Source organism: Peromyscus maniculatus, chromosome 20 (genome assembly GCF_049852395.1).
Source record: "Peromyscus maniculatus bairdii isolate BWxNUB_F1_BW_parent chromosome 20, HU_Pman_BW_mat_3.1, whole genome shotgun sequence".
Lineage (NCBI taxonomy): Eukaryota > Metazoa > Chordata > Mammalia > Rodentia > Cricetidae > Peromyscus > Peromyscus maniculatus.
In genome coordinates, this window is record NC_134871.1 from 49,644,088 (window position 1) to 49,784,904 (window position 140,817).

Here is a 140,817-nt window from a genome sequence, read left to right on the forward strand (position 1 = left end):
CTGTGGCCCTGACCAGCCGGGCGAAGCGGCAGGAAGTACCAGCTCCTGTCCTCTGTCGTCGCTCTTGGGAGCAGAGAAGTGTCTGGATCCATCAGCTCGGGGTGGCTCAGTCAATAGCCTTGCAGCCGCCAGCCGCAGCCAGGACTGCAGGCCTTCAGATCCCCCTTTGCTGCCTAGTTTGGATAAGCCTTCAGGGATGTGCGGCCCCTAGGGTGAGGTTCTAGGGGCCTGGGCTCTGGGAGTGCCTGCCCTTCCTAGCCTGCCAGGGGGCCAGTCAGGCAGGTGCCAGTTGCCACTTGTCCTAAATGGATCTGGAGGGCTGGAACTGGAATTCTGACTTCTCGTCTACCCCTGATTCTATACAAGCTACCCCCTTTCCTGGGCCTCAGTTTCCCTATGATTAGCCCCACCCACCCACCTCGCGGTAAGGTGGCTGAATGCTTCTGAATAAGATTAGTATGTAGAGCTGCCCCTGAGTGGGGTCAGAGCCAGTGTGTAAGATTGGCAGGCCAAGGACGCTTCAAATAAAGGTCCTTGGTAAAGCAATAAGGATTTCAGAGAGGCAAGACAGACCCGGAAACCATGTGGCTGAGGTGTGTGTCTGCTCTGGGCTTCAGTTTCTCTACCTGGAAAGCAGAGAGATTAGTCTTGTAGATCCCTGGGTTCTCATCCGTGTGTGTGTGTGTGTGTGTGTGTGTGTGTGTGTGTGTGTGTTTTCTAAGAGCTCACTGCTCACTGGAGATCTCCAATGTCACTTCCTTAGGGAAGCTGTTGCTATTCCCTCCTTGCTCTTCATTGTCTGATTCCACAGTGCCCAATTTCTTCTTTGTAACACATTGCTCTGGCAGCTGAGCCTATGTTCAAAGTAACACCCTCATTTCTCTAAAATTTTACTTCACTTTTGGTGATTTGATAAATAGATAATTCGTCTTTTATATATTATTTTGGAAAGATTAATTCTATTATTTTAAAATGTGTGTGTGTGTGTGTGTGTGTGTGTGTGTGTGTTTGTGTGTCTACGTGTGGGTCTGTGCATGTGAGTGCAGGTGCTCAAGGAGTCCAGAAGAGGGCATCAGACCCCTTGAAGATATAATTACAGACAGTTGTGAATGGCCTAACATGGGTGCTGGGAATGGAATTAGGGTCCTTGCAAGAGCAGCATGCATTTTTAACTGCTCAGCCATCTCTCCTTCCCCTTTTAATTGTATTTATTTATTTATTTTTGGACACAGGTTCTCTAGCCTAAGTTGGCCTCAAACGACTTGTGTAGTCGAGGATGCCCTTACACTTCTGATTCTTCTGCCTCTACCTCTCCTGTGTTAGGATTGTAGGTGTGCCGCTGTGCCTGGTCTATGTGATGCTAGAGATCGAACCTAGGACCTTGTGTGTGCTAGGCAAGCACTCTACGAATTGAGCTACATCCTTAGCCCTAGACTTTCATTTAGTTAGTTTGCTTGTTTATCTATCTATCTATCTATCTATCTATCTATCTATCTATCTATCTATCTATCTATCTATCTATCATCTGTCTGTCTGTCTATCTGTTTATTTAGACAGTACTAGGAATCCTCTCTACCACTGAGTCACAACCCCCAACCAGAACTCTAGCTCAGCACCATGAAAGTAAAAGAAAAAGGCATCATTTACATTCTGAGGTTTTATTTATTTATTTGTTTTTTATAGCTGTCGTTTTATAGCCACGCTGGCTAGGCTTGCCTATTGACCCTCTGGCTGAGTGATCCTGACTTAGGTGCTCTGGCTGTCTCTCTCCTATAATCCACGTGGCCATAGCGAGGGCGAGGGATGGCTTTCAGCTAGGCTGTCTGGGCTGTGTCACCCAGCTAGGCTGGGGGAGCGGGTGCCCTGGGTGCCGAACCAACTCCCCTTTGTGTCCCTTCTCTGCTCCCTAGGGCTCCCTGCTCCACGCTGACATGGCTGACAGCACCTTGCCACCCTCATCTGCAGCAGCCCCGGCCCCCGAGCCGGGAATCACTGAGCAGCCAGGGCCCCGGAGTCCCCCTCCGTCCCCTCCAGGCCTGGAGGAGCCACTGGACGGAACCAACCCTGAAGTCCCACACCCAGACCTGGCGCCTGTTGCCTTCTTCTGCCTGCGCCAGACCACGAGCCCCCGGAACTGGTGCATCAAGATGGTATGTAACCCATATCCTTTGGGGGCCGGTGTCTCTGTGCCCAGCCCTGGGGCCAGCGTGGGGAGGAAGGATGGGTAGAGCTGCCTCTTGGCCGCTGAGCTGCCAACATGGTTCTCTGGCCAGCTGAACTGAGGGCTTCAGTGAGCCTCAGGGCCTTGGTGAGTGGACACATAGCCATCTGGGGGAGATGCCAAGGGTGGAGGCTGGACCTGGGGTCTTGTTGGAGTCTTCTGGAAGCTGCTGATGGCTGTTTTCTGCTAAGGAGCCAACCAGTCCCTTAAGCAATAATCTGCTTGGGGCACTGAACTCATGAGCCCCTTATTGCTTCTGTGATGCCCACCTCTTATCATGGGGGGATAAAGTTTCCAGTTCATAAGCTTTGGGACACATATTCAAGATCCGTCACAGGTTCCTATTACCCCCAGGTTTCGGAGCCGTGTCCTAACCTAGCCCACCAGACCCTCGGTACCCTGACCTAGCCTTCTTCTCCACACTCTGCTCCCCGCTGGGTTCGTCTATGACCCGGGCTTCCCACATACCATTCCCTCTGTCTAAAATGCCTTTTCCTTCCCTCTTCACCTGGCCAGATCCTTTGCCACATCCTTCAAATCACATCCTCAGTGTCGCCTCCTCAGCAGCCCTCTGTGATTCCCTGGGACTCCTCATGTGGCCTCACATCAAGTTGTGGATTTTTTTTTTTTGTGGCAATATCTCATAGCCAAGATTAGCTGTGTAGCTAAGGAGGACCTTGAACTTCTTATCCTTCTACTGCCAGCACTCAGGAGACAGAGGCAGGCAGATGTCTGTGAGTTCAAGGCCAGCCTGGTCTACAGAGCGAGACCTGTGAGCAGTGTTCAGGTCAAAGAAGAGGTGATTGCAGGAGGTTGGAGCTTTTCCCCTTCCCTCCTTCCTTCCCTCTCTCCTTTCCTTCTTTCTTTCTTTCTTTCTTTCTTTCTTTCTTTCTTTCTTTCTTTCTTTCTTTCTTTCTTTCTTTCTTTCTTTCTTTCTTTCTTTCTTTCTTCCCTCCCTCCCTCCCTTCCTTTTTGAGACAGGGTTTCTCTGTGTAACAGCCCTGGCTGTCCTGGAACTCACTCTGTAGACTAGGCTGTTCTGGAACTCACAGAGATCCTCCTGCCTCTGCCTACCGAGTGCTGGGATTAAAGGTGTGCTCCACCACTGCCCAGCTCTGTTAGGCTTTTCAAGGAAGGTGAACCTTTGGTGTGGTTGAGGTTTGAGCTTTCAGGAAGAGAAGGCTAGAGGACCAGGGAGACAGCAGGTCAAGGTCAGAGGCAGCTGACAGGAGAACATTTTGGGGGCTGTATGACACTGAGTAGGTCACTGGACCTCTCTGAATTTCTCTTGGTAGGCTGGTCACTATGGCTCTGGCCTGCAGAAGACCTTGTTTGGGAATGTGGCTCTAATGGGCTCTGGCAGGGCTGACTGAGCTGACATGACCCATGCTATCTGTCCCAAGTGCTATGGAGAAGTCCCTACTTGAGAGGTGACCAGTGTCCTGTCTGCTGAGTGTGTGTGACTTTGTGCTGGCCCTTTTCTCTGAGCCCCAGTGCCTCCATCTGGAGAGGAGGGGCTGGTGAGATGTCTCCTTTAGGCTTTGGGAGTCACCAGCCAGCCATGCTCGCCCAGTGGGACAGTGCCTACCTAGCACTGGAACTCAGGCTGTCACCTAACTAGACTGGGCAGCTACATTGCTGACCTGTTGGTTAAATAGGGCCCCCCAGTCACTCTGCCCATTGACTTCACCCTCCCTGTCTCCTCTGCTCAGAGAGTCCAGTTTGAGCAGGACACAGTGGGGCTGGCCTGGGAGGGAGAGAAGGGGCCTTTGGTGGAGCTGGGCGAAAAGAGATTTGGTGGCTGGAGAGATGCTCAGTAGTTAGCAGCGTGTGCGCTCTTCCAGAAGATCCATGGACAGCTCACAACCATTTGCAACTCCAGCTTTTCTTGGTTAGATTTTTGTCAACTTGACACAAACTGGCATTTGGGAAGAGCTGAGAAAACACCTCCATCCAGATTGCCCGGACACAAGCCTGTGGGGGCATTTTCTTTTTCTTTCTTTTTTGGTTTTTTGAGAGAGACTTTCTCTATGTAGTTCTGGCTATTTTGGAACTCGCTCTGTAGACCAGGCTGGCTTTGAACTCAGAGATCTACCTGCCTCAGCCTCCCAAGTGCTGGGATTAAAGGTGTGCACCATTGTGCCTGATTGGCATTTTCTTGATTCTTGGTTGATGTGAGTGAGTCTAGCCCACAGTGGGTGGTGTCACCCCTGGGCTGGTGGTACTGAGCTATATAAGAAAGCAGGCTGAACAAGCCACGGGGAGCAAGACAGTAAGCAGCGCCCCTCTGTGGTCTCTGCTTCAGTTCCTGTCTCCTGGTTTCTTCCGTGACTTTCTATCTTGACTTCCCTCAGGGATGGAGTGTGACCTGAGAGCTGTAAGCCAAATACACCCTTTCTTCCCCAAGTTTCCTTTGGCCATGGTGTTTAATCGCAGTACTAGAAACCCTAACAAGACAAGCGCTAAGGGATCTGGTGCTCCCTTCCGGACTCTGCAGGCCCCTGAAGACATACGGCACACATACACAGATAATAGGAACGAATTTAAAGAAGACAGATTTAGCCAAAGGGACACAGTTCAGCTGCACTTCTCCTTCTGCTCTGCCCTCTGCCGTCTACACATCTCCTGCTACCCATCTGCACCCCACTCCCATCCCCCTGCTACCCACCTGCGCCCCACTCCTCTATCCTCTTGCTACCCACCTGCACCCCACTCCCATCCTCCTGCTACCCACCTGCACCCCACTCCCATCCTCCTGCTACCCACCTGCACCCCACTCCCTCCTCCCGTTACCCACCTGCACCCCACTCCCCTCCCTCCTCCCGCTACCCACCTGCACCCCACTCCTCCTCTCTCCATCCTTCTGCCTCCTCTTCCTCCTCCACCTTCAATCATCCTTCCTCCCTCTATCCTTCCTCCCTTCTCTGGCCTTCTTTCTCCATCTTTCCCCTTTCCTCCATCTCCTTTCCTTCTTAATCCAATCTCGGTTCTCCACACTCCTTTTCTATATTCCTTCCTCCACGCCAATCTCTATTCTTCCATTTCCAATCCTCTACCCTCTCTTTTCTCCCTCTCCTCCTTTCATTCTCTGTTCTTCATTCTCAGCCCTCTTCCCTCCCCTCCATCTTCCACCTCTTCATCCTTTCTCCATCCCACTTTCTCTTCCTCCATCTTGTTTTTTCTTTCAATATCCATTTTCTTTCCTCATCCCCCATCCTTCCACCTTCTATTTCCCCTTCATCCTCCATTCTCCTTTCACCTCCTCCATCTCCTCCATCCTCCATCTCCTCCATCCTCCATCTCCTCCATCCTCCATCTCCTCCACCTCCATCTCCTCCATCCTCCATCTCCTCCACCTCCATCCTCCATCTCCTCCACCTCCATCTCCTCCATCCTCCATCTCCTCCATCCTCCATCTCCTCCACCTCCATCTCCTCCATCCTCCATCTCCTCCATCCTCCATCTCCTCCACCTCCATCTTCATCTCCTCCATCCTCCATCTCCTCCATCCTCCATCCTCCATCTCCTCCATCTCCTCCATCCTCCATCTCCTCCATCCTCCATCCTCCATCTCCTCCATCCTCCACCTCCATCTCCTCCATCCTCCATCTCCTCCACCTCCATCTCCTCCATCCTCCATCTCCTCCATCCTCCATCTCCTCCATCCTCCATCTCCTCCATCCTCCATCTCCTCCATCCTCTATCTCCTCCATCCTCCATCTCCTCCATCCTCCATCTCCTCCATCCTCCATCTCCTCCATCCTCCATCTCCTCCATCCTCCATCTCCTCCATCCTCCATCCTCCATCTCCTCCATCCTCCATCTCCTCCATCCTCTATCTCCTCCATCTCCTCCATCTCCTCCATCATCCATCTCCTCCATCTCCTCCATCCTCCATCTTTTCCACCTCCATCTCCTCCATCCTCCATCTCCTCCATCTCCTCCATCCTCTATCTCCTCCATCCTCCATCTCCTCCATCCTCCATCTCCTCCATCCTCCATCTCCTCCATCCTCCATCTCCTCCATCCTTCATCTCCTCCACCTCCATCTCCTCCATCCTCCAACTTCCACTTCCTCCATCTTCCTTCCACCTCCTTCATTTTCTCCTCCCCTCCTCCCCTTCCTCCCTCCCTCCCTCCCTCCCTCTCTTCTTTTTTTCCTCTTCCTTGGGAAAGTCTCCTCAACCCTGAAGGTCTGGTGCTGTCAGTGACAATAGTTGCTGTTTCTGTGTTTGGGATAGGGACTCAGTTCTCAGCTAGAACTTCAGATCACAGCTGGGGTGGTGCCAAAGCAGAGTGAGGTCAGGGATTCCAGGCTCAGAGTCAAGTCTAGAAGCTTCTGTGACAGATCTCAGAGTTTACAAGCAGGATTTAAGGCTGGGTAACAGGAAAGCTGGACACTTCAATAATCCAAGCTCTGAAAAAATTCATGTTCCAGATGTGTGAACTTGGCAGCTGGGATGTTGTGTGCCTGGGGTCCAGGGACCTGGGACTTGGGGCTGTGATCACAGAGCTGAGGCTGAAGTCTCCTGGTAGACAGGTAGGTGGGAACCAGGGGACGGCTGTATCAACAGGGGGACTCTGCGGCAGGGACTTGGGGGACCTCAGAGTAGGCTTCCAGTGCTCAGAGACAGCCTATGGTGGAGAGGGACCTTCTATCAGGCATTGAGGATCTGCATTCCTGGTTGGAAACGTCTCTCTGACAATCAGTGGGGGCAGTGCCAAGTCTAACCTAGTCCTCCTCAGTGGGAGGAAGTCAGGGTAGTGTTGCAACTGGTGCTCCTTAGTGGGCACGTAGTACTTAACTTAGTTCTCCTTGTAGGAGGGCATGGGGTGGGGTAACATTTAACCTAGCCCTCATCAGTGTTAGGGAGACAGGGTAGCACTTAATCTAACGATCCCTCTTAATGGAGCCCTGCTTGGATTTTGGGCTGTTGGCATTTGAGGGTCTGGACTGTCTTGCACATAATAGGATATTGGTCATTCCTGATCTCGGGCGCAGAATGCTGGAGCATCCCTAGGTTACTGTGACCACCAAATGCGATCCTTTGCATGTAGCAGTCTTTGCAGATGGTGGCTCAGCTCCTCACTAAAATTGAGCCTGAAAGGGGAAGGCCTGCAATGTCAGGCCAGGCAAGTAAGGGCTGCCCCCTCATTACCGGTCTCAGGCAGGGCAGGGTAACGGGAGTCAGCTCCCGACAGTCCATCCTGAGCTTATCTCCCTGGTTCCTAGGGCCCTGGCCCGGGGTTCTTTGGAACTTGGAGCTCCTGACTCAGCTTCTTGTGCAGCTCAGAGCAAGTAAGGCCTGAGTCACTGCCTGACTCACTGTGAGCCACCAGGCTGTGGGGACCCTTGTAGGCGGGGACCCCGCTCACCCAAGCATCAGCCCACTCCCTGCCTGGCCTGGGCCTGGGGCACTCACTAGCAACTGGGAGGCCTCTGGGTTTGCAATGCATAGACTGCGCCGTTTGACTCATTGCGGGGAGAGGCATGTGGCTTGTGGAAGTCACTGGCGACCTGAGTCACACAGACGGGCGCTGGCTTTTCTGCTCATCGCTGGGCAACCATGGCCAGTGTCACAACCCCTCCAAGCTCCAGTCCCGCTGTGGGAGGGAGAGGGTGGTGGTGTTCCCTTCACAGGGCATACCGAAGACCAGTAGTGTCGGTGAGGGGGCTGCAACAGTGGACCTTCACAAATAGCAAGGCTGGCGTGGTTACCACTGTGCTGGGAGCTGTGGCGCGAAATGGGCTCTCATGCATGCGTGCACGGCTCAGTAAACACTTTGCCTGCAGGAGATTCAATAAGATGCCAGGCGACAGGCCCTTAGATGGAACGTAATACCTTCAGAGGACATTGTTCCCAGGGAAAAAATCTGATTCCACCTCTGTTATTAACATGAATCATTGTGAGTCTGGCTGCTCATGGTCAAGCCAATGTCAGGGCAGACAGTAACTGACCATGGCATCTGCCACCTGTCCCCCTCCCCAAGCTGTGTCTAATCTGGAAGCCCCCTTCCCACCCTCATTGGGCTTTCAAACCCCCTCTTAGTGGTAAGTGGTTGCATATGCTCACGTTCATTGCCTGTCCTGGAGACTCACTTTTTCTGTCTCTATAATGGGGCCATGGCAGAGGATTAGAGGTGGCTCCCCCTAGGCCTCCAGCATATGTCCACCTGCCATGGGCTGGTTGGAGGGCTCTACCTGTCTTTAACCATCCTAGCCATCCTTGGAGACAGGCTTCATAACCCCCTTTTATAGATGAGGACAGTGAGGCCCATACAGGCTGAAATCCAGCCAGGTTACACAGGCAGCATGTGGCAGAGCTGGCCCGAACCTTCAACTTCTGTCACCCCCCACCCCCAGCTTTCTTCAGAACTCTACAGCTACCTGAACCCATTTCTCCACACTCTGCCTGGGGGCCACAAGCTCGCTTGGCAGTTTCAGGCAGTGGAGTAGGTCAGCATTCCCTAGGCTCTTGGTGTGCATACTCAGAAACCTCCTGGCTATGGCCAGCAGGGCACACCTTTGGGTCTGCGGCCCCTCCCCTTCCTGTGTGCTCCTGGACTGTGACAGCCAGTACTGAGCAGTGGTAGGAGAAGCATGGTGGGAAAGCCAACAGGCTGAGAAGGCTACTCTTCTGCTTGGGATGAGGCAGGAGCCACCAGCCACTCGGTGACCTTGAACATGTCCCCTCCCTCTAGAATCCTTTCTCTCTCTCTCTCTTTCAAAATGACTGGGCAGGCAGCAGTTTGGAAGGGAGGCAGGCGTTGACTTCTCTGTTGCCATCTTTGAGGAGCTCCAGCCCACTGCCTGCTGGGGCTGATGAAGCGGCCAAGTGGCTGGTTTTGGTATTTATCCTGGCTGAGCTGGCCCATCTCTGGGTAGCAATGGGACAGGCCTTGCTGTGGTCCCAGCCCTGGAGGTTTATACTGGTCATGAGAGACTCAGAGTGTCTATCCATGGAGTAAATGGAAATGATGAGCCCAAGGTTGTCCACTGCATGCTGGTTGTCTCATAGGCCACAGTGCTGGTCATTTTGTGGCTCTAGGAGTGAGGACCGTGAGACCTACCAGACAAAGGTGCTTGGGGACCCTGCTGACAAGTGAAGGATCCCAGAGTGTGGTTCAGGGGTCTAGAGAGGGGGTTATGGTGGGGATGTTGCAGCCTTTGGGGCTAGTGTTGGGTACAAATGACTCAGTGGCACCAGGGTGTCAACATCTTGGTGTCTGAGTGAATGAAGACCTGAGCCTGGCTCGATGCCGAGTGGCCTTGGGTGAGACCCTTCCCTTGCTGAGCTTCTCCTTGTGTGTCTGTGTGACGGGGCCGTGGGAACATCGGGATGGAGTGAGAGTCCCAGGGCCAGCACTGGGCAAGCTGCTCCGTACCGTGTATCACCATACACGCCATGACATGGCTGGTAGAGCCAGCAGGGCCTGCGACAGCTGGGGAGCTGGGCACTGGTCTATGGTGACAGGCTCAGGAGCCCAGGGGATGCAAGTGGGAGGTGTGTTACTCCAGGTTAAGAGAGGGCATAGAGTGTGCATGTGTGTGTGCATGCTTGTGTGTGTGCATATATGTACATGTGTGCTCATGAGTATGTGTATATGTATGGTGTATGCTGGGACGCTGTAAAGGTAGGGAGGGAAAGACAGGCTAGTACTGTAAAAGACCCTGCCCCCATCACTGCTGCCCCTACCTCGGTCAGCTAGTCTGTCTCTGGATTGGATTCCTCTCAGTTCTGCTGTATCAGACAGGACCCTAGGCTGCCCCATAAAACCTTCTTGGACCTCTCAGGGTGTATGTGGGGATGTCCCCTCCTCTCCATACCTGAACCTTTCTACCCAGGGTGTAGAGGGTCTGGGACTGGGCTTTTGTTGGTCTTTACCCCTCACGCTCCATGTAACAGCTGGCCATGTCCCCCATCCCTTCCCCTAGAGCAGAGACGGGAGCTCAAGCTGGGTTGTTTCCGACAGCATCTTGCCTGGATATGCTATCTCCTCCCAAACCCTCCTTTCTCGTGTAGGCCTGGGGTTCCTGATCATGGAGCTAGTTGTCCTTCACAGATGCCTGGAGGAGGATGCTGTCTCCCTCCCTCCCTCCCTCCCTCCCTCCCTCCCTCCCTCCCTCCCTCCCTCCCTCCCTCCCTCCCTCCGTCTTCCCGGCTCAGCTGTGGGGTCTCCTGGTCTCCACAATGGGCTCAGCATAGTGTAATGGCCTGGACTTGAGGTGTCTGCGATTTGCTTGGATTGACTGCCTATATTCTGCTCTATATTCTGCCCTAAAGCCCAGACACCCCCCTCTCCCTCCATGCTTCCCCACGTGGTCCCTGTTCTCTGTTGTCTCTGCTAATCTCTCCCCCTTCTTCATGAACCCCGCCAGCCCCATACAGCCCAGCTTCCCCAGACCCCAGAGAGCAGGGTCTGTGTCTGCTGTCCAGCTAAGCCTGGGTTTAATGTTGGGTCAGCATTCGGTCTCCATGTTCGTGTCCCTGCTGCCCTTGTGGCTTTGGTACCTCGTGTGTGTGTGTGTGTGTGTGTGTGTGTGTGTGTGTGTGTGTGTGTGTGCAGCGTGCTAACTCTATGCCCTTTAGCTGGGGCGTGGGGTGAGATGGAGGCCTCGGAGGGAGTGTGTTCACCCAAGGTTACCTGTTGAATAAGGTGGAACCTCTTACATATAATTATATATTATTTGTCATAAGCAGGCTGCTTAGTTAGAGCCCAGCACTGTGGGCCACTGCCTGGCTCAGCTCCATCCCGGCAGGAGGGGCTCCCTAAAGGGAGCTGTCCCCTCCTCCTCTAGCCCTGGCCTAATGGGACAGTCCAGACGGTGGCAGGCACTGCCGGGAGAAGCAACACATGCCCGGGAAATTGTCCGTTTCCTCCATCTGGTGTGGAGAAAAGTTGTTTTTCTCAGAAATAAAAGTCAGAGTCAAGTACCATCCCCCAAGATGCAACTGGAGGCCAGAGCAGAAACTGCGCTCCCACTGGCCACCAGGGTCCCAACGGCCTGGCCGGGCTAGGGATCTCCCGGAACTTCTGGGCAGCCCCAGGCTCTGTCTGGAGAGTTCTGTGTGATGAGAGCTGCAGGGGCAGAGGCTGCCTGTGATGGAGTCCTGGGGCATTGGTAAAGCTTACCTGCAGGAAGGGATCGGTCCACCTGGGTCTTGCCGTATGAATAGGAGTTTCCAGAACGGTTGAAGGGGTGTGATCCTGGTAGAGGGAATAGTGGAGATCTGCGGGCCTGGGACAGTGAGGCAGGGACTGGAGAGCAGGGTGTGGCCTGTCTGTGCAACACTGGGGGTGTGGTGGGGCCAGGGCGGGTGACCAGCAAGGATGGGCCACGGACACACTCACTTTCTCCTCCCTTTTCTTCCTCTTTCTTTTAAGTATTAATTTATCATATACGTGTGTGTGTGTGTGTGTGTGTGTGTGTGTGTGTGTGTGTGTGTGTGTGCGCGCGCGCGCGCGCCATGGCATGTGTGTGGAGGGATTCTGAGGGAGAGAGAGAGACCGGCCAAGGGGTTCCTGTGGCGACACTGTTTGGTAGGGTCTGTTGTTCTCCCAATGAGAGTTGGAGCTTGCTGGCCCTGAATGGAGAAGTGGCCCAGGGTTCAGTCATACCCCATGGCCACCAAGCAAGTCCAGGCACTCAAGGTGTCTACAGAGCCCCTGGTCAAATGTAAGAGGCACCCATGTCTCAACCCTTCAGCAGCAGGGTGCTGGAAGAGCTGGGAAGAGGAATTCTGGGACCACAGTGACAAAATAATGAGATCAGCTTGTCCCAACTTGGGAGCCCACCAGAGCCTCCCTACGTGGGAAAGAAAGAGGCCTAGGGTGAAGATGTTGTGGGGGACCACCCAGCCCAGAGGTGAGGGGTGACAGGAGGTGACAAGGGAGACACCCATGAACATGACATGGACTGGCCGGGGACTTAAAGGTGATTGAATTCTAGTTTGCTCTTATATTCTGCCTGGGGCCTCCAAGCTGACTTTGACCTGACAATCTCCCTCAGGCTGTCAGGATCCTGTTGGGAGACAAATGGCCTGTTTGTTTCCCTCAGAGAGCAATCAATAGTCTTTTTAATCAGCCAGAATGTCTTTCTGCTAATCTCCCTGCAAAGTGCTGTGGCATCGTGATCTGCCAGGTGGAGCTGTGTGGTACGGGGCAGACACCTGGACCTCTCTGGGCTCTGTGTCCTTCTGGGGCAGAAGTTCCTCTGGGCATGAAGTTGCAGTGGGTGCCTAGACCTACCCTGACCACTGCCAGCTGGTGGTGGTGATGGGGCCTGACTCAGGTCTGTTCTCTTCAGGGTAAAAGCGCGGTGACCCCGGGGCTGAGTCACCCTTTTCCTGGGTGTCAGTTTTCTGATCCATACAATTGAGAGCTGGAGGTTGCTGTCAGGCTGATTTTGTCCCCGTGGGTCACTTGACAATGTCTAGAGGCAAACCTCCTCCTGTGACTAGGACAGTCCGTTCAGAGAACTACCTGTCCCAAAGTCACTGGGGCTGAGGGTAGGAACCCCAGGTCTGGGGGAAGGACAGGACCAGTGTGAGCTGGGTGGGGGAGCCTGAGAGTGGGTCTCATGCGGTGGGGGATGAAGCTGAGTCCTGAGCAAAGGGTTTCCTATGCCACCCAGGTCTCTTTCACTGCTGGAACTGTCATTGCCTTCAGTGTTCTGTGTCCAGCACCTTCCAGGAACCCACCTGTCCATCTGTCCTCTGTCCACACATCTAATCATTAATTCATCATCTGTCCATTTAACCACTCACCCACCACTGATCCATTCATCTACCCACCCACCCATCTACCAACCATCTACCCACCCATCTATCATGATTCATATACCCACTCTCTTACCTACCCATTTGCCCATCCACTTATCTTCCTATCCACCCACGATCCCTCTATAATGATTTACCCACCCATTCACTCATCCACCCACCTACGTGTTCTTCCATTCACCCACCTATCTTCCATCCATTCACCTACTCATCCAACCACAGGTCCATCCATCTGTCCATCCACCCACTCATCCATTCACTTATCCATCCATCCATCCATCCATCCATCCATCCATCCATCCATCCATCCATCCATCCATCCATCCATCCATCCACTTACCTGTCTTCCACCTCTCCATCCACTCATTTGCTCCCCCACATCCACTCACAGACCCTCACACTGGTGCAGCATCTATCTGCTTTCTAACCATCCCTCACCTGTCCTCCATGAGGAGGCCTCTCCCTGCCTCCTGCCCACACATGCATCAGGCCCTCCACTCATCTGTTGGATCATGTTTGGCAAATGCTAGTTGGCCACCCCATCTCCGTTTTTTTTTTAATGCCTCCTGTCATCTGCTCAGTGCCAAGACGAGCCTGTGTTGGATACTGTTAGTCTTCCCGTGAAGCCTTTTCAGGGGCTTTGACATACAATGTATATTCCCCTTCTGCAAATTCGACAACTTCTTGTGCTCAAGCTCCATATTCCATGGATGCATACCCCGTCCCCAGGCCTCGCTTGACCCACATCCCTGTACAGAACAGATGTGTGGCAAGGCTTTTAATGGAGTGCCTCTTAGCAGGCAGAGGTGAAGGGGTAGAGGTTGTACGGGCAGTGACGAGGCTTGGTTGGTGGTGCAGACAAGTGGCCTTGAATGCCACGCGAGTGTTCAGGGCTGAGAAGCAGAGGCTGGGGGTGGGGTGGGGTAGGGTATTCACACTTCTGGTTTGGGAAGAGCTGCTGGGCGACACGAGGAGGATGCATCCTAGAAGGCAAGGCTGAGGGAGGGGACTGACTACAGAGACTCCTAAGCTGCCTGCTTCGGGATGTGGGGTGTGAGGAGCAGGTGGCGAGGTCGGTTGTGGTGGTGAAATGGACATATCTCTAAGGTTGTGGGGTGCAGAGGAGTGGGTGGTGAGGAGATGGTGAAGTGGACAGGCCACTAGGGTAGAAATAGGATCTGGAGGGCTGTGGACAGGTGTCTAGGGTGGAGGGAGGCTCCAGGGGGCTGTGGGTCACTTCCAAGGCTGGTGGCAAGGTGGAAAGGCACAGGGATATATTACGGACTGAGGAGAGTGTGACACGTTCCGCTTAATGTATGGTGAATTTGGGGTTGATAGAGATCTTTGGTGCAGAATCTGGGGGGTGCTTGCTTGGCTACGAGTGAGTCCAATCTTGGGACAGCCTTGGACTCTGATCATCCCATGGAAGGCCGTCAGCAGTGGAGCCAGAGAGAGGAGAGGCGGGACCCCAGGGCTGGCACCTGAGATCCAGGGTTGGAAGATAGAGTCCAGGAAGTGTGAGGACCAGACTGGGACTTGGGGTGACTCCTCTAGCCTGGGGAGTTCCTAGGACAGATGTCTTAAGATGGGGCTCATGAGCTCTTGTGGGGACAAGTTGAATTTCATGGACCTGTGACTCAAATTTAGCACTAATACAAATAAACAGCAAAGGTAAAAAAACAACCCACACATCACAGTAGTAGTTCCTGCCACCCGAGGGAGGAGTCATGAGCGTTTTCTGTCACACCAGGGTCACTGCAGGGCTCCTGGATTAGCAGGCACATTCTTCATGGTGACCGGTTGTCATATAATCTCAGACCCATGTCTGGCCCTTGCTACTTATTGTGTTGGTAATAAAACATGTGTACTCACTAGACAAACATCGATTTCTTGGTGTGGTGGCTCATGCCTGCAATCCTAGGTCTTGGGAGGCCGAGGCAGGAGGATTTCAAGTTTGAGGCCTGAGTCTGGGCACATTTAATCCCAGCACTGGATCGAATGAGGCAGCTGGCTCTCCAAAGGCTCAAAGCCAGTCAGATCTATGTAGTGAGTTCTAGGACAGCCAGAGCTGCGGAGAGAGATCCTGTCCCAGAAACAAAAACAGACAACAAAACAAAACAAAAACCCTTAGAAGTCTGAGGCCAGCCTGGCCTAATGAGTAAGACCCTGTCACACATTTTATATATATATATATATATATATATATATATATATATATATATATATATATATATATATATATATATTTGATAACTATTTTGGTATAACAGGTTCCCCTTCTATTCCTAAGTTTTTAGAAAATTTACACTAAAAATTGTCCTGGGCTGGTGAGACGGTTTAACCTGTGAAGTTACTTGCTGCCAATCCTGGCAACCTGAGTTCAGTTCTTAGAACCCACACTGGGAGAAGGAGAGAATGGACTCCCGTAGGTTGTCCTCTGACCTCCATATATGTGCCATGACACACACACACACACACACACACACACACACACACACACGAATAAATAAATAAATAAAAGAAAAAAAATCCGTTATTTCTGCGTTTAAGACAGAAAAGATGAAGAACCTGTGTTCTCAAAGAAGAGGGGTTGGCCAGGCCCAGTGCTGACGGCTGGGAGTGAGGGAGAGGTGGTTGTGAACGTGTGTGTGTGTGTGTGTGTGTGTGTGTGTGTGTGTGTGTGTGTGTGTGTGAACACACAGGTGAACATAAACAGGTGTGTGCTCTGGGGCAGATGTGGTAAAGGGCATGTTACTGGGAGAGAAGCAGTGACGTCACCTCCTGTCTCTACTGGGTCTCTGGCATCAGGGACCAAGTGTCCTTCATCCCGGTTTCTAAGCACCAGGCACAGAGGGAGGCCTCAGTGGAGGAGGGTTGCACGAATAATGTGCAAAGGATGTTGAATAAGGAGGAGCAGATGTGAAAAAGGAGAGGGAGAGGACATTCAGGCTGGGAAGCTGAGCAGCAAACCCCCTCCCCAGCCTCCACGGTGCCTCCAAGCAATGGGAGTCTTACCTCCCCAAAGACGCAGACGCCCTGTGTGGCTGTCCTGGGGAAGACTCTCAGATTTGTGGGATGGGATGAGGAGCACAGGGTGGCTGGGGTGAAGTGCCCAAGTCTGGTCTGTAGCGCTCGTGGGTTGTCTTAGTGGATGTGTGCACATTAGGCTGCAAAAGGTCATGGCAAGCTCTGTGGGTGCAGTTTCTTTGAGGTGGGCTTCTGAGGCCATGTCTGCCCCTGGACGGCTGGGGGCCCTGGTGCCTGCCCCGCCCTCTCTTCCCTAGTGGTCAAGTGGTATGTCTGGCGAGTCTTCTTGGCCAGAGCCTCTTTCCTGTGGGCCACCTACCCTAGGCTCTCTTCCAGGCTGGCATCCTTATCTGCTCACGGCTGCCTCCCCCACGCTGGCTGTCGGCGCCGGGCGTCATAGCTTGCTGGGCATATGGGAATCAGAGACTGGACAAACCCACTGAGTTCTCATATGGCGGGGACTCTGAGAGGGGGCTGGGGGACAGGAGGGCAGAGAGGCAAGGAGGGAGAGAAGAGGGTGGACTTGCCTCTTGTCTTAAGCTTTAAGGGACCTCAGGGCTTCTCAGCAGAGCCAACAAGGCTTGGCTTTCTGTCCTTCAGGACACTTCCTGTCACCGGGGACATGCAAGCTGAGTGCAGTCTGTCACCCGTGTGCCAGTTCACTTCCGGGAGCAACTTTTTGCCCCAGCTCAACTGCTGTGCCAAATTTGAGAGAAGTTGTTCTGTTTTTTCTCTCCCTCCCTCCCTCCCTCCCTCCCTCCCTCCCTCCCTCCCTCCCTCCCTCCCTCCCTCCCTCCCTCCCTCCCTCCCTTCCTTCCTTCCTTCCTTCCTTCCTTCCTTCCTTTTTCCCTTCCTTTCTCTCCCTTCCTTCTTTCCTTCTTTCCCCCTCTCCCCCTCCCTCCCTCTCTTCCTTTTTTCTTTCTTTCTTCCTTCCTTTCTTTTTTTGAGACACAATCTCAAACTTGAAATCCTCCCGCCTTAGCTTCCTGAGTGCTGGGATGTCAGGTGTGTGCCACCCCTTCCCAGCTTCTGCTCTACTCTTCAATGATGTAAAACCCACAGGCAGGTGGGCTCACACATCATAGGGTCCACACAGTTTCTTACAATTTGTCTTCTGTGACCACCGCTCAGTTTGAGACCATCTCCAGTCTTTGGAAACAACTTAGTCCTCTTCTCCTATGGGTGTTTCCCCACCCTGCTGTTATTCTGAGTGTGTTTGCCTGATTTTAGACTTCCTAGGCCTGGACTCAGATGACCTCTGTGTCTTTGTCTTCCTCACCCAGCAGAGGCTCCTCTATCCTGTTTGTGTATTGGCTGCCCGTTCTTTTTCCTGGTTGTGTAGTATACCACCATAGAGACAGCCAGCAAATTTTCCCAATCTTGACATCGTTGACAATTTGGGTCAACTGATTCTTTGTGACAGGGACTGTCCTGGGCAGTGTAGGTGTTAGGCAGCATCCCTGGTCACTACCCACTCGTCATCAGGGCTTGCCTTCTCCAGCCTCAGTCTGAGTCCGTGTTCAACTTCAGTAGGCACTGAAACAACTCTCCAGAATGACTGCTGCCCATAAAGATTGGTTGAGTAGATGAAAGAATGACTAAGTGAGTGACAGGATAACTTTAATTCCCAGACATTCAAACATGGCAGCCACTGTCCTTGTGGCAAACACAATACGGTCACATATCAGGAACGGTTTGGCAACAGGACCACGCTCTGGGGACTTCCGGGGAATGAACTGAACTTTCTTTATGTCAGTACACTGATATCAGGTATACAGCAGGCGCTCCATAGATGCTCGGGGACCTGGCCTCAGGGAAACAGAAGTGGCTCAAGACCTGGGCTGTGTAGACCAGGCCTCTGAGGTCCCCCCAGCCTGAACTCTTCACTATCCTGGAGATAGACTGAGGGGGCTTGGCAGGGAGACTTCCTGTCATGCCTGCTCTCCCTGTCATGGAGGGCATGGCCTCAGCCCACTTCCTCCACTTGACATATTTAGACAACTGAAGAGTAGAACCCTGGGAAACGGATCAGATTTTGATTCGACAAAAATAAAAACAAACTCGGTCTCCCCCCCGCCCCCCCCCGCCACCTAGCTCAGCGCCCCTCTCCAGTGCCCCCACCCCCAAGTACAGAAGGCTCTCATCAGCAATGCAGGAAGGAGGGTGGTGGTCGTCATGGTAACTGCAGGCCTCCAGCTGCTCTCTTGAGAGGAGGCTGCCCTGGAGGGCCTGCTTGGGAGAGTGGCACTGTCCCTCTACCTGGTCACTCTTCTGCCTGGGCCTGGCAGGCGTGTGTGTGTGTGTGTGTGTGTGTGTGTGTGTGTGTGTGTGTGTGTGTGTGTGTATGAGGTCCTTACGTGGGGGAGTCCCTGGTGGCCCTGAGCCCACCCACCCTGGGCAACATTTTGGTCTTGTCAGGACTCAGTGGAGTCCTGTGGAGTTCCATATTGACTCAGCTTGGTCTTTTAAGTCTAGGGTGGCAAACACAGTCTTGGCTTTCTCTCCTGAAGCTGCCAGTCACAAAGAGCAAAGCAGGGTCCCCTGAGCACGCCACATCAGGGAAGCCCAGGTCTAAGGTGCTGAGCCCAGGGAGTGGCTGAGAACACAGGACCTGGAGCCAGCAAGAAACAGCACAGACTCTACCATGCCACATGCCATAATGCTGGCTGCCTCAGTTTTCTTATCTGTCAGTTGGCAGCAGCAGTAGTGTGTGCCAGGTGAGGGACCAGATACTGTGTCTCAGGCTTGGGCTTCTGTGGGTTGCCCAGTTCTTTTACTGTCGTTGTTTTTGAGACAGGATCACTGCCGTCCGGGGTGTCCTCGAGTGATCCCCCTGTGGTAGTATCAGGTGTGTTCCACCACACCCAGCCAGGCTGACTCTCTTGGGAGGGCTATAAACTGGGAGGCAGCTGTCACTCAAAGGGCTTGTAAAGACACCTTCAGCTTCTACGCAAGGCCATGGTAATCAATGAGCAGAGAATGTCCAAGTGGGATCTCTGTCCCTTCCGAAATCCAGGAGGGCCCTGGCTCTGTTGTCAGAGAGGCTCCTCCTACTGACCCCGCCGTGCTGGCTCTGCACACTGGGAGGGACCCCCTGGCTCCTGGCTGCACATGCTGACATCCCAGGTCTGTTTAAGATAGGATCTGTGTAGCCCAGGCAGGCCTCAAACTCACACATCCTGCCTCTATCTCCAGAGTGCAGGATCACCCGGCCTATGCCTGCACTCCTGGCTTGATGTTTGGCTAGAAAACTCATTAGCAAATACTCTTGGTCACCCGGGAGGTGTCTGTAATCAGCAGGTGTTCACTAGGCACCTGGTATACAGCAGGCACTCCATATGTTTGCATTAATTCTCTGTGAGGCTCCGAGGACGTTGGGAGGCAGTGAGAGTGGGGAGGGCTGGTGAGGGTCCAGGCTTCTGCAGGGCTCCCTTAAGTCTGGCTGGTGGTAGGGCTGAGGTGTCGGAAGGGCCCTGGCACCGACAAGGGTGTCTGAGTGTCGTCTCTTGTGCCCGCTGAAAAGGCAGCTTTGCCACCAGGGAGACTGCATTGATCTGACGGACATTGATTTGTTCTGCAGGCTCCTTAGGGGTGGTCACCCGCTCTGGGGCTGTTTAGGATGACAGGTGGGGGGAAGCTCAGGGCTGGTGGGTTTGTCAGACCGTTGTGACTCAGGGATCCCCAGGGGTCAAGGTGCTGTGGGTGTTGTTTCTGTTCTGGCTCTCCCCGTGCTCGGCCAAATCTCTCTTTCCATTACCTCTTCCTGCGGCGAGGCCTTGGATCCCATGCTGTCTCAGGATTGAAGGGGGCTGCTCTGCTGTCACCCCTACAGGACTGAGAATCCCCAGACAAAGAAGATAGGGTGGTTGGGTCCCCATTGCACATCCTTAGATGCCAGTCCAGGGCTTTGTTCCTGAATGTGAGGAGCAATGGGAGCTATTGATGACTTCATTCTCTTGTGGAGAGACAGCATTCAAACCCCACCTGTTCTGTAACCCAGAATTCCCGTTCCACCCTCTTGGGGTCTCTATCTTTTCTTCCATTTCCCCAGAACTCAGCCTGGCTTGCTTGAGCTCTAAGCTCCTTGGTCCTTATGACTAGTGGTGGGAAAGTAGGTATTGGACCAGGCCACCAAGCTGTCCAGCCTGGTGCCTTTGACTCCTCTGACAGCTCCTACCCTCGCTGCATGCATGGCCTGGTTCATCTTCCAATAGGCTTGGGTCCTTTCATCCCCGAGCCGAGGGGATGTGCCAGGAGCCGTGGGCAGCAGCGCGGCCCTGGCCTGACTTCTGAGCCTCGGCGCTCTTGGCTGAGGCCCAAGCCCTGCCATCTGGGATTTCCCCTTGTGCCTGCGGCCAGCAGGAGCTGAGGGGACCAGGGGCTGGACCCTGCCCTGCTGCCTGCAGGGCCTCTGTGCCATGCTCAGGGTAGCTGAGCGACAAAAGGAAGCAGTTGGCACTTGGAATGGCTCGGCCCGAGCTGCAGTGTGACTTTGGGGAAGTCACGTTGGCCCTCCAGACCCACTTCCTAGTCTCTCCTGTAAGTGACAGTTAAGGCCGTGTCTCTAGGGTGCCTGGCACGAAGCAGTCAGAGTGACGGCCAAGTTCACCACTGTGGTGGTATGTGCTAGACCAGGTGGGTGGGAGGCTGGGCACCAGCTGGGGAGGGTGAAAGGTGGAAGCTTTTGGAATGGGTGGCGGATGAGTGAGGTTGTGAAGGGTGGGCGGGGGTTTGCCTTAGAGGGAAGGGTAGAGCCATGCAGTGCCGATGCTTGCAGGTAGCAAGGAGCTTAGTGTGCCCTGGGGCCAGCAGGAGACTCAGCCATTGAACTCATTGAGATCAGAATCCAGGAGGCCTTGGGTGTCAGGCTAAGGGGATTATGGGGAGCCACAGAAAGCTTTAGAGCAAGAGAGAGACAGGCATGCATAGATTAACTAGAGGGGACAAACTAGTTTGGGGGTAAGAACAGACAGGTATATTTGTACACATAGTGCTGCTTCAGCTACTTGAAGTAAATCTGTTCTCCCTCCTCACCAAGACAGGACCTCCTCGTGTAGGCTAAAGTGGCTTCAGACTCAAAATGTAGCTGAGGATGACCTTCAACTCTTGATCTGCCTGCCTCTGCCTCCTGAGTACTGCTGGGACTACAGGGATTGGCTACCATGCTACCATGCTTGGCTTTATGTGGTTCTTGGGATGGAACCCAGGCCTATGTGTGCACCAGTGAAATATTACCAACTGAGCGGCATCTCCAGCTCTACCCTGCTTTTGCTTGTTTTGGTTTGAGTTGCATAGACAAGCTGGGTAGCTCTAGCTGGCCTTGAACCTCCTGCTTCAGCTTCCCTAGTGCCAGGATTACAGATGTGTACCACTGTACCTGGTTAAATCTGTTCCCCTTTGTATCTCACTTCATTTCTTCTTTTCTGTGTGGGCTTATCAAAGAGTCAGCGCTGGGCATCATGTGGGGTCCCCTGGAGAGGCAGGGATCAGAGCTGCATCCCCAGGAGAGGCTGGTACTGGGTCAGGGACGTGCCGTGGGCTCTGGGAAGGCAGGGACAGCATTGCAGAAGCTGGGAGGGGACATTGGCCAAGGTGCCCAGCAGGCCTGCTGTTGACAGATCCCAGCCATGGGATCCAGGAGAGGCCTTGAGTTTCCCCATCTGTAAATGGGCCTGCCAGGTGCACTTGGACTTGGGTCTTCAGAAAGGGCAGAGGCAGCAGAAAACTGGGATGTGAGAGGGAGGTGGGGCGGAGGGGACCGGGGGGGAATGGGGATGCTCGCTGGTAATTAGAACGTTTGAACTTCAAAAAAGTTAATTAATGATGAAGCTGCTGCCGGAACGATGCTTGGGCTCAAAGGGGGCCTGGCAGCGACTGAAATTAATTACAGGCTATGGCGGGAGAGTGGCAGCCAGGCCAGGGACAGGAAGGAGCAGGGCAGGGATGGAGGCCATGGAAAGCAGTTTTCAAGGTGAGCGGGGGTCTGGGGAGCCGAGGGGCCTGTTGCCATGGAAACTAGGTCAGCTCTCTTAGCAGGCGGGAGGGGCCCAGTCCACTGTGGTTGGTATCTGGCTGTGGTGGGCAGGTGTGGCTCCATGGTGCTATGAGCTGGGGTTGAGCTAGTGTGGCCAGGGCCCTGAGAGAAGCTTGTTTATTCACTCAGCAGACCTCGGTTGAGCATCTATAGGCTGTTATGGTTTGAACTTGGATTGTGAATCCCAGCGACCCAAACTCTGTTCTGGAAGTGGGCAGAGACAATGAGCACCATCTCCATGGTCTAGAAATGCTTGAGAGAGATGTCAAGCTGGAGGACTGTTGGGGAGGAGCTTTTGGGGTTGAAGAGAGGTTGGAACTCCTTGCAGGGAGTGCCCTTCTAGAGCCCTGGAGTCTTGGAAGTGTCTTCCAGTGGAAGGGTCAGTTCTTGCAAAGGTTCTGAGGTGGCATGTGCCTGAGACCAGACCTAGGCAGGAGGCCACAGGCTGGAGGGAGGCAGTCAAGGGAAGGGGAGGAAGGCAGAGTCTTGCTGGCTAGCTTTGGAAGGGCCAAAGCCAAGAGAAGCTGGGAGCCATAGCAGGACTCTGAGCAGAGGAGGAAACACCTCACTGATTCTTTTTTGTTTATTTGCTTTTTGAGACAGGGTTTCTCTGTGCAGCCCTGACCATCCTGGAACTCGCTCTGTAGACCAGGCTGGCCTCAAACTCAGAGAGGTTCACCTACCTTTACCTCCCAAGTGTTGGGATTAAAAGTATGCGCCGGCCTCCCTGATATTTTTAATGGCTCATTGATGCCATCAAAGAGGAGGGCCGGACAGCCTCTATGGACCTGTGAGGTGCCCCTAGACTCCAGTAAGGAGCCTCTGGGAGCTTAGATATGGGGAGGGGCTTGCTTGAGACCCCAGCGCCATGCTATGCTGGTACTGAAGTCACATGCAGGCCCTGGTGCTAAGTGATGGAGTCAGGGATAGGAGCGTAAGACATCTGGTGGCAGGGGCTGCCAGGCTCCTCAGATCAGACAGAATAAGCAGGATGAGAAACACTTCTGGGTCAGCCATCACCTTCAATGAAGTCAGACTCCTCCGTCTGGAGGTTCACCCCTTAGTCTAACTTCAGTCATTTATGCTGTGCATGGTTTAATTTCATTTCACCATGCTGCACTTTTGTTTTACCATGATGAACTTTCTTGGGTACAGACCTCCTCAGGCCCCAGGGCTTGGGCAAGAGGGGAGAGGCCATTTTGGGAGATACGAGCAGATTCCGGCTCTCTCCGCGATTCCTGACAGTTGCAGGGCTGAGTGACACAGCCCTGAGGTCTCTTGGAGTTTTGAGCTCCCTGGGTAGGTAGACTGAGATAGGCAAACGTGGGTGGAGTCAGCTGGGGCCTAAGAGGGGTTGTTAGCCAGGGGAAGGGGCGCTTGGGAAGTTCTCTTCTGTCGGGGCTGTGGGATGCCTTGTCCTGCCGGTGGTGGCGGCTTGTGGCTGAGTGAAGAACTGATCTTAGTCTGGCTCCAAGCAGCAGCTTCCTACTGGGGCAGAACCTGGGGAGGCAGACTCTCTGGGTGGGGCTGCTCTGGGAGCAGCAGCCAGAGGGTGACTGTGACCTTCAGTGACGGAGATGGGCAGGTCAGGAGATGGCAGTGTCCAGGAGGTCTCAGAAATGCCGTAGAGCCCGTGAACTGGAAACCCGAGGCCTCTGCAGGGGGAGGGGTGGGTGATGGGAAGTGGTCGGAGAAGGGCTTAGGCATGGGAGCTATTGGTGCTGGGGACCTTCCTGGGAGCCACTCCTTCCTGGGTGGGACCCGGAGCATCCTCCAGTGGGAGCTTCGGTGGTTTGGCTTGGTTCCTTTCAGGGTGTGACTTTGGCCTCACCGCTGTGGTAGGGCAGGTCCAGCTGCACAGTCTTTGAAAACTTGGACCTGGGCCACTGAGGGGTCCACACGGGTGGGAGGGAGGGCAGACACGGTCTGCGGGTCTGTTCCCGGGATGTCACATTCAGGAACGTGTAGCGCCGTAAGCCACGCTGCCACCAGTTCGTCCTTGACTCCTGTGCACGTGGTTCGAGTGTGTGAGCATGCTGGTCATCCTGCTGAACTGTGTGACCCTGGGCATGTACCAGCCCTGTGACGACATGGAGTGCCTGTCAGACCGCTGCAAGATCCTGCAGGTGAGCCTCCCTCTCTTCTGGGGTGTCCTCTCCCAACCTCAGGGCTCGACTCTGGGGCAGCTCCCCACCTCTCCTACCTAATTGCCCCTCCAGCCTCCTTTTATTTCCCAGCTGAGGGTCCTCACCCCATCCCATGCACACCAGTGAAGTGCAGCGGCTGACACGTCTCTGCCTAGAGCCTGCTTTGGCTCCCTAGTACTGCCCTCCCCGTGTCTTTTAGGGGTGTCCTCTTGCATGTTTTCCTGTTCTTACTTCTCAGGTCCTGGGTGGGCCCTGACATGGCGCCTGCATGGGTTTGGGCAGGGTCTGAGGAACCATAGAACGGGGCTCTGGGGCTGTACCCATTTCACAGAAGTAGACTATTTGAGGCCCATCCCTGGGATTCAGACTCGACTTTCATTTTAATCATGGCATGTAGTTGCTGTGCAACCTGGGGCAAGTTGCTTGGCTTCTCTGAGTCTTGTTTCATTAACTGTAAAGGGGGCTGCCCCGTGTGTGCCATTTGGAGGATTAGGGGAGAGAGTGTAGTTCTGTCTGTCCTAGTGCTTGGCCATTAGTAGAGATAACGAGGGAGATCCCGGTGCTCACCCCTGGGTCCTTGTTGTCTGGGCTAAAGCGATGAAGAGAATGGGCCGTGCAACCTTGGGCAACTCCATCCCTTCCCTGGGCCCTGGACTCCTCTCTGTGAAGTGGTTGAGTGGACCAGGGCCTCTGAGGTTCGCTTCCTGCCCCACCTCTGACCTCACAGTGCCTCCGACTCCCACTTCCGCCCCGAGAGCTCACTCTGCCCTGCGCTGCCTTCCTCCTCCCCCACAGGTCTTCGATGACTTCATTTTCATCTTCTTCGCCATGGAGATGGTGCTTAAGATGGTGGCCCTGGGCATTTTTGGCAAGAAGTGCTACCTCGGGGACACATGGAACCGCCTGGATTTCTTCATTGTCATGGCAGGGTAGGTAATGGCCTGTTTTTGATGCGTGCCAGCTGCCACGTGGCTAACCTAGGGGCTTCTGGGAGGTGGTGATGATGCCGTGTGAGGATGCAGGGCCTGTGGTCCACAGGACAGAAGAAATGATGCTCTCTGTGGACAGGCCCGGACAGACCACTGTAAGCATCTGCTCTTCTAGATGGGCAGCGAGGACTGTCTTATGTTGATTAATTGAAAGAGAAGGTCACTCAACCTCACGAAGCCTCCATTTTCCCATCTGTAAAAAAGGAGTAAAGATATCCGCTTGGTCAAAATGAACACCAGTGAGTGTCAGATGCCAGCAGCAACAGCATCACCATCATAACCGTGATTATCATTATCATCATTGTCACCACCACCACTATCACCATATTACTGTTATCCTTCATCATCACCACCACCATAACCATTACTATTACCATGGTCACCATCACCATCATCATCATCATCATCACCATGATCATTCACTATCATGATCATCACCACCATCATCATTATAGTCATCTTCATCATCACATCATATTTTCACCACCATCCATCATCATCACCATCATCATGGTTACCACCATCATCTCCACAGTTATCATTGCCATCACCATCATCATCATCACCACTTCATCACTACTATCACTATCATCATCATCACCACCGTCATCATCATCATCATCATCACTATTATCATCACCGTCAGCATCACCATCGTCATTATTATGGTCACTTAGCAGGTCGGAAACGGAGGGCAGACTTAGGCGCCATCTGACCTCATTTCTGGTCACTTCTAATGAAGCCCGAATGTCACTTAACCCAAGGAATTTAAGACCTGGGTTGTAGAATGAGACTTGATGCAAAAAAGAAAAAAGCCACATGCTACAGCCAGTCATCCCTGGGCTCTCTCTCAGGAGAAACTGGGTTTCATTTTACCCATTTGGAGTATCACTTCAGGCGTCCTGCCTACTTCCCTGAAGTCTGTTCAGCAGCCAGGGTTGCAGAGGGCTCTGTTGAGTGTGGGTGCTGCCCTGGAGACCTGGAGAGGGGAAGAGAAGGCCATCTGCAGGTCAGTCCTGTTAGGCTCACTCCAGGACAGTGTCCGGCAGCTCGGCTGTGGTGGGGTCTGCCCACACTGGGACTGGGGCTCTAAGCAAGGTGCTGTGTTTTGCTGAGATCATTTAACCCAGGAGTCGATGGAACCAGGCTGGGGATATGGGGACTTAAGTTCTGTTCTGAGGAGGTAACACATGGGAAATAAAAGGCAAACAGGCACTAACCATGCTTGGCTATGGCTCCACAGGGCGGGAATTAGGAGAGAAGAAGGCTGGTGACCGTGAATGCAGGTGTGCCTGTTAGTGTGTGTGTGTGTGTGAGCATATGTATGCGTTTGTACATGAGTGTTTTGCCATCCATAAGGGGCAGCAGAGTCACCTGTAAATGGCTGAGAGGGAGCACTGGAGAGGTACAGGCCCAGGAAGGTGCCGAGTTCTTGGATTCTGTCCTGAAATGTGACAGTTTGTGTACCACTGTGTTTTCCAAGCATCCCTTCCTGATGGTGCTGTTCAGACGCCCAGCCCCCTTGTCTCCCAGGGATTTGGACCCTGCCTGAAGGCAAGTAGATTTCAGATGGTTTCAGATGGGTACCAGGTCATCACCTTTGTCAGGTACGTTTTCATTTTGGGCTGGCTAGAGAATACTCCTAAGTAGAATTTCAAAGAGAAGGTTTTGGATAGTATCATTTTTTCATATTGGCTGTGCAGACTCATCCCTTTGATCTTGGAACGGGAAGGATGGAGTGTGTCTGCTCTTTTCATGGCATTGAGATTTTACTCCCTTAGATCGGTGACACTGTGCCATGTGAATTGATAACACAGGGCTGCTCGGAGCCCAGTACCACCTTGCTCTCCTTTGTTGGAAGGGAACAGCTTTGTCCAGCCGAGAGGCTGGTTATTTTCCTCCTTGCCTTCAGAATTCAGACTTTCTCTGGGGTGTCCAGAACTTGTAGTTCCCGCTTCAAGTGCTCCAGTGGCTCAGAGCACTTGCCCTGGTTCTTCTTTGGTTTTCTAACTCGTTCCTACTCTGTCCTTCTCCAATTACTGAGAGCTGGACCAGCTCTCCTCTCTCTTGTCTCTGCATCTGTCCTGTGTTCGCCTGGGATGGAAGGGAGTTCCGGACTCAGCTCTGTGAGTCACCCCTGGGCTCTCTCTCAGCAGGGTCCTTTGTCCCTCACTGCCCCTCCTGGAATTGTCCCCTTTTCTGCCATTCTCGTCGCCTGCATGTCTTCTTGCTGTTGTGATTTCTGGGTTTCAGGACAGTTTGTGCCTGGTTTTGTTTTATGGGTGTGCTATTCACCCACATCTCCTTGGGAGTACTGATGATGCCTCTCTAAAGGCCCTGCTTTTGGAAGGAACTTAGATCAGAGTGCCATTTCCAAAAGTTAAAAAAAAATAAATATGAAGAAAAGTGACCCTTGCACAAATCGGACAGTGCCTGTGCACCCCTGGTTATTCCGCTAAATGGGGGACAGGGGGGTGGTGATGACAGCCTCTGGGAGCAGGTGTAGAAGACCAGGGAACCATTGGAGCTGAGTGACGACATGGTGATGGCCTCCCCTGAAGTCAGCATAGGCTGGTGATGGGCAAAAGTCTTTCCTGTTGGGCAGAAATTGCCTCCATCTTTGCCTAGTAAAAGTCTATAAATCAGCTTGCAATTCCCCAGCGTCTACACCTTTTAATTAACAGGAAAGAATAAATCAAACAAAGGCTTTGTCCCCTAGATACTGAAAATTCACCAGGAACATCTGTTAGTGCATGCTAACAGGGCCTCACTATGTAGCCCTGGCTGGCCTGGACCTCGCTGTGTAGACCAGGCTGGCTTTGGATTCACAGAGATCGCCTGCTTCCAACTTCCCAGTGCTGAGATTGAAGGTGCGTGGCATGTCGGGCAGCTTTTCCTAACTCTTGTCTCGGGAATGTCATCTCTTTGGCTGGGTCTGCCCTTCCCATCTCGAAGTCCCGTCCTCCCCCCCCCCCATCGCCCCGGTTGGTTAGACCTCAAGCTCAGCTCTGTTTCTTGTTCTGCTCCTGTGTGCTATCACACCGGGATCTTCAAGCTGATCAGGGAGGGGATCTGGATCAACCTCAGCATCCAGTATCGCGTGAGGGGCTCTGTTGATAACTTCCTGGTTCAGGATAAGCGTGTGTGTGGGGGGGTAGCATCAGGAAAGGCTGGCATGGGGCTGCTGTGTAAAGCACATTTTCACAGTCTTACTGTATGAGCTGGGTGGGTGGGGGGAGCCCCGAACTGTTACCCTCATTGTGGCCCACTGGTGATGCAACTTGTCCATCAGCTTCTTGGGGGACTTTCTCCCAGAGTCATGAACACTCACAGGCCTACCCCTGTACTAGATGCGGAACCAGATCTACCCTTGTTTCCAGGGTCTTCACTATCCTAAGAACGGTGTGGATGGAGAGGGCAGGGTGATGGGTATAGCGGGTACCCCAGAACTCAGTTTCACCCTTCCCACCCCCACCTGGTTCTTACCACCCCCAGAGCTGCCCCCCCAAAGTCCCCTTAGTACTATAAACGTTCTGTTTCCAGAGTAACAGGCCTGACATCCCAAGGATATTTTCTCCCTTCCCGCCCCACCCCTTCCCCAAATTACTGGCTGCTTCTTCCGAGACACAGAGGGTGACACAGAACCTCTGAGTTGCAAGGTTCCTTGGAGGTCACAGCCCTTCATCTCCAGCTCAGTGGAGCTGAATCGAGATCAGAGGCCCCATTTGTATGCTGCCCCTGCAGGGAACTCACTATCATGCAAGGCAGCCCGTCTCAAAATTGGAACATTAAAAAAAAGTGCTAGAAAGTTCGCTTGCTCGCTCGCTGAGCTAAAGTTTGCCTTTCTGTGGCTCCTACCTGTTAGTGCCATGGGTCCCTGAGTCAGCGTTTGGTGAGGAGCTCTTACAGTCCAGACTTTGTCCCCGGGAAGTGGGGACACAAGGTAAGGGAGGCAAATGCTCTTCCTGATGGCATGGGGCCTCGGAGTGTAGAACAGAGGTGCAGAACACACACGACAGACAAATCCTGCCCAGAAGGACCAGGGCGACACAAGGACATGGGTTCAAATCCCCCAGGGGCTGGAATGTCCTCAAGACACAGAGCTGGGGTGGGGAACTGTCCAGCAGAGAGAATCTTATGTGAAAAGCTCACGTTCTGGAATGTGTGGAGCTGAGAGATGAGGCTAGGAGACAGGTCTGAGGCCTGTCACATGGGGAAACTGAGGCCACAGGGAAGGGTCTGTGTTCAGACTCTCCGCAGCCCTCCAGAAGTCTAGAGGTGGCTTCGTTTTTTTCCCTTCAGGATGAACCGCCCCAGGCCCCTCCCACCGATTGTCTGAGGACAGTGTTCAAAGATGCTCCACTCGTGGGGCTTGCACCACGCTGTCTCTGTCCATCATCACAGTCTTTCCTGGAGGATAGGATCATAGCCTCCAATGACAATGGCTTTGGGGCAGATGGGAGAGGCTGCACCATCCCAGTAAAGTGTCTCATGGTCGTGTTTGCCCTCCAAGCTGGGTCTTCTTCACCTCGGGATTCATGGCGGGTGACTTTTTAAACCCAAACAGCCGGTGACTTTGGGATAAATAATAGCAGGTGACTTTTAAACCCTTGGGATAAATAGCGGGTGACTATTAAACCCAAACTTTGCCTGTAGCTGGGACTTTCATCTCAGAGGGGCTTCTGGAGGAGGGATCCAGCTGTTTGCTCTCTGTCTCACTTCCTGTTCTTGCTCAGCCTGGCCTGAGAGCCCTGGCATTCTTATTTCCCACCGTTGCTCTTCGGGTGTGGCCGACCCTTCCTACTGCCTTTCACTTAAGCCCCTCTCTCCTGCCTTGTCCATTAGGAGGTCATGAAATATTCACCCACTGCCTGACATCGTGCTGAATTCCATCTCCCTCCTCCGTGCCCAGGCCTTTATGAAGTGACCACTGCCAGCAGCGGGGCGGGGGGGGGGGGGGGATGGGGGGGATGATGAGACACCTTGAGACACCTGTGTGAAAAGCTAAAAGCTTCCACAGGAATTTCGAAGCTGGTCCCTGGGAGGACAGGGACCTGGGTGGGGCTGTGAGCTCTTTGGCGGATGAACGTAGGGAGCAAGTGTCAGCCCTTTGGATCGGAAAGCCCTTCAGAACTAAGGACGGCGACATCACAAGGGAGGACCTCCATGCAGAAAAGAGCTCCTGACTGAGGGACAAGGGGGTGTGTGTGCTGCTAAAATTCCTTCCCAGAGGAGATGCGAGCCATGTCTACCCCTCCTCCCAAGGTCCCAGTGACAAACTGAGGATTATCCCAGCTAAGCCTGTTGACTGTTTACCCTCCCTCGTGGAGGGTCACAAGACCCTCGCCCGAGTGTCCAGCTGCTTTCTACTCCTCTGCCTTGAATGCATGTGGCAGGTCAGGGAAGACTAAGGGGGAGAGGGGGTCGAACTCCAGGCTATGGAGAAGCCCACCTCCCTGCTGGGTAAAGGCTTTCTGGCGCAGCCTGTTGAGGGAGGAGGAGAGTCCACACAGCTGTGTGCGAGCTGGGATGGGTGATCTCCTCGACCTTCAAGCACAACCTTTCACCTCTCTCCGTGTTTCAGGGAGCAGCAGAGTCATGGGCGCAGCCTCTTGGGCCCACTCCAGGGATGTGGGCGTGAAGGGACCTAGGGGTCCTGCTGTGGTGGTCTGTGGCTGCTGTCAGAGAAGCTGGCTCTTGTGACCTCCATAGGAAGCTATGAGAGGTGGAGATCATGACTTCCAGTTCTAGTTATTGGTGTTGTATAAAGCGTTGCCATGCAGGTGCTAATGTCCTTGTGACTTCCTGGGTCTCTTCTTTCATGGTCACAAGGCAGTGGCTGGAGCTATGAGTATCTGAATTGAAGGCCATACGGCACAGAGATGGCTATACCAGCCATGCTTGTCTACTTGGGCCGGAAAACAATGTTTTCTTTACCAAATCCCTTCCTTTCCTGGTGCTTTTGGCTGGAGCCAAATCTCATGGCTACTCTTAGCTACAGGGATGCAAGGAAAGCAGAAACATCTTTGAACTTGGCTCAGTCAATCAAGAGCTACTCTGTGGGGTCGAGTCAGATTGGAGAAGAGGATTCCTGTCAGGTTGGCAGTGTCCTCGTTGAAGCCATGGTCCTTGGTTGCCACTTCCATGGCTCTGCCCAGGCTGGCTGGGCAGAGTCTGTGCTCTGCTGAGAAATCTAAGGTTGGTACTGATCGTGCATGTGCCACACAGGCCAGTGCGTGCCGATGGACCAGCTGCGGTCAGTGGGCAGAGGGTCATTACTGGGGCTGCTCACAGAAGCTGCTGGGGGAGCCTTCCTCCCACGTGGCTGTGTTTGTTATCTGTGGCTCAGGGAAGCCCCGTAGTTGCCCAGAGTCTCAAGAGGCCCTGTGTGATGACCTGTCACTGACCACTCTACTTTGGGACTTTACAGGTCTTCTGTCTGATGGCAGGTCCCCAGAGCCTGGCCTTGGGTCAAGGACATGGCTCCGGAGGCCGCAAGCTGCATGGCTTTCCTGTCTGTTGGGTGAAGATCTGTGTGATTGGGTGGGTGTGGACCTGGGAAGGTTCCAATCAGAATCTGAGTGTAAATGTTGGTTTCATTTGCAGACAGGGCTGGCTGGAATAGGTGATGGTCACTGTGTGGGACTGTTTCCATAGAAACAAGATGGTAGCCACCGTGGGGGATGGGTGAGTTGCCAGAGATCCTCAGACCTGCCTGATGAGTCATACTGGTCAGGTGTGAGTCAGGCAGGAACCTCAAGTCAGATGATGCGGGGATTCTCCCAGCTCCTTTGCTGAAGAGCCTTGTCTTCCATCATGGCTGGCTCCGGAATCTGGACAGACGTCCTTGTCTGTGCAGCCATTTCTGCTGTTTTTCTGGGGCTAGTGCTGCTCACTGGAGTTTGTCGATCTGTGCAGGATGGCAGCAACAGCAGCTCCCCATGGCTACTCCTATTTCCTTTTCTGCTCAGCCATTGAGGCCCGGAATTGAGCCTTCTTGGCTCTGATTGGCTGGAGTGGGCTCTGTGTTCATCCTTGAGCTCTACTAATGCCTCATGGCTTGAGAACAAGGAGGATATCCCAGGAGGATGTTGGGGGGAGGTGCAGAGTGAGGAACCCTGGCCCTGGGTTCCTTGGAGTGCAGCCAGGAGCTGGGGCAGCAGGAGCTGGCTCACGTGTGGCTTGCTGATGGCCTGGGATCTTTTACATCTCCCATCATGTCCTCAGCCTCAGGATCCCGAGGGAGGGGTTCAGGTTGTTAAAGCTGCTTTGAAGATGAGGAAATGGAGGCTCATAGAAGTTGGTGGCCCGCTCCAGGTCACCACCCTATCCAGGGGGATCTGGGATTGCTCAGATATGGCTGCCCTGGAGCCCATGCTCACTCCAGGTATGAGGGAGTGTCACCTTTTCAGAGGTCAAAACAGTCCCATTGGCCTGTCCCAAGGACTTGGGAAGTCTCCCCGACTCTCAGGAGGCTGCGAGGGGTGTTTGCTTCTTACTGTCTGTGGCAGGGCTATAGTGCCCTTCCCCCACTGCCCAGTAGCATAGCCCACCCCGGGTGGGACCAAGACGAGCCTGAGCTCACTCAAGGGAGGCAGACATTGCAAAAGGCAGGGGTGGTGGGGGCGGGGGGTGAGGAGGGGATGGACGACGACACATAAAAAAAAAAGCATGCACTGAGGATAGCTCAGTGCATTACATGCTCACCCTACAAGTGTGGTTAGAACTTGGAACTCTTACTCTCTTAAGAGCCAGGAGGACATGGCCGCTCACCTGTAATTCCAAAGCGCTGAAGGCCAAGATGGGATCCCTGGCCAGACTCTTTGTATTGGTGAGCTTTGGGTTCAATTAAGAGAATGTGCCTCAACAAACAAGGGTGGAGAGCATCAAGGAAGACACCCAACCTCAGACTCAGGCTTTCCCAGGCACGCATGCACCCTCACACATGGGAACCCGAACACACACTGTACAAAGGCACAATCGGGCATTATTGAGTGGGGCATGGGACTCAGCTCATGTCTGGGAACCTGGCACTCACGAGGCTGAGGCAGAAGGATTGCCGAGAGTCTGAGCCACAAAGGAAGACTCTGTCTACAAACCAGACCAAACAGCATACATACTTTACCCGAGCACCGTGCATTTATCTCACGACCCCAGCAAAGACGAGGCCTTGTGGCAGAGCGCTGAGTGCAGGCCAGCAGAGGGAGGGTCTTGAGTCCCCTGATCACTGAGTTCCCAGGGCCACCCAGGTTCCCACCCTCCTGGGATCTACCTTTGTAACCCACCTTACTAAGACTTTGTAGCCGTCCTTCCTCGTGCAGAATCCCCCCTGAACTATGCACCAGGGTTCACTCAGTTAACACTCACTTTCCTCAGTAGTCAAGCGGGCTTAACCACCTCCAGCCGCCTGGACTTGGAGACTTGGTGTGAGGAACTATGGGTATCTTAGTACCGACATGCTATAAGGAAACACCAGAGGCTGCCTGGGTGCCGGGAGCTATTGTTATAAACAACAGACACGTATTCCCAGTTCCGGAGGCTGGGACTCCAAGGTCAAGCTGCAGGAGGGTTTGGAGCCTGGGGAGGGTCCACTACCTCACAGATGTGTTTCCTCAGAGCACCCTCACCGACGAGGGGTGAATAGTTCTCTTTGGTTTGGTCTGTAAGGGTACCAATTTCGCCCTGATGTACCCCAAGAACCCCCACATCCTCATTCCGTGCTTTTGGGCACTAGAATTTTAACGTATGACTTCGGAAGGGCTATAAACCGACCACAATCACGGGTGAAATCACCATGTCTGTTGAGGAACTGCTCTGTGTCGGGAGCCACGGTGTTATTCTCGTGGTATCTCCACCTGTTACCTTCTCCCTTGCTCTGCACACGCTGCCCCAGAACCCCCACTGTGTGCTGGGTGTCAGGCCAGTGTCCCAGGCGGATAGATGGTCTAGTTGCCAAGTGACACAGGCTGAGTCATCTCCAGCTGCCTCCTGACAGAGTCATCCCCAGCATCCTACCTTCCCTGCCACGAACCCCATCTTCCACCACATTTTAAGAAAGCCCCCCCCAGGGCCCTCCCAGAGACTGAGGAAGCAGGCATAGGCGCCAGCCCTGGGTGGGGTGTTTCCTGGAAAGATACACCCCAGGTTCTCCGAGTTGCTTCTCAGTAGCTTCACAAGCTCCTCTTGTAACCTTGTCCTTCAAGCTGTTTATTGGACAAGCTCTCCCAGGGACCCGGGCCTGGGCTCAGTGCTGGGGACCTGGCTGGGACCCTGAGGCATCTCTGAGGATCTGAGACATGCAGAGTAAGTGTCAGTGGGACACAAGGCAAGAAGAGCTCAGCTCAGCTTGGGGGTGAGCCTGGGAAAGCCAGGAAGGGCTCTAGATACAAAGATTGGGCTGAAGGGGCCTGGAACACTCCGAGAGCTGGGGTTGCTGCCAGACAGTGGGGTACAGTGGGTAGCGGGCAGTGCTGGGGATGAGGCCAGAGGGCTTCCAGAATCATGGCCCGGGCCTTCCCGGGTCTTCCTGCCTGGGCGAATGTGACTTCTTCCTTCAGGGTACATGTGACTTGTGGATGAGGGTGAGCCAAAGAAGCTAAGGAAACTCACGATGGCTCATCCTGACTGTCCCTGCCTCATGCCAGGCCCCTGAGTCTGTGTTAGCACCTAGTTCCGTTGAATGTCTCACTCAAGGTTACTTATTAGGTGTATTGAGAGTGAGCTGGGACTGGAACCCAGGAACACGCTCTGACCATTGGACAGCACTACCTCCAAGGATGCCGACCATCTATCTCACTTGCTATTGTGTGTGTGGTGGTCACTGGGCCAGTTGAGGGGGAGCTCGTGAACTGTGATGAGATGGGGGTAGGTTCTTCCACACCTGGCTGTGTCCCCTGGGTGTTCTCTCCTGCAGATGATAGGTTCAGGAATCAGACCGTGGGAGAGTTTACCTGGGGATGTGCGTGTCTACTTGGTGACTACTGAATGCTCAGGAAGCCCTTCCCAGCCTGCCAGAACCGAGTGGCAGGTGGCAGAAACCCAAGGCACCTCGGCTCCCTATCGCCCAAGCCTCAGGGGAGGAGACTAGACAGAATGGAGGGCAGAGCTGCCCGAGCGGAGGACTCTGTGCCAGCAGCTCTTTCCCAGGCTTCTGTGTTGGTGCCGTCCTCAGGCCGCACCGAGGCAAAGTGGCCCTTGGCGCATCCAGTTCCCAGGCCATATATTTAGGGAGGGGCGTCTCCTCTCACCTGGTCCAGCTCAAGGACTGGCTGACCCCGTGAACCCATGCCAGGGGCCCGTGTCTCCATCTGAGCAGTCCTGGGTCTCTCCCTGGAGCCAGGAGTTACAGGAAGAGGCTCTTTCTCAGGAGCACTAGAAGATGCCCTGAAAAGTCCTCCTCACCCTCTCTGCTTTCCGCTCAGCTACCCCCCTCCTCCCCACAGGAGCCCAGCCCCTCAGGGAGGACAGTGTCTCTTCTCCCAGCGGAGGGGTTCCAGGGGGGAAGTGCTTTAAAGCAAAATTGCTTTGCCCAATTAGGTGCTTGGGAGCTGGCAGGAGGTGGCGGGGAGTTGTTGACTTTTTTTTCTCTTAAAGACTTTTAGCACCGAAACTGTGTGATAAGTAACTGTGTAATTAGGAATTAATTTCTCACCCTTGAAAGGGATGTCTTACTTGGGGCCTGAGGGAAGTCAGCCCTGTGGTTATTCACCCACTCAGCAGCTTCGCTTTCACCTTTTAGGAGCTAGGATGGGCCGGGGACCACTTTCACGGTGACAGGAGGGGGGGACGGCTTTTGTCTTCGCAGGTGGCCTTGGGCACAGAGTGGGTGGTGTTGTTCACCATAGCTTGGCTTCCCGAATGTCTCCAGGGTGTGGGCAGCAGGTGAAGCTGGGCCTGAAGGTCAGAGGCGGGGAGACGGGCACGCCTAGTGTGTGTGTGTGTGTGTGTGTGTGTATGTGTGTGTGTGTGTATGTGTGTGTGTATGTGTGTGTATATGTGTGTGTATATGTGTGTGTATGTGTGTGTGTGTATGTGTGTGTGTGTATATGTGTGTGTATGTGTGTGTATATGTGTGTGTATGTGTGTATGTGTATATGTGTGTATGTGTGTGTGTATGTGTGTATATGTGTGTGTATGTGTGTGTGTGTATGTGTGTGAGTGTATGTGTATATGTGTGTGTATGTGTGTGTATGTGTGTATGTGTGTATGTGTGTGTGTATGTGTGTATATGTGTGTGTATGTGTGTGTGTGTATGTGTGTGAGTGTATGTGTATATGTGTGTGTATGTGTATGTGTGTATGTGTGTGTATGTATGTGTGTGTATGTGTGTGTATATGTGTGTGTATGTGTGTGTGTATGTGTGTATGTTGTGTGTGTGAGTGTGTATGTGTGTGTGTATGTGTGTATATGTGTGTATGTGTGTGTATATGTGTGTGTATGTGTGTGTATGTGTGTGTATGTGTGTGTATGTGTGTGTGTATGTGTGTGTATATGTGTGTATGTGTGTGTGTATATGTGTGTATGTGTGTGTGTATGTGTGTGTATATGTGTGTATGTGTGTGTGTATATGTGTGTATGTGTGTGTGTGTGTATGTGTGTGTGTATGTGTGTGTGTGTGTGTGTGTGTGTGTGCACGCGCGCACGCGCGTCACTGCAGGTGATGTTGCTCTTGGCACACCTCCCTGCACCCCACGCTGGGAATAGAACCCAGGGCTTCACACATGGTAGACAAGCTCTCTTCCCCGGTGTGCAGTCCAGCCTTGCCGCTCCATCTTCCAGATATCTCTGTGTTCTCTTGGGGCTCCCGGATGGGTCATCCCTGGACTGCCCTGAGCAGTCCATCCTCGCTATCCCCTTTTCCTCCCTTTCCACGTTTCCTGGATGGGTTCTTGAGCTTGTCTGAGTCCTCGGCTCAGAAGAGGGGAATCCGGGAAGTGTGGACTCTGAGGAGTCAGAACGGGGTGGGGTGTGTGTGTGGGGGGTGATGGTGAGTTTTGTACTGGGTGAGGATTGGGCTCTGTGTCACAGAGTGGGGTGTTTGCCTAAGGTGCCCTGTGAGCCTGGCTTGGCCCCTGGGGTCGCTGAAGGTGGGAGCAGGGGTGAGGGGCAAGGCCAGACTGTGCAGGGCCTTGAAGGCTGTGGTCATGGGCCGGGGCCTTTTCCTGAGAGCAGTGGGAGCCATGGGAGGTTTTGAGGAAGCACAGCTCCGTCGTCGGAGGTTTAGATTTGTGATGTGGTCGGGTGGGGGGGGGGGGGCGGGGGAGGGGAGGGGAAAGCGGGAGACAGGAGAACAGGAGGGAGGCTGTCGCACTGTCAGGAGACAGGGACAGTGACGCAGTCTCAGCAGGGAAGGTAGCGATGTCAGCAGCTGTCCCAGGTTGGACTTGCTGGTGCGAGAGTCTCTGTCAGGATGGGGAGGGTCCCAGGGCAGAGACAAACACACAGTTCCCGCCTCCCAGTCAAGTCTTCTTCCCTCCCACACGTGTCCAGCATCCTCTCTGTCCTCTTCCCCTCTGGGAAGAACGAAAGCCTCTGGGTTCTCCACTGTGCACCTAATGTGTGCTTCTTATCCACCCCATAAATTGGACTGTACTCCTCCCTGAGACAGGAAACTCAGCCACAGCAGAATGTCCCAGGAGGGTCATGGGACACAGAAGAAGGCTTAGGAGAAACCATGCAAAGCCCCAGTGTCCAGTTAGTTAATGTTGCTAAGAACTTGGTAATACCACATTTTCCCTTTTCAATGGGCTGCCAGGAAGCTTGGAATTCAGATTTCAATATTCAATTCTACAAGAAGTTTCATGGGGTGGGGGGTGGGGGTGGAGAGCCTGAGGGAGGCACTGATGGTGTCTCAGGAAATTCTGCAGCTCACTGCAGAGGGTGTGTTCCTGCCTGAAGACCTGGAGTGTCAGGTCCGGGGTGGAGGGAAGGGGCGTGGCTAGTGTGCAGCGTGTATCTAAAGTCTGTTCTGTCTAAGAGGGTTCTAATGTACTTCTGGGCTGCCACTGCTCTGGCTCTTCTAGGGAGCCAGAGTGTAGGGGTTGCTGAGTCTGAGGCCAAGCCTGTGAGTCTGATCAACTTCCCACTGTGAGGAGGTGTTCAGCCACTGTTTACTAACCAGGCAATCGTGGGCCTTGGTGATCCCCAGCCGCAGCCCACATGCCGTCCAGCATCCAGGGGGCCTGTCTCTTCTCCCTGGTTGTGGAAGACAATGTAAGAGAGCAGTTTCTCGCCAAGATGCTGAACCTCCCAGGGCGGCCTTATCCCAGGCCCTTTGCCCAGTGCTGAACATCCAGGCTGTGGACCTGGGGGCTCTGGAGGGGGGATGGTGGAGCATGTGGCCATGTGGGGCCTGGAGCTGGGGACAGACAGGAGGTGTCCTGAGGATTCCCTTGCTGAGGCTGCTCTAGAGCAGGGCTCTCTCCAAGGTTGACAGAGGCAGGTTCAGAATAGTGGCTGCATTCAAATATGGGGGGTGCGGCTCAGACAGATGAACACAAGGAACAGCAGGACAGGGCCCAGACAGAGCCCTCAAACAGCCCCGATCTTCTGTCTACCCCCCACCTCTCAAGCCTGAATTTTTTGTTTCACAGGGCGTAGGAATGGTTCCACGTTCCCTCTGTCCTGAGCTGGGCAGGTGTGCCACCTAGGGTTTTGGGCACAGTTCATGAGAACCCCCTCTCCTACACCCCCAAGCAGAATTTACACTGCACCTCCCTCATGACCAGATCCAGAGAACCCGGGGCGGCAGGAAGAGGGTCTGTGGAGCCGGTGAATACTGCAGGGAGGCTCCCCGTGCCCAGGGTGTGTGTGTGTGTGTGTGTGTGTGTGTGCACGCATGCATGTGCTCGTGTGCCAGAGCAAAAACATGCCAGGGTGAACACCCAAGTGTGTGTGTCCTTGTGTGCCAGCATGTGCCGCCCCCACAGTGCCTCCGTCACAAGCATCCCCCAGCTGCTGGGAGAGCTCTTTCTACACAATATGAAACTGACAGTTTGCCTCACCCACGCATGGAATCCTCATGCGGCCTGCTCCCTCCTGCCTGCTCAGGGGCCCCTCTTGTCCTCCTCCACGGCCAGGCCTGCCTCACCCTCTCTGCTGACTGCTGCCCTGGGCCTTTCTCTCTCCTCCTTCCTCTCCTCAAATCTTGGTCTCTGATTCTAATCTCTGTCACTCTTTTTTTTTTAAGGTCACCCCATCCGAATTTAGGCTAAAGCAGGAGTGCGTGCGTGCGTGCGTGCGTGCGTGCGTGCGTGCGTGTGTCTGAGGGTGTCCACGAGTGAGTGTGTGAATGGATGAGCGAGCTCGGGTGTGCACGTGTTGGGGGGTTGTGCATACAGAGCGGGACTTTGCCAGAGAGCTGGGTATGGACAAGAGTGGGGGAATGGACCGGGGCGTCTCAGGTGAGGCAGCTTTCGCTCCGTTACTCCTCCAGCGGCAGGGGGAGGGGGCGGAGGCTCACAACAGTTGGACAGGTTTATTGGGTGTGGAGGAAAGCCTTCATTTGCCGCCCACATGATGGTGACATGTGGAGCTGGCAGCCACGCTGGGAGCCAGGGTGGGGTGGGGGGGAGGGCCTACCGAGTGACACCTGAGGCCCGTCGTTGAGGGGATCTTTCGGTGAGGGAGAGGACAGTGGTGGCCCAGCAGGTAACAACATCTGACTGACCGCTGTGTGGGTCTTCAAGAGCGGCTCTGTATGAAATCCAGGAGGGCTCCTTGGAAGAGGCAACCACCAGCAAAGCCCTGCAGGGTGATGAGGAGTAAGGTGTGGGGGTGAGGCTGAAGAAGGGACCAGGCCCGTGTGGAGCTCCAAGGCTGTCTTTTTGTTTGAGTCACCCTGCTCGACAGGGCTGGGGTTGAGACATTTTTGGGTCTATAGTACTGACACTGGTGTGGTGCACTCTGGACTCTGTGGAGAAGCTTCTAGGGCCCCAGGGCTGTGTGCAGGAGCGCTGCTAGCACAAACGTGATTTCATCACAGGTGCGGGGATGGCTCCTCCAGGCAGAAGAGACACCCGAGTAAAGGTCTTGGCTGGCTGGGGAGTGTTTGTGAGCCTGAGGTGTGGCTGAGCTGCCCAGGGCTCCTTAGATCCCTAAGAATACAGCATACCTGCCATGTCTTGAAGATGTGGCACAAGACGCCCTGGCTGGTGTGATGTGGGGCAGAGAGGAGGCTGGCCCGGTGGGATGCTTGGCTCTAGCCTCATCTAAAGTAACCCAAACCCTTAACATTATCTCTCTTACCCTCATGCTTTCTTACTGGGGCTTTGGCCCCTGGCTTGGTGGGCCCCTCTCAGAGCTTTATCTATGGTGGAGGCTTTGTGAAGCTATTATTGATGTATCAGTGGCACCCAGTTTCCATGTGGTACCTACCAGCCTGAGGTCCCTCAGCTCTCTGGGTTTAATCTGATGGCCAGACATCCACACTGGCAGAGAAGTCCTAGAAGCAGGACTGGCATAGGTCAGAGGTCAGATGGACAGGGTCCAGAGGGCAGGAGCCACCTAGTATGGTGCTGGCTCTACAGTGGGGACAGGTCCCTGTTCCTTCTACCCCTGCTCCTGACTCTACCCACAGTCCCCACGACAGGCAGAGCCTTGCTGTTGCTAACCCCGTTGCAGAGGAGACTGGGATCCATCACAGCTGGATCTTGGTCCCTTTCTTCACTCTTCTAGGGAGTGTGGGTGGCTGGGTTGGCCCCAGCCTGGGGCCTGGTCCTGAGTATTTTCTATACCTGTCCCTCATTCTCTCCTTTCTTCACAGGATGGTCGAGTACTCTCTGGACCTTCAGAACATCAACCTGTCAGCCATCCGCACTGTGCGCGTCCTGAGACCCCTCAAAGCCATCAACCGTGTGCCCAGTGAGTTGGACCTCCCTGCCCATCCATCACCGCCTGCCCAGCTTGCCCCACTTACTTACTCAGAGAAGACAGATTGGTTCCTTCCTGGGCCAGAGCTACGCTCACTGTGCTGGACAAATGTCACTTTGCTCCCATTGAACTCATGGGCCAGCCTGTGGTACCCAGAAGTGCTGGGGCGGGGATCTTGATGCCTCTGAGTCCTTAGACAACTTGGATTTTAGTACTTGGGAAGTCTGACTGTTCTGGGATAAAAGGTTACTTGGGGATGGTCCATACGGGCTGTCAGAAGGGGCTTGTGTAAGAAAAGGAAGTGATTAGCCTGAGGGAGAATGAGTTTAGTGCTTCACTGGGAAGCCCGTCCTGGCAGACTAAGAACTTGAATCTGTCACCTACTTTTACCCGTGGGACTATCTACTGATTTCATCCATCCATCCATCCATCCATCCATCCATCCATCCATCCATCCATCCCACCCACTCAACTTCTATTCATCCACCCACCCTTCTACTCACCTGTTCATGCATGCATCCATCTGCCCACCTGAACACATCTACCCACTCACCTATCTATTCAATTACTACTCATTCACTCATCTGTCTATACATGCATACTTCTATATATCCACCCAGCCATCTACCCACATATCCATCCATCCATCCATCCATCCATCCATCCATCCATCCATCCATCCATCCATCCATCATTCCGTCCATCCATCCATCCATCCATCCATCCATCCATCCATCCATCCATCCATCCACCCATCCATCCATCCATCCATCCATCCATCCATCCATCCATCCATCCATCCACCCATCCACTCCGCTAACCACTCATCTGTATCTATCTACTACCTATCCACTCATACATTTACCCACTTCTCTATCTATCTATCTATCTATCTATCTATCTATCTATCTATCTATCTATCTATCAATCAATCAGCTCACCTACACATCTATCTACCCATTTTCCGCCTAGTTATCTGTCCATCTATCCATCTGTCTACCTACCTGTCTCACCCATATACCTGTCCATCCATTCCACACCCAGCTCACACTGAGAGGTTGCCTGGGGTCTGTTCTGCATTGCCCAGTCTGTATTCTCTTGGTGTTTTGAGCCTTACAGTCACCCAGGGAGGGATCCGGGCTATTCTTATTTGGGGGATCAGCCTTGAAGACATGGTTCCCTCCTCAAGGATGCGCTGCCAGCAAGTAGCAGATGTAGGATGCCTCCTCCACTGCCCTATGTGAGGAGTGGGAAGAGGTAGGGAAGGGAAGGAGGAGGACACAGGCTTGGGACTTTCAGATCTGTTTGGGAAGGCCAGAAACTGTTCTTTCTTTCCTTTCTCTTGTGTATGTGTGCTTAGTGTACATGTGTGTATGTGCATTTGCGTGTGTGTTTGTGTGTACATGTCTGCATGTATGGAGGCCCGAGGCTGATGTCAAAGACTCTTCCTTGATCACTTTCTACCCTTGTTCCTTGAGGCACAGTCTCTTAACTGAACCCAGAGCTCAGCGAGGCGGCTACAGTGGCTGGCCAGTTTGCTCTGTTTCTGCCTTCCAAGGGCTGGAATTACAGGCAGGCTGCTCGGATAGCCTGACCTTTACATGGATTCTGGGGATTGGAACTCTGGTCCTCACGTTTGTGAGGCAGGCACTTTACCCACTGAGCTTTCTCCTCAGCCACGTGGTGGATTTCGGCCATTCAGTGCCCAGAACCACGGAAGGAACCCCTCAAACACGTGTGAGCTGCGCATGCTCAATAGACACACCTATCCGTCCTCTGGGGCCGCTAAGGCACAGACAGTGGTGCTGTGGGCCCAGCCAAGCCCGGGATGCAGGGTGGGGAAGGGGCATCTGAGCTGAGACCTATGAAGCCCGGGGATCAGCCAGCAGTGGCAAAGACTGGTGAGACAAAGGGGAGCAGGAGTCTAGAAGCCACCAGCCTCTGACTGTTGGGGATCCCAGGGACGGGCTGCTGCAGGGGCCAGATAAAGATCGGGGAGTGGGGCTGAGGCTGGAGGGGACGGAGAGGTCAGCAGGAGAGTGTTTCCGACGTGGCTCTGGCAGGGAGAGTGGGGTGAGCCGGTCACTGAAGTTTCTCCAGCGACAAAGGAAGCCATGGCTAAGGCTGGGCGGGGCAGAGGGAGTGAGGAGGTACCCCTGAGCCCTGCCCGGGTCTGAGAGTCATTAGCGGTAGCTTTGAACCACTAAGGGAGGAACTCAGCACTGAGAGTACAGAACCTCGGCCTCTCTCTCCTGGCCTCACCTGTAATGCTTCTATTTCTGTCCTGGGAATGGCAGCTGTCTTCATCTACAATTGTGCTCCTGGCATGGAGCCCACAGGCCTGGTCACTTTGGAGGCGAGGGGCACGTGCCAGGGTATCATCCACAAGGGCATTAGTGTAGGATCTCACGTCATGGTCTCTGTCAGGCCCGGGATAGCCATGCAAAGGAATGTTAGTGAATGGGAGAAGCCCCAAAGGGATGGTATAGGCATGTAGAGTGTGGGCCTTTCTCTTGCTAGATGTTCTCTGGACATCTGTGTGTGGATATGGAGGTCTGTTTGTATTCCCAGGAGAACACATGTGCACACATATGAGTACATGTACATAGGTGTGCATGTGGGGACATATATATGTGCCGTGTCATGGTGTCTGTCACTCACGGGAGCATATGTGGAACCTGGGCCACTCTGGCTGGCTGTGTACAGAGCTTGGTAAGTGGCTTGGGACTGAGGTGGTTACTCCATGTCCCAAGCACCAGCTTGCCTGTTCTCTGGAGAAGGGCAGGGGCCAGTCTTAAGCCCAGCACCCCTGTGTTCCCGGAAGTCCCAATTATCGAGGCTCTGTGCACAGATAGCCAAGGGAGGCGCCAAGTCTTTCCACAGGACCTTATAACAGCTAATGGCCCCCCTGGGAACCCTCGGATGCCCTCTCCACTGACAGTCACCTCCCCCAGAGTCCAGCATCGTGGAGATGTGGAGAGCATGAGTCCCCAGGGTCCAAAATACCTCCAGATTGAGTGAGCAGCTATGTCCCGAGGAAAAGAACCTTAGGATAAGCAATTTCGCTCCCTCCTTCACCTCTTTCCCCTTCTCCCCCTCTTCCTCCTCCTCCTCTTTCTCCTCCCCCTTGTTCCCTCTACTTCTCCGTCTTTCTCTCCTCTTCCCCTTTCCTCTTTCTCCTCCTCCGATTCCTCCTTCTCTTCCTCCCCCTCTTCCTCCTTCTCCTCTTCCTCCATCACTGCCTCTTCCTAATTTTTGTTTTTATTTTAAGGCAGGGTCTCTCTACATAGTCCTGGCTATTCTGGAGCTTTGTAGACCTGGCTGTCCGTGAACTCACAGTCATCCTCCTGCCTCTGCCTCCTGAGCGCTGGGATCACCAGCACCACCACGCCTGGCTTGAACTCACCTTCTTAAGTAAATAAACCGCGGGAGTACATGGCAGTTAGAATGTGGAGATCCCTGAAGTCCAACAACTCAGCCCCTCACCCCACAGGAAAGCCTTCTCTGTCCCTGGTTGCCCTGTCTTCCACTAGGAGTCACCAGGTAATGAGTGACCTGGGAGGGGCCTGGGCTCCTTAGCTGTGTCCACCTTGGCATGTGTTCAGCCATAGCCTGCAGCTCTCTGCTTCACCACTAGATGGCAAGCTAGAGAGCCAGCACTGGGCAATCAATGATCAGTGATTAATTGGGAAATCAGGGAGGGGAGGTTACCAGATCCTTAAGAAATGTAGTGGAGGATAGAGCCCCAACGTGATCACCCAGAAAGACTCAACTGCGGGGGGGGGGGTCAGAGAGTGCAAGTCCTGATCTCCACTCTGCTGTGACGTGGGCCTCAGTTTCCCTGCTGGCCCAGAGCAGAAGAGCTGAATTAAGTCGTATGGTTCTCAGCTTTGTATAGAGAGGGCAGGGGACCCAGAAGTCAGGGGTTACAGAATTTTTCAAAATACGTCCCTTCAGCACACCCCTGCAGCTTCGTCCTCAGCTCCAGCCTGTGACGGATACCGGAAAGGAGACAGAGGATGGGAAAGGGTGAAGGAGAGAGGCGGGAGGCCGCGTTCTGGTTCTTTCCTGTGCAACCTCTTACTAGTCACTGCTCTTCTCTGGGCCTTAGCATGATGGGCCTGGATTATCTGCAAGCCTGTGTCTGGTGCCAGTACCTCCCCTAAGTAACCACAGTGTTTCCCTGAGTCCCATTGGTTGAGTCCTCTCAAAGAGAAAATTTGCTTTTACCTCCAGATGGGAACTTGGGCGGTCACCACGGAGCACGGAGCCAGTCCATGCTGCAGCTAGGTGTCGCACTCCAAGCTAGGCTGTCGAAAGGGTGTCTGCTTGGGGGACTCTGAGCCACCTCCAGGGTCCTGAGCCGGGCCTGGGCTTACCGTCGCTGGCTCTGTCACAGCCTACCTTCCCAACAAGGGACCCTGGGCTGTCTAAGCGGGATGACGAAGGTGCTTCAGGATAGCCATGGATGTGGTGGGAGCAATGTCAACTGCTGCAGCGACTCCCAGCTACAGGGTCTCTCTACTGCACTGTCAGCCCCCGGTTCCGATTCAGCAACAACCCCGCCCCGCCACCCCCCCTCCCTGTCTTTAAATCCTCCAACTAGAAAGTGGAGTTGATCTTACTAACCTCTGTCCTGTTGTGTGGCTGAAATGGCATTGTGTGCTTGAAGAACTTCCCGCGGGATGTCAAGTGTGAGGCGTGATGGGCAGGTTCTGCGACCAGGACCGGGGGGCTTGGGGGCATCTTAGCAGAGGCTGGTCTTAGAAGAGCCCATCGAGGACTGAGAGGTCTCACGGTGTGGGTGGGTATTCCTGCAGACAGCGCATGATTCTGGGACATCCTGGGCCTGCTGTGGCAGCTCTGGACACGGCATGTTGGGAGCGGGCGAGGTCTCACCTCTCACCATTCCCCGTACTCACCTCCTCAGATAGCTCTCCACACACACCACACCATGACAGGATGGAAATTAGTGCAGTTGTCTCTACTCCCTTGTTGGAGGATTCAAAGACAGAGGAACATATCGAGAAGGGGTGGCTTACATCTGGAATTTAATGAGAAATGGCTGGAGTTTATCAAGCATTGGGCTAAGCCCCTCAGTCTCGGAGTGCTGTTACTCCATCTTCCAATAAATAATAGGATGTTAGGATAGTGTGATCTCCACTTTACAGGTGGCGAATTGGAGACTCAGTTTTTGGGGTGCTGAGCTTTCTGTTGACTGAGGTGAGGCAGTGGCAATCACAGGGGACATACCTGCCCTGGTACCCAGGACTGCTTTGGTCCTTCCTGTCCAGATAGGGTCCCAGGTGGATCGCTGTCAGGCTAGTTGTGTTGAGAAGGGACAGGAAGACCCAGGGGTCCTTCTTGGAAGGACCTGGGGAGTTTTATTTGGAACAGGAGGATCTGGGAGAAAGAAAAATTGAGGGTCAGAGCTGACATGGACATTTTGTTTCTTTCCCTGGAGTGTGTGGCTCCTTGGGCTTGAGGTTAGGAGGAGGAATGCTGTGAGCGGACGCTTCCCTGGATACATCCGGGGTTCCAGGGCTTCCTGTCCTTGGTCTATATGGGATCTCTCCTCTCGGGGTATAAGAACCTACAGCCTGTGGATGGGAAGGAGGGAGCGGGGAGAGGGAGTGAGTGAGATGAGGCAGGGGCCCTACTGCCAAGAGCTGCTGGCTTCTTTGAAGAGCAGGGTGGAGAACATTTTGGCCAGATGTTTGATGGGAACCCAAAGGGATTGTGGGATATGCTGGGGGTGGGGCCAGGACAGTCAGTTCAGGGTCAAGTACTGAGTCTTGTTTCTAGAGATCTGGAAGAATGCTGGTCAAGACACAGGTGGGAGGATTATGTCAATGGCTCTTGATTGCTCTTCATCTAAGGTACCATTGCCTGGGCTCACTACGCCAGGCCTAGAGCTAGCTATAGGATCAAAGAAAAGATTGCCCCTCACTGATGCATGAAGATTCACCCGTGGCCCCTCACCGCTGGCTGACACCTGAGCCCCAGGTGGTGGGACAGGGTCCGGGGGTCAGGTCTAAGGCACTGCAAACGCTTTGAGGAGACTTCACAGAGGAGGGTGACGGGACCTTGGAAGGATGAGGGCTGTTTGGGACACTGTGGGTGGGCACACATTGTTCTGGGGGAGGGACTCCAGGCCCGTGGGATGAAGAAGACAGGGTGCTCTGTGACTTGGTGTCTGCCTTCAACCTACAGGCCCCTTGCAGGCTGGGCTGGTGCCAGCCGCTGTGACCCTGGCAGTCCGACCGTCTGCTGCCTGGCCCGGCCTCCCCGGCCCCTGTCGTGCCTCTGATTAGTTGGCTTGGCAATGGCAGGGCAGCAGACGGCTTCTCCTTGCGCTCCGCATTTTCCTCTCCTGGCTGTTTGGTGCCCTCCGCCAACCTGGCCAGATCAGAAAGCATGCAGCCTTGGGGGCCAGGCCACGGCCGTGGCACACCGCTTTCTCGGCTGTCCCTCCCTCCGGCAATGGGTTGTGGCCCTGGCTGAGGCTGGCACATGTCCCGTGATTTCTGCTTGAATTGGCCTGGCAGAGTGGCCGAGCTAATCCGGCTTGACAGCCCCTGTCTGTGGAGCACCTTGGGCCCGGAGAGGGGATGGCTGTTAGGAAGTGTACCTCCCTCTTGCCATCTCCTCCGTGGCCACCCAGGGACCTCTCAGATTCTCTTGCAGCGGAGGGTCTGCTCTGGGGTCTCCATCTCTTAGGGTTGGGCTGGAGCTGTTATATTCATTTCCCTGCCTGGGATTGGCCACTGTGGTGCCGGTTTTGATGCCAGCTAGACCATCTACCCTGATGTTACTCATGTCACATTCCTAGGCTAGACCCCTCTCTCCCGAACCCCACACTGTGAGCCCAATGAAGCAACTCCATGAGGATGGACAGTGAGGCACCCCAGACTCCCCATGACTCCACTGATAGCTGCTCTGTGACCCCAAACCGTCAAGCTGTCCATGACTCGTTCCTCCCTCCCACAGCCGATGCCTCATCTCTTGGTCCCACCTTCCCAGTATCTCTGGGATCCTCCATGTGTCTCCACACCACTCTATGTCATCTGGACCTGGCACTATTGTCCTTTAGGTTATTACAATGATGGGCAAGCAATGGCCGGACGGGGACAGGCAGGACACACAGGGGCAGATGCCCAGTGGCAAAGTAATGAGGAGTCAAGAAGGAAGCTTAGAGTGGCTGGGGTAACCTCAATTGCGAGGCTGAGGAGGGGGAGTCCATTCCTCTTGGGTCCCACCCCAGCCATTATGCAGCCACCATCGCTCTCCTGGTCACAGAGCCCACGAGCCTGTCCTCCATAGAGAAATGGGCTCATGCCATGGGGGGCATTCACCGGGTGTTTGCACAGGATCCTGTGAGCTGTTTCCCGGGGGCCCCTTCTCCTCTGGTCTGCTCTGTTCTCTAGACCTTTGTCTGCTCCTGCTGCCTGAAGTTCCTCAATGCAGACATGACTCCTCACTTCCTCTGCTTCTTTGCTCAGAGTAATCTGCTTTTCTGGTCCCTGTTTCATACCCTGAAGTCCCCTGACCCTGACTGGCAGCCCCGCCCCTTTCCTGGTTCACCCATCTTCACAGTTGGTGCCTTTGGACAAAAGGACAGATTTACATGCTCATCAGGCTTGTCCGTTCTTATGTGCATTTCATGGGGCAGGAAGCTTTGTCTGTTTTTTTTTTTTTTTTAAATTTCATTTTATTATTTTATTTCAATTAGTTAATTAACTTTTTTTTTTTTTTTTTTCCGAGACAGGGTTTCTCTGTGTAGTTTTGGTGCCTGCCCTGGATCTCACTCTGTAGACCAGGCTGGCCTCGAACTCACAGAGATCTGCCTGGCTCTGCCTCCCACATGCTGGGATTAAAGGGGTGTGCCATCACTGCCTGGCAGTTAATGAGCTTTTGAGACAGGGTTTTCCTCTGTAGTTAGGCTGGTTCAAACTTGAGGCAATCCTTCCCCTTCAACTGACCTAAGCAGAGGAATTACAAATATTCTTCACCAATCTGGCCTCATCTGGTTTGATTTTTTTCCTTTTATTTTATTTTACGGTACCATTCAGTTCTACATATCAGCCACGGGTTCCCCTGTTCTCCCCCCTCCCACCCCCTCTCCTTACCCCCAGCCCACTCCCCATTCCCACTTCCTCCAGAGCAAAGGCTCCCCCAAGGACTGTGATCTACCTGGTAGACTCAGTCCAGGCAGGTCCAGTCCCCTCCTCCCAGACTGAGCCAAGCGTCCCTGCATAAGCTTCAGGTTTCAAACAGCCAACTCATGCAATGAGCACAGGACTCGGTCCCACTGCCTAGTTGCCTCCCAAACTGATCAAGCCAATCAACTGTCTCACCTATTCAGAGGGCCTGATTCAGCTGGGGGCCCCTCAGCCTTTGGTTCATAGTTCATGTGTTTCCATTCGTTTGGCTATTTTTTTTTTCAAAAATTGAGTAAAACCGAAATTTATTATAAGCCACAGTCGTCCTAGGGACCTCCATGCTATATATATAGCCTCCATGGTTCTATGGGTTGTGGTCTGATTGTTCTTTATTTTATATCTAGAATCCACTTATGAGTGAGTACATACCATGACTGTCTTTCTGGGTTTGGGTTACCTCACTCAGGATGATTTTTTTCTAGTTCCATCCATTTGCCTGCAAATTTCATGCTTTCATTGTTTTTCTCTGCTGAGTAGTACTCCATTGTGTATATGTACCACATTTTTTTCATCCATTCTTCCCTTGACGGGCATCTAGGTTGTTTCCAGGTTCTAGCTATTACAAATAGTGCTGCTAAGAACATAGCTGAGCATGTATCTTTATGGTATGAATCAGCATTCCTTGGGTATATGCCCAAGAGTGGGATGGCTGCGTCTTGAGGTAGTTTGATTCCTAATTTTCTGAGAAACCGCCATACTGATTTCCACAGTGGTGATTTTTTTTTTTTAAGCTGATGAGTTCCTGGGGCCCAGAGTAGTGTATGGTGGTGGCAGACTTCTTGTTGTGGACGGGGAGCATTCATTTACCTGTCAGTGTCTGGATGGGTGTTTGCCTGCATGTATGTCTGTGCACTGTGTGTGTGCCAGATGCCTGTAAAGGCCAGAAATGGGTATCAGAGCCCCTGGAACTGGAGCTACAGATGGTTGTGAGCTGCTATGTGGGTTCTGGGAATCGAACCAGGTCTTCTGGAAGAGCAGCCCCTTGGTGTTCTTAACTGCTCAGTCATCTCTGCAGCCTCCACCATCAGTCTTTCATTCTTTGAGCTCTTGTCTCCCGAGGGGCTGTTGCTCTGGGCAGGACCCAGGCAGGACTGGGGAACGCGGGCCTTGCATGCGGACTTGCCTGGGTCAGTGGAGACCTAAGCCTACAGAAGTCACTCAGGGTAGCAAGTGGTATGACTGAGGAAGACCAGGCTCAAGTCAGGCACCAGCCCATTCCCAGGGACCAGAAGAGGAGACCCCAGGACAGAGAGGACCAAAGGAGTGAGATGCCCTTCTGAGTGTGTGCAGGCCAGGAGGGAGGCAGGAAGCTGGGGTCTACAGTGGCATGGGCCAGACCTGCCTCCGGGAGTGGACCTAGAGCCACCCTGATAGGAGTTGAAGAAGAAGAAGAAGGAGGAGGAGAAGGAGGAGGAGGAGGAGGAGGAGGAGAAGAAGAAGGAAGAAGAAGAAGAAGAAGGAAGAAGAAGAAGAAGAAGAAGAAGAAGAAGAAGAAGAAGAAGAAGAAGAAGAAGAAGAATGTGCGTGTGCGTGTGTGCGCGTGCGTGCGTGCGTGCGTGCGTGCGTGTGTGTGTGTGTGTGTGTGTGTGTGTGTGTGTGTGTGTACACAAACCCTCGACTCAAATACATGTGCACACATGGAAATTACCTGCCTATAAACGAGGCTACTACAGCCATTGTGGCTCCAGAGGGGTATGACTTGCTACCCAGCTGGGACTAGAACCTCTTTATCTGGTCTCTGCTGGGTGCCCCCTGGGATGGATCTACATCAGGTATCCTGTGTCCTCTGTCTCTTTCTGCCGGCGGAACAGGTCCTTAGCTACACTCTTGGGGCCACTGACAGCCTGTCTCTATCAGGGGCCGCCTGGCTCCTGACCCAGGCTAATGGCGCCCTAAGTAAGCCCAGCCTAAGAGAGGGAGAATGTGATGGGGGCAGTGCTAGAGGAGGGGCACTTTTGATCAGGCATGGGGAGAACCCAGGAAGGCTGCTTGCAGAGAAAGAAGTCTGAAGATGGTTCTTTCTCCCATGTGTCTACCCTTCCCTCTGTCCCTCTTTCCCAAGTCTTCTTACCCACGCCCCCTTCTCTGTCTCCATTTCTTTCCATTGCTCTGTCTATGCCTCTGTTTTTTTTTTAATTTTTATTATTATTATTATTTTTTTTACCTTTTCCCACCTCTTTCTTTCTCATGTGCCTGGCACCAGGGCACTGGAGGAGGATCAGCAGTGCCCTACCCATCCTGGCTACTCACGATACCAAGTATGTAAAAGAAGACTTAGCCAGGCTCCTCAGAGCCTCTCCTGACTCCTAATCTTGTGGTCCCAATTCCCTGGGCAGCCATGGATGAATTCAATTTGTGCTAAATTCCTAATTACCTAATTACACCTTGCCTCTGTGGCCCCGGGACTCCCCAGGCCCTAGGGAACCCTGCGAGAGGATCTGGGTCCCTGGGCAGAGGGAAAGGGCTGCTGTTCAGGGAAAGTAACTGGCAGCTCAGAATTTCAATATCCTGGAGAACAAGGGAGATGTAATTAATTGAGCAACAAAGGCCACCCTTGGGAGAAGCCAGGAGTAGTCAGGCTGGCGTTGTGCTAGTTAGTGAGTCTCGGGCACGTGGAGCGAGAGGAGCCTGTAGCCTCCTCGGGGTAGTTCTGGTCCAGTCTCTCCATCCACTCACTGCCTCTGCGTGGACTCTGGGACGGCACTTCCCAGAGTCAGAGTTATTCAATTGACTAGTCATCTACACAGCTCCCCCCGCAGTAACCTCTCCTGCAACCCCAGGCCTGTCTCCAGGCAGCTATGTGTGCTCACAGGCTAGACTTCCCTCAGCTCCTCTGGGGGCTTCTTCACATCCTGTAGGGCCAGCTCCACCTCAGCCTCCCTACAAATGTGTCCTTGGCGATAATCCTTTTGCTCAACACTGCTGTCCCTGGCCCCTGCTGCCGGGCTGTGAGCTCTGAGGGGAATTCTCAGCATAGTGCTGGCAATCTACTGCTTGATGAATGCATGCGTGCATACATGAATGAATGATTGCAGTCCCAGAAAGGCCTGCAGTTGGCTGACTTGAGTCCTTTGGTCCATTTTTGGGATCATGTGGGGATCTGTTTTGTTTTCCAGCCTCCCCCAGTGAACACCCCTTCTTCCCATGTTGGGGGGTGGATGTAAAGCAATGGGGGACTGAGCCTTGGCCCCGGCTGTTCTCAGTTGGATGACGCAGCCTGCCCGGGAGCCCCATTGCTTCTCCTGAGTGGACGCTGACCTAGTTTTGTGGGGAGGGAAGATGGGGGTGGACATTAATTATTGATTGGAAATCACTCCACGCTGAGTTCGTGATGCAAATCCATGGTAATTATCCTCATTAATAGCCACCTCAGCATCACACTGGGATAAATCAAAATCCGACAGGATCAACTCTCCTACTTGTCATCATTCTTCACTCCTCCCCTCGCTGACCTTCCGCTCTTTTCCAGTCTTGTTCCAGCAAACACTGATGAGACTTATCTTCGGGGTTTTTGAGAATATTCTGGGAATACTGAGGTGACTCAGACACAGACCCCGTCCCCAGAAACTTACATCCCAGTAGACAGGACAGGAAGGTAAACAGATAAATATTCATTAGGGTTAGCTGTTGATGCAAACAAGACCTATTAGGGTAGTGTAACATGCAAGCTATAACTGTACAAGGCAGCCTAGGCTAGGAGCTGTTGCCTGGAGCAGGGGCGTGACGGCTTGGGCGAGAAAGGGTCTGGACCGCTCCGTAGAATGAGATGTCACGGGCTGGCTGTGGCAGATGAATAGGTGTTTCAAGAAGAGCAAGCAGCGGAGGTAAAAGGATTGGTCATATGAAGAGGGTTAGATTCAGTATCAGGCAACAGTTTAAATGAACATCCTTCTGCTTCTTAGCTGTGGGGCTCTAGTCAGTTCCTTGATCCTCCTGTATAAAACAGAGATGATATTAATATTGCCAGCCTCGTGGTTACTATGAAGGCTGAAGGAGAGCCTGTTTGTGTACATCCCCAGGAGAGCACTCATCACCGAATAAAGGGCTCCATACCTGTCTGCTCCTTCACCCATGATCTTCTGGAAGTACATCAGGGCCCAGAGCCATTTTCCTGGCTTTGTGGGTATAGGGGCAGACATGGAGGGGAGAGGTCCTCTGGCAATCCCCAGCAGGGGCAGGAGGCGGCTCCATCTCTCCTCCAGCCATCCCTCAGCTTTATGACCTGTTCTTTTTGCTTCTCGGATGCTACCTTCTCTGCCATTCTTCCAGGCATGCGGATCCTGGTGAACCTACTGCTCGACACACTGCCCATGCTGGGAAATGTGCTCCTGCTCTGTTTCTTCGTCTTCTTCATCTTCGGCATCATTGGCGTGCAGCTCTGGGCAGGCTTGCTGAGGAACCGCTGCTTCCTGGAGGAGAACTTCACCATGTAAGTCCCCTGCCCCATATTAACTAGGCTTTCTATTGCTTTGATGAAACACTGGCACCAGAGGCATCTTGGGGAGGGAAGGGTTTATTTCATCTTACAGCTTGTAGTTCATCATCCAGAGAAGTCAGGGCAGAAACTCAAGTAGGGCAGGAACCTCAGGCAGGAGCTGATGCAGAGGCCATGGAGGGGTGCTTCTTATTGGCTTGCTCTTCATGGCTTGCTCAGCCTGCTTTCTTATAGCACCCAGGACCTCCAGCCTAGGGGTGGTAATATCCACAGGGAGCTGAGTCCTCCCACATCAATCATCAACAGAAAATGTCCTACAGATTTGCAGACAGGCCAATCCAATGGAAACGCTTGCTCATGAAGATTCTCATTTCTCAGAAGACCCTAGCTTGTGTCACTACCTGAGTTGGGATCAGTTTCCCTTTTCAGGCTTTAGAATGTAGGTACAATGTGATGTAATGGGAGGTGAAAGTTGGGGAGGGACTGGCCTACCTCCCCATTGCTGTGTTGTGGGGTACCCGGGTAGGCCAGAAAATGGGCACCTTGTTGGGTGAGGGCCTCATGGATAGTGAAAAAGGGGCTTTTACGCTTATGTGAGTGCTCAGCAGAGGCCAGTAGTCAGGGGCAGGAAGAGGGGAAGGCCTTCAGAGAGCAGCATGTGTGTGAGCTCTTGGCGTTGGGTGTTCCCCCGTACATCCACGCCCTGTCCCATGTGGATCTTTCTTATAGTATTCTGTGACTGGTCCTGTCTCACTATCTGGGCTCAGCCTTCACGTCACCTTCTATAGACGATTGCTATCTCTTCCCCAAGCAGTGGATGTGCTATCTGCTAAACTTCCTTGTTGGCTGATCTTCTCCTGCAGTGATCCCATTTGTCAGCTTGAGTATTTGGGGGTCTCTGGAGCAGTTGCATACTTGGTCTTGGGGGGACCCTAGGATGTGAGTTCTCCCCTAGACCAGGAATATTTGGTTCTCACCATTTTCTCAGGACCTGGAATAGGGCTCTAATTTGTTCACTATGAATGAATGAGGGACTAATTGAGATGATAGCATGAATGAGATCATGAACGAATGAATGAATGAGAGTGAATGAGTGAATGCCGATACTGCATAGAGGCAGGCTGGGAAGAAGACTTGTTTTCCTTGGCTTTGCAGCAGGAGTCTATGTGCTGGTTGGAGGCTGGCTGTTCCCTTGTCCTGTCCAGACCCTGAGAGGTGGCTCCAGCCCTGACTTGGCTGTGATGAGGGGAGATGGGGGCACAGTTCTGTGGACGTGCCTGGGCCTCAGCATTAAAGAGGGCCAGTGTGTGGCTGGCCCCCCTGAAAGAAGATTTCCAAATATGAGAGGAACAAGAGAACCTTAGGGACAAGACCTAGTTAGCAAGACTGGGTGACTCTCCTGAGTTCTGAGTCTCATGCTCTCAGGGCAGGTAGCCTTGATTTTCAGGCCTCACTGGAGAGAGGAAGACCATACTTCAGGCTGGTAAATTCCAGGCTTGGGAAGAGAGCCCAGCCAAGGTTATCCCAGGTCTGCAGACCCAATAGAGGGAGTCAGGGTCAGACTTCAACTCAAAAGCCCTGACTCAGAGCAGGCTGCAGAGTAGCAGATAAGGAGGGCTTGCAAAGAGGTAGGTCTTTCCTGGGCCTCAGACAGATGGGCTCCGACCAGATCCCAGTTTAGGATCTGGTGAGCCAGGCCTGGCTGTAGACAAGAGCAACAGGCACCCAATGGGGAATTCTCCATGTCCTCTTGGCTTGTTTTCCCACCAACTTGTTGTCTGGAGGCTTCACATCACACCTCCAGCCCCTGGCCAGACACTCTGAACAAGCTCATGAGTCATACAGGCTGGGCAGAACAGGACACTTCCTAGAATGAACACGTAAGTGGGTGTTGCGCCCTCTGGGGACCTCAGTCCAAGTCGTTACTAGGCAGACAGGGCCTGAAGCCTAGAGAGGGAAAAGACAGAGTCACACAGCCAGGTCCCTTCCTGGCTGTAGGGGTCTCAGAGCATGGGCATCATCACAAACATTTGTCAGCCACTTCTAGGGTCAGGCCCTTCTCTTTTCCTTGGTCTTGACTCTAGGAGGATCAGGGAGTTAAATGTATACCGGAACTTAGGATGTTGGGCTGAGAAGAGAGGATTTGTGGGATGTCTAGGGTTGCAACTTTGTTCTGGACCTGAAATGTCAAGACTACTGGATGCCTCCTGGATCATGGCCTGAGGCAGGAGTTCATTTGTGACAGAGCCTGCCTCCACTGCCTTGCAGGTGGGGGCTGTGGCAATAGAGTCTGGACTCTGCTTCTGTCACCTGCTAGTCATGTGGCTTCAGCAACTTCGTACCTCAGTTTCCCTACCGCAGAGTTGTTTTGGGAGTGACCCAAATTAGAACATGTGGAATGTTAGGACAGTGTCTGACCCCACGAAGCACTGAGCAGGAGTGAACCATTGTGTGACACCATGTATGTTCCACCAGCCTGGGAAGTTCCTGGTGTGTGTGTGTGTGTGTGTGTGTGTGTGTGTGTGTGTGTGTGTGTGTGTGATTGTTCATTTATTGGGAAGGCACTGGAATGGCACCTGGAATCATGGGTATGTGTGAGCTCACCTCAGTCTGGTGCCACAGATGATGGATGGCAGCCCTTAATAAATGAGCCCTGAGTGGCAGGATGGTCCTGAATCTGATCCTGGAGAAAGATAGCTGATATTTGTAGGGTGCTTAGTATACACTGGACACAGTGCTCAGCAGGACCAATTCAGTTACCTTCCAACATCCTGTGGGGGAAGCATGTTATCCTTATTTGTTGGTTTGTCTGAACATGTATATGTGCCAGTGATACATGTGTGCATGTGTGTAGAGTCCAGAGGTCAGTGTTTTTTTTTTTGGGGGGGTCTTCCTTGATTGCCCCTCATGCCTTTGCCTCCCTAGAGCTGGGTTATAGGCACATATCACCATGACCAATTTTTACGTGGGTGCTGGGGATCTGAACTCAGGTCCTTATGTAAGGCAAGCACTTGATCAACTAAGGCTGGCAGTAGCAGAGTCCCGAGAACCCCAGGAGAGAGGCTCGGCCACACTGTGGTGGAGGGAGGGTTGGGAGTGGGCAAGTGTGGGAACAGGGCTGGGCTGCCATGCTATTGGCTGGTCATCTGAACCAGTGTCTAGGTGCAGGCTGGCCGCTAGTACAACTGCCCTGGGGTTTCTGAGTTCATGGAGTAGGACTGGCAGGAGGGTCTTCAGTAATGACAAGCGGTCATCAACTACCAGATAAGGGTGAGCTCATCACCTGTCAATGCTAGCTGCACTGACCCCTGAGTCCCAGATCTCCCGAGTCTCTCCATCCATCACTTGTGGACCCAGAGACACTACCTCCCATCTGGGTTGATGTCCACAGTGAACTGGAAACCTCTAAGAATTGTGGCTTTAAGATGTCTGTAGGTTTGCAGCAGTAATTAAATCCAAAAAAAGAACAGATTGAAACAGAAACTGCAATACACTCATCCACCAGAGAACTCAAATCCAGAGCATATAAAGAATGACTATACACCAATAAGAACGCCAAAGAGGATCTAATTAAAAATAGTCCAAAAAGACCTTACCAGAGACCTCTCAAGGGGCTGCAGGAGTGGCGGGTGAGTATTTGAAGAGGTCCTTCTCCTTCTAGGTCTTAAGAGAGCTGTAATTGAAATGGCAGTGAGGTACCATGGCACCCCACCAGGATGGTTTAAATGAGGACCATTATTGCCACAGACACAGAGCAAGCGATGGATGTTCAGTCGTGTTCAGGGAGGTCTCAGTGGACCTTCAGGGTGGTTTCAGGATTCATTGTGGAAGGCTGGACAGACCCAATGCTAAACACACCCTCGGCTTGCCAGGCGGTACCCTGGGACTTTGCTCAGAAGAAAGGTTTGCTGGATAGGACCGATGGTGTAGCCCCATTGGTGGAGCATTCTCTTAGCGTGCATGGGGCTCCCGAGTTCAGCCTTCAACACTGTAAAGTCAGAAAAGACAATTACAGCCAATGAACTTCAGCTGGCAGTGGTGGCTCACCCATGCAATCCCCATGTTCAGGATGCTTTTGTCAGGAAGACCTTAGGAAGTCAGCTTTGGTTAAAAACAAAAAACAAATACTGTCCTCCCAACACCCCTCAGATGCACACACACACACACACACACACACACACACACACACACACACACAGAGAGAGAGAGAGAGAGAGAGAGAGAGAGAGAGAGAGAGAGAGAGAGAGAGAGAGAGAGAGAAAGAAGGGTGGCTCATGCCCACTCCAGCATGTGTACAAGAGTAGTTCTGAGTCATAAGGGCCCCATACCCAGAAATGACCTAAATTGACAGTTGGATAAGTAATATCAGTATGCTCCCTCACGCAGTGAACTCTCTCGTAGGTATGAGTCCCAAGGAGTGTCTGTTTAACTCTGCTAATGATGTTTTTGAGCAGCAGAAACTTGGCCTCCAATTCCGTTCAGCTTTATAATATATTGAACTAATCTCAGAGCCCGAGGTCAGAAAAACATTCTCGAAAGATTTCTGGCTTCATCTTTCAATCTGACCTATTCGATCACATAGAATTTTGCGTGCGGTATGCGATGGGCGTAGGGATGTCAAGGTTGATTTATTATTTAACGCGTATTCAGTCTTCCCAGAATCATGTGTGGTACGGTCCGGCCCTTCTGCAGGGGACGACGTGATCTCTTTATTGGAAGCAGCTGGTCGTGAGCCTTTGCGGGGTTGGTTGTGATGTTTTGGTTGTTAAAGAATGCTGATGAATTGTCTTCCACAGGGGTGGTGCAGGTGACACTCTACCAACAGTGCGGGAGCCTGTTTACACTCACGCTTCCCACACTTGGTTACAAAACCTTGAGGTGGCCATTCATATGAGAGGAGGCGATTTCTGTTTGCTGTTTTTTGTTTGTTGGGCTTTGCTTTTGTTTTATGAGACATGGTCTCTCTGTGCATCCTTGGCTGTCTTGGAAATTGCTATGTGGACCGACCATCCTGGCCTTAAACTCACATAGATCCTCCTGCCTCTGCCTCCTGAGCACCAAGAACAAGGACATGTGCCACCACCACCCTAAACTTGCTTGCTTTTTTCTCTCCTTTTTTTTTTGGTGGGGGTATTTAATTAAATTAAATTAATATTTTTTGACATGGCATTTCCGGACAGGTGTACTGGTGTGCACCTAGGCTCCCAGCGCTCAGGAGGTAGAGGTCATAGGATCTAGAGCGTAAGGTCATTGCTAGCTGTGTAGAAAGTTCAAGGACAGCCTGGGCTACATGAGACCTGTCTTGAGCAACCAGCCAACCAAGCAAACAAATAAAAGAAGGGAAAGCATATTGTTATTCAGTTGAGGCTGACCATGAACTCAACACTTATCCTAGGCTAGCCCCAAACTCGAAGTCCTCCTGCCTCAGTCTCCTGAGTGCTGGCTTCTGTTTGCCTGGAGACACGGGTCTGTCTCTCTGTGTTGTGGTCTCCATTAAGACCCCCGTTCTGTAAAGTACCACGCTGGCTCATCGCTGGTCTCAGGGTCCTCTCTTGTAAGGCTAGTTTCCACTTACATTTTCCCTTTCAAATCCTGCCTGGATGACTTCTCCTTGAACCGTCTATCTGGGTGCCATAGAGAGAATCATAATGGGATTTCATTTGTGGTTGTGTGGTGGGCAGAGCTCATGATCAAGTGTCACCGATAAGGTAATCCAGGTCCAGGGAGAGAAGAGACCGGTCCAGGGCTGCGCACGCCCTCACCCGCTGGCCAGCAGAATCCAGTGGCTGGTGACCGAGTACTTGCTATGATCTGTCCAAACAGTGTGGCCTGGGTCAGCCAGGGAGCTGGGTGGAGTCTGTCCCAGGTCACGGTGTACCTCAGGGAAGGCTCTGTGGAGGGGAGGCTCCTCCGGGAAAGGTTCCTCAGAGGCGAGAGCCACGAAAAGGGATGGCAACAGACCTGCAGAGACTTTGGCGGCCTTTCTTTGCCAGGTACACCTGGCGGCTGCCCTCCCTGCCCTTCTTTGACTGCTCTTTTCTACGGCAGACAAGGGGACGTGGCCCTGCCCCCCTATTACCAGCCGGAGGAGGACGACGAGATGCCCTTCATCTGCTCCCTGTCGGGCGACAATGGCATCATGGGCTGCCACGAGATCCCCCCGCTGAAGGAGCAGGGCCGAGAATGCTGCCTGTCCAAAGACGATGTGTACGACTTCGGGACGGGGCGCCAAGACCTCAACGCCAGTGGCCTCTGCGTCAACTGGAACCGCTACTACAACGTCTGCCGCACGGGCAACGCCAACCCTCACAAGGGCGCCATCAACTTCGACAACATCGGCTATGCCTGGATTGTGATCTTCCAGGTGAGAGCATGCAGGCCCAGGACTGGCCGGCCAGCAGCGGGTGGCATGGCTGGCAGCCTCCCTCAGCAGGTCAAGTCTTGAGCGGGACTTGGTCATCCACTCCTTGAGATCTGTCTCATGTGCTGGCTGGTAGAGACTTCGTCCCGCTCACTTTGCAGGTAGAGAACCCAAGGTTTGAAGCAAGGAAATACACACCTGTTGGGCAAGGAGTCTGTGGGGGTTTAAATAGCACATCGAGGTTTCAATCCACTTGGGCTCCCCTCAAAGCCTTTGCTCCTTACAGATGCCCAGGTGGGCTGAGCCAGAGGAGGGACTTCTGTTCACAGAGGGCAGGGGCAGGCCATGGCTCTGTTGGAAGCAAGGCCCCACTGTGGTAAGGAAGGTCATTCCTAGAGGAGTGACAGCTGGGGCCAGGACCCGGTGGAGCCTGACTGACTGGCTTGTGTAGAAAATGCTTTCATCCTGTGACCATTGCGTCCATGATACCACCTTGTGCAGACCATTGTGGCTCCTGTACCAACTCCATCTCTACACTCTTGAGGAGACTAGGCAGGGTTCATTCAGGAAACTGGGGCTGTAGGACACTGGGGGGTCTTGCCTGGCCTGCCTGTGCCTCAGTTTTCTCCTCTTCATACTGAGTGTGCTCTTCATATTGGGGGTACTGAACTAGCAGACTCCTTGGTTGCCTGGCAATAAGCCAGGGCTGTGAGCGGGGAAGTCAGCCCCTGTGCAGTGAGGCTCTGCTGTCCTCAGAAGGAAGAAGGGAAGGACGGGCAGAGGAGGTCAGGGGGCTCCCCCTCTACTCCAGGAAGGAGTAGAGATCAGAGATTCAGAGCTGGGAGACAGCGGAACTCAGGCCCAACCACTATGTCTTGGGTCTCTTGCTTGGTCAGCCCAGAGGGTGGAGGCTGCTCAGGAAAGGTGAGGCGGAGCTAGGGAGGCCCCAGTGCTCAGCCCATCTTTCCCCAGGTGGCTCCTAGGCTCTAGATGGCATTGTGGGGAGCAAGAAAGGGGATGGTTAGCTGACCCACACCTCCGCTCCGCTGGGAGCTCTGTCATCCATGTACTGAAGGAGTTAGTGAGCGCAAGTCCAAGGCTTTCTGCTTCCCCAGCTTGGGTGCCCACCCCCAGTGGTGGGCCTTTGAGCAAGAGAGGACAGGAGTGCCTGCTCCCCTCCTGCCTGGCAGTGTGATGTTGTCACATCAGCGCCTCTTTGAACCTTGGTTTCCTTACCCATGCTGCCCCCTACCCCAGCCTCTGTTGGGGTGTGTCTTGAATCCTAGTGCACAGGAGGGCCCAGTGTCTTAGACTCAGCCCTGTCCTCATGCCTGCTGCAGGTGATCACTCTGGAAGGCTGGGTGGAGATCATGTACTACGTGATGGATGCACATTCTTTCTACAACTTCATCTACTTCATCCTGCTCATCATAGTAAGTATCAGGGCAAGTTCAGGACCACGGACCATGGCACTCAGTCTGGATGGGGAGGGAGGGGAAGGATGGGCAGTCCCTAGGGAGCCTCCTGGCTTAGGGGAGCCTGGCGAGAGAGGAGGCAGCCAGAGGAGTGGGCAATCCATCTCCAAGGAGGGGATATTTTAAATGCAGTCAACCAGCCAGTGATTGAAGGGGCTCATCAGGGCTGTGGCTGGGAGCATCCATCACAGCCCCTTGCTTTCACTTCTCATGCCCGCCTGAATCTCCAGGAATACATTCTTTCATGGCCTTGGCTGGGGGTATAGTTCCAGAATGGAGCTTCCTAGGGGTTCCATCTGGTCCCCATTTTTTTCCCTGGGGCAGACAAGATGCTCTGACTGGCTGCGTGGGGCTTGTTCTTGGGCAGGACGTAGGGTAGGAGATTGGCTTTGGTGGTGGCCTGGTGGGGCTCTGGGAAAGTCTTTGACCTCTGGATTCTCTGCAGCTCTGTCTGTGGTCAGGTGATGGAGGCAGGGGTGTATCCACCCTTATAGGCCAGCATTTCCTGTCTCCACTTTCCAGTGTCCACTTTGTCCTGGCTGCCTGTGGCTTCTGCCTCAGCACTATCCACAGAGGTCAGGCCTCTGGGAGAGCTGTGTTCACTCCCCAGCATGAAGGCTGGGTTCTCTAGCTTCCTGGTGGTGAGTGAAGGCAAGCTTGACTCCTGTGAGTGACACGCTGACCGAGGAGTCAGGACAGGCTGGCTGCTGGCCTGAGACACACCTGCTGTGATGTAGCTTCAGCGATTTCCCAGGGAGCCTGGGGCCTTGGATTCAGGGGAAACCCTGGGGGAAAAAAAAGAAGGGCCCAGATTTCATTCTGCATCACTGGCTATTCATCAACTTACTTTCAACAGAACATTCAGGAAGATGAGCTGAGTTCTGGGGACAGAGCAGGGATCCAGGCTCTGCCCTGCTCCAAGGAGCTCACAGTCTGGGAAAGAAGGGCAGGCAGGTGACAATGACATCCAGATCATTAAGTGTCACGATAGAAAGAAGCCCGAAGAAGCTGGAGAGGTCACTTGGAGGAGGGCAGGGATGTGGGTGACTTCCCGGAGGAAGACAGGAGACTCTGTCCTCTCCCACAGGAAGCCATTTATTCACAGTGCGACTTGAGGCAGGCTCTTCATGGGTTCCACGAAGTGGGACAGTGACAACCCTGAGCTCCCAGGTGATGGGGAGGATTAGCGGGGATGCAACCCGGAGCCTGTATACCCTTGGTATCCAGAAAGCGGTCAGTCAATGTGCCCTGATGTTATTGGGGTCACTGGAGTCCCTAGTCCCCCTGTCTCAGGACGGAGGACGACATCAGCAGGCTGGTGGGGGGTCTTCAGTCTTCACATGTAGCCCCGCAGCACTTCTCGGGTTAGAAAAGTCCTGTACCCACTTTGCTCCGGTCCCCCGACTTTACATATGAGGGACAGAGAGGATGAGGGTTGCCTGGGTCATCCAGGGCAACCGCTGCTGAGCAAAGACTAGGTAGGAGCCTGCCAGGGGTGGCCGTACAGAGGGCAGAGTGTAATCTCTCTGGCTGCTGTGTCCCTAACCAATCTGGGGCAGGGTAGATCTTTGGGAAATGTTATAGGTAAGATAATGGAGGGGCCGGGTGGTGGTGGTGGTGGTGGTGGCGGCGGCGGCGGCGGCGGCGGCGGCGGCGGCGGCGCATGCCTTTAATCCCAGCACTTGGGAGGCAGAGGCAGGCAGATCTCTGTGAGTTCGAGGCCAGCCTGGGCTACCAAGTGAGTTCCAGGAAAGGCGCAAAGCTACGCAGAGAAACCCTGTCTCGAAAAACCAAAAAAAAAAAAAAAAAAAAAGATAATGGAGGCAGAGGACTGCTGGCCATCTTTTTGTCTAAGAGGCAGTCTGTTTCCCAGGGTCCTCTGGGCCAGGAAGCCCTGTACGCCTTTAGCTCTTCGGTTGTATGTAATGGGGAGAGGAAAGCGGGATGAAGCAGTGACTGGGGCAGGCATCTGCAGGTACCTGTTGGTGATGTCCCGGAAGGATGGAGGCCACCTCTCTCCTGCCAGGCCAGAGGAGCTCATTCAGGGTTACTGAGTACCAGAGGAGACGGCTGGTATTGGGATAGTTCGATGGGATATAGAGTGGCTACCCAGCTCCATCTCCCCCTCCGAGCACGCAGCCGAAGTCCAGGCCAGTGAGTAGGACTCAGGACCCTTTGACTTGACGGAGTGTGGCTTTTCCTCTTGGCTTCAGCATCTCTGTCCTACGTGGGTGGGTCGTGAGGCCAGGCCTTGGTCCTGATGGGGCCTGGGCTTGGATGCAGTCCTAGCCTGACCTGAGAAGTCACCTAGGCTGTGCCTTCCCCTGCAAGGACTCAGTGATCTTTTCCTGTCCCATCTGTGTCTGTGTTTCTGTCTCTCTGGGCCCCTCCACCTTCCCTGGACCTCTGTCTGTCTATTTCCACCCCCAACTCTGTGTCTCCCATGTGTCCCTGCTCTCTCCATCTCTTCCTCCCTCTCTCTGTCTTCCCTACCTCTCCTCTCTTCTCCTCTTTTCTCTTTTCTCTTCTTCCCCTCCCATTCTCCTTCCTTTCCCCCTTTCTGTCTTTGGCTCTCTGTCCCCTGGCTGTCCCTGTCTTGCTGTCCCTCTGCTCTGTCTTCTGTCCTCTCTTCCGTGTCTCTGGCCTGCCCCCTCCCCTCTTCCCCATTTCTCTGGCCTTCCTCTCTGTCTCCTGCTCTCGATAACTCCTTCTCCATCTCTCTGCCCCCTTTTCCTGGGCCCTCCTGCTGGCTCTCCCTCTCTCTCTCTCCTTCCCTGGTCCCACTGTCCCCTCCGTCCCTGTTCCTGTCCTTTCCTCCTGTTGGTCACAGGTGGGCTCCTTCTTCATGATCAACCTGTGCCTCGTTGTCATAGCGACCCAGTTCTCGGAGACCAAGCAGCGGGAGCACCGGCTGATGCTGGAGCAGCGCCAGCGCTACCTGTCCTCCAGCACGGTGGCCAGTTACGCCGAGCCTGGCGACTGCTACGAGGAGATCTTCCAATATGTCTGTCACATCCTTCGCAAGGCCAAGCGCCGTGCCTTGGGCCTCTACCAGGCCCTGCAGAACCGGCGCCAGGCCACGGGCCCGGGGACACCGGCCCCCGCTAAGCCTGGGCCCCACGCCAAGGAGCCCAGCCACTGCAGTAAGTGGCCTTGCCCCTGAAGCTCACGTGGCATTTATCTGGGGTCTCAGAATGGCAATATTGCAAGTGGGTCATGCCCGCTGAAACACGAGGTGTCGGTATCAGATGTGGGATCCCAGGGATTCATTTTAGGCTCTGGTGTTTCCCTTATGGCTTATCCAGGACTCATCTGCTCAGCTCTCTCCTTGCCCTAGTCCCTGTCCAGCCTGCGTGGGTTAGCCCTCTCCCTGGAGAAGTCCTTCCAAGTTCTGTAGGCAAACGTGGGTACCACGCCCTTGAACCTACCCTTGAAAGTCAAGCGCACAGTGAATCGTCCACAGCCACAGCAAGTCTAGGCTCCCTTTCTGTAACCTCCCACACCATCTCCCCCCCATAGCCCCCCGTGGCTGTTCCCTGCTCACCAGCACACCCGAGTAAGGACATCAGGCCCCTGGCGCATGGGCGGTGCATGTCATTGTCTATTGCGACCCTCATCCCCGTACTCCACTCCTGCCTCGTGCTTGAGTGGCACTAGACTGTGTAAGTTTGGTGTTTAGCTTAGAGAGGATACTCTCTGGGTATGTAGTGCAGTTGCTAATGCACTTGCTGCGCAGGTGTGAAAGCTCTAGGTTCAAGCCCCACGCGGCATAGTGGTAATCCTGGTGCTCTGGACATAGAACAGGAGGACCAGAAGTTCGAGGGCATCCTTAGCTTAGTGAGTTAAGTGAGTTCATAGTGAGTTCAAGATCAAGTTGGGCTACAGGAGACCCTGCTGCAAGGAGAGATAGGAGAGAGAGAGAGAGAGAGAGAGAGAGAGAGAGAGAGAGAGAGAGAGAGAGAGAGAGAGAGTGGATTTATTCCTTAGCCTGTTTCTTTTAAGAAAGAAGGGGACAGACTAAAAATAGTGTCTCCAGTTTTCAGAAGGGAAAACCAAGGCCCAAGAAGATGAGGGAGTCACTTAAGTGGCCTGGTATGTCAATGAAAGACTCAATCAGGTGGAGTGTCAGAGGTGCTGGGCCTTGCCGAGTGTCTGTCTCTGGCTGCAAATGTACCCAACCCTAAGTGGAGGCTGCCCAGGCTGCCAGGGAACCCCAGGTTTGGTCTGCTCTCTCCCAGTTGGTGCTGAGAAGTTGATGGGCCCTGGGACTGTTCCTTGGAGCAGTTGTGGAGTGTGGCGTGTCCTGTTCCCCTTATGAACTTGAACACCACGGGGCTACCCATCTCTTCTCCAGAGCAGGGCTCAAAGGGATGTGCTAGCTTGTGCCTGTGAGTGACAATTACTGCCTGAGACCCTGCCTGGGGAACTCCATGTTCCCAGCTCTTACCCTGCCAGTTAGAGACCAGCAGAGACCAGACAGCTGCCCGCTATCCTAAGACACTAGCCATCTAGGTGTGGTTCCAGGTGGCCTGTGGGCTGGCCTAGCAAGTGGAGAGGAGAGCTGGGGTCTAGGCAAGGCTGGCTCTCCCCTTCCTAGGGGTGTGAGTATAAGGAGGGCTTCTTACTGTTCCCATCACCCTCACCCTGGAACTCTGTGGAGGGAAGTTCTACACATTTTAGTCCCCTCACTCCTCAGGCTTTCATACCCTTCTCCTTTTCCTGTGCCTGGTGGTGATGTGGATGAGAAGAACTTTGGCACTCTGAGGCTGGAGTAGGATGGTTCAGGCATCTGGTTGCTTTGTAGTATTTGGAGGCTGGTGTGGAGAAGTACAGGACTTCCTGCTTTTCTTCAAACCCTTTAGAGCTTTAAAAAAAATCTTATTCAAGCAAAATGTGTTTATGTTACCATAATATAGGAAAGCATAAAGAAGAAACCAGCCAGCTGTGGTGGCGCACGCCTTTAATCCCAGTACTTGGGAGGCAGAGGCAGGTGGATCTCTGAGTTCGAGACCAGCCTGGTCTATGTAGTGAGTTCCAGGACAGTCAGGGCTACACAGAACAAACAAACAAACAAGGAAGCAAGCAAGCAAACAAACAAACAAGCATAATGAAAGATATAAAAATAAAAAGAAGAAACCCAACCAGCTAGAGGGAAGCCTCCTGACACCCCTTTGAGCTGGCTTCTAGATCCAAGGCTAGCCCAGGGCTTGAAAGCCTCAGACCCCATCCACTGTGACCTCCTGTCCCTGCACCCATCTGGCCTGACTCTCCTATGGAGGGAAGTCCTGGGAACTCCCAGAGCAAGAGCCTGCCTCTGTCTGGGGCTAGCCTTCTCCCTGAGAGCTTCACACAGATGGGCAAAGTAGGGGATGCCAAAGCCACCATAGCTTCCTCTGAGGGGTGTCCACTCTGCACTCAGACCTGCAGTCCCCAGATCCCCAAAACTGTGCCTGGGAAGGTCTGTTGAGTGACTGGCCCGAGGTCAAGGTCAAAGGTGACCAAGAATCAGCATGGGCTGAGGTGCCAGGTGCTGTGATGAGCCTGTCACGTGTTTAAGGAAGACAATCATCTCACAGCTTTGTCGGATGGGTACTCCCATCCCTGCTCCTATACAGGGAGGGACAGAGCCTGGATGGAGACACATTGTTTTCCAAGAAGCACCAGGCCCGCCAGGTGGGGTCGGCTTGTTTCAGGCAGTGTCCCTTGGGGGGAGGAGGGGACCTGGTTTGGACACTGATGCTGCCCTCTGTTTTTCAGAGCTGTGCCCACGACACAGTCCCCTGGACCCCACTCCCCACACTCTGGTGCAGCCCATCTCCGCCATTCTGGCCTCCGACCCCGGCAGCTGCCCACGCTGCCAGCACGAGGCAGGCAGGCGGCCCTCAGGCCTGGGCAGCACGGACTCAGGCCAGGAAGGCTCGGGCTCCGGTGGCTCTGCAGAGGCTGAGGCCCACGGGGACGGACCCCAGAGCAGTGAAGACGGGGCCTCCTCCGGCTTGGGGAAGGAGGAGGAGCAGGAGGATGGCGCGGCCCGACTGTGTGGCGACGTGTGGCGAGAGACACGAGCCAAGCTGCGAGGCATCGTAGACAGCAAGTACTTCAACAGAGGCATCATGATGGCCATCCTGGTCAACACTGTCAGCATGGGCATCGAGCACCATGAACAGGCCAGCGAGGGCACAGGGTTTGGGCTGGGGGTGGGGGGTGGGGGGTGGGGGGTGGGGGAGAAGCAGGCCAGTGTGGCTCATTGGGTTCAGGTTGGGGGCGGGGGGGGGAGGGGCACACCCAGTCCAGGCTGAGCCCACCCCCACATCTATCTCCTTGACCCTGGCTAGAGTAGTCTAACCCTTCCATGTGGCTTCAAAGCCTTGCCCAAGGTAACACTCGGGGGCAGATGCTCTTGGGTATCTGCAGAACGAATGGATCATGAGTGGGGGTCAGGAGAGGACTTCATGAGGTTGGGACTCAACTCAGGGGTTGCCCACTTCTTTTCCTCCTAAGCTGCCCGGAAGTCTGCACTCCAGAGGGCTAACAGCCTGTCTAATCCTGGCTCCATTTGGAGTAACCCTATTTCCTGGCTCCTGTCCACTAGTCCTTTTTGGAGGGTGTGGCTTCCTCGGCCTGCTCCTCAGCCTGGTAGGGCACCCCCCACTTGCCAGATGGCTATGCCAGGCCCACTGACTCGAGGTCCCCCAGATAGCCAGCAACCTGGCTTGAACCCACCTACTGTGGCGAGATTGACACCCCAGTGGGAACTGGGTCCTGAGCCCCCTTGGCTATGGTTATCACCGTCACTCTGCAAACCCCTTCTCTGTGCCTAGAGGGGGCCACGCTCTTCATTTCCCTGCTCATTAGCTCACCAAGCACAGGCTTCACTCAATTTAGTTAAATGTGGCCCCTGGGGCTTCCACCGACACTCTGTTGGTACTGCCAGTTTGCCAGCTATTCTGACTTAATTAAAAAGATCTTTGGGGAGGGCTGCGGGGTGAGATCTCTGCAGGGGGAAGCCGGTGAGAGGAGAGGACTATGCTTTGCCTCAGGGCCCCCGGCCTGTCAGAATGCAGAGACCCAGCTGGGTGTACACTCTTGAGGAAGGTGCTGTGGGCAGAGCTGCCATTGGGCGCCTGGCTCTGGTGTCTACACCCTACTGTACCGGAGTCGGAGCTGTCTCTGGCTTGCTGGATCCAGTTGGCGAGGGCCAATTTTCTCACACTTGGGACTTTGGCAAGCAGTTGTTAAAAAATAGTAGCTGCTTTGAGATGGGCTATGGAGAAAGAATTTACACCATGGAAAATGGCAGATGCTACGAGCCAAGGCTGTTCCTCACTGGTGGGTTTGTTTGGACCCCACTGGTCTTTGCCTTCTTGAAGGTCTCCAGGACAACAGTCAAGGCAGCTCTTCCTTTCTCTTCCAGCCTGACCTCGGGCCAGTCATGGTTCCTGCATGAGTCTGCTCAGGGGCTTTTCTGGCTCATCTCTTGTCCCTGCCATATCCCACTTGAGCAGGCTTCCTTTCTTTAAAATATTGTTTTGAGCTGGGCACGATGGTGCTTGCCTTTAATCCCAGCACTCGAGAGGCAGAGGCAGGTGGATCACTGAGTTTGAGGCCAGCCTGGGCTACAGAGCTTGTTCTTGGGCAGCCAGGGCTACTCATCAACCCTGCCTCGAAAACACAACAACAAAAAAGTTTGTTTTTTTATTACATCTTTACCCACTGAACTGCCACCTCACTGGGCCCCTTGAGCAAATTTCCTAACTCTGCTGGGGCTTCTTCCATTGGCACAGCAGAAGTCACGTGGTGCCGCAGTCGCCTCCTACCTGGAGTCCCCACCTGGCTGAAAGTCGCTCCTGACAAGTGTAGGGTCTACCCTGATCTCCCCATCTCCAACCTCAACTGAGAGATGTCTCCCTCCGAGTCATATCACTTACTGGAAACTTAGTAAGCTCCAGGCCTAGAGAGAGCAGGGTGTCCCTGAGTCCTCACAAATATTTTCTAAGCGGGTGTCACAGCTTCCTGTTTTCACACTTGGAAGGCCACTGCTTGGGGGGCATATCCTTCATTCATGGTCTGGATGCCGACCCTGGTTCTGCTGCTGATAGACTGGGTGGCCCTGGGAAAGTCAATTGCTTACCTAGCTAGTGTCTCTATCTATAGATAAGTCAGACAACCCCCCCACCCCATCCCCAACATACACACAGACAGACAGACAGGGTGGTCAGGAAGGGCAAATGTATGGATTCTGGTTGTCTAGTAGGCATTCATGACTCCATCATTACTAGCAAGTCTTTTGTCTGAGTCTTCTGCCACCAGCCTGGGTGAGTTTACCATCCACTGTCTGGAGCCTCAAAAATTAATTAAAGAAGAAGCGAGGAGGAGGAAGCATTTTTAAACCATTCTTTTTAAAGCAGTACCAAGTGGCAGCCATTGTTCAGCTGGGAGCTGTGCAGGGCCCCGCCGGTATTTTTGTTCCTCGCCCTGGGCTCTCAGACATCTCTCTGCGGGAAACTGATCCGCCCCCAGGTTTATTTTGAGCATCCCCCACTGAGGTGGCACCCACAGTGAGAGGTGGCCCAGGCATGCAGATGGCATGCAAGGAAAAAGGGGAGAGTGTCACAGGTCCTTTCCCCCTGCCTCCACTGGGCCCTGCACCCCGCCCAGGCCTGCAGAGAACTCTGTGTACCACTTGCAAGGGGACAGGTGGTGAGGTCCTGGCTTGTCACCCCTGCCTCCCTAATTATAGGGAGCTCAGTACGGATGCTCACGGCCTTTAGCATGACCACTGCTGCTCAAATAATGTAATGGAGGGCCATCACCACGAACAATTTGCTGGTTCAGGCTCCATATGACTGTGAATATTCCTTGTAGGGCTTAGCCTGGAAGAAGTCCCAGGTAAAAGGATGTCAGCCAGTCATGGACCTGCATGTGTCTGATGAAGAGATAGATAATGCCCAACAAGGGCAGGGTGTGTCTTGATGGAAGAGCACTTGCCTAGCTTGTCCTGAGCTCAATTGCCAGCACACACACACACACACACACACACACACACACACACACACACACACACACACACACACACACACAAAGAGTCCCCAGGAATCCTGGGAGATTTGAGAAGCCTACACCCCTTGGGTAGTCTCTGGTTGAGTTGTGGGACCGTAAGGAGAGCCAGGTCAACTTGTCTGCCAGGTTTCATCTTCACAGAAGCCCTGGAGGGCAATCGGGTATGTGACTCATCCCTACTGGGAAGATGCAGGCAGATGGGGAAACTGAGGAAGGTGAATAGACTGCCCACGTGACCTGACAAGCAGCCAGTAGGGCTGGTTCTGGGGTGCAGAGCGCAGAGAGCAGGGGTGAATGGTCACAACAGAGGTGGGGTACAGTCAGGAAGACACTCGGAGTACTCCCTGTCTTGGTGTCTCCCTGACTAGACCTGGGACTCCTCTCGAGCTGGGCAAGGCCACCCTGAATCCTCATCTTGGCCTCGGTGAAGGCTGGTCAAGGTGGAGGGTGAAAAGCAGAGGCTTGTGTGGAATGGGCACCATGAGGGGGTCCCCCACAAGCTTAGGATGTAGGATCATTTTTGTTCAGGCCTTCCCAGTAGTGGGTGACTCAGAGCTCATTGGGTACCTCCTGTCAAGTACCCCAGGCTTAGGGTGACTCTGGGAAGAGGATTATGGGATGGTTTAGTGCCTGACGTTTTAACTCTGTGAGAGCCTCATGAGAGAAAGAGGCACTAACGTGGGTCACAGCCAAGGAGGGCTTCCTGGAAGAGAGGGCACTGAGGATGGATTGTGGAGGATGACCACGAATCATCAGTCAGAAAGACAGGCACAAAGGAGGGGTGGGACCCAGAGCTTTCAAGAAGGCGTGTGCAAAGGGTGTGGTGGACAGACCAAGGGACAAGCAGGGCTGCTTATCCACGGAGGGCCTCAAGGACGCTTCTATCCTCGGGGCAGTGGGGAGCCAGGGCGGGCTTTAAGCAGGGGAATAATGTCTGCTGAACAAACGTCTTCTAAAATGTGTCCCGGTGATGGCACCCGGTTCACGGCAGAGGGAGGAGACACGACTCCAGAGCGGACTCCGTCTTCGCCTGGTCGTGACCCCGACTCTCACCCTGACCATTCATTTCTGTCTGAGCCACATGCTTCCTAACTATTCAGTGGGGACAGTGTAGGCAAGACTGAAGCCTAGCCGATCAGCGCATAGAAAGTGCTTCGCGCACCCACCCTAGTTCCTAGGGAGGAAATCAGCGGATGTCTGCTGCCGTTGTGGGCCAGGCTGGGCTTGAGGGCTTCCTGGACTAGGTCAAGGACCCTTGCATGTCCTTCATCTACCCCTGCAGAGGTGGCCAGAAGCTGGGCAGCCTGGGGCCACTACGCCCAGCATTGGGCTAGCCTGAGACCCTGTACCTTCGAGACGTAAGCTGGTGTTTTCTGACCTGGACCGCCTGCTCCTTCACAGGGTGCATGTCAGGCCTTCCTGTTAGACTTCTCACTGTCTGTTGTTCTGTCTGTCTGTCTGGATGTCTGTGTGTCTCTCCTTTCCTGGCGTGTCTCTGAGTTCCACCACGTCACTGTGTTTCCATCTGTCTCCCCCACCCCCACCCCAATAGGAGCTCATGTAGCCTAGGCTGGCCTTGAACTCAATAGGTAGTCGACAATGACCTTGAAATTCTGATCCTCCTGCCTGCGGCCAACCTCTGGCGTGCAAAGATTACAGGTGTGTGCTGCCCTATCAAGTTAATGGGTGTGGTGCTTGCACTTTGGACCTCGTGCGTGTTAGACAAGCACTCCACTGACTGGGCCACAGGCCAAGACCATCTTCTTTATGTCTAAGTCCGGGCTTTCACCTCTGCCTTTTGCTCACCACGTCCCTACCTGTCTGTCCATCCACCTGGCTTCCATCTCGGCATCTCTACCTCGTCCCTTCCATCCCCCAACTTGGCCTCCCACTTGTGGTGTCTATATTCATCTGTCTGCCTCTCTTCAGCCTGCCTCTCTCCCAGAAAAAATAAAATGCTCTTGGGAGAGACGGATGGTCCATTAGAGGACGATTAACAGGTGTGCGCTGCCTGGAGAAACAGCTGTTGCGGGGGAGGGGGAGGCGAGGTAGTGACCTTTCTGAAGCGCCCGCCATGGCTCCAGCACGGTTGGAGGGAACGTGTACGCATTGTATGCGGCTAAGAGCCAGCGGATGGCCATCATGGACCTGTCAGCAGCCACCCTACTCATCTCCAAAGAGTTGGCTTGGGTGGGCTGGGCGAGCAGTATCAGAATCCCTCCCACCGACACCCTTCCCAGGGTCCTTCTTCCCCTGGCATTTTGTGAGTCAAATGTAATTACGGATGGAAATGGGTCCCTCTCCTTTTATCTGGGGTTGAGGGGAACTGGCGATTTTATTGGATTTCCTGGGCACTCGATGGGAGGCTGGTGGCTGCATAATTTTTTCTTTCTTCTTGTAAACCATGGAGAATCAAAGTTGGGCCCCTGGGGTTCCCTGCTGCTTGGCGGAAGGGCTGAGCTTGGAGTCAGGGTGCTGGCAGGCGGAGGATGGCTTGCTGCGGTGGCACTGGTCTGTCACCCAGCCCTTGCCCTGGCTGGGCCTTTGGCTTGGTGACCTTTCTCCGCTCCCCTGTGTCACCAGCTCTCTTCTTTTACTTCCTGCCCGGCTCCCCAGCACTGTCCCCAAGCCATGCTTAGCTTTGCCAGTGCTGATGGGTACCGGCTTGCTTTGTTTTAGGGTGATCTGTGGGACTCTGTCACCGAGAATGGACACCCCCTACCCGCTGCAGGAACATAGGCCCAGCACAGTGCGGGCTCTTGGAAGACCTATGTGATACACCCAGGAGTGAACAGATGAATGAATGAGTGAATGGGCTGGTTCAGGCAGGGTTACTGTGGGCTGCAACGGAATCTACTGTTCTTGCTGGGTGGTTCTGTGCAAGTCGGTCCCCATCCCCCAGCCGGTTTCCTTAGTTATCAAGTGGAAAGGCCAGCGGTGGCCTATCAGGCTTTGAGGTTCAATGAGGGTGGAATAAGTGACCATTCTTTTTCTAGGATTCAGGCAGGAGCCATGGTGTCCCCTTGAGCATAAGCCAGGGCCTTCACTGTGGAGAGGAAAGCCTCCTTGCCTGGCCCTTACCCAGAGGCTGCGAGTCCATGAGGCTGTGGACTCTACACCTTGCTCAGGGATAAGGGGAGGGAGGCTCAGAGGCAGGGGGCCATGCCTGGAATCATCTTCTTTATCCCCATGGCATTGTTTGAAAGCAGAGTCCTCAGTGGCTCCATTCCAAGCTGCCTCTTAAAACCCTGAGAGAAACAAGTCCAGAGGTAGAGGGAGGCCTTGGCTGAAGAATGGGGGTCCAGTGTCGCCAGCTAGTGACTCTGGACCCTTCCCTTGCTCTTCTTGCTGTTCCCCGAGAGCCACTGTGGAGGTGTCCCGTGCCTAGCGCTGTGCCTGGCACGCGGTAGGTGCCCTGTCTTCGACTTCCACTTCCCGGCAGCGTGTGAGAGGCGGACCCGTCTGTAACATGGGCAGTGTAGAGCCTCCCGGTGCACAGTACCAGCACCACTTGTGGGCTGCCTCACTCCTTAGTAGACACCACCCCTCCCCCAGGATCCAAAGGTAGCACAGCGAAGAAGCCCCAAAGACTATGGTGCAGCAACAGGGACCCACCAGGGTCACACGTTCTCCACCCCCCCCCCCCCCACAGCCCGAGGAGCTGACGAACATTCTGGAGATCTGTAATGTCGTCTTTACCAGCATGTTTGCCCTGGAGATGATCCTGAAGCTGGCTGCCTTCGGGCTCTTCGACTACCTGCGGAACCCTTACAACATCTTTGACAGCATCATTGTCATTATCAGGTAAGCACCCCACCACCCTGCCACCCCGCCACCCCGCCACCCCACCACCCCGCCACCCCGCCGCTGAGGAGCGGGAGGAAGAGCCCCAACCCCTCACCTCACAGCACAGGGAGTCTCGGAATGACAAAGGAAACCAATACGGACAGGCGGTTATCCAAATACCGAACGAACCGGGTAATTTAGTAGTATATGCTTCCGCATTAATGCGCTCGATAGTGAGGTAGCAGTGAGTCTGGGGCTACCAGAGTTCCGAACAGGGGTGGGGAACACACAGGAATAGCTACATCAATCATTGTGCAACCTGAGGATACCAGCTATTTTGATTGCCCATGAAGTCATGGCTGTGGCCGATTCTCTGGTTTGTTGTTTACGTTCATAACCAAAAGAAGCATGCAACCTCAAAAAGAGGACAGGACAGTGACATTCAGAGACTTGTGAGGCTTCAGACAAAGACTGCTGCCTCCTCTCTGTCTCTCTTTACGTGTGTGCGTGGGCAGGTGGGCATGCGCACCTGTGTGTAGGTCAGAGGACAATGTGGCAGGAGTCACTTCTCTCCTACTCTGTGGGTCCTGAGGATTGAACTCAGGTCCTCAGGCTTGGTTGCAAGCTTCTTGACCTGCTGGGCCATCTCATCAACTCTAGAGCCACAGGCTTGTTCTTAATGCAGGATCTGTGGGCTCCTGGCTAGGAAACCCCAATTTAAGGAGTGTTGTGGAGTAGTAGCCAACACCGTTTGTTAGATGGATGGATGGATGACGTTAGCTGTTCCCCTGTTCTCCTCGCCCTGTCTGCCTCTTCCGTCTTCCTATCCTCTTCCCCCCTCCCCCACTGACCCCTTCTGCCTCCCCCAACACTGGCTGCAGCATCTGGGAGATCGTGGGGCAGGCGGACGGAGGCTTGTCGGTGCTGCGCACCTTCCGGCTGCTGCGTGTGCTGAAGCTGGTGCGCTTCATGCCGGCGCTGCGGCGCCAGCTCGTGGTGCTCATGAAGACCATGGACAACGTGGCCACCTTCTGCATGCTGCTCATGCTCTTCATCTTCATCTTCAGGTGAGCCCTGACCACCCAGGACTCAACAGTGGGGGCCTGATGGGGGTTTGGGGCGTGAGCCTGGGATGTGGTGGCTGATGGAAATTCCTAGGGACAAAGCTGCCAGGATCTGGCTGTGAATCCCGGCACCACCACTCAACCCCGATGATGACTCCGGGCAGGTCCTTTCTTTGAGCCCCAGCGTCCCCCTCTGTTAACACGGGATTGAGATCTCCCTCTGTTCTGGTTCCGGGTGGTGCTGGGAGTCGCAGAGAGCTCAGTGTGCTAAGGCTCCTGAGCCGTTTCCTTCCCTTCCACAGCATCCTTGGGATGCATATCTTCGGCTGCAAATTCAGCCTCCGCACGGACACTGGAGACACAGTCCCCGACAGGAAGAACTTTGACTCCCTACTGTGGGCCATTGTCACAGTGTTCCAGGTGAGTGACAGCTGAAAGTTCATGGATCTTGTGTGTGTGTGGGGGGGGGGGGGCGGGCGGGCGGGGGAACGTCTGGAGAGCAGGTCTGGGAGGGGCTGAGGCTGACAGCCTGGGCTTGGGAGGATCCCAGGGCTGAGCTGTGTCCTTCTCAACAGATCCTCACTCAGGAGGACTGGAATGTCGTCCTCTACAATGGCATGGCCTCCACCACTCCATGGGCCTCCCTCTACTTTGTTGCTCTCATGACCTTCGGCAATTATGTACTCTTCAATCTCCTGGTGGCCATCCTGGTCGAGGGCTTCCAGGCTGAGGTAACTATAGCCCTGGGCAGGTCACTGGGCAGGGGACGGGGAGCCTGGTTGGGGGGGGATAAGTACCAGCTCATAATTTTAGCAAGTAACATCCTCCCAAAGCAGAGCTGCCAATGAGGCGGCGAGCTTCCCGTCCCAATCCTGGATGCAAATGGGAGCTGCATGCAGGATGAGCCTTCTCTACCTCGGATTCTAAAACCTCCAAGATCTGGCTTCCTTCCATTCTGTTAGGCTTTGGGGAGTGCTGGAAGTCAGGAAGACTGAGTTTTGTGGCCGAAGTCCTCATTAACCTCTCAGGTCCCTGGTCTGGACCAGTTCCCCCATCTGTACAAGGAGGGTGGAAGCAGCCATTGACAAATCCCAAGGGCGGGTGGGAAAAGGCAGAGCCGCCCTGTTCCAATGTGAGCTGATCTCCCAGGGTGATGCCAATCGCTCCTACTCTGATGAGGACCAGAGTTCATCCAACATGGAGGAGTTTGACAAGCTCCCAGAGGGCCTGGACAGCAGCAGGGGTAAGCTCACATCCGCTTTCCACTCGGGGTCCGGAGCCTTATGTCGATTCCCAGGTGGACGCGGGGCACAGCGGCTTCCCCATGAAGCCTAGGCTCAGGGACTGCTTGTCTGTTTTTTTACGATTCTACCCGAAAGAGATGCTTGGTTTCAGAAATGGACATTCACGGACATTCTGGGTTCCCCTAGAAAGCCCATCTGCTTCCCTTCCCACGTGGGGCCCCAGTGTCTTAGGATATGGCCCGAATTCTGGTCATGTCTGATACCACTAGGTAGCCTTTAACAACCAAGCCCAGTGTCCCTGCCTGTAAGCATGCGAGTGAGGTCCTCCTGCTGGGTGGAGGTCTAGGTTGGCCCCAGAACAGAAGGAAGGGTTCATGAAGAGGTAAATAAGCAACCTTGTAGGGAGGAGGGAGGAAGGCACATAAAATAGGTAGCAACTACCAGGATTTCCTGGCAGAGGATGTCTCCCCAGAAAGGCTCTCCATCTACAAACATCTACTTCTGATTGTCTCATGGCTTCCTCTGCTCTTCCATCTGTCTGTCTGTCTGTCTGCTGTCTTCATCTCACACCTCCAGATCTCAAGCTCTGCCCGATACCCATGACACCCAATGGACACCTGGACCCTAGTCTCCCCCTGGGTGGGCATCTGGGTCCTGCTGGTGCCATGGGCACTGCCCCCCGCCTCTCACTGCAGCCGGACCCGGTACTGGTGGCCCTAGACTCCCGCAAAAGCAGCGTCATGTCGCTGGGCAGGATGAGCTATGACCAGCGTTCCTTGGTGAGTCCTGTGGATGCTATGATGGATGCTCCCTGCTGGAGGTGGAGGGCACTTGGGGATCATGGCACCAAGTGCCCTGGCTAGGGTACCATGCTATCTAGTCTAAATAGGGTCTGTGTTTATGGCAATTCTGGGTGCTGTGTGCCAGAACAGGTCTTGGTAGCTGGAATAAAAGTCGGTGGTCTGGTGGAGAGACCTTGGATTTCGTCTTGGTAGCAGTGTATTGACTTAGGGGGTGAGGCCAAATGGAAGTTTAATCTGGCCTCTGCCACCTCTGAGCTGTGTACAAGCGACCTTTCTCTGAGCCTCAGTTTCCTTACCTGGAAAGCAGGCCCTTGTTTACTCTATGCTTTGCTCAAAGAAGGAGGGGGTTTAACCTGAGTCATACACTGGAGAGGGTGGGCTCACTCTAGCGTTGCTGGCCGGAGGTCCGGGCCTTGGTGCTAGATTGTGGTGTGGGTGGCTGCTGATCCAAGCCCGGGCCTCTCCGCAGTCCAGCTCCCGGAGCTCCTACTATGGACCCTGGGGCCGCAGCGGGACCTGGGCCAGCCGTCGCTCCAGCTGGAACAGCCTGAAGCACAAGCCACCCTCAGCTGAACACGAGTCGCTGCTCTCGGGGGAGCGTGGTGGCAGCTGCGTCAGGGCCTGTGAAGGTGCCCTGGAGGAGGCGCCGCCCCGCCCCGCCCCCCTGCATGCCCCACATGCCCACCACGTGCACCATGGACCCCACCTTGCGCACCGTCACCGCCACCACCGCCGGACGCTGTCCCTTGATACCAAGGACTCGGTGGACCTGGCAGAGCTGGTGCCCGTGGTGGGCGCCCACTCGCGGGCTGTTTGGAGGGCAGCGGGCCAGGCCCCGGGGCACGAGGATTGTAATGGTAGAATGCCCAACATTGCCAAAGACGTCTTCACCAAGATGGATGACCGCCGCGACCGTGGGGAGGACGAGGAGGAGATCGACTACGTGAGTTAGGGTCTGGACAGGACCCCCCCTGAGAAGCTGAAGACTGTGAGAGCAGTCTGCAGGGCTGGAGAGGCAGATCCAAGGGGCATGGCTTTGGGGAGTGCTGAGGTGGTGGGTGGGGCTGGAGGGCGGGGCTAAAACTGCCCACACCTGACCTACCCTGTTGCCAATCCTTCTTCGGTTGGGGGCTGGGGGAAGAGTTGAGAGTTCATCCCATGCCCCCCAGTTTGTTGGCTGGCAGAGTGGGAAGAGAGGGGTCACTCTGCGCAGCACCAACCCCGGCACCCGATTCCTTGCCTGGCCAGACGCTGTGTTTCCGCGTTCGCAAGATGATTGACGTCTACAAGCCTGACTGGTGCGAGGTCCGGGAGGACTGGTCGGTCTACCTCTTCTCCCCTGAGAACAAGTAAGCAGTGGCTGGCCGGGAGTGAGGGAGGGAGAATTCTTTACCAAGCTGGGCAGGGCACCTCCATAAGCCAGAGAGAGGAGGGTCTTAAGGAAAGGGGAGGGTCCAGATGTCCCTCCTCGGCTTTCCTGAGCATCTCTTTTGTTTTTAAGCCTTTCCTGAGCATCTCTTTTGGTTTTGAGCCAGCCTCGTGTTGGGCACAAGCCTGGGCAGGTCCACGAGCATCCTGAAAGCTCCGTGGGAGCCCTTCCCATCAGGGGCCTCTGTGTTGGGTGCTGGAGGCTGATAAAAAGTTGGCACCTGTTGAATGGACCCATTTTGGTCCCTGCGTGTGTCTATTGGTCCTCTCTCCGTCTTCCTTCTGGTCAGAGTGGGAGGCGAACTGACCTTCTCGGGGGTTCCTTGACTTCCACTTAGGTTCCGGATCCTGTGTCAGACTATCATTGCTCACAAGCTTTTCGACTACGTGGTCTTGGCCTTCATCTTCCTCAACTGCATCACCATCGCTCTGGAGAGGCCCCAGATCGAAGCCGGGAGCACTGTGAGTGGCCCCAGGCAGAGGGTCACAACATTGGTGATGGCCAAGGTGGGGTGTGGGGGAGCCCAGGAAGAGCTCGGCTAAGCCAGAGACTTAGCATGGAGTGGGGGGGGGCGGGGGGGGCCGGGGGGGCAGGGAGCTTGCCTGTGGGAGTGGAAGGCCACTAGATCTCACAAGTGGTAGCCGTGGCGGCTGCTCCTGGCTGGAGACTGACTAGGCACCCCGGGCCGTTGTGGAAAAACTTGGACTCACGGCTCCTCCCACCCTTTCAGGAGCGCATCTTCCTCACGGTATCTAACTACATCTTCACAGCCATCTTCGTGGGCGAGATGACGCTGAAGGTTGTTCTGGGCTTCACCAGCATCCTTCCCACCCCCCCACCTGGAGGCCCCGGCCGCGAGGCCTCACCTCTCCCGCTGGCCTGGTCCTTAGCAACATTTTCACAGGCCCCAGAGGTCCACTCCTGTTGGGCTCTAGACCCTGGGTGGAGCTTCTGGGATGAGAGGGGGGGTGTCAGTGTCTCCCTCTTCTCCAATCATCAAACCCAGCTAGAAAGGCCCGTTTAGGTAGAAGTATTACTCTGGGGGGCTTCCCAGTGTGGGTGGCTTTGGATTGCGATCTTATAGTCATGCTCTGAGACCACAGCTTGGAGACTTCCCTGGGCCCAGACCCTGGTCCTTCCTGCTTATCATCAGCCCCCAGAAGAGCCATCGTCATGAGCCACACCCCACCCATCACCTCCGTACAGGAGGCAGACCTGACCTCCCTTTGTCCTGTCCCCGGGTGGGAGTCTTCTGGACCCATCCACCCTCCCAAGGTTTGACCCCAACCCCACCCCCAGGTGGTTTCTCTGGGCCTGTACTTCGGTGAGCAGGCGTACTTACGCAGCAGCTGGAACGTACTGGATGGCTTCCTGGTCTTTGTGTCCATCATCGATATCGTGGTATCTGTGGCCTCCGCCGGGGGAGCCAAGATCCTGGGGGTCCTCCGGGTCCTGCGGCTCCTACGCACCTTACGCCCTTTGAGGTAAGGACCCTGCCACAACGTATGGGGGTGGAGTGGAGGACAAGTGTTGCTACCACTGTATAGGGAAATTGCCTGAGTCCAAGGGGATCGTCACTCTGGCCTGGCAATGCAGACTCCCAAGAGCATTGTGCCAAGCATACCACGTTGCTGGGGGAGGAGCCAAAGAGCCTAGGACAAGGGCTCACATTGCGTCCACAGTATGACCTCCTCTGTGTTCCTGGGTGGCTCACCTGCCATCTCTCGGTATCGTTTCTTGGGTGTGGTGTGTACCCTATGGGGACTGGGTGAGGGGTCAAGTGCCCTTCTGTGTATTGATCTAGGTAGAGATTGCTGCTCACCCCCGTCCTAGGTAACCTGGCTGCTGTCTCTTCATTTCCTGTTGGGGCCTCACCTTTCAGGAGGCCTGGTGACTGTGGGCTGAGTTGGGGATGTCCCTCTGTTGGCTCACAGTGTCCCATCTTTCCTTGCCTGCCTGCAGGGTCATTAGCCGGGCCCCTGGCTTGAAGCTGGTGGTAGAGACACTCATCTCCTCCCTTAAGCCCATTGGCAACATCGTGCTCATCTGCTGCGCCTTCTTTATCATCTTCGGCATCCTGGGGGTGCAGGTGAGGGGGTGCCCACTTTGTGGGGTGACAAGAAGCCCCCAGCACAGCCTATTCATGCCTACCCCACCACACCTGTGTTCACTCACTTGGGGACTCATGTGGTCTTGGTGGAGCCAGCCAAGTGAAGGAGACAGACCCAACCTGGGTTGGTTGAGCAAGGGGCAGGTTGTGTGGGCCAGTTCCTGGAGGACCTTTTCCTCCTCTGATTGGGCCTCCCTCACCCCGAGCACCCAGCCCTGCCCCCCCTTCCACAGCTTTTCAAGGGAAAGTTCTATCACTGCCTGGGAGTGGACACCCGAAACATCACCAACAGATCTGACTGTGTGGCAGCCAACTATCGCTGGGTGCATCACAAATACAACTTTGACAACCTGGGCCAGGTGAGCACTTCAGGGGTTCCAGGCCCGGCTCTAGTCCTGCACTGTTGGGACAGACCCTGTGATTTTTCCCCCACTTCTGAGCAGCAGTTTTCCATTCTGCAGTGGGTAGGGGTGGAACTCTGCTCACAGGAGGGGTGAGGCTGGTACCCTGCATGCGGAATCTGCCAGCATGTGAAACTTGGCAGGTACTTCAGGAACACAGGGTCTGGTCTTGACTTCCCATCCAAGGGACAGTAATGGGAGTTTTAGAGCCACCCACGCTTGGGCATACACCCCAGCTTTTTTTTGGTAGGGGTGTTCTCTTTGAGGTTCAGTTTGTTTCTCTGTCAAATGGGGATATGACAGCCCAGTGGGCAAGCTGAGCTCGGGACTTGTCCATTAGACTCCTTGGCCTGGTGGCTTCTCTTTCCTAACAATTTAGTCAGCGTGCAGGGTCCCACGTTGCCTTTGGTACCCTCTCCTGCGAGCCTGATGCCTTTGGGTGATGTTCCAGGTGAGAGCTGCCTCCAGGGAGCCTCTGTTCCCTAGCCCCACAAAGGCCTCCAGGCAGCTAGGTATTTGCAGAGAGGGGACTGTCTTTTTCCCCAGGGTGCAAGAAGAAGCAGGGTCCAGGCTGGTGCCCCCCTCACTGGTGGCTCCTCACTGGTGCCCTCCTCACTGGTGGCCCCTCCCTTTGCCCCACTGCTCACGGGTGGCCCCTCTCTTTGCCCCACTGCTCACTGGTGGTCCCCTCACTGGTGGCCTATGGTAGATTCCCTGATGCTCACTCACAGGTCTACACTCTCACACTTGACTTAACGCCGGAGGCTGGGTTGAGACCCAGGGCTCCTAAGCTTCTGATTCCAGGTGCCGGGGACTCCTGGGGTGACAATAGCACAGCCCCTCAGCCTTGTCAGGAAGCTTCCCATCTAAAGACTCGCTGCCCCCTTCACAGGAACCCGTGCTCCTGCCGTGCGTGGATCAGGGCATGGGAGCTCATGGACGTTCTTGCTGGACATCTCACAGACAGTTACTGCTGGAACTGAGATGGTAGCTCAGGAGTCTGGCTCCAGTTATCCTTCTTTCTCCTCAGGGCACTCCACAGGCACACAGTAGGTGTTCAGAGAGGCCATCAGCAGAGGGCACAGCTCTACTACTCAAGACGACCTCTGTCTTTTGGTCTCCTAGAGGCAGAACATTGGAGGACTGATGTACCCACATCTCTTACCCCCACCCCTTTCTTTGTCTTCCAGGCTCTGATGTCCCTCTTTGTCCTGGCCTCCAAGGATGGCTGGGTGAACATAATGTATAATGGATTGGATGCTGTTGCTGTGGACCAGCAGGTGGGCATGGCTTGGGCCACAGCTGCTGAGGATGGTGGGGAGGCACCCGTAAGTCACCTCTGGCTCTTGGTCTCCTAGGACCCACCAGAGTAGATCTGGAGCTAGAGGAGGTGAGGAGGGCCAGGGGTGATGAGTACACTGTGAGTGTCCCTCTACTCCTTGTCCGCCTCTCTCCTCTTCCTAGCAGTGGACTCCACCCGCTATTCCGTGCTTGGCTGCCTCCTGCTCACTTTGTTTTCTGCTTTGTTTATGGATGGATGGATGAATAAGTGGGTGGTGGGTAGGTGGGTAGGCGGGGGAGTGGCAGGTTGAGTGGATGGACAGCTGGGTAGATGGATGGATGGTAGATGGATAAGTGGGTAGGTGGGTGAGTGGATGGGAGGATGGGTGAGTAGATAGATGGATATGGTGTGGGTGGGAAGGTAGATGAATAGATGGATGGGCAGGTACATAGATGAGTCTGTGAGTGGGTGAATGGATATATGGATAGACGGATAGGCAGATAACAGACAGACAGATAGGTCTATAGATAGATAGGTAGATAGATAGATAGACAGACAGACAAATAGATAAATAAGTAAATGAATGAAGGGCCAGGTGGTGGTGATGCATGCCTTTAATCTCAGCACAGGAGGCAGAAGCAGGCAGATCTCTGAGTTCGAGGCAAGCCTGGTCTACAGAGTGCATTTCAGGACAGCCAGGACTACACAGACAGAGAAAGCCAGTCTCAAAAAAAAAAAACCAACCAAAAATTAAACTAAACTAAAATAAAAGAGATGAATGAGTGGGTGGGTGAATGGGTAGATGACTGGGTTCATGGATGAAAAGATGTGTGGGCAGATAGATGGATGGATGAGTAGGTGGGATGATGGGTAGATATAAATAGGTTGGATAGATAGTGGGTGAATGGATAGATGAGTGGGTAAATGGGTGAGTAATGGAATTATGGATTGGATATATGGTGGATGGATGGATGGATGAATGGGTGAGTGGGTAGATGGGTGGATAATGGCTAGATGGATTGGAAAAATGGTAGATGAATAGATGGGTGGATGGGTGGATAAGTGAATGTATAGATGGGTGGATGGGTGGGTGAGTGAGTGGGTAGATGGGTGGGTGGGTGGGTGAGTGAGTGGGTAGATGGGTGGGTGGGAGAGTGGGTAGATGGGTGGATAATGGCTAGATGGATTGGAAAGATGGTGGATGAATGGATGGGTAGATGGATGGATGAGATAGATAGATGGGTGGGTGGGTGGATGGATGAGTGAGTGGGTGACAGAGGAGTTGGGTAGATGGTGGGTAGATGAATGCTTGCATAGGTGAATAAGTGGTAGTCAATGAATAGACAGCAGACCAATGTGTGTAAAGACAACCACAGGAACAGGGAAGGAGAGGGCCCTTTGCTGACCTCCTTACTCGGGTCAGGCCCAGGCTAGACATTTCCCATTTGCTGTGTTGTTTTCACCTTACGCTTTGGAGGCAAGCTGTCCTAACTCCCCTGAATCACCAAAGGCTTGGTGAAACCAAGTGCGCGTCTGTGGCCTTGCTGTGCAGACCGGCCTCCTCAGCGCTTGCTCTGCCTCTCCTGCAGCCTGTGACCAACCACAACCCCTGGATGCTGCTGTACTTCATCTCCTTCCTGCTCATCGTCAGCTTCTTCGTGCTCAACATGTTCGTGGGCGTGGTGGTGGAGAACTTCCACAAGTGCCGGCAGCACCAGGAGGCTGAGGAGGCGCGGCGGCGCGAGGAGAAGCGGTTACGGCGCCTGGAAAAGAAGCGCCGTAGTGAGCAGATGATGGAGGCTGGGATGGGCAGGGTCTCTCTATCCACTGCTGTGCCCCCTGGGTGGTGCCCGAGGGTGATGGTGGATGCTGGGATAGGCAGGGTCTCTCTATCCACTGCTGTGCCCCCTGGGTGGTGCCCGAGGGTGATAGTGGAGGCTGGGATAGGCAGGGTCTCTCTATCCACTGCTGTGCCTCCTGGGTGGTGCCCTAGGGTGGGCCTGATTGAGGCCTGCTGGGCTTTTGGAAATGGAAGGGAGCAAAAGATTTAATCTATCCTCTGCCCATGGCCCAGCCCCCTTCTCCAGCATCTACTTGTCCAGGCTACCCCTGAGGCCTTCAGTGATAACATCACTGCCCACCTGAGTGAAGTGCTGGGCGCTCCAGTAGAGGCAGAGACAGAGGCAGTCTTTCCGAGTGGGAACTTTCAGAACACACCTCCCCTGGTGTTTTTCCTCATGCAAGTCATGTATAGTTTTGGGGACAGTCATCCACCCCTGGACAGCCATCCTTAGGACCCTTGTCTCTACCTAACAGACCTAGAGTCCTTATCATGGGCCTTTTGGGGGGGCATTTGGGAATAATGTGAGCCCTAACATCTCTGCTGCCTGCTCCCCATGTCTCATGGTTTCCCTCACGGTGCCCTGGCTGGTAGAGGAGTGCTAACTCTCATCTAGGACCTGGTGTGAGCCAGCATGCTTCTCTCTCGCTTTCTCCCAATCCATGGTCTCTCCTGTCTTTGTGCTCCTCTCTCTTCTTGGTCCATCCCCGTGTGGTCTGTGCCACCCTCCCGTGCTCCCTGCAGAGGCTCAGAGGCTGCCCTACTATGCCACCTACTGCCCTACAAGGCTGCTCATCCACTCCATGTGCACCAGCCACTACCTGGACATCTTCATCACCTTCATCATCTGCCTCAACGTGGTCACCATGTCCCTGGAGCACTACAACCAACCTACAGTGAGTCTTGGGGTCACCCGCTAGTCTAAGGTCACGTGGTGAGAACCAGCCTTAGCAGGATCCCACCTCAGGGACAGGGTTGGGTAGAGGGCCAGCTGACTACAGCATCTATGAAGTCCCTCCATGATGGGCTCATTCCAGGCACTTGGTGGGAGGAGGTCCTGGTGAGTTAGAAGCTTGAAGGAAAAAGGTCACTCGTTCCGGGAGTGTGGGGGAGGTGGGATTGGAGAGCAGCCTAGACCACAAGTGGTTATGGTGTGTTAATAGGGACTCTGCAAGGCACAGTGCATGCTTTCAACCTCATAGTAATGTCAATGTTGGGAGAACCTTTGCTTGGGGTTTCCGGATGAAGAAGTTGAGCCTCAGACAGTAGGTAGCAGAGCCACAATTGGAACTTAGATTTGTGTTCAAAGTCTACTGGGGCCTCCATTGCCCACTGAGTATCCTGGGTCTAGAAGATGACTTTCTGGGGATAGGCCCATGGTAGGCATCCTCGGAATGGATGTCAGACAGCATGCCTGAGAAGAATGTAAGGGGAAGGTGCTTTCTAAAAGATTCCTCTCAGCAGAGTTGGCAGCAAAGGTGGAGCCAAGTCTCCGAGTGAAGAATTAGCATCTTATTTCAGTGGACAGAGAAGGCTATTATGAAGTGAAAAGGAAGGGAACCATGGCAGAGTGAACAGTAACTGTAGAATTTCCAAAGTAATGTGGAGAAATGGGATTATTACAGTTTACAATGACCAATTGTTTGTCCTGTTAGCTCATTTAATCATCCCAGCAGCTTTCTGATAGGCAGCTGGGGTTATTTTCCAAAAATTTTAATTGAAGAAACTAAGTGTCAGAGAGTTCAAACACTATCTCAGATCATAGATTAAATAAGGAACAAGTGCTAAGCCAGTACTCAAATCTATGCGGTCTAGGTTGGGGAATCCTTAACCACTACCCCATACTGTCTGCAAAGAGGAGCAAGTGGGCTGGGCCAACACAAATAAGGAAATAACAATGTGAAATGACTACCATGCATGAAGACATAAGGAATGAAAAGAAATATAAATGAATAAAAAGGAACAAAGCATTATATTAAATGTAAATGGACTAAACTCTCCCCTTAAAAGGCAGAGACTCCTGGTTGTAGAAAGGTTCTGGGGCAGATCATAGTCCTGGACCATGCTTCTCTCCCCCCACTGCAGTCCCTAGAGACAGCCCTCAAGTACTGCAACTACATGTTTACCACTGTCTTTGTGCTGGAGGCTGTGCTGAAGCTGGTGGCATTTGGCCTGAGGCGTTTCTTCAAGGACCGGTGAGTGGCTGAGTCATACTAAGACAGAGCAAGGTTGGGAAGAAGTCCTAATCTTTGGAAAAGCCTGAAAGAGCCAGTAACATCTAGCTATTGATGGCCACGGACTCCTAGCTGTTGACTAGACCCCTGGACAGGAAGCCATTAAGTCTCATTGGATGGATATAGTCTATCTGAGCTCATCTTCTGTGGGTCCTCTGTAACCTGAAGACAGAACATGGTCTGCCCTATGCTAACTTTTCAGAGGAAGCATCTGAGGCTCAGAATTCTCAACAGATTGGCCAAATGCTACCCAAAGATAGTTTAGAATATTTAGATAGTTTAGGATTTAGACTTAGAAGTCAGAGTCCATGCCTCCTCCCCTATAGGAGGCCAGAGATGTTTCTTCAGCTTGGGCAGCTCCATGTCAGCTTGGGCAGCTCCATGTTTAGGAAGGAAAAAAGGGGGACAGACTCGTTGGTATCATAGAGGATGGGTAGAAGAAAGGGTATTCACACATTATAGTGGGCCCCACCGGAGTGTGAAGTGCTGAGAGATGACCCTTCACTCAGGTGTGTCTGAGCCACTATGCTCCCCCCCACCCCGATTCTCACCCCTGCCTCAACTGCCCTGCTGTACAGATGGAATCAGCTGGACTTGGCCATTGTGCTGCTGTCCGTCATGGGCATTACCCTGGAGGAGATTGAGATCAACGCAGCCCTGCCCATCAATCCTACCATCATCCGTATCATGCGTGTTCTGCGTATCGCCCGGGGTAAGTAGGAGACAGGACAGGACAGAGACAAGCAGGAGCAGGAAGGGGACTCCCCATTGCCTAGGAGAGAGCATTTAGGAGTGGGGTGAGAGGTAGAACATATGAACAAGAGAGGCTCTCTGCTGAGTAGGGCAGAACAGGATCCCAAAGAAGCCCATGTATCACCCTGTGTGTGCACAGCCTCCCACACACCGAGACGCCTACCCCATACTTGTGTACACCTCTGCTTCCTCATGACAGCACCATCTGTGTGGTTCAGTCTCAGGACTCAGCTCCAGGTTTGTGTGCTATCTGGCATTTCGCCAGCGCCGTAGCAGGGACACAGCCCTCAACATGTCTTAGAATCCTCCTTTTCTCCCCGGAAGCCCTTCCTTCACCACCAAGATTTCCCCACTTTTTCAAAATCTTGTTGCCAAGCGGTGGCTGGGTGTTTCTTGCTCTTTTGCCCACCTCCTGCCCATTGCCTCCATGTTCTAAGGAGAGAGAGATGTGCAGAAACTGTGGCACCAGAGTCCTCTTTAGCCTGAAGGGACAGGAAGGGATGTCGATCCTTGTGTCAGCCAGCTTTGATACAGCAGTTACTGACTCATTCATCCACACACCTGTGTTCCCCTCACTCCATGCTATGTGTTTTGTGGTCTTGGGCTTTTCTGTACCCATTTTGTATTCTGTTTTGTTCACACACACCTCTCTCTACCAATATTTATCTGTGCACTTTGTGTAAATGGGTATTTTGTCTGCATGTACATGTACACAACAGAAGAGAGCATTGGATTCCATGGGACTACAGTTATAGACCGTTGTGAACCACCACGTGGGTGCTGGGAATTGAACTCAGGACCTCTGGAAGAGCAGCCAGTGCTCTTAACTACCGGGCCATCCTTCCAGACCCTGCAGCCATATTCTTACGTGGTGCCCAAGAGGGAACTCTTATCACATACTGCTCTGTGCCTCCCCCCCATCTTCTCCGAGTTCACACACTTGCATGTCCACACTCGGGTGTACATACTCATCGCCTGAACTGACAGCCAGGGCTGAATGTCACCCACAGTGTTGAAGCTGTTGAAGATGGCCACGGGAATGCGGGCCCTGCTGGACACCGTGGTACAGGCTCTGCCCCAGGTAAGAGCCACACCCTCCTGGAACCCTGCCTTAAAATCTAGGGTTCGTTGTGTGGGCCTGGGCCTGGAAGGATGCAGGCTTCGATTTCCCTCCTCCCCAGCCTGCCAAGACCCAGGGCAAAGCCCTCTCCGTGGGAAGTTATTTGAGCCTCTCCTGCTTCTCTTTGGGAACTCACAACATAGTCACCAGCATCCACTCTATGTCCAGCCCTATGAGGATTCTGAGGACCCATACAGTGCTTTTGGGAGCCCCTAGGTTGGTGGGGGAGCTAGACACCCTAGAGTCCTATGGGAAGAGGCCTGTACTCTGCCTCCAGAAGGGAAGAGGCACAAGTTACTTCCTAGGAAGCCAGAGAAGCTGACTCTTGAGCTGAACCTTGAAGAGTGGCTTTATGGGAAGATGTCAGGTAATGGATGATGAGGTCCCCATGCAACCTTCCGGGAGGGGAAGAACAAGCCCCAGGCTGAGTGAGGGGACACTAACTAGGTAGGACCATGGCCCTGGTCAGAGGAAGGTGAGCTGGGATCTGGCTCACCAGGGGCATTTGTCATCTGCCTGATACTTGGGCAGTGTTAGCCCCTCCCCCTCCCCCTCCCCCTCCCCCAGCCATGTCTGAGTGCCTGTGCTCAGCTGACCCGCACACACATTCACTCACCCACTATTATTCACACAGGAAACTTGATGTCTCCTAAAAGTCAAAGGCATAGATAGATCACACACAAAATGGAGGCAAAGTAGATTCTCTTGGGGACCTCCACTGAGGACCCCTGTTAAGTTCTGTTCTGGAGTTTGGTGTGAGTTTCCCAGTGTTGCAAGGTAAGCCCACCAGAGACTACCACACAGACACTCTTAAAGCATGGGGAACTCACCCAAATCAGCAACCCTAAGCTCTTGGATTTTTGGTTTTTTTTTTTTTTTTTTCTTCTTCAAGACAGGGTTTCTCTGTGTAGCCCTGGCTGTCCTGGAACTCACTTTGTAGATGAGACTGGCCTCAGACTCACAGAGATCTGCCTGCCTCTGCCTCCCAAGTGCTGGGATTAAAGGTGTGTGCCACCACTGCCCAGCAGCTCTTGGATTTTTATGCACAAAAAGCACGTTCTGGTTGACACACTTCAGTTAGCAAGAAGTAGAACTCAAAAGCCAAAAAAAAAAAAAAAAAAAAAAAAAGAAAAAGAAAAAGAAAAGAAAGAAAGCAAGATTTGTATATTTAGGGACTTCTCTGGAACTATAGATTGGGTCTTTGATAGATTTTAAGACTTTGTTCCCAGGATGGCAGGTGTTGGGGCCTATGTGCTGGGTTTTAAGGTCACAATGGTGCCTCTAACATAGACTCAAATGTGCTAAGGTCTGAGGACTGTTACATTCCCTACTAGTTGTATGGGCATGAATCAAGCTGTGGCATCATCTTAGGACAGAATCAAGCTGTGGCATCATCTTAGGGCAGGGAGTTACACTGTCCCCTCAGCACTAAGAATTTAACAGAATTTATTCTCTGCTTTACGGAGTTAAGTAGGCAGCTGAGCAAGCAGGGTCCTACAGTGAGGACTAAGAGCAAAAGGATCACTGGCCCAGCAATGGCCATAAGTGGAGTAGTTAACCAGGGGAACCAGGAGAACAGGGTTTATACCTGTCATCAGATTCTTGATGTCTCTTTTCTCTTTCTTCAATGTTATTTCTGACCATGGCTGAATTTTCTCTAATTACCCTGACTGGTTGTTGTAGAAGCAACAGGTTTCTCCCGGTGCCAAACAGGGACCTCCTTGTTTCATGAAATACAACCTCTGCTAAGGAATCTACCTGAGTTTCCAGATGGGATATAGAATTTTCCAGATGGCCTAGGTCTGTGTTTACTTGAGCACTGAGTTCCTTAAAATTTTTGTTCTCCACAACTGGGGCTGAAGTGCCAACTCTAGTAGAGCCTATGATTCCATTTCCCCACCAATAGGGGGATGGGAATGGGGATGACTCGGCACAGACAGGCCAGCCCGCCATCTAGATTTCGATTGGCCTTGCCCAGTTCTTCCTTACAGATGAGTACCTGGGGGAACTCATGAGGACTCAAAGGAATGAGGTCTCCTCCAGTGCAGAAGATTCGAAAGATGCCCACGTGGTGAAGCTATTAGTGCGAGGAGTCCAAATAACAGTTGGGGATTGGAAATACACTTATCTGCTCTTCTTGGAGTTAACCTACCATGCGTGGCTACAGGAATCTGCACAGGGAGAACTTTCTAGAGGGTATCTTAGTGCCATTAAGCAGTCTTTTCTTGGAGGTCTCCCAGGGTGAGCTTAGGTTGGTCCCATTTACAGTTTTCAGGATTGGAAGTGGGGCGTACTGTTTGGCTAGTTCCTATCCCAACATAATATGGGGGTTTGGGATCCAGGGATAGCCAGCGGGCTTTCCCTGGTTGAGAATGGTTCAGGAACCTATTGACTCCTTCTAGCATCCCAAACACTGGAGGGCTGGCTTCTGCTGCTTCTTGGACCTTTACCCTCCATGGTTACCAAAGGAATTCCTGCGGATATTGGAGTTTTGGGGCTTGCCACTTTAGGGGGCTCGTATTCCAGGGGTATCAAGATGGGCCAGTTTAGATGGGCCAGATAACCCTAGGTGCAGGTTTCCTTTGGATAGTAAATTTGTAGCCTGGGTCTTGACCACTCACATATAACCTGACTCTCTGGGTTTGGCCAGTATCCCAGTAATGACCTTCAGTGTCCTGCCAGGCCCTAACCTTTGCATTGCATAGGTTGGATATGGGATTGCATTGCCTAAGACTAGTGAAATTATAGGCAGATTGTGATGGTTTTCTCTCTAGGACTATGAAAGTGTCAGTGTGCCCTTAGGAGGACTTGTGTTCGCAACCTCACTGAGCACAATGGTATTCACCTGGCTCTTGGTAGTTTGGGGGGCCATCAGTAGAGCAGGTTTAGTATTGGGCAGATTGGAGCCCCATCTACTCAAAAGTGGACCTATATCCCCAGGAGCCTTTGTGGCCTCCTTTGTGGCCTCTTCTCCCAGTTGCCTCTGGGTGCCATATTTTACAGAAACCTACCTGGAAGTGGGTTAGTTTCAGTGGACATATCAACTGGGTATCAGCTCCCCAGTTCCATTCTTTCTTAGTCCCCACACCCAAGGTCCTGGCTCGTGGGGATTTTGAGCTTTTCCCACAGGGGAACAAAGAAGACAAAATAGGACAATCACAGTCATAGGGCCTGTGCCAGTCTTATCTTTAATGGGTTTGGAGGACCTGGTAACAAGCCCTCTGTCTTTGTCCTCTGTAGCCTCCTCAGCTAGGAGTGTGGTAGAGTCATGGATGACGCCGGCAACCTTCACTCCTGTAGAGGTGGTGAGGACCACAGGGTATGGACCTTTCCATGTTGGCTCCAGGCTCTGGGTCAGGATCCTCTTTACCCACACAATATCAACAGGCTGTAACTTGTGGGCAGGCTCAAATATGAACAAGGCCATGGCCTCTTGAACTGTCTGATGATAGCCCTCTGGGCTTGTTGCAGGGTCTGAAAGGACTTGAGGAGGCAGTGGTTATCAATTTCTTCCTGATGAACACCCTTAGCTTAGGGAGGAGACAGGGAGGGTTCCTAAACGTAATTTCAAATGGGGTAAAATAGTCTCAATATGGCGTGCACCTGGCCTTTATAAGAGCAAGTGATAGGAGATTGGCCCATTATTTGCCAGTCTCAAGGACATATTTAGTTCATCCTTTCTATCTGACCTGAGTTTTGTGGCCCAGAGGCACAATGTAGTTTCAAACAACATTTAGGACCTTTGCCAGATTTTGAGAAACTTTGGCTGTGAAGGCTGGTCCATTGTCAGACCCCAGGGAGAGGGGCAATCCAAACCTAGGAATCAACTTTCGGAGGAGTTTCTTGGTGCCTACTGAGGCTGTCTCCATTCAGGTAGGATAGGTTTCCACTCATCTAGAGAAGGTGTCTATGAAAACTAACATACCAATGAACCAATGTGGGTTTTATAAAATCTACTTTCCATGGCTCCCTGTTTCCTCGGGCATGGACTCCTCCTGGGGCTTTTCTTCCTCCTTTGGAATTCACTTGTGCATAAGTAGCGCTTCTGGACACAATGTCTTTGTCTAATGGAAGGATGTACTATCTGGGTCTGAGTAACTCAGCAGTTTTGGATGCCCCCAGGTGGGTGGCCTGGTGGAGTTTGGTGACCATTTGTCTCCTGACAGCATCATGGAGTCCAGGCCTCCTGTCTGGTAAGAACCACCATCCATTCGCCTCCTGTTTGACCTCTCTCATCTTTGACCACTTACTTTCTTCCTGTGCGTAGTTTGGACACTGGAGAAATTTGGAATTGGTCAGGGTAACCAAGATCTGGAGAGGCCTCACTGGTTCTAAGGCCACCTGCCATGGACCAGGTCTGCTGCCCTGCTTCCTTGGGCCTTTAGGGAATCCCCTTCTTGATGCCCTTCACAGTGGACAATGGCTTCTTCCTTCCTTCCTTCCTTCCTTCCTTCCTTCCTTCCTTCCTTCCTTCCTTCCTTCCTTCCTTCCTTCCTTCCTTCCTTCCTTCCTTCCTTCCTTTCTTTTGTGGCAGCCATATGGCTTCTAGTAGGGCCAAGAATTTTTTTTTATTTCCTTTCCCACCAAGGTGAGGGGTCCCCTTTCTTGATAGAGGGTCCCATGGACATGGGCTGTAGAAAATGATAGCTTTGTCCTTCCTCCAGCAAAGTGCCTGGGCTTTTGTGCCGAGGTCCCTCAACTGAGGCACTGGTCCCACACGGTCTCGTCCAAGTTGACAACTGCAGCCCAGCATACCTGGTTCTGTCTTGAACAAAACTGTTCCCATCAGTTTACATTACCTCTCCTGCTTCTCACAGTGGGACATCTGTTAGGTCAGGTGTGACAGATTGGACCTCATCAGTCACTTCCAGGCAATCATGGAGGGGCTCTGTTGGGTTATCATCTGGCAACAGGCTGGCAGGGCTGATGGCTGAGGTTTTACAGACTCAGATGTGGGGCTGGTCCAGAACTACCTGGCAATGCATTATGGGGGCATTGGACATCCACCCTTTTGGGGTTCTCCTTTGGGAAGGCCTCTACAGAGTGCAGAGTGGTTAGGAACAGTTCCTGGCCCAAGTTCAACTTGTCAGCTTTTCACCAGCTTGGCTGTAGAGACAACTACCCACAAACTGGCCAACAGGGAAATATTGCCAACAGGCAATAGGTGGGCTGCTGGCTTCTTCCAGGGTCCCAGTGCCTGGGTAGTACCCAGTACTTGGGCCTCACTCACATGTAAGTAGAAGGACTTAGAGATGTCTAGGCGGGCTAGGCTTGGTGCAGAAATGAGAGCCTTTTTCAAGGCCTCAGAAGCTCCTTGTTCAGAGTCAGTTGGTTGCAGGGGCTGGGTGCCACCCCAATGGTACTAGAATACAATGGCTTAGCTAGCTTCATGACCTCGGGTATCCACAAGTGGCAATACCTGACCTTCCCAGAAATCCCTGCACTTGTTTTTCTGTTTGAGGTGTGGGGATCAGTAGGATTGCCTAGATTTGGCTCTGGGGGAAGTGTTCATTTGCCTCCTTCCTACTTGTACCCCAAGTAGGTGACATGGGGTGCACATAGTTGGGCCTTCTTGGCTGAGACCCAGCATCCTGGGCCCTTTACTGTCTTTCTCAGACCCTGACTGGCCTTCTTACATTCCTCCTCTGTTTCTGAGGCTCTGAGGAGGTCATCCACATACAATAACAGGGTGCCCTTTGGATGCCTCTGCTGAAAAGTCAGGTCTTCACTCAAGGCCTCACTGAAGAGTGTAGGGGAACTTTTGAACCCTTGTGACAACCTAGTCCAGGTCATCTGGCCTGTAAACCCTCTCTCAGGACCAGTTCATTCAGAGGCAACAATGGGATGGTTTATAGGTGCCAATACGAGGCAAAGAAGGCATCTTTGGAGTTCAGAACTATGTGGACTTGTTTTCCTGGTGGCAGGGGACTCAGGAGCATGTCGGGGTCAGGAGCCATGGGTGGTGTCCACCCCTTTGTTATCTTCTCTGGGATCCTTCACAGTTCTGTAGTCCATGGTACCTGGTTTTGGATCAGGAGCAGGGAGTGTTCCAAGGGGGAACGGCAGGGGATGAGGACCCCTGCTTTCTGTAGACTGTTATTGGGTTTAGCAACCCCCTGTTTGGTTTCCTGGCTCACAGGGTACTGTTTGACCCATACTGGGTACAGTAATTAGTAGTTGGATGACAGTTGGTTCCCAGTGGATGGCCAGTCCTGGTGGGTTATCCTCAGCCCATACTCCAGGGTACTGCTGTTGCAAATTCTGCAAGTATCCCTAAGTTTGAGCATCATTTTTCGGTACCAGATTTGATTGGAGGAGGTATTCCTCTAACAGGAGGCTTGTCACAAGAATACAGTTGGGGGATGAGTAGGATTCTAAGTAGGGTGGGTAGTGGCCTCCCCAAAGGATGCGGGGGCCTGTAGTTTTTGTAATAAGTCTCTCCCAGCTAGGGGGATGGGGCAATCTGGCATGACCAAGAAGGTCATAGTACCTTGTGCCAAGCCCACCATCCAAGAAGTCCAGGAAGAGAGTAGTCTGTCCATTTCCAAAGGGAAAGCAACATGGTTCATCTATAGTCCGGCAAGGTCATTTGCTGGGAGAGGATGTGTTCTGGGATGTACCTGAGTGCAAACAGGAAGTGAATTGAACCCTGAGCTTGAACACCTTGCCTGGGACCCACAGGTGGGCTCTGAGCATGCGGCCTAATGGGTCCCGCTTTGGCTTCCTCACCTGTGAATGAGGAGGCAACAGTCTTTCAGAGTTGGAGGTGTCAGACAGTTAAAGCTCATCAAGTTCTTAGCAGGTCTTGGCTCGTGGAAAATTCCCTAGCAGAGTCTGCTGCACGTGGGAATGACGGTATGGTGGTGATGGGCACGTGTCCAGCCTCCCTGACCCCTGAGCATCCTGTCAGGGCTCTGTAGGCCAGTACTAAGTTGACACAGGGTACATGAGATATTGGGGAAATCCCTGGATTAAGTAGGAGACACATGATGGTAAGATCAGGACCTGTCCCTGGTGCTTAGCTGGCTTTTGGGAACCTGTTCCCTGTGCTGGATGACCTTGTCCAGCCTTGATGCAAGGGGAGGAGCTCGCTCCTGCCTCAACTTGATGTGCCAGGCTATGTTCAAGCCCATGAGAGGCCTGCCCCTTTCTGAATGGAGACCGAGGAGGAGGGGATGAGGAGGAGGATAGATGGGAAATGGGAGGAGAGGAGGGAGGGGAAACTGTATTCGGTATGTAAAATAAATGGGGGAAAATGTTATTTGAATAAAATAAAATTAAAAATTAAAAGAAAAAACCAATGACATAAGCATGTGCCAAGTGACATGTGGCTGCGGGGGAGGGGCTTTTTTTTTTTTGTTCCTCAAAAAATCTCCCAGTCTAAGTTCATGTTGTTAAATGGTGTATTCCCCGCTTTCTCAATACAAAATACCCAGCAAAAGTGGCTTACAGAGGGAGCCACTGTATTTTAGCTCACAGTTCCAGGGTGCAGTCCATCACGGCAGGGGAGGCATGGTGGCAGGAGCTCGAGGCAGTGGCTCACATTGCATCTGCACCGGGGAAGCAGGGAGAGACAATGGTGTTCAGCTCACTTTCTCCGTTTCCACCAATCCAGAACCTCCGCCGCTCCCAATCGGGGTGTGTCTTCCCACCTCAGCCCAGTCTGGTAACCCCCTCAGAGACATGCCCAGAGGCTTGTGTCCTAGCTGGATCTAGGTTCTGTCAAGTGGACAGTCAATATAAGCCACCACAGATGGATACTGTAGAGTGCTGTGAACACGGAACTTCAGCCTCTTCCCACCGACTTTGCCCGACACAGAGGGAGAAGACATCAGGGAAGGCTCCTCAGGGGAGGTGACCTAAACTGGGCTTTGTGCTGTGGACTCTGTATGCATTGGAATATTTGGACAACAGGGCTTCCAGCAGAGCTGCCTCTGTGAGGAGACTGGAGGAAAGGCTGGAGGCAAGGAGACAGATGAGGAGGCTGCTGGGGGCTCTCAGGCCCTAAGGGGCTGAGGGCGAAGGTTGGAGACTGATGGGAAAGACTGGATCCTGGTTAGGAACACTGCCAGTCTGGTCTGAGTAGGGCGGGAAACTGAGCTCTGTGGGCCATGGTGAGGCTGGGTCTTCCTCGGCTGTCAGGGCCACGCACTGTGGCTTGTAGTGTTCGCTAAGTGCATGTGTCCTTAATGAGTAGGATGTCATTAATTAGCCTGCACTGCAATGTGGAGCAGCTGGGAAGGAAGCCCTCCTCTGGAGCAGTCTGTGATCCACGGGGATTTACTTTATAGTGATTACCTCAACCGCCTCCTGACTCAAATCACAGGAGCCTTTGAAGGGTCAAGAGGGATTTTCTTTGTAGGGCAGGAACGCCCTCTAGCCTCATCCATAGCGTGAGGTTAAAGGCAATCTCCCACTGATGCCTAGATTTGAACCAGGCTCGGAATCTGGGGCATTCTGTCCTGTAGGAGCCATGGGACAGGGGTGGCTGCATTTGCAGGAGGCTCCCGGGACCATGGGCATGTGTGATTCCTCCACTAATTCCTTTCTGTGACCAGCCTTGCGCTGGCCTGTGGAGGCAAGTCTGACTTCACCCAGTTGTGTCCCAGGCCAGCAAAGGACAGTTTGCTGGGCTTGAATCTCTGACCCATCACTTGCGATCCACGTAACTAAACAGGAACTTCAGTTCTCAGTCTGTCTCATTTTCACCTGAGAAATGGGGCAAAAGACGGGACATAGCCGGGCGGTGGTGGCGCACGCCTTTAATCCCAGCACTCGGGAGGCAGAGCCAGGTGGATCTCTGAGTTTGAGGCCAGCCTGGGCTACCAAGTGAGTCCCAGGAAAGGCGCAAAGCTACACAGAGAAACCCTGTCTCGAAAACCAAAAAAAAAAAAAAAAAAAGACGAGACATAGATTCATTGGAGGGTGGGTGTATGGTGTATGTGTGAGTGTACACACATGTGTGTGAGGGTGTGGCATCTAGTGTCTTCTATTATTTCCCCCTTCTCTCTCTCTTTTGGTAGGGTATCTTCCTGAGCCTGGAGCTCAGGAACTCCAGAGACCCTGCCTGTCTCTGTCCACATCAGCAGGGCAGATGCACAGCACTGTGGGCGGCTTTTCCATGGCTGCTGATCTGAAGCCAGGTCCCCACGCTTGTGCCACAGGGCACTTTACATCTCCCCCGCTCCCTCACAGGGACAAGTGATGTGCTCACGGCATTGGCTTTAAGCATTCAGTTCTCACTCGGTAACCCATGATTCACTAGGCTTGCCCTTCAGGAGGTTACAAGGGGAGCAGCACACATGGATGCTCAGCCTGGTGTAATGTTATAGCTGCCCTGAGTCTGGCCCTGCCTCTGTCCCCCTGCCCTGAAGTCCTTTACCTCTACCCTCCTGCTCCAGGGATCCGCTTCCCTGCCCCTCTCCAGGCCTGGGACTCCTCCTCCTCCCCACTCTGCGCCCCCCCCCAGGACTCCCCCTTCTCCTCATGAATACCCCTAGGCCTCTGGCCCCCAGCCCCGCCCATCTCTCTCCACAGGTGGGCAACCTGGGCCTCCTCTTCATGCTGCTCTTCTTCATCTATGCCGCCCTGGGAGTGGAGCTCTTTGGGAAGCTGGGTGAGCACTGCCTAGGCTGGGCTCCTCAGCTTGCCACCCGAGGTCATTGTATGGGGAGATGCCTCATCCAAACCCAATCCTAGCATGAGGTATTTTCTGAGGCCTGGCTCATGAATGTACATCAGATCTGTGTGGTGGAGTCCTGGACTCAAGCTGTCTGGTCTTCCGTGGGAGCCTCCTTCCTCTGCTTCCAGCCAATGCCTGTCCCGAGCCAGGGCCACCCCAATAACAGAGCCCAGCCCCGCCTATAAGGTCAGTTCCAGAAATCAGGGGCTCCCAGAGGGGCCGGCCCTCACCCCACCACCTCTCTCAGGAGCTGATTATTGGGTAGAAAAGCCGGATGCTCCTAAGACTGAGTCCCCAGCCAGCGCATCACTTCCTTAAGCCTCAGCTGCCTCACCCGTGGACAGGGCACAGTCCACATGCACTAATGAGGGCTGTAGGGGTATTCTGGGAGGATGCTGAGGGGAGGCGGTTTGGGGTGCTGCTGGCCGACAGGCTGACCACCTCTCCCCTCTCAGTCTGCAATGATGAGAACCCGTGTGAGGGCATGAGCCGGCATGCTACCTTCGAGAACTTCGGCATGGCCTTCCTCACCCTCTTCCAGGTCTCCACGGGCGACAACTGGAACGGCATCATGAAGGTATTCATGGGCCGGCTGAGGGGCACTCAGGCAGTTTCACGTCTTGGGTGCATGGTGGTACTGCTGATCCAGACACAGGACTCTTGCATGCCCCATTGTACACAGGAGGAGAGTCAGGGACCTCCTTGACTCCAGTGAAATGGAACTGTGGACGGGTCAGGCGGGACCAACTTGTTGGGCTGGCCTGAAGGGCAGCAGTGAGTGCCCGGGGGAACCCCGTGCATCTTCTCAGCTTTGCCTGTGGCTCTGAGAGATGGGGTCAGCCACAGCGGGGAGTGAAGAGGGCCGGAGCACACCGGATTAGGACCCTAGGGATCTGGCTGAAGCTGAGACAAGGCTTCCATAAGCTGGATGGGCATGAAGGCAATAAAGGCAGCTAGGACTCCAGAGGGGGATTGAACCTAGGCCACATGGCATGTGCATGTGGGTGCATGTGTGCATGTGCGTGTGCGTGTGTGTGTGTGTGTGTGTGTGTGTGTGTGTGTGTGTGCATGCATGTGTGCATGCATGTGTGTGTGTCTGTGTGTCTGTGTGTCTGTGCCTGACCTCTGGTAGCCTTGTGGGCCCTCGGTGCTATGGAGGTGAGGCATGTGGCTGGGCGGCTGTGGCGGGTGGCCTCGACCCCACCAGCCTGTCCCTGTGGTAGGACACCCTGCGAGACTGCACCCACGACGAGCGCAGCTGCCTCAGCAGCCTGCAGTTCGTGTCGCCCCTGTACTTCGTGAGCTTCGTGCTCACGGCTCAGTTCGTGCTCATCAACGTGGTGGTGGCCGTGCTCATGAAACACCTGGACGACAGCAACAAGGAGGCCCAGGAGGACGCGGAGATGGATGCTGAGATCGAGCTGGAGATGGCCCATGGCCTGGGTCCCGGCCCCGGCCCCGGCCCCGGCCCCTGCCCCTGCCCCTGTCCTGGCCCGAGGCTGCCCACTAGTTCACCAGGAGCCCCCAGCCACCATGGATCAGGAGGGGCAGGTGCTGGGGGTGACAACGACGCCCACCTGTGCCGGCACTGCTGCTCTCCAGCCCAGGTGGGCAGGGACTGAGGGGTGGGTGGGGCACCAAGGGCAGGAGCCACGGGGCCAGCCGGGCAGATGGGCTTGGGAGGCGTCCTATCTTTTGGGGTCCCTCCGTGTTCAGCTCTGAGATAGGGCGATCCTGTGATGAGAGGCTCAGTCCCAGGCTGTGGGCCCAGAGAATGGGAGGGCAGCTCTGCCCCACCCACCCCAAAGTCCAGGGACCCAGCCGATAATCCCACCTGTCCCCACCCTGCCCCGTCCGCCTAGGAGACCCTGTGGCTGGACAGCGTCTCTTTAATCATCAAGGACTCCTTGGAGGGGGAGCTGACCATCATTGACAACCTGTCCGGCTCCATCTTCCACCACTACTCTTCACCTGCTGGCTGTGACAAGTGTCACCATGACAAGCAAGAGGTACTGGCCTTCTGAGAGGGGCTGGCTCCCTGGGAGTCACCTGGGAGTGAGGTGTTGGGGGAAGTCATGGTGTTGCTGGAGAGTTTTCCCTCCAGGTCCCGCCAAGCTCCGGCAGTCCCTTAGCCCACTTATAAAATAAGCACGGGCGGCAGAGATTTGTCCTGACTGTGGGCAAAGCAGGAAAACTCCAGCTACATCGTGGCGCTAGGCCCCTAGGAGCATACTGATCCCACTGGTCCTAGTGGTTTGTTTGCCTGTGAAGTGCCGCCCTGTGGTGCGGCCTAGAGAGCCGCATCCTCAGCACCTTGTGTGTAAAAAGGGGGAACAGAAACAGTAGCTGTTCTTCCTTGTGCTTCTGGGGCAGCCAAGAGCCTTGTGTCCCTTCCAGGGCATTTCGCATTTTGTGAACCAAGAAGGGGTCGCTGGTGCCTGTTCTTCGACAGTGGCCCTGGTCCCCCTGAGTGTCTCAAAACTTCGCTCGGGAGCCTTGTTCTGGCTTCCTCTCAGAGGCAGCTCAGCCCTAGCCTGCTCAGGGGCCATCTCCCAGGCTGTTTTCAAGAGTTCTTCTCCTCCTATGCCCCTGCACACGTACTCCTGGGCTCAGCCCATGACCTTCTAGGAACAGTGGCTGTGAGGTTATTCCCAGGAGCCTTGGGCAGGGGCTGAACATGTGGGTTGCCCAATTCTTCTGTCCCATGGTTGAGATAGATGCCTCAGGATGGCAGGTCTTGCAGGGGCATGCAATGCAAGTAGCTCTCATAGAAGAACCACACCCAGCCATGCTCTATGGACACTTGGTCTGGGGCAAGTGGACAACAGAGCTCCACAGCTCACTGTACCATGGCTACTTGTGTGTTCAGATACCAAGGTGGGCCACTCAGACATGGTTTTCGTTGGGGGTGGCCCCTGTGCCATCATGTGTCACCCAGGCTGGGATCCTACACAGAGTGGGCCCACCACCCATGCCCAGCAGGCCTGTGAACCACTCTGACCACTGCCCCATGTCCTTTCAGGGACCTGTTGCTCAGCGCTCCAGGCCCAGGCTGCCCCATCCCAGCCCCAGGGTGACCCGAGGCCACCACCTCCCCCCGCAGGTGCAGCTGGCTGAGACAGAGGCCTTCTCCCTGAACTCAGACAGGTCCTCGTCCATCCTGCTGGGGGATGACCTGAGTCTTGAGGACCCCACAGCCTGCCCACAGGGCCCCAAGGAGAGTAAGGTAAGTGGCTAGGTGTCTCCTTACATTGCTCTCCATGTGCGATGCCAGGGTACATATTTATCTGGCCGGGTCAGGCTCAGGCGGGGTACAGTCTAGTTAACTGAGGCCACAGCTTGGGTCAGACCCAGATAGCAAGTCACAGGTTGGGATAAGTGTGAGCCCATCCACCTCAGAGTGGACATCGGTTAGCTCTCAAGGAAGTCGTAGAGCTGAGAAAGTCTGGAAAGAGATGCCATGGTCCTCTGCCCCATGTGCAAGACCCCAGGCCGTGGCCAGAGAGGAAGAACTTCTCTCCCTAAGTATGAATGGGGAAACTGAGTCCCGGCAAAGGGAGGGGCTGTTCCGCTCTGATGCCTTCCCCCGAGTGACTGCTACATTGAATTAGTGTTTGATTATAGATATGAAGAAGACTGGGTGCTGTCTCAAGGCAGTTAGAGTCAGAAGGAAGGGACAGGGAAGCCAGGGCTGCCTGGGGGCATCCAAGAGGGCTTCCTAGAGGTCAGGACCTTCCACTTGAGGACTGGCAGGTGGTGACTGCTCGTTGGGTAGTGAGTGGAAAGGCGTCCCAGGGATGGGGACAGCTATGCAGGGGCCCCGCCTCTCCCTCAGCTTACTGATCATGTCACCCCCTTGCCTGCAGAGTGAGCTGGAGCCTCCGGAGCCCTTGCCGGCAGGAGACCTGGACGAATGCTTTTTCTCCTTTGCCAACCCGCCAGTGTCAGCAGGCCCGGAGAGGCTGCTGTGTGAGATGGAGGACATCCCCTTTAACCCCGTCCAGTCCTGGCTCAAACACGAGAGCAGCCAAGGTGAGGGCTGGCCGCCTTACCAGCTCCCCGCCCCCTGCTCCTAAGCATCTGCTTGTCTTCCCCCCTCCAGAACCAAGTGGGGTCCTGACAGTTAGAGAGGCCTGATACGGCAGTGATAAAAGGAGCTGAGGACAGCTGAAGCCTGGTCTAAAGGAAGCGCCACACTGAGCTTCCTGTGTTCTGTGATGAAAGGGGAACTAGGTTGCCACACACAGCTCTTATGATCAAGCAGAAGGAAGGCTTACAGATGACTGCCTTTGGGTAGACAATCATCTGAAAGGCGTTTGTCCCCCAGATATACACACAAGGTCACTAGAAGACTGGTGTTTTCAATGGCCCTGTGATAAAAGGATTGCTACCCCAAACCTCCTTGAAGACCTGGTTTGTGTTTGGGGACATGACAAGGGACTGAGCTGGCTTGCCTGTCTCCCTCTTGGAGGATGACAACAGCCTGGGTGTCAACACTGGCTGGTGGAAGGAAGGCAGACAGTCCAACACAAGAGTGACCCTAAGACCGCAAACCCACTCCAAGATGTCTTCCGGGATATCTGGATGACTGGCTTTTCCATGGACCCTCTGTAAAGCCAGTGGCCTCTACTGGACATATGGCTGGGGTGCCAGGACCCCAAATTTCCTGATCTCAAAACCTGAGCCCAGGGTCTGACCCCAGGCATGTTCTGATGAAGTGTTCAATTTACCGTTTATCTGCACATCCCTTCAGTAACTCGGCCGTTTACCAGGACGCAGCCTGCACAGCTGACTGGTGTCTATTCACATATTCTGAACCCTGTGCTCCTTCTTCATTCTATGAGAAGCAGAGGGGGCCACAGGCAGAGCAGCTGCTGCTGGTCTTGGCATACAAAAGTCTGCCCTGCCTCAGGCTCCCCCAGCCTGGCCTTGTCCTTTTCTATCTGCAATGGGAAGACCAGGCCCACCCAGCAGCTTCTATACCATCAGCGCAGGGCCTGGTAGATACCTGCATTGTCCAGGAGGGGCCCTCAGGCCTGTCGAGGCCATGTGGAGTTGTCAGGGCCCGAGGGATGCTGAGTCTTAGTGATTGAATATCTACTATGTGCACGGTGCTGGGCTAGGTGCTCCATACCTGCTGTTATCCCCACAGCCTCCTCTTGTGTTAGTTACTGTTCTCACTGCTGTGACCAAGAGCCTGGGTGAAATCAACTTAAGGAAGTGTTTATTTTGGCCCATAGTTGAACGGTATAGTCCATCATGGTGGGGAAGGCTTGGCGGCAGGAGCTTGAGGCAGCAGGTCACATGGCATCCACGGGCTGGAAGCAGAGAGAGATGCATGCTGGTGCTCAGCTCGCTTTCTCCTTCGTGTTCAGTCCAGGACCCCAGCCCGTGGGATGGGACCGCCCACAGTTAGGGTGGGTCTTCTCAACCCCAACCCAATCTAGAAACTTCCTCATAGACATGCTCAGAGAACCTCTCATTGCTAACTCTAGAGCTTGTCAAGTTGACAGTGTCAACGATCCCGCCTCTACTGGGTGGGTGTCTATCCCCATTCCCAGAGGAACCGGGGCCCAGGAGTCAGGCCTGGAGTCTGGTCTGCTGGGCTCTGAGAGCAGCCTTCTGCTCAGAGCCAGTCTTTCCAGGAATTGCACCAGCAGCATTTCTTGCTCTCACAGTTGGAGACCTGCCCAGAGTCTCACAGCCAGTGTTAAGTAACCCAAGTGAGGGTTGCTGCTCTGTACCCACCTCCTGGGCTGGTCCCAGCACCTCCTCTTCCTCCCCTGCAGCGCCGCCGAGCCCTTTCTCCCCAGACGCCTCCAGCCCTCTCCTGCAGATGCCTGCTGAGTTCTTCCATCCCGCGGTGTCGGCCAGCCAGAAGGGACAGGAACCGGGCATGAGCGCAGGGACCCTGCCCAAGATCGCCCTCCAGGGCTCCTGGGCATCCCTGAGGTCACCAAGTGTCAACTGCACCCTCTTGCGTCAGGTACAGGCACATCCAGGACGCTGAAGAGTGTCCTGGAGCCACGGGTGACCGTGGGGGGAGCGGAGGGGAGGCACTGAACACAGCCACGGCAGACGAGACTTGAGAGGTGACACTGAAGATGAATATAAGCAAGACCAGCCCCTGAGGAGCACCCCAGCTGACACGGGGCCCTAGTTTGAGATGAGGGAGAGGGTGGCACTGGGGAGGCCTTGTGGGGTGACACAGTGCTGGGGTCAGGGACCATGCCTTGAGTGGTAGGGTGTCATTGCTAGACTGCTTGTAGACTACAGATTGCTTGGTTCCAGAGGGTCAGGCTGGGAAAGGGGAAGTCTTGGCGGTATGGTCTCCAGTATCAGGATGGCTGGAGCCACAGCCCCCTTGCCAACTGGGCACAGAGGGCCTCTGGAGCATGAAACAAAAGTCCACCAGCACCTTTGGGGGCGGGGAGGCATGTGTAATCCTATACGACAGTGGAGGCTTCCTAGTAATCACTTAGTCAGACAGGGTTAATCTCCAGTTTCTCCAGGCTGGGCTCTGCAGCAGGCAGTGGACTCTGACTCCTTGTCTCCCGTGGAGGGCAGTTCTGGGTTTAAAGTGTGTGTGTGTGTGTGTGTGTGTGTGTGTGTGTGTGTGTGTGTGCTGCAGAGCAAATGAAGGCTGGGAGTATCATCTGTGGGGAGGTGAGGCGTGGCTGGGAGAGCAAGGGAAGGCTTACCCAGAGGAGAGGATGGGAGCAGCTGGGATGCGGCAGGACCATGGGGAGCAGGTAGAAGAGCTTGTGAACAAGGGACAGGGTGGTAGAAGTCAGGCTGGAGGCGTGGGTGGATGAGAGGCAGCTGGGAACTATGTTCGGGAAGGGCTTGACATTGACATCGGGACTCGGAAAGATGGCTCAGGCTGTCCAGAGGGGACCGGGACCCCGTGTGAGGCATCTACAGTAGCTGCCCTGAGAGATCCCAGGGATTGCCCATGTGGCAGAGGGGATGCCATGGGATCCTGGATACGCTGAGAAGGGAAGCCCCATCATCAGACCGTCCACTAAGGACCAGGGAAAGGAGATGATACAGGGAGCCTCATCCCTTCTTACCTCCCTGCAGGCTACTGTGAGTGACACGTCACTGGATGCCAGCCCTAGCAGCTCAGCGGGCAGCCTGCAGACCACCCTGGAGGACAGTCTGACACTGAGCGACAGTCCCCGGCGTGCCCTGGGACCACCGGTCCAGGTGTCAGGGCTGCGTGCTGGCCTGTCCCCCGCCACCCGGCGCCGCCTCAGCCTGCGGGGCCGCGGCCTGTTCAGTCTGCGTGGGTTGCGGGCCCATCAGCGCAGCCACAGCAGCGGCGGCTCCACCAGCCCGGGTTGCACCCACCACGACTCCATGGACCCCTCTGATGAGGAGGGCCGCGGGGGTGCCGGTGGCGGGGGTGCGGGCAGTGAGCACTCCGAGACCCTCAGCAGCTTGTCGCTCACGTCTCTCTTCTGCCCACCACCCACGCTGCCACCCCCGGGCCTCACCCCCTCCAGGAAGTTCAGCAGTACCAGCAGCCTGGCATCTGGACCTGGCCGTCCTGGAGCCACTGTCTCCGCCCGCGGCCTGGCCAGGAGCCCCTCCTGGGCTGCAGACCGCCGCAAGGACCCACCAGGCCAGGCCCAGCTGGCCTCAGGCTTGGGCTCCTCGGCACCCGAACCGCAGCCGCCTCCTGGGGAGCTGGAGTCAACGGATGCTGCCAGCAAGAGGAAGAGATGAGGGGCCCCCAGGGGCTGCGGGGGGACCTGCCACCCGCTGTCCGCCCGCCTGCCCCGTCTTGCCTTCTTTTACCTCAGGAGCCAGGGAGCAGACAGCAATACTTTGCCCACACCTGGGAGTGGCATAGCGCCAGCCAGCACCGGGCCACTGGGCAGACGACTGAGGAGGGTCTGGGTTTAGCTGAGGCTCAGAAGTGACCCCATCCGCGGCCCTTCCAGTGCATATGCAGATATATACATATATACATATATATAGAGAGACAGACATATATTTATTTATTTTTTTTACTGAGAGCTTATGAATTCCAGAAAGTGCTAAAGTTGAAGGTACAGGCCAGGGCCCAGACAGGGGTCTCGTCTGTTGGTTAGGACACAGGCTTGCACGGCGCAGACGCTCCCGCTGTAGTTTCGGGTATCTCCCGCAGCTGAGAGCAGCTGGGGAGGATGTTCAGGGCCCAGGAGACAGAAGAGAAGCAATTCAGGGTGCACTTTTTTTTTCCATTTTCAAGAAGAGACGCTGCTAAGATCCCCAATCTCTACCCACATGTTGGGGTGTCAGTCTTGTCCCTCTGACTATTGTGTTGTGAAGTCTTTTGTAGACGCTCTGACACACAGACTCTCTTAGTTAACCAGCTAGATGTTCTCTTTAGAAAAACCGGGGCGGGGGTGGGTGGGTTGTTTAGTCATTTCTTAGAGCAGGGTTGGGGGATAGGGCAGTTCTGAGGCTGGGCAGGGGGCTCAGTGTGCAGGTCAAGTTTTGACTCCTGTGAGCACTTTGGGGGACAGTTCAACTCCCCAGGAAGGCAGCAAACAGGAATAATTCATGCAACCCACCCTGAGCAACCTTAGCCCCGCACCAGGGGTATTTGGGGTAACACCAAATCTAAAGGGCTCTGCGTGCCTGCCTAAAGTCTGACTCCAGCCTTTCCCCACCCAGGACCCCCAGCCAGTCACCTGGACATCCACACCCTCCAATTCCTGCTTACTCCTGAGTATGTCTTGCTGTTTCAAGCTGCAGGTCGGGTCTCACAATGAGTTCAGGATGGGTGTTTTTTTTTTTTTTTTATTGGAATAGTTACCCATTTATTTACAAAAATATATTGCATCAAGCCTGTGACTTTCACAGGCTCAGCTCTACCATGGATGGGTTTAAAATTAGCTTGAAGAAGAGTGGGGCATGCTGCTGGTGGGGGCCTGCTGATAAGAGCAGGGATGTGGATGCTCACCCAGATCACCAAGGGTTGCCCTGGGTCCTGCTAAAAGCAAGTGTGTATCTTGTCCCTGCTCCCAAATCCTGATTTCACAGAAGTGGGCTTCTAGCCAGGCTAGTGTTGGTAGGCTCTGAGGTACTCCCTTCTGGCACAGGGACCCTGGGGTCAGGACACTGTGAGGGAGCGAGGAGGAAAGAAATGTTGAGGGGTGCTGCCTGCCAAGCCCTTCTTAGGGGTGAGGAGTGGGAAAGTGGTTGTTAAACCCGCTTTACACGTGGGTAAACTGAGGCTCTGGGTAAGTGAAACAGCCATGCAGCCCTAGCTGCAAAGAGCCTGGGTTACCTGTGAAGGGCACTTGCCTGAACATCTGGACTGTGCACACACAATCATGGTTGAAGGGAGGGTGACTCCAAGGGCCCAGAAAAGAGTTGGCTGTTGAGTAGAGAGGGTTGGCCTAGGCCCATGGTCTTCAGGCTTTACAGCCGTGGTATTTGATAGTATCTAGCTCCTCTGCTTTCTGGGTTCAGTGTTAGTCATCTAGCTAAATCTTCAGGGTGCCGTGTGTGTGTGTGTGTGTGTGTGTGTGTGTGTGTGTGTGTGTATGTGTGTGTGTGTGTGTGTGTATGCTGCTCTTCACAGTCAGCTTTCTCCCTTTCATGGCTCTGAGGCTGGGCAGAGATGTTCAGGCACCCATACCTTTGCAATGGACTGTGTGACCCCAGAGCAAACAGACGTGTTGAAGCGTGTTTTAGGGAAGTGAGCAAAGTTTAATAAGCAAGGGCTATAGCTGGGTACAACAGGACATCTAGGGAGAATGATTGGCTGAGCCCAGAAGCACACAAACTACCTGGGGTGGATTTCCCTAGGACCAATCCCAGGTATTTGGTCTTTTGCCGGTGAGTGGGGAATTAGGGACCAGGAAAGATGTGAGCAGCTGGTAAGATGAGTTGGAATGGGCAAGGATTGGTTGGGCAACCCTTCTTCAACACTGTGGCTTGAGGCTGTGGCCTCAGGCCAAGCCTGTCCATCACCAAAGCACAAACTCCCCCAATCCACATGGGCCTGGGTGTGAGGAGAATGGGGACCCAGGTACCAATGCCCTAAAGCTGTTAATTTACATCTGTAGGGAAGGGTCTGAAGCCAGATAGAGCCTGCCCTGCCTTCTTGCTGCCTCCTGCTCTGGTCCAGGCAGTCCCTCTGAGGAGGATGAACCGTGAGCAGAACTCACCCATCTGCTTGTGCCCAATATTTCTCCTAGAGTTCCGAGCTCCCCGGCTCACCTCTAGCCCCTTTTGCCAGTCTATGTAAGGGCTTGGGGTCTTAGAAGCTGCTGTTTAACCCATACACACACACACACACACACACACACACACACACACACACACACACACACACACACACACTTTTCTTTTTCTTTTCGTCATTGTGCAATAATCAGTGTCCCGGGCAGAGCTGGAGCCTGGGAGGAGGCAGAGGCCACCTTGTCCAGAAAGCCCCTCAGCCCAGCTCTGTTGCTGTGACTCTAACTTCCGGTCACTGTACAGTTTCTACAGTGTGAATGAACTTCCCTCTTAGTTGCTGAAGGCGCTGGTCCCTGCTGGCCCAGATGGCCTGGGAATAGAGAAACCAAGCCCTACCGCCCGGCAGCGTTGTTTTGAATAAAACCCCAGAAACTTATTTAGGACTTTCTCCATGTCTCTGCTCTTCCTTCCCTGCAGGGTTGGGGTTATGCTGGTCCCCCTTCCCACCCCAAGGGAAGAGTGATGATGTCTTCATGCTGCAGCTGTTGGAGTCTGGGGGTCCTGGGGGATCCAGAGACCCTGTGGTAGGATTCTCTTGTAATCAGGGTCTGGGTGGGACTTCAGGGCTGGGAATGAGGCAGAGAGAGGTTTCTGCTTCCCCTTGACACCAGATCCTGAATTCATGGAAGTGGTATTATGAGGACTCGTGACCGCCAAGCACAAAAACCCAACTCAAAGGGGCTTAAGAGCGAAAGATGGGGGCTGGAGGGACGACTCCGATGAGGTCTTGGTCACTGTTCTGTTGCTGTGAATGGACATCATGACCAGAGCAACTCTTACAAAAGAGAGGGTTTAATTGGGGCTTGCTTACATTTTCGGAGGTTTAGTCCAATGTTATCATGGCGGCATGCAGGCAGACATGGTGCTGGAGAAGGAGCTGAGAGTTCTACATCTGGATATTCAGGCAGCAAGAAGAAAGAGAGACCGTGCGTGGGCCTGGTTTGGGCTTTTGAAACCTCAAGGCCCACCCCCAGGGACACACATCCTCCAATAAGACCACACCTCCTAATCCTTCTCAAGTAGTGCCACTCCCCGATGATCAAGCATTCAAATATGAGTCTATGGGAGCCATTCCTATTCACACCACCACACTGCTGTTGTAGACGCCCATGGTTCTGTTCCCAGCACTCATGGCACGTGGCTCACAACTGCCTATAACTCCAATTCCAGGGGATCCTCCAGCACCCTCTTCTGGCCTGTGTGGGTTCCTGCATGCTTGTGGTGCATATAAACTCATTCAGACACATATACACATAAAAAATCTTAAAAAAAAAAAAAAAGAGCACAAGAGAAGAGAAGAAAGAAGTGAGGGGGAACAGGACACAGATGGAAATAATTTAGTGGTTCAAGTTTTTAGAAATCCCAGATGTAGTGTTGGCTTCAGATGTTGCTAGATCAAAGGCTCCAGACAAGTCACTAGGACACAGTCTCTCTACCTCCTGACTGTTGTTTCTGTGTTTGTTTCTTTCTCTCTGAGGCCACCAGTTATCCCAGGCTTAGGCTACCCATTCCTCTAGCAACTCTCTCTGGGAAGCCCAGCCACACGCTAGGGCAGGATCCTCATTCAACCTTCCTTGGAGTTGGCTAAGGAACACACCATGCCACAGAGACACTGTGCTGACATTGGCCAGGTCTGACCATACACTCACTCTGGGATTCAGGGTAGAGGTGGCTGCTGAACCACCGCTATGAAGTAAGATCTACATCGTGCCCTCCTGATGAGCTTCTGGGAACAGTGGCTTCTAATCTTTACCTTCAACAGGAGGCTATGGAGCCCTCTGATGAACTGGCCAGATGTTGCCAGCTGGGAACACAGGAACAGCTAAGCTGGCAGGGAGGGGACCAGGGTGGGTAGACACCCATCTCTTTTGAGCAGTCCCTATCCCAGCACATGTCCCTTCCTTAGGAGGTGATCCAGGCCTGGGGGGCACCAGGATAGCAAGCATGACCTCTTAGAAAATACCTGTCCCATGAGGAATCTGTAGCTAGGGGGCACCTAGGCCAGGAGTCCTGACCCATCCCATTTCATTAGCACCCTTGATCTCTGCATCTCTGGAGTTCCCTATCTGTCGGCTCGGGCAGCTTTTGGAAACAACAGACACCAGGGCATTGTGGCAGGCCGGGGAGGCAAAGGCTGAGGTGTGTGGCTAGAGTGCCACCCAGGCCACCAGACTTCCTCTCAAGCCAGTGAGGACATCGGAACCCCTTTAGAGGCCTCCCCTGCTTCAGTGCAGGGGCGGGGTGGGTACGTGTGTACTAAATGTGTGTGTGTGTGTGCCCATTGGAGGATCTGGGTATAGATGTGGCGCTGACAGTGTGTGTATGTGGGTCTGTGCATGTGTGTGTAGACACAAACACCCGCTTCAATGCCTCGGGTTAACAGGCCCGGCTTTAGCTTGGTCCAGAAGAAGCCTTATTCCATTCAACAGATGGAACAAAGCAAGGTGTTCTTTAGAGCAGGCTGAACCCTCAGTCCATGTATTAGCTCTTGGGATGTGTGATTCAGAATCAGTACCCCCATGCTGAGCCTTGTTCCTGGGGCAGCCACCTGATATAGGTGCCATGACTGGAAGAAGCACCCAGCAAACCTTTCTCCACTGCTTCCCTCGGCCCATAATCATGGACCTGCAGATGACTCCTCTGGATGCTCTCCGGGGGCCTCTGACCAGCTTCAGCTTTCCCGTCACACTCCTGCCCCTCTTCGGTCCTGGGCTTCAGAAAGCACACCCTTTGGTGAGGCTCCTGGAACTCGGAGTGTGGCCTTAACACCTCCCTCCACCTCCTCGGACATTAGCCGGTGACCAAGGCAGCATCGATAGAGTAGTCCATCCCCCACCCCACCCCCACCCCCGTCATCACTGCCACCCACTCAGACCCCATATCCCAGATGGCCTTGGGCTGTCACACTACTGTCCAGCTCTGCTCCACCAGGCCCCCTGACTACCTTGCCTCTCACAGCCCTGAGAGAACACCCTGGCCCCTTCCGTCCTTGTCCCCCGCCACCCCATCCCCAGCTCCTCTCTCCTGTCTGCCCTCTCTGCCCCCTGAGCTCCGTGTTCCAGACCTCAAGGAGACCTCTTAGGGTGAATGCAGGGCGTTCTATGTCTTTGCTATCTGACTCATGGGGGTGCTATCATGCTCTGACGGCATCTCCGAGTGCTGGGGACTCACTTCCGAGGTTTTCTCTGCGTAGCTGAGAACTCCTAGAGGGGTTTGTTTCTGGGCCCTGGAGGGCAGCTCTGGGCTGGGTCTGGTGAGAGTCATCGATGGCCTTTGTATGGGTAGATGGAAGGATGGATGGAGTGATGTAGGGAGAAAGAAAAAACAAGGACAAGGGTATGTGGCTGCCTGGCTAGGGAGGGTTGGTGGCAACATACCTAGCTTTAGGGCCAGTATTTCAGGCAGCAAGGCCAGTGTGGATGGAGGGGAGACCGGGGAACTTCCAGTGGCTGGGTGAGTGGGCAGTGGACATGTAGGAGAGCCTGCCAGGACTCATTTTGTTGAGGTCCCCTAGTGTGTTGGGGACAGAAGATCACTGTGTGCCAGTGGCCACACTATCTCTCTCTCCCCCCCAAATGCTCTTTCGGCTCCACGGCATCTCCAGGGCCTCCACGGTTTGCCTCGGCAGCTCCAAGCTCTGCCCGTTCCCTCGCTCTCTGTAGGTGGTAGATGCAGCAAGACATCTACCAGTGCAGGGCCAGCCCATTGAGCTGCCAGGGCAATAGCACACTGGATGGATGGCTTCCTGTTGCACACGTCTAGTAGGTCCTGCCTCAGCTCCACCCACCACAGCCAGGACACTGACTGACAGGTGAGTGGTGTGTGACTCCACCCACTGTGGCAGGGGTGAGCAGACCCGAAGCTGGGGCAGGTCTAGCGCCTGGCTGAGTCTCTGCCTCATCTTGTCCTAACCCTGTCTCCTTTCCTACCCATTAGCAAGGGGATTAGAAGCCAAGGACAGATTGGCTTAAAACAACAATTCAAGAACATTTTAAGAGTGTGACAAACTTCGGCCATCAGCACTTTTTATTTAGACCTGAATTCATGAATGTTAACCAAATAAACACAGGCGCGTTAGGTATTAATATATGTACCATTATGCAAAACCAGTATTATGGCTGTAATGAAAATTAGATTCTGCCTCGGTGGTGGTGTTCCAGGAGGGCAGACATCCTCTGGTTTACAGCGCGGTGACCTCCGGCTGCTGTTGCCATAGTAACCGTGCTGCCATGGGAATGTGTGGACCAGAGGCTGGGCTTGTGGGGTAGGGTGAGGACAGACCTGTATTCCAGCTACCCCCCGCCCCTGTCAACCCTGAACTTCAAAAAAGAGGGGACTAGTGGCCAGTGTGAGAGGCTGGGGTGGGGGCAGACAGTAAGGCAGTCGGGGTACAGCACACTCCCTCATGTTTACCTCTCTCCTCCCTCCTGCCTAGGCCGCTCTTTCATAGGGGAAGTCTCGGCATCTTGCGGTTAACACTAGCTGAGTGCCTGCTGTGTGTCAGACCTGTGACAGGCTCTGAGGCTAGAGCAACAGGTGCCCGTGCTTGTGGAAGCTGCCATGTCAGAGGAAGGGGCAGATGCAGCGGGCCTCTCAGAGCAAGGGGCAGACAGTAGACAGACGCAGAAGCAAGGCCATCTTAGATGATGGGGCAGAGGCGTGACTGTTGGTCAGTCTTTCTGCCAGCACGGTCTGGGGGAGGGCAGGATGGGGATACCTGCCGGAGCGGGACTTGGAAGGCAGCAGCCACCCCTTCCAAATAAGGGCCAGGAGAACAAAGCCAGGATACCCTATTTCAAATGAATTTCAAATAGGAGCTGGAGTGAGCACAGTCACACCGTGCTTGCCTGGCATGCACAGGGCCCTGGGTTCCAACTTCAGCACCGGAAAAGAAAGCACGCGACACTCCAATTAACCACAAAGAATTGTTTAGTGCGAGCGTGTCTCATACAGCCAGGGACACACGCTGAAAAGCCATTTGTTGCGCACCTGACATTTGGATTTAGCATTCTTTTCTAAATCCAGCCAGCCTTGAGAGAACAGAAGTGACCTGCCCAGGTGCTGAGCTGCGGAGGCGGCCATGTCTGTTCGCGTGGCCCAGGTCCTGCTGCAGGCTGCTTGCTGTCCTGGGTCCCCTACAAGCCCTTCTCAGCCTTAGCCTGGGGTGCATGACATCCAGGTGACATGCCATCTGATGTAATTCTTGTCACTCCTGAGTTGTGTGTTCATGGCTCTGGTGGCCCCCAGGACCTGCATGATGCCTGCCAGGCCCTGGGGTCACTGTTCCTTACCCACGGTCCCACGGAATTTCGCCTGGACCCGCTCTGACCTCCACCCCACTACCTCTGCTGGGCTCTCCCGAGCTGCTTCACCCTTTGCCAAGCCTTTAAGGCCCAGTCAGGCACTGCGGTCTTTAGGAACTGCCCACAGATCCAGCTTAATCCCATGCCATGCTGCCCCTCAGCTCCTTGCTTTACAAAAACTTAGTCATGTCTTCAATCTTAGCACCACAAAAACCAGCTGTGGGGGTATATATCTGTAATTCTAGCACCTGAGAGATGCTGACATGAGAATTAAGAGTTCAAGACCATCTTTAGCTATATAATGAGTTTGAGACCAGTCTGGGAATATATGAAACCCCACCTTAAATGATAAAAAACAATTTAACCATAGGTAGTTTTATTGTATTAAGATACACTCACCACCACAGGACGGACCATCTTAGCCATTTCAATCATCTTAATCATTGCATTAATTATATCCATGGTGTTATTCAGCCTTTGCTACCATCCACACACAACCTTTAATTTTTTTCCAAATGGAGACTCTGCATCTCTTCAGACACTAGCTACCTATTTCCTCCCCTAGTGATCTGTGACACTATCCCTGGGAGACCAGAACAAATGTCTACTTACCCCAGACAAGGGACCCCCCTGCCAGTCCAAAGTCCAAATTGGTGAGTCAGTTCCTGGGGGTTATTTACAGGAGTGTGGACAGTTGAAAGGCAGCTGCATCATCATAAGCCACCAGCTCACCACAGCTGGAAATCCAGAGCTCTCTGCAGGACTTGCAAGTGACGGGACAGGTCCAAGAACCTCCCCTCTCCATCCTTAAAGCTTATATTGTCTTGGGGGGAGGTGGGGGGGCACCCTGTGCATCTGGTAAGTTTCTGGAACTTGTAAGTCACTGACTTCTGAGCCTTACATGGCTTCCCTCATCAGGTGGAATCACAGTGTTTGTCTCTTTTGGGCATCCTACCCTGAGACTGACGGAGGCCGAGGAGCATTTCCCTGTAGATGAGCATCCACTCACTACCCACTGTTGATAGGTATCCAGTTTGCAGCCTCCCTTTGCCTGTGGTGAGCTGAGCTGCTGCAAACGTGGATGTACACTGTACACGTCTCTGGTCAGATCCTACTTTCGCTTCTCCCACGTGTATCACCCGAGTGGGATCATGGGGTCAATGGTAAAACGTGGCTGCCCCTTTGGTGAGGGCCACGGCGCCATGTTCCACGGTGCTGGCTCCCCGGCTCACCACAGCACCTCAGTTTTCCCCACTTGAGTGGGTCATACGTCGGGGGTGTTTCTCCTTCCCTCTCCCTCCCTCCTCTCTCTTTCGCTGGTGTCTGCCTGCCTGTCTCAGGGAGGTGAGTGACTTTGTCAGGACTTCCCGACTTTTGTTTCCAAAAGTGAAAAGGAACACTGGAATGAATGTGCAGAGGAGGGAGAGTCTGCCTGCTGACCCCCTGGAGGAGAGGAAGGACACCGTGGACATCCACTTAGCAAAGGTCTCTGGGGCCATGTCTATCCTGAAAGGAACCTGGAAGCAGAGTCCCCACAGGCTCGTGCCCTGGAGCCTGAAGGGCTTGGGGAGTCAGTGGCTCTGTCTCGGAGGCACACACTCTCAAGGGGACAGCTAATCCATCTTAGGGGAACAGAGAAGCGGGTTCGTGCCTTTTTGAGTCTCCTTGAGAAAATTCAAGGTCCCTTCAGGTACCTCCACAGCACACAGCCTTAGGTGGGTCACAGCTCTCCAAGCCGTGTGGGGTCTGGTCTCCTCAGGGCAGCAGGGCCAGGCGGGGCCACACGGTGTTCCTGCCTGCTTTCAGAGCCTCGTTATCTTCAAGGCCAGGCTGGAGCACCTGAGGATGAGGCTTTTGTCCTCCTCCTGGCGGGGGCAGGGAGTAGCAGGAGTCCTGCTGGTGCTGACATTCTGATTTGTTCCACGGTGGCCAGCCAGCCTCCCCTGACCTTTCTGTGTTTAGCCTGTCACATCGCAGAATCTACCCAGCCGCGGTGGCCTCTGTCTGACTCTCTGCCCACTCCTGACCCGCTCTTACGTCTGACTGTAGTGTGTCAACCTGGCTATCATCACACCTTAGGGCAGTTTCCCCCGACCCCCCCCCCCCAACCCATTCCAGCCATGCTCCATCCAGGAGCCCGCTAGGCTCCTTTCTTTCTACACTCTAGTCTATAGCATCTCTGGAGAAGGTCCAGTCCTGAGAGATGGTGGGTCAAGAGTGGCCCTCTCTGGGTAACCCAGGGACAGTACACACACACACACACACACACACACACACACACACACACACACACACACACACACACACTGATGTGGCAAGCAGGGCTTGCGCTCCCCATGCACAGGGAACACTGGGTGGGCTGGGCTCCTCAGTCACTCTCTTCCCCGGGCACCTCATTCCACATGTTGCTTGGTAGAGCACACTCACTGGGCTGATGGGAAAGGTCAGACACTCAAAGCCTCAGTAAGCTTTGGGCCGGGGTCCAGCCTTCTCTAACCCTGTGGATGGGGGCATCTTCCCACCAGATGTCACACGGAGAGACACTGGCCTGGATCTGTCACTAGGGATTCTGCTGCTAGCTGGTGATAGGCAGGCATAGACATTTCAAAAGCATGCTCAGTGAGAGAGGCTTCACTCAAGGGTTCAAGGCACAAACTCAGATGGTCCCCATGGCTGCTGTCTAGTCGGGGTTTTTATCGCTGTGATGAAACACCATGACCAAAAGCGAGCTGGGGAGGGAAGGGCTTATTTCGCTTACACTTCCATATTGTTCTTCATTTTTTTGTTTTTGTTTTTGTTTTTTGTTTTTCGAGACAGGGTTTCTCTGTGTAGCTTTGTGCCTTTCTTGGAACTCGCTTTGTAGCCCAGGCTGGCCTCGAACTCACAGAGATCCGTCTGCCTCTGCCTTCCGAGTGCTGGGATTAAAGGCGTGCGCCACCACTGCCCAGCTTGTTCTTCATTGTTGAAAGAAGTCAGGACAGGAACTCAAACAGGGCAGGAACCTGGAGGCAGAAGCTGATGCAGAGGCCATGGAGGGGTGCTGCTTACTGGATTGCTCCTCATAGCTTGCTCAGCCTGCTTCCTTACAGAACCCAGGACCACCAGACCAGGGATGGCACCACCCGCAAAGGGCTGGGCGCTCCTCCATCAATCACCAATTTAAAAAATGCCCTACAGCCGGATCCTATGGAGACATTTTCTCAACTGAGGTTCCCTCTGTTCAGCTAACTCTAGCGTGTGTGAAGTTGACATAAAACTAGCCACCACAGATGTCGCCTCCAGGAACCCATGGTGCTTTCCCTCCCCTGTGGGTGAATTGGAGCCAGTGACTCCTTTTAATTGGGAGTGTAGAGAGTGATGGCAAGTCACTTCCTCTGCTCTGTGCCCTCCTTTTTGTCTCCCCTTTTCACGGTCACATGTAGCCCAGGCTGGCCCCGAACTCATTACGTAGTTGAACTTCTGATGCTCCTGCCTTCATCTCCCAAATGCTGGGATCGCAGACCCGTGCCATCACGCCCACTTTATGCAGTGCTAAGGATTGAACCCATGGCTTTGTGCATCCCAGGCAAGCACTCTGCTAACTGAGCTACATCTCCAGCTCAGTCTACTTCCTTCTTGGCCTGCCCTCTTGCTCACGCCTGCTCGCGGGGGAAATGAGCTGTCAATTCTGAGGCACTTGCTGAGAATTTCATTTGGACAAGGAATCAAATAATCCAGCCAGCATTCAGTGAGGGATTGAGGCCTTTAGTCAGAGGCCACTGAGCAGCTACCCACAGCCACATCAGTGGCTGGGAACAAAGAAGGTACCTGTGGGTGACGTCAGCAACCAGTGCCCTGCTTCAGGAGACCCTGTGCAGGCTCTGAGCTGGGATATTGATGAATTGTGGGTGAGGGGCAGGGGGGTGGTATTCCTGTAGCCACGTGCTCTCTTTGAGGGTGGCCTCTTAGGGATCCGTGGTTTGGATGTCTTTCTTGGCTGGGAGGCTTCTCTGGGGTCCTCCCTCCCCCACACTCAGGAATAGTTTGGTGCAGAAATGACACTGTCTTGTAGCATCTCGTCTTCAGGATGTCTGTGTACAAGCACAGAGACCATTCAAATGACCCCAGGCTGCCCCGAGAGGAAAGTCCAAGGCTGTGGCTCCCCCAGTGGTACAGGGATCTGTTTTCTCATGACTGTGAATTTCTATTTTGACATCCCATTCCAGCAGTTAGAGAGGAAGGAAGGAAAGACTGGACCCCTGCCCCTGGTCCTTCGCACACACTGTACCCCTGACTGAAACCCCTTCCTAAATCCAGAGTCACTTCCTCAGACCCTTTATCTTTTCCTACTCCGAAATGTCCCATATCCCTTTGAGCTGGAGGACAGAATCAAACCACCTTCAAACCCCTCCCTGCTCAGGGCCCAGCACAGTGAGGACGTGGAAGGAACCGGGCAGGGTCAGGTGGAGGGACAGGAGGAGGGGGCAGCAGAAGCTGACCACGGGGGAATGAATGCCCCTTGGTCTTTTTCAGTGTGCTGGGGCTTTGCAGTCCTCGTGTGAATGATGAGTGTGCTCATTCCCATTGCTGGGCAAAGGGAGTCTGAGACTTAGAGACATGGACCATCGGGGCCTGTCGGGCCAGAGGCAATGCCAGGAGCCCAGTCCTGCCCAGCCGACTCCGGGGCTGTGTTCTTTCTGGGTGGCCGCACAGGTGGCAGAGAGAATGTAGGTGAGTACCACCTTCCCAGATGACTGGGGCTTTCTGGGTATGCCTAACTGTGGACCGCTGGAGATCCTGAGTTCTTTCCCGCTTATCATGGGATCCAGAGGGCCTGTTCTTGGCTGTAGTCCCCAGAGCAGGAGAAACACGGATCCTGCCAAGGTAGGAGGCACAAGGAATCGGAAAGGGATGCTGGAGGCTGCACCCAGCTCCCAAGAGCCTCTGCTTCAGGGGTGTTGAGAAACAATGATCTCAGACTTGTGACCCCAGCTCAGGCTTGACCTTCCTGCCTGGTCTATGTCCTATGGGGTGTGGGGTGGAGTAGGGCATGTTCCAATGGCTTCAAAGTGACACTTTGTGTCCAGAGCAGCTGGCCTCTGACAGGCATGGGCTCAGTGCGAGCAGGTGGGATCCATAGCTCTTCCTCCTAGGGCAGCCCAATGCAGCAAGTCAGGTTCTCAGAGCTTCTCTTCTCACGGAGAACATCCCAAAAAAGGTCTAGAATAAAGCCAGGATCACTTCTGCCTCCCAGGGTTTCCTATACTGCAGTTCCTGTATTTTGGATAGGTAGGGGTCCGGCTGGGATGGACTTGTTCTGATAAGGTGTGGGGAGCCCCAGCATTCTAGAACCAAACATTGACATCAACCCACAATTCTAGGCTTGTTCCAAGTCGGCTGGAACTCTCTGGAGGTGATGGTTCTTCCTGCTCCTGTCCTGCCCTGGACTCTCACCGTCTCTGGGCTGGGCCAGGACCTGGGTCTGGGCTATGATCCCAGCCTGAGTGGCAGGCCAGCATCTCTCTCCTCCCTGCTGCCCTGGCTTCTGAGCCTTCGCTGATTGGCCAAGTGGAGTGAGATGTCCCTCCTCCTGACTCCCACAGCTCTCCCTTGGCTGACATCATCTGAACTCTGACTGTTTCTGTCAGCTCCAGCTGCTGTTACAATAGGCCAAGGATGAGGGGGCTGAAGGGGTGATCGGGAGAGATAAGAGTGTTAGGCAGCAGGGTTTTTTGTTTGTTTGTTTTTCCTTACAACGGGCAGATCTGGCTCCCATCCTGACTCATCATCCTGGCTTACAGACTCAGTCCCTCCAGGCCTGTGACCTTAGCCTAACTGGACCATCCCCCGAGAGACAACCACTGTCCGCTGTGGGGCCTCACATCTCCTCCTCCGTTGTGCCAGTGAGGAGACAGCCAGCTCTAATCTTTTCCTTCTTTGTAAGGGCCCTATTCCTGTTATGGTAGCTCTACCCTCATCTAATCCGAATCACCTCTCAGAGACTCCATCTAGAGAACCTTTGCTTTGAGATTTGGGGTCTCAAGGTGTGAAATTGGGTAAACATTTAGCCCAAAGCAGAAACCAGCCATGAACTCCTGAAGAGAGATGGATGTGCTGGGGGTCAGCACAGGGGACTGCCGTGAGGTGGGAAGGACAGTGGTGTGCCACCGAGGATTCTCCATGGGAACAGGACATGCTAGGGTTTGAATCGGAAATGTCTCCTACTGGCTCACGTTTTGAGCCGCTTTGCCCCGAAGCTGGTTACCCTGTTTTGAGAGGCCGAGGAACCGTTAGGAGGCAGGGTCTACCTGGTGGAAACGGGTCACTAGGATCGGGCCTTTGATTCCTGCCTGCTACCTCCCTTCTTGGGTCCACCATGATGTGAGGAGTATCCAGCACACATTCCCACTGACACTGTGTCCTGGCTTAGGCACACAGGGCAATAGTGGACTCAAACTGTGCCAGGCAAACATCCCTTCCCTTGCACTGTCCCTATCAGGCATTTTAGTCACTGTGACATAAAAGCAGCCAATACGGTGCATGTATGCCCCGTGCCACCTAACAATTGTCTAGTCCACGACGGGGCATGTGCACAATGGTGGCTGTACCGTACAGTCTGAGTGTGTAGCCAGTCGTTTTGGGCAAGAAGATGCTGTAATATTTGCACAAGGACACAGTCTCCTAAACGATGCATTTGTCAGAATTGATCATCATTATCAGTTGACATGTAATGTGGGATTGGCTGGTACAATTGTGGGAATGGCAACTCCAAACACCAAGGGGCAGGGCGGGGCAGGCTGGAGCTGCCCGGTCACAGTCTTCAGCAGAATTCCCATTTGAGTGAGGGGATGAGGTCATTCGCGACAACAGAGCCCTTTCCTTCGCTTCTGGGAAACTCACTAAAGATGAAGACCTCTACAAAACCACTTAGAAAAACCTAGATTCCTGTTTGAACGAACAATCCTGCCCAGTAACCCACTCATGCTGCCTTGGAACCAACCATCACAGCTTGGCTCAGATTTCGGCTCCAGCCTCGCTAGTGGCAATCCATTCAGTATATTTGAATCTCATCACTCCCAGGAGGCTGCTGAGAAGCGCAACGGAGGGCGTGAGTATCAGGTCACCCCCTGCTTGCCTGTCACTGCCGACACTGTTCGGGAATGTCACCAGCAGCTGGAAGGCAGTCCAAACCTCCGCAGTGATCAAGGGATTGATGGTCTCTTGACATGTTTGCACAGAAGGTTCTGGCCACTGCCATGCAGCCTGTCACTAAAGACTCGGGATTGAGGTTTTTCTAGCATAGATCAGGCCTGCCGGCTTCAGGCCCCAAGCCCACAGCCGGAGCATGCCCATACCCTTCCCAGGAAGTAGCCAGGCTGCTCCCAAGGGTCCCAGCTGCTCCAGCCTAGGCAGGGCCCTGCCTGGTTTTCTATTCCCAATGCTCTTGCCGCAGGGATCTTCTGTCAGGCACAGTTCCACCCAGGCCTTGTGACCTCAGCTTGAATGGGCCATCATCTCCTTGAGGACAACTTGTATCCTCAGACCCATAGCAGCCATCACCCCTTCATATCAGGTCACCCCATGTCCTGAACTATCGAGGAACTTCTTGAAAGCAGAAAACCCCGTGGGCCCACATACGGCTTAAGGTAGGGCTCTAAGATGCCGGGAGGTATGGAGGCCTTTCTCAGCTGGGTCCTCCCCATTGGCAGCAGCAGTGGGGTGGGCCCCTCAGTCTCTGTGACCCGGTCATGCCTCTGGGTCTCTAAGCCTTGTGAAGGTTTTGAGTAGAGTACTAATGCACAGGCTCACTGCGTGGGTTATGTGAATTCTGGCAACGCATTGGACTGATGTTAGCTAAGGTGTGGTAGCTGCTGTGTCAGGTCCACTAGTGGTTATTCCTGCTCAAGTGATGTCCAGTATGGCGGATGTCTCTCCTCCAAGTAGGATCAGTGGCCTAGGGAACACTTATTTCCAGCATGGAAAACTCTGTGTGGGAGGCATTTGTAGGGCAAGTCTGGAAATAGCACCCATTGCTTGTACTGTAGTGGTCATACTTGGCTGCAAGGGAAGCTGGGAATGCAGTCCAATTGGGAGCCCCAAATAAAGAAAGTATGGGAAGTAGGTGAAGTGCCAGGAATTTCTTTGTTCAGTGCAGGGATAAGTTTGCAAGGAGGTAAAAGGGCATTTCTAAGAGTCTGAAATGAACAGGAAGCAAGATCTGACTTCTCATGCCCATGACGTCGTCAGATGAGAGCAGCATCCCTGTTTTTGTTTTTAAAAATTATATTTATTAATATGTGTGTGTGTGTCTGTGTGTGTGTACATGTGTTTGTATGTGCATGTGTGCATGTGCATATATGGAGGCCAGAAGTTGACTTCTGGTATATCCTTCAATCTCTCTACTTTCCTGCTCCTCCTCTTCTTCTTTTTGTTTTCCTGTGAGACAGGATCTCAATACCTAACTCTGGCTGACCTTGAACTCAGACATCCAGCTACCTCTGTCTCCACGTGATGGGTTTAAAGGTGTGTGTTCCAGCACCCAGCCTTCCACCCTATTTTTTGAGACAAAATCTCTCAGTGAACCTGGAGCCCATCAATACGGCAAGAGTAGCTGGCCTGCAAGTCTTCCTAGCATTGTTGGTGTTATAGGCACTTACGGCCCAGATGTTTGCAGGGGTGCGGAGGACGTCTGGGTGTTTGCAGGGGTGCTGAGTGTGTCTGGATGTTTACAGGGGTGCTGAGTGTGTCTGGATGTTTACAGGGGTGCTGAGTGTGTCTGGGTGTTTACAGGGGTGCTGAGGGTGTCGTCTGGATGTTTACAGGGGTGCCTAGGACGTCCAGGTGTTTGTAAGGGTGCTGAGGATGTCCAGGTGTTTGCAGGGGTGCTGGGGATGTCTGGATGTTTGCAGGGGTGCCGAGGACTTCTGGACATTTGCAGGGGTGCTGAGGGTGTCTGGATGTTTACAGGGGTGCTGAGGATGTCTGGATGTTTACAGGGGTGCCGAGGACGTCCAGGTGTTTGCAGGGATGCTGAGGAGCTGAAGTCAGGTCCTCCTGCTTCTGTAGCAAACACTTGGCTGACTGAGTCATCTCCTCAGCTCTTGTTTTTTGAATTTTACAGAGACTTTGGTTGGAGGTAGAAGTTTAAGACACCTCTGGGCCTCCCCATCTGCAAAGAAGTTACACACACGAACACACATACACGCATGCATATGCACACATACACTTGCACACTGCGCGCGCGCGCGCGCACACACACACACACACATCTCTTTCCTCTTTACTAGTTACCCTGAATCTCTTCTTCAGTTTCTGTGGCCTTTTAGTAGCTTCCTGATGCCCACTGAATGCCAACCCTGGCGCAGACTCTGGAGGGTCCTGCTGCCCTTTGTTTTGGGCTTTTTCTGAAGACCAGGTCACGGGCCCAGGGAAACATCTTTGAGCTCCTCCCATGCCTTTCAGACCCCATCTCTTCCTCCTCCACTTTCCACGCCAAAGCCATGTCCCTTGGATCCCTGTTCAGGGTCCCAACAAAGTCCTTCGTCTTTCCCCTCTCTGCCGAAGCCGTCAGCCACCTGGCAGGGGCCTTAATCAGAACACCATGGGCAATTGATCCCAACAAGCTTAAGACATCCCGTTCCAGGAGAAGGCCCAGCTGACAGCAGAAGCAGCTGCCGTGGCTGCTGGCAAGCCTCCTGTAGGGGCATCTGCCAGGCTCCCCACCCCATCATGTGAGGCAGGTCCCGCTAGAGAGGCTTGCTGGATGCCCTGGGAACGTGACTGCCCCTCCACCAAGGACCGGGACCTGGGGGCTTCCCCGAGAGATATCCAGAGGATTGGAGAGCTCTGGGGCAGCAGAGGTGGGCAGCCTGGGGTGCTCAGGTGGTTGATTTATGAGGGCAGATTAAGAAGATGGATGGCCTGTCCCTTAGCCAAGCAATGAGTCTTGTTGTAGTCCTTTGAAGGGCACGAAGGCGGAGGAGGGAGATGCTTGAAGAACGAGTGCTCAGCAGAGTAATGAGGAATAATGGTTTGAAACAGAGCTGAATACCGGGGAAGAGATCTTGGCTGTGAAACCTGGGAGGGATGGCGGTGGCTCCGGCAGCAGGAGCAGGGCCCGCCTTCTTGGATCACGGATGCTGACGGATCAGGCGTGATGGCCCACGGAGGAGGCAGAATCGGACTCTCCCAACAGCACCATCTGCAGCCTCGGCTGGAGCTGCTGTAGTCATCCTCTTCTCCGAATCCTGAAATGGGCCCGGCCCAGCCTGCAGCCCCATCAGATGGGAACACCTGCAGCTGTCTGTGAGAGGGGGCCACGATGGCTCCCAAGAGTGACAGTCATAGGAGGGGGAAAGTTGCCAGTGTGACTTGAGTCTTAGCTATCCTTGGTGATTGTCTGTAATCTGGATCCGGTGGGTTGGGCCAGCAGGCGTGGGCACCCAGGTGAATGCTAAGGTCGGGGAATGCAGACACCATTAAGGCCCATCCCGGAGCTCAGTATCTGCTTAGAAGTCCTCCAAAGAACCCCTAAACAAACTACAACAGGGGACCTGCTTCCCATTTGGTGAATGCCCAAAGAGAAAAGAACCAGGAGGCTAAGAGAGCTTCCCTGGCCACTTCACTGTGTTCATGGAAAGCATTTTGTGAGATGCCTGAGATGCATTCTGGAACCAAGGAGCCAGATCATTTTTGGAGGAGTAGGGTGCATCTTGGAAACCATTGCAGCCACCATAAATGGGGGGGGGGGTTGAACCTTCTCAAACTAACAGTCAGACAGCGCAGCCCCTGCACCTTCCTTGGGCTCAGATGCCACCCCCACCCCCACAGGGCTCCATCCATCTCTGAGTAATTGGGCCATGTGTGCCAAGGCTGGTTCCCGCCTGGAGGAAATGACTGTGACTCAGTTCTGATTCAGTGCTCAGCCTGTGGGTGTGGGCTGTGCTGCTTGAGGTACCTTCCCTGGAGATTTGGGACCCTGGGAAGTGTGGGCTGAAGGGTATGGCCCCACCGCGCATGCCGAGCTCTGTAGCCCATGTGGTCTGAGTGTTTGCAACAGCGTGGGATGCCTTGGAACACAGAAATGAGTCCTCACAGCAATGAAAGGGGGCTTGTCCAAGGCAAACGATGTGGCTGCTGTGTGGGCTTGAGCCCTGGCAGATCCAACTCCGGGGCTCATTCTCTCATCTCCTTCTGCTGCTCCCCAAGCCTTGGGGGTGCAGACCTCACCAGGGGAGAGGCAGGTCTGACTTGATCACCTGCCTCATGGTTAGTCGTGAGACCTTACGTGAATGGCTTCACTGCTCCCAACCTCATCAGGGGGAGGATGACCTTTCTAGGGATCTCTGCCTACATGGATAGGGGTCCAGACAGCCAATGGATGTCCTTAGGTAATGGTCACATGTGCCTCTTGCCTTCTGAGGACCAGCGTGGGTATTGTTTCCCCGAGTCCTTCTGAGGTCACTGTGCTGCAAACCAGGGGTGCCATATTCCTCATGGAAAGCCCACCCCTGTACAATGGCAATGTCCTTGGGGCAGGTCCAGAAGGCCCTGTTCCCATGCTTAGGTGCCTCCCGTGTCCCAGCCTCACTCTGCACTTGGCTCCTTTCTGGATGGCAGTGGACAGCAGCAGGGGCCCCAACAACTCATCTGTACGCTTTTGCTTCCCCGTGGAAGGTGGAGCTTGACAGCCGAAGCACAAGTGTCCAGTCCCCAAAAGCCCCATCATAAGAGGCTTAGCCCTGCTTCTCAGGGTGACCTTCTGGCTCCCTAGAGCTCTGAACCGGTCCAGGGTAAAACGTTCAGCTGCCGGACCTGCTGGGCACACGGGAGAAAGTAGTAATAATAATAACACCAGGAGGAGGCAGAAGCAGTCCAACACGCCCAAACAAGATTTCTCATTAGTTTGAAAGATGAACTAGGAGTCTAGCCCATAATGAAGAAAATAGATTGAGTCCTGATTAAGTTGTCTAGAGACTTGACGCCACGCTGCAGTTCCAGCTCTGACCTTCACAGAGGTCCCCCAGTACGCCCAGCTTCCAACTCAAAGAGGCTCTGCCCAGGGTGGGTGGCTTTGAAGTCCCCACCAGCCTTATCCACCAAAGATGTGTGGGCTGCTCCAACATATGACTTGATCCTCCAGCCTCACCGATGGCATGGGAAGGGGTGAGCTCTTGCGGCTGCAGCCTTTGACAGGTCAGTGGCACTGTCTTTGGGGACCTCTGTGTCCCTGACTGCTGAGCGGCCATTAGCGTCCAGCCTGTACAGCAGTCCCAGAGACGCTCAGCATGAACTGGTCAGGCTCTTCCTCAAGTCCAAGGCGTCCTGTCTCACCTGGGAAAATTGGTGACAGAGGCCAACTTCCTCATGACCAGTTGTCCAGCTGCTGATGGATTCAGGGCACTTGCTTCCCCGTGGGACACTATGGGGTGGAAACAGGGTCTGCAACCAAGTGCAGGCCAGCTCAAGCACACTCTCCCCTGAAGGTGTATGTGTGTGTGTGTGTGTGTGTGTGTGTGTGTGTGTGTGTGTGTGTGTGTGTGAATGCTTGTGCCCATGTGTGAATATATAGAGATCAGAGGTGGATGTTGAATATCTTCCGCTATCGCTCTCCACCTAACTTTTTTGTGACAGGATTTCTCACTGAGCCCGGGGCTCACCATTTTGGCTAGGCCGGCTAGCCAGTGAGGCCTGGGGATCCTCCTCTCTCCGCTCCCCACTCAGAGTTCAATGTCTGGCTTTTGTGTAGGTACTGTGGATCAAAACTCCGGTCCTCATGCTCGCACAGCAAGTGCTCTCTACCCATCCAGCCATCTCCCACCCCTCCCCTGAATCTTTAATTGGGATATCCAGGTCTTCACATGGGTCCCACAGAGATGGACTTGGCCAAGCAAGACCTGTGTGAGTAACCCAGCTCCAAGGTGGGCAGAGCCATTTCTCAGCTCAGGTGCATGTAGTTGCTGGAGAACGATTTTGATGGACCTAATAAACAACACACACACACACACACACACACACACACACACACACACACACACACACACACACCCTTCACCAGAAGCTTCTACAGAGACACCAGTGTCATAAAAGTGATCTGGGCCATTTATCTTCTGTCTTCAGAACATAAAAGCAGAATCCCAGGGCTGAAGCTGTAATATGCTAATGGCGTTTCTGCTACCTGAAACTGACAAGCAGCACCCAGCCTCCCAGAGGCCTCTGGGGACAGCCCATGGCTATCATTAGGGAAGGTTCCACTCCTTAAATTAATGACTGGGTTTAATAGCCCCGGGAGGCCTCTCCTTCTCCTGGGCTCTGCTTAATGATTTTGGCCTGCTGCCTCCTCAGGCCTCTTCTCTTGACTGGCATTGACTCTCCGGTGCCACCAACAGGCTGACGTCTCCCTGGGCTCTGGGACCAGGTTGGCCCTGGCTTGCTCCTGTCTGTGCTCAGGCCCCCAGCCAAAGGAACCTGGGTGTTATGCTCTGAGAACTTCATGGCTTCACCCCCTCCATGGCAGGTGACCTGCTGACTGAATGGGGAAGGGGTCGCGTCCTGTCCGTCCCCCACCCAGGATCGAGGGTGAGCACAGATGACCTGCTCTACCTGTCTTTCACCTCTGGCTGATCTTGGTGCCATCAGATGGTGCTTAGCATCTTAACACCCCCCCCCCACCTCCTACCCCCTGCCCCCCCTCCGTCTTCCAGGCCATTCAGGGCGTCCCCTGTTGTCCCCTGCTCCTCCACTCAAGGACCCTCAATGCTCTGCTCCTCTGTTCTTTGAAAAACTAGTTTTATTGTTATTTATTTATTTATTTATTTATTTATTTATTTACTTATTTACAAGGCCTCATACCACCCATTCTGGCCTTGACCTCTCTCTACAGCCTTTGATGCTCCTGCCTCCACATCCAGAATGCTGGGATACGGGCGTGTACCACTCACTGTGCCTGTTTTATCCAGTGTTGGGCCCCAGAACTTCAGGCACATCAGACAGGAACTCTACCAACTTGGCCACTTGCCAGCCCCGATACTAGATTTTTATAAGATGCATCCGCAGTGTCTCCTCATCCAGGAAGCCCTCCTTGAGCTACAAACTTCCCCCACACCCCACTACATGAAGTCATCGCCTATTTGGCTCTTTGGGACCTGGCACTTGTGTCCGCCTCCCCAGAATTCTAGCTCGCCTCCAAAGGCCAGCCTACATGCTTCATTGGCTCTCTCTCCTGTGACCCGAGTTGCAGGCTATAACCTGATTCTACTTGGATGACTCCAAACAACGAAACACTCCCTAAACAAACTGGCTGCCATGCCAGTGCCCGGGGGACTCCAGAAGAAGATGGTCAACCGTGTTGGGGAGCTTCTCAGCCACTGGACTCCTCAGCTCTTGGGTCCTGCTTCTTGGAGACCACTTGCCCTGCTCTATGGGGTCCCCCCACCACCACCATGAGTTCTCTACTAAAGAGCAAAAAGGTCTGGGAGCACTGATGCCCAGCCAGTGGTCTCTGCCCCGCACCCTGCTGGGTACTGTTGCCATCAGCAGATCCTATCTGCGGAAGGGCCGTGCAACTCAGATCAGAGTCCCTATTCCCTCCCAAGAGAATGACATCATTTTGGATTCATCGTGTTGTCTCAGCAGTAAGGTTGGGGGAGGACCTCAAGGTGGCATCCGACTGGAAAGCTCTCGAGTGACGGGACAAGTGAACCCCACATTCTGGGAGTCCATGAGGGCATGACAGGGATACAGATGGCCCTGTCAGTTTGAGGATGAGGGTCACTGAATGCTCCTCTTCCCCGACTGTGCCCCTGCTCATCAGGATGACAGTGTCACCGTGGGAGGGACCTTCCTACTGTCTAAGTTACGTAAGCCTCAGCCACAGCGTGCTCTGGGAGACACGGTCTTCTTGTCCCCTGCTGCAGGAGCCTCGTAAGGACAGCAGAGTGAGGCGTCTCTTCATTACCCATGGCCTCCAGAGCCCAGTAGAAAGCTGAGCCACAGTGAAGAGGCCCATGGCAGGCAGCTTCACAGATCTGGAACAGCTGGCTCAGCTCGTGCAGAGGCCGCCATGGTGCAGCTGGTGCAGCTGCCCTGTCCACGGATCCTGAATCCTACTGTACCTTCCTCTTCTCAGTAACATTCCTGTGCAGACCCCCCCTCTCTGCTGCCGGAGAAACAGGGATTAGAGACCTTTTTCCCTGAGTTTTGAAACTTTGTAACTCAGGCCTCATTAACCCCCCCCCCACCTCCCTCTTCCTTCCATGGCTGAGATTATGGTCACGTGCCACCAGGCTTGTCTAGGACACAGGATTAAAGGCCACTTCAGGGATCTGGGCCTTTGAGAACTTGCTAGAAATGAAGGCCATGTCGGATTCAAGCCAGTAGCGTTGGAATCAGCTCTCCTGTGAAGAGGGTGTGATGGGTTACCTCCTCAAGGGCCTGGCGAGGACCACGTGAAGTACTCAGCTCTTGCTTGGCCCTGACGAGGGTCTCCAGCACCCAGGGCGGGGGCAGGGGAGTGAGGACTCTAAACTGAGTTGGAGGGCTTTGCTGGGGCGAGGATCAGAAGGAGCGAGAATAAATGAGACAGTTTGTTGAGACGGGTTCAGGGGGCTCTCAGTGGGGGAAGGCAGCTCGTGGGCCTTTCTCTAGGACTTTTGTTTCTAGCATGGACCCTTTTCCGTGGTGGTCTCATTCTCTAAGCCACGGGCTGGCTTCCCTGCCGTGGCTGCCATTTCTGTTCCCCACGGCCTCTTCTGGTGTGGGAACCTAGGCTGTCTTTACTCCCATCTCTGCATGCCCAGGCCCAGCACCCTCTGCCTGACGTCTCAGTCCTTCCAAATGCCTGGGACAGGAATCCGAATAGCCCTCCTTCCATCATGGGTGGAGGAGGGAAGCGGGGTGGGGGAGGGTTCTCTGGAATGGAGGGAGGGCGCTGCGTCTCTGCTTGTAGAACAGATCTCTTTGGAAGGCTCCTCTGTGTGTCTCTACTACCCAAGTGAAGGTGTGGAGATTATTTGTAGATGGCTTTGTAGGGCTTGGAGAGGAGACTGGAGACCTGCCTGGGAGCTCAGCAGATCTCCTGGAGGAAGAGGATCCAGGTCTACTCTGAAGGCTCTGAAGGGTGGGCATGTGACTGCTCAGCACTCAGCCCAGGATCTGGACCAGAGGAGAGAAAGGATGAATGATTGAATGGATGAATGGATGGATGGATGAATGAATGGCTGTCAAAGCCTGAGCGGGGTTGGCTATGAGGTCTGTCCTGAAGTTTATGGGTAATGGGGAGGTGGTTGGGGCTGGCAGGACACCCAGCAGGTTGGGGAGCTGAGCCAGTGGGTGGTGTCCAGGGGGCCCTATGACCTTTGACCTAGCAATTGCATTTCCAGGAATTTATTGAACAAATACACAAAGATACAGACGTACAGAGGCAACCTACATACACTTCCAACAAGATGGGAGCAAGAGCTACAATCTGCACTGGCGGCAGGATGTGTAGACACTTACTCAGTTGGGTTACCCAAAGCTCTTTCTGTGGCTGGGGAAGACGGTCCACTAGTGCATGAGTGACGTTTCCTGTTGTCCTTGCTGCTGGATACAGGGCACACTTGGACTTGGGAGCAAGACTGTGGGCAATTGGCCTCTGTCTTGCTCTTTTATCCAATGGCAGCCATGTTGGCTTCCACGTCAACCATCCTGGTGGAGAAGGTGGTGTGGTGTGAGCTTTGGGCACCAAGGTCCGTTGAAAGCAAGTCCCTGGAGGGTGAGCAAGTCCACGAGGGTGGGGGTGGGGCAGCGCAGCTCCAGGGCCGTGTCTGGAAGCTCTGGTGGGTGCTCTTTCTTGAGTCTGTATCACTCACTGACTTACACAAAGCCGGTTCTGTACTTACAACCAAGAGTCCCGTTGGCACAGGAGGCACTTGGCTCACACCTGCTCACTCCCCTGCCATTCTTGCTTCAAGTTGACACTGACCTGGCTTCATATTCTCCAAGACCTGGGCTTGCTTGGTAGCTCAAAATATGAGTGAGCACTTGGCCCATGATGGGCTCAGCTACTCGGAACAGCTTTGCCCTTGGCTTTGGACAGATCTGTGGATTTTCTCTTGAACATGTTTCTCTTTTCCTGGAGGAAGAGTCCTCCATGTCGCAGGGCTGGATAGTCAGAGGTGTGCTGGTTTTCTGCTTGGCTTCCTGTCGTTGTGATAAAACGCTCTGCTCAAAAGCAACGTAGGGAAACAGATGTTTCTAGGTCACAGGCCATCATAGAGGGAAGGGCAAGGCAGGGACTTCTGCAAGTACTGAAGCAGAAACCACAGAGGGAGGCTGCTTCCTGGTTCATGCTCAGCTAGCTTTCTCCTACAGCCCACCTGCCTAAGGGGTGGTGCTGCCCACAGTGGACACAGGACCCTCCCACATCAACCATCAATCAAGACAAACTCGCACAGACACGGCCCCAGGTCAGCCTGATCAAAGCAATTCTTCAATTGAGATCCCTTCTTCCCAGGTAACTCTAGGTTGTGTCTTGTCAATAAAAAATAACCAGCATAACTGGTTTAACCACCAGCTTACTGGGCAGAAAAAGCAGCCCTGATTTATAGTGCTAGCTAGTTACCATGGTGTACATTATCCCAGCATTGGGGCTACACACACACACACACACACACACACACACACACACACACACACACACACACACCATGAGGATCCGGAGTCCATATGAACTTGCTCAAGAATGCCGCTGGGGCTCTTTTCTCTTAGAAATGTGTGTAATTGGAACATTGCCTCCTGATGCAGGGAGTGGATGTATGGCATGCCCTGGGGTGTCTTGCGCATCATACTTTATGTCTATATTTACTTTCCTCTTGGTGCTTAGCCCAGGCTTTGGGATAACTGGCATTTGCTCAGCTCTTACCAGACCATTAAAAAGGGAACATGTACTTCTCAGAGCAGTATGACCATGGCAACAGGGTTGAGCAGGCTCTCCTCTCCAAGGTGAACTATGAAGAGCTGCCCCTCAGGATGAGTGTGGTACCCCCTCCTCGTCACCTTCCTCCCATGAATCATCTGGGTCTTACTGTCTTTGAAGAAAGCAGTTTTCTTGTAGAAATCGATGCTCACTCAGAGGGCCCCAGGGCTCGCTTAGAAACACCCAGCTAGCACGAGGAGGCAGGCTTGGCTGTCCCTTCAAAGTATGACACTCGGAAAGTGTTGGAGCTCATGTTTAGGTTTCCTAGTGGCTTTACCCAGCAGGTCTGCATAGAGAGGATGATTGGACCATGGGCCTGAGTGCAATTTGGTCTGAGATGGTCTGCACTTGGCTGTGATGGGGTGAGGTCTTTTGCTCCACCCCTTGGCATTTCTATAAATACCCTAGGGTAGAGATAGTTGGGCCCCGATGGATTGGGGTCCAGGCCCTCTCGAGGCGATCCTGTATTTTCTGTTTATCTCTACACTCTAAATCCTTCTATCTAGTATTTCCTGCTGCTCCTACGCAAGAGTACTCTGGGGGAAATGTGGGGGTGAGGGATGGCCCCCCACAAGAAAGGACTTGTTTAGTACCAGAGCAAGAGCCTGTATTGACGGCAGGGAGACAATGAAAGTCTCCAGGTTCCCTAAAGAGTTCCCCAGAGCTTGCTCAGTGGACTGGACTAAACTAGCCAAGCGTTTCAGCTTCCTACAAAAGCCCAACCCACTCCATGTCCCTACCACACAGGGACAAGAAGCCAGCCCCCCAACAGTTGGTGTGTATAATATCCCCTCTACCCAGGTATGTGGTGGCTGGTAACAAATCCACTATTCTGAAGGCCTACAGAGCTAGGGACACATCTGTTCTCTAAAGCACTTCCTGCCAATCTTCCTCTCTACCTGAGTCAATTAGGTTTAGTGTTCCCGTGGCTTCCAGATGCTGCCCTTGGCTTCACCTTCTCCTGTCCCTTGCGGCCGCCCAGCAGGGGTTGATACCCTGGACTCATTTCTCAGAGTTTCTCAGTTTCCATTTTTGCAAGGCCAAATTTAGACTCCTGAACGTGTTGTCCTCCAGGGTCTTGCAGATGGTGGCACCTGCCTGCTTTCTAGAACATCTCCTGCTATTTACCAGCTGGCCCCTCCCCGAGGGGCATCCTGTGTGGCCATGCACAAGCTGTCCCCTCTGCGGGGTGTGTCTCTCTGCCTTCCTGCCTGGAGAGCTTGTCCCTGAAGACCAGCCTTCCTGGGTGTGCCACCTTCCACCTTGGGAAGGCATGTCCCCTGTCGTCGCATACGTGGGCACTGGGAACAACCTGTATGGCAATAGGATGGGCCTTTTTCTGCCATCAGGGCCACAGTCAGGTCTCCTTCCCCTTGGTGTCGTCAGTAGCCACTGGGCTCCAGTGGAGACGGCCACATCAGCTTCCTCCCTGACAGTTGTCCAGAATGGAGCACGGAGGGTAATATTCTGGGTGTAGACTCTGAGGAGGGGTCCCCCAGCACTCCGTGATAGGAGCAGTAGGAAGACCCCCCAAGCCTGGACCTTGTCAGGACCCTGTAACCTGAAGCTGGGTTTCTTCCCTGTCTCTTGTCTTCCTCCATCCTGCCTCTGCATCCCACACACTCCTGTCTCCTGGGAGGTGAAAGAAAATGTGAACTTCGGGGTCAGATTCCCACACACCATTCAGATCTAAGAGGGAGGGAGACACCCCTCCCTGGTCCCAGTAGGTGCCCCACCCCACCCCACCCCCATGACCTCAGTGGGGTGATGACAGTCCCGCCTGTGTCAAGGTTCATCGCTAGTGACTTTAATGTAAATCCAAGGCTTCTGTCGGCTGTGTCCCGTGATGGTTATTCTGGGCTATAAGGAAGAGAGGAGGAGGTGACGAGGGCTCCTGGGGGTGGCAGAGACTGGGGTAGAACTTTCTCTTGCTTTCTTCCAGAGGCTCGTAAGAGGGTGCATAGTGTTCTGAGCTCAGCAGGCCTCTAGGGGTGGCCTCTGGAGAAGGGGCAGGCTGGGAGTTATCTAGAGTGAAATCAACCCCTGGCCAAGGTGGAGCCAGTTCTGCTCTCAGTAAGGAGGTCATGGATGGGGCCAGGGTGCCACGGCAGGATGGGCTCTGGGGAGGCTTCTCAGAGGCCTGGTGGCTGTTGAGATCAGGCTGTGATGTACTCTAACGCATTCCACGCTGTGTAAAACAGCGATTTTCCAGACTGCACCTTGTCCTGACAGATTCCGTTTTACAGGCAGCTTTTGACTCTGTTTTAAAGATGGAGGATGACGCTGCATCTGGGTGGACCTATGAACGACACCATCTATCCAGAACCACCCATGTGGTACGGAGTGATACACGGCTTCCTCTTGGGAGCAGACAGAGAGCCACTGCACAAATTTATCAAGGTGAATTGGTGGTATAGGGGCTCGTATTTAAATAATATCAGGGAAACTAGGAAGTTACTGAACATACCAGGGAAGAATATAGTTCCATTTCCTGTACTCCTCAAGAAGAGGACAATCAACCCTGTGATGACAATGGTCCCCATGTCATCATCTGGTGTTTATATTAAAGGACCAACAGGCAGAAAACTCCTGATTGTCCCAGGGCTTCAACTTAGCTTTATCCCTGGTCTTGATATGGCCTATTTAACTGCTACCTGTCCATCCATCCATCCATCCATCCATCCACCCATCCATCCATCCGCCCATCCATCCTTCCATCTGTCTGACTGTATCTGGTTCCCCTTCACTTCCCCTCACACCTCACCTGACTATGGCTGACAGCCTCAGCAGCCCCCCCAGGTGAGTTAGCTTACTGTGCTTTCCACAGAGACTCCATTTGTAAATCTATGAATTTCCCTGCTTCTCAGGCCTCTGCAATCTCTTGAATTTTGCTGTGGCCATTTAATTCTCTACAGCTATTCTGTAACCTATACATATGTATATTTAGAGATATATTTACACCCAGGTGTGTGTGTGTGTGTGTGTGTGTGTGTGTGTGTGTGTGTAATGTGTGAGCTGAGAGTTAATATTAGTAATTAAGGTTGTAATGGAGGGATCTGTGCTTGCCTCAGGCGAGGCCACCAAGGAGCACAGGATTCTGGTAAATTGCTGCCAGTGAGACCACCATACCTTGTGGATTTACTGTTGTTCAGTAACATTCTGACACAGTACACACTGTCTGTGACACAGTGTGCTCATGACAGAGGTCATGGAGGGAAGATGTGAAGTCTCCAGGCCTTGTGGGGGATCGGGGAACATGATGAATGGAGGAAACCTTCCCAACAAAGCTGGTAGGAAGCTGCTGGCAGCTTGGGATCTTCCACCACAGTTCACACGTGAGGGGTTTCTATTCACTTGAGCAAAGAAGGAAATTGGGACAGAGACAAGCTGACCTTGAGGACAGATGCAGAGTGAGACAGTCCAGTCACAAAAAATACATGCAGGGTTGGAGCAATGGGTTCAGCGGTTAAGAGCAGTGGCTGCTCTTCCAGAGGACTCAGGTTCAATTCCTAGCACAAGGTGTTCATAACTGTCTAACGCCAGCATTGTGGGAGGCCTGCTCCCACTTTTTAAATGGTTCCTATGAGGAGGAGAGAGGAATAAGAAATATTAGGTAGAATGATAGGCCTCGCTGACTAGAGGAAAGACAGAAACACAGGATAGCTTCGGGAGGACCTGGGTAAATATCTAACAGCCCAGAACTTTATTCAAAAGGGCTTTTTATAACAATGCCAAGGGGCGAGGCAAAAGACCTCCCCCTTGCTAGATACAGCCAAGTGTCGACCCTTCCAAACACCTGGTACCCAGGCCTGTGGTTCAATCATCCTCTTATGCAGTCCTGCTGGGTAAAGCAAGCTCAGATCTCACTAGGAAACCTCTGTGGGCTCCCACACAGCGTTGTTGATGCGAGCTACTAGAGGGACCCACATCATGGAAAGAGAGAGCGGAGTGGGTGTGGCCAGGGCTGGAGAGCTACCGTTTCAGCATGGTAAAATGGGAAGGTTCTCTGGGTTATGATGGCGATGGTTCCATGAGGATCTGAATTTGAACCAGTAAGGGAGGGCAGCCCCCTCAGAGTCAGTACCCGACACACCCAGACATCAAATTCTCAGCACAAAGGAGATTTATTACCCTAGCGGGGTAAGCAGGGGGAGGCTGCAAAGGCAGACAGCAGGTGTTTTTATTCTATTTATTTGTTTATTTGTTTATTTATTTATTTATTTTGCAGGTTTTTTTTGTTTTTTTTTTTTTGGTTTTTTTTTTTTTTTTTTTTTTTTGGTTTTTCGAGACAGGGTTTCTCTGTGTAGCTTTGTGCCTTTCCTGGAGTTCACTTGGTAGCCCAGGCTGGCCTCAAACTCACAGAGATCCGCCTGGCTCTGCCTCCCGAGTGCTGGGATGAAAGGCGTGCGCCACCACCGCCCGGCCCAGGAGTGGGTTTTTAAAGAGAAAAGGGAGTCCGTGCTAGGGTGAGTTGGTAAATCCTGACTGGACAGGGTAGCCAAATAGTGAATTTTGATTGTTGGACCTTGGTGTTTTGTCTGAGGAATGAGTCAGTGGCCAGATGAAAAGACTGGACCCTGGGGACTAGCTTTAGGAATGTAATCTAACGGTTTTGAGCAAGGGGAGAAAGGTAAAAAGGCAAAGCCTGTCTGGACCATGTTTGCCATGCTCTGGCCTGCTAGAGCCCTTCAGAATCTCAGAACCAACCTAAAAAAAAAAAAACTGGGCATGGCTGGGTATGGCTGGTCACGTCTTTAATCCCAGCACTAGGGGGGCAGAGGCAAGAGTATGTTGTGAGTTTGAGGCCAGCCTGGTCTACATAGTGAGCTTCAGGACAGCCAGAACTACACAGAGAAACCCTGTCTTGAAACAAAACAAATACACATAAAGAAAAGAAAGGGAAAAGAGAGAGGAAACTGGGTGGGGTGCCTGCCTGTGATCCCGTGCTGGGAGGTGGAAGTTCACAGGCAGGATCCCGGGGCTTGCTGGACAGCCAGTCTAGCCTAGTGTGTGGGCTCCAGAGCAGCGGGAGAGCCTGTCCCAGCGAAGAATGTGGGTGACATCTGAGGAATGGTACCCGAAGTTGTCCTCTGGCGTCCGCATGCACGTGCCAACACACGTGCACAGACACACAATGGCTAAGCCGGCTAATTTTATGTCGTGCACACTTGACCGTCCTTTAAAAAGGAAGTGTGACCGCTACTCTGAGTATGGAAGAGGAAGGGATTAAAGGATCTCTCATTTCTAGAAAAATAAAAGGCATGGGTGTGAGGGTTCCTTTTATACAGAAGGCAGGTGAAGTCAAGGGGGCTGAGGAGAGCTGGGCGAGGGTGGCCGCCCACCTCCAGGCTGCTGTTGGCATAGCCTCTAGGTCAGTGCCCTTCACACAGGAGAAAAGCTGGTAGTGCTTGTAACATTTCGAAAGGTCAGAATCACTTGGAAGTTGGGCCTGCTGCCTAAATGCATGATAATAGCAAATTTAAAAATTAATTACTGGGCTCTCTCCTGCTGACACCGAGAGCAGGTGCCTCTGAGGAACGGAGAGAGAGACTGCCACTCAAAGACGCCAAGGTGTTTGGGGGGCCCTTTCACTGTCTCCTTCTATTCTGGGGAGCCAGCTAAGCTCTGCTTGATGCCATTGTCCAGGACAACAATACGTTTGAAATGAAAAATGTTCCAGGCGGATACAAAGGGGATGCCTTCTGGATTCCAAGCCCAGACAGGGATAAAAGAGCCATTTAACCAAGGGGAATGGAAGAGTCCCCTCAGCTGGAGCCTGGGGGACCCTGGATCACCTTTGAACTCCCCGAGCTGTATGGAAACCCCTGGAAACGGAACCGGCTGAGTGAACAGAGCACGGCTCAGCAGAGACAATGAGTGTTGAATGCTTGTTAGAGCCAAGTGTGCCAAATGTGCCGTACAGTGCCAGCATCCTAACTCCTCTGTGGAGTGGTCCCCCCAGGTGTCCCCAAATCCCTTGCTCATGGCCTCAAGCTACTACAGGCAGAGCTTCTCCGGATTCAGTGTCCACTCTGACTAACCGTGAAGTCCTTTCTGATGCATGATGGTGGCAGCCTCCTGCGCAGGTAGCCAAGGCTTAGTTGGGTTAAGTGTGAGGCTTCACTGATTCCTCCTGAGATGGGAACCATTTCTGTACTAGTCAGTATGGCTGTGGTTTGCTGCAGAGCTGAACATCCATTCATGTTATATCTAGTGCTGGATGACGGGGCATTGTGCTCTGAGTCTCCCTCAGGAAGCCAAGTCATGCCAGAGGAGGGGACATGGGGCTCGTAGAGGAAAGGCTTCATTTTTAAAATATTTATTTACTTATTGATGTGCATGTGCACTTGTGTGAGTTTACGTGCACCACATGCAGTACAGGTGCCCACAGAAGCCAGAAAAGGGCATCAGAGCCCCTAACACTGGACTTAGGGGCAGCTGTGAGTCCTTTAATGAACCAAACCTGGGACCTCTGCAAGCATAGTCGGTGCTCTTAACCACTGAGCCATCTCTCCAGCTCTGTTCATCCACATTTTTTTTTTTTTTTGATTTTTCGAGACAGGGTTCCTCTGTGTAGCTTTGCGCCTTTCCTGGGACTCACTTGGTAGCCCAGGCTGGCCTCAAACTCACAGAGATCCGCCTGCCTCTGCCTCCCGAATGCTGGGATTAAAGGCGTGCGCCACCGCCGCCCGGCTCATCCACATTTTTTAAGTGGCTTGGCCGCAGCCAACCTCGGGGGGTGGGGTGGGGGTGGGGGGTGGGGGTGGGGAGAGCTGCTCTGCTTTGTGCCCCGTGCTTATGGGATGGCGGCATTTATGCTTACACAGGATTTTTCCCGTTTGCTTCACTAGCTTGTCAGGACGGAGGCAAAGAATTGTGTATGACGCACACTGAGAAACACCAGGCCCTCTGCAGACGTAAATTATGGATGTAAAACACAAATGTGAACTATTAACGCGGGGCTGGGGATCCGGCCGTCAGGGTAGGGCTTGCTATACAAGCATAAGGACCCGAGTTTGGACCCCAGAACTTGCATAAAAATGGGGCGCAGTGGTGCATGCCTGTAACCCCAATGCTGGGAGGTGCAGGCCAGCAGATTCGAGGGACCAGCCAGTCTAGCAGAAACTGGGAACTACAGCTTCAGTGAGAAATCTTGTCTTAAAAAAACAAGATGGAGAGAGATTGAGGGAAATGCCGATATCCTAACTCCTGACTTCTACAAGCATCATACAAATAACTACACACTCATAGGATGTATTATATTTGCTATTGCTACTGGTAATAATGAGTTGTCACATCACTCCAACAATATGCTGTGGCTGTTACCCCATGGCATGGGGGTGGTGGTGGTGGTAACCTCTCCCAGGCAGGCCGAGGACAGAGGGCAGCCCCTTTGGCATCCTCTCTGTGTTTGACTTCTGTGGTATCGACTGTAGTTAGAGTGTTTTCTCTCCCTGAAGTTCCTGTTGTTTTTTCTGTTCCCGCAGCCGCAGAAGCATCAGAATTTTAATAGACTTGGGCCCCGGAGCCCAACAGCAAAGCATCGCAATGCACACGCGGATGGGAGGTGCAGAGCCTCGTGTGAGCATGGGGTCTGCAAGCCGATGGTACGATGGTAGGCGGCGGCGGCGGCGGCGGCGGCGGCGGGGAGGCTTCCGGGGCAATTCGGGGTGGTGGGGCACCTTTTTAATTGACTCTGTTTTCCTGGTCCTGGCCCTGTCCCAAAGTTAGGTTTGGTACCAGCATTTAGAACTATCTCATCAGGAAAGGTCTTTCATCTCTCGGAGAGTTTCCGAGTGTCAGTCACTGGGGCTGATGTTTCTGAATGCTCTTCTCGCCTCTCTCAGCCCTTTCTCCCTTGGCCTGTGCAGCCATTTTTTCCTTTCCCTCCCGCAGATCTCCTGTAAGCTCTCATGGCCCGCCCTCTTCTCTGGTAGCAGGTAGAGTGTGATGGAGTTTCAGAGTGCATCTGTGGCTTCAGACACACCCAAGAGCAACTCCTGGCTCTTACAGGCTGTATGCGCTTGGGCCATTCCCTAACCTCCCTGAGCCTGATTTCGTCATAACGCACAGGGAAGGTAGTGCCTGGCCGATAGATGTATAAACAAACCTCCTGTGTGGCTCTGTTTCTGTCTGTCTGTCTGTCCCTCCATCCCACCAGTCTGTCATCTTCACCACCTGCCCCTCAGCAACCTGGCCCAGTCTGCTGTTCCCCGGGGTTTTCCCAAGTTGCTGTGACGACCCCCTCTTCCCCCCACCCCGCCCCCACCCCACCCCCACTGTGTCTAGTATGTCTTCTCTGTTCCATGGAGGAGAGGGTGGAGCTGGAGGCTAAGATGAAGTGTGGATGGGGAGGGGGTTAGAGAGAGTAGGGGGAGGGGGTAGAGAGGCAAGGGGATAGGGATGGGGGGGATTGGGGGGTAGGTAGGGGGTGGAAGGACTTAGGCAGTCCAGAGCATGGTGGGGTGTGTGTGAGAAAGTCCAGCACTAGCTGGCTTTGTAGGACCAGGATTCTGTGAACCTTCTACATCAGCGGTTTTCAACCTTCCTAATGCTGTGACCCTTTAGTGACCCCCAACTATAAAATTATTTTCGATGCTACCTCATACCTGTAATTCTGCTGCTGTTATGAGTTGTAATGTAATGTGTATTTTTGTAATTGTATGTAATGTAATGTGTAATTATGTGATTGTGATGTAATGTGTTTTTCGGATGGTCTTAGGTGACCCCTGTGAAAGGATCATTTGGTGCCCCCCAAAGGGGCCGTAGCCCACAGGTTGAGAACCATTGTTCTAGAGCTTTAGACAATAGGGCCTGCTTGGCCACAGGAGTAGTGCTCACACCACGAGGGAGCGCGGGACTATTCTTTCCGGTTCAGCTTTGCTGAGCCTTTTCCTCTGATGGTACTCTAACCCTCCTCCACTCTAGCTCTCCATTTCCCTCCTGGAAGGAGAGACGGCTTGAAAC

The 140,817-nt window shown here is 53.6% G+C and overlaps 2 protein-coding genes across 6 annotated transcripts in view; both read left to right on the top strand.

Annotated features, from left to right (window-relative positions):
- The first annotated feature begins 24,059 nt into the window (after window positions 1–24,059).
- Cacna1i (calcium voltage-gated channel subunit alpha1 I) lies at window positions 24,060–108,990 on the top strand. 2 transcript variants are annotated; one of them, XM_042264593.2, is made up of 35 exons: window positions 24,060–24,189; window positions 25,006–25,139; window positions 40,963–41,060; window positions 53,561–53,720; window positions 59,775–60,090; window positions 61,428–61,520; window positions 64,393–64,705; window positions 67,320–67,729; window positions 74,275–74,426; window positions 75,290–75,475; window positions 75,775–75,892; window positions 76,048–76,203; window positions 76,622–76,715; window positions 77,293–77,495; window positions 77,989–78,462; window positions 78,768–78,868; window positions 79,286–79,409; window positions 79,679–79,747; window positions 80,248–80,432; window positions 80,911–81,037; window positions 81,292–81,417; window positions 82,650–82,739; window positions 84,331–84,523; window positions 85,326–85,477; window positions 86,667–86,776; window positions 87,394–87,527; window positions 88,579–88,649; window positions 98,226–98,304; window positions 98,826–98,947; window positions 99,594–99,977; window positions 100,233–100,379; window positions 101,474–101,596; window positions 102,237–102,402; window positions 104,160–104,356; window positions 105,454–108,990. In XM_042264593.2, the coding sequence occupies exons 1-35, from the start codon at window positions 24,097–24,099 to the stop codon at window positions 106,099–106,101; spliced, it is 6,348 nt and encodes a 2,115-aa protein (XP_042120527.2). In that variant the 5' UTR covers window positions 24,060–24,096; the 3' UTR covers window positions 106,102–108,990. The 2 variants fall into 2 exon arrangements, with proteins under 2 accessions (XP_042120527.2, XP_042120525.2); XM_042264591.2 differs by having other exon boundaries at window positions 101,393–101,596; window positions 105,454–106,755.
- A 25,096-nt stretch (window positions 108,991–134,086) lies between these two features.
- The window catches only part of LOC121824431 (uncharacterized), a 16,995-nt gene continuing 10,264 nt past the window's right edge, over window positions 134,087–140,817 (top strand). For 3 of the 4 annotated variants that reach the window (XR_013046509.1, XR_013046510.1, XM_076556360.1), the window contains exons 1-2: window positions 134,087–134,250; window positions 139,338–139,465. Coding sequence is in view for 1 of the 4 variants with exons in the window: in XM_076556360.1 (XP_076412475.1) it covers window positions 134,128–134,250; window positions 139,338–139,465 (251 nt within the window). In the remaining 3 variants the exon portion in view is untranslated. The remainder of the gene's footprint in view (window positions 134,251–139,337; window positions 139,466–140,817) is intronic. The other variant, XR_013046511.1, reaches the window with a different exon arrangement.

Bases quoted from the DNA above. Each gene is read 5' to 3' on its own strand.
- Cacna1i (XM_042264591.2), top strand. From the start codon at position 24,097: ATGCTGGTCATCCTGCTGAACTGTGTGACCCTGGGCATGTACCAGCCC. The intron at 24,190-25,005 runs GTGAGCCTCCCT...CCTCCCCCACAG, and splicing joins ACCGCTGCAAGATCCTGCAG to GTCTTCGATGACTTCATTTT. The intron at 86,777-87,393 runs GTGAGTGGCTGA...CCTGCTGTACAG, and splicing joins AGGCGTTTCTTCAAGGACCG to ATGGAATCAGCTGGACTTGG.